The sequence below is a fragment of the Scomber japonicus genome, chromosome 8 (assembly GCF_027409825.1).
Source record: "Scomber japonicus isolate fScoJap1 chromosome 8, fScoJap1.pri, whole genome shotgun sequence".
In the NCBI taxonomy this organism is placed as follows: Eukaryota; Metazoa; Chordata; class Actinopteri; order Scombriformes; family Scombridae; genus Scomber; species Scomber japonicus.
The window spans coordinates 23,760,477-23,904,655 of NC_070585.1; the positions used below are offsets into that span (position 1 = coordinate 23,760,477).

A 144,179-nucleotide genomic window follows, 5' to 3' on the forward strand; every position below is an offset into this window, starting at 1 on the left:
GAAAGAGTTACAGTACATCTCCAAGAAGCATGCATAGTGTTCTGGTAAGAAACACAGGATATATCATTTTTATTTAAAAGAAAATTTCTCTGTTCATCCTCGTGTCTGTGTCATGTAGGTATTTATAGGTGGAGATATACAATCATAAAAGTCAAAACATTGCTTCATTGTTACATCTTTATATAGAGGCACACAACTGTTAGATAAAGGCTTCTGTGTTTCTGTTAATTTAAGATGAACACAAAAACTGGAATTATAGACAAAGAAAATTAACTTAATCATTGTGAAAGTTGTCAGAATAAAGATACTGCTGTAAAAACAACACACATACAATTATGTGCATGTACATATCTTATCAACGAAAAAAATCACTGGGTTGTCTAAGGGGAAGTTCATGTTTTGTATTTCAGCCAATCACAGTGATTTCCACTTTACTTGAACAACTTATGACCAAAACTTCCATCTGGTGGGAAGACATCAGTTGTGCAAGTCAAGAGTGCTGTACCACAATGATCGTAGAACTGACTGCTTTGACTCTTCTGACTGCAGTGTGTAAGTACAATTATAATAAATTCTTCTTATCACATACAAGAAACCTTTTTCTAGTCTGAACAGTCTGTTACAGTAATGAATATAAGACAAGGAGCTGTAAGAAAATGATTTTTTTCTTTGTTTTCTGCTTTTGTTTTTCTTCAGCTCTGATTCAAACTGCAGAGGTTCCTCACCTGATCTCTTTGACTGTGGTTGAAGTTGGCAACAATGTTACTTTTCACTGTAAAGTCTCTGATAGAGGCGACTTCTTTCATTGGTATAAACAGCCTCTTGGAGAAATGGGCCAATTAGTCGCTTCTGGACTCAACACAATAACATTCAGTGATCAATTTAAAGAGTCACGTTTCAACATCACCAAAGAGCGTGATCACTCTTCTCTCACCATCAGAAATATCAGCAAAGAGGATGAAGCAACATATTTCTGTCAAAATGGAACAGCGTTTACACCGTCTCTCAGCAACGGCACATTCTTGGCTGTGAATGGTAAAAATAATTTTCAATAAGTAAATAAATACGTTTCAATGATCATTTACATTTTTGTCCATTCCGACAATTGAGATAGTGAATTCCTTGTGTTGTATTTTTAATGTTATTTTACTGAATCACACAGACAGCAAGCAGCAGAAATCAGTGAATGTGAAACAAAGTCCGGAGACAGCATCAGTCCAGCTGGGAGACACACTGACTTTTCAGTGTTCACTGCTCTCCGAGAACACAACAAAAAACACAGATCAGTGTCCAGGTGAACGCAGTGTGTACTGGTTCAGAGCTGGATCAGAAGGATTTCATCCAGGTGTTGGTTACACTCACAGGAACAGGAGTGATGAACGAGGGGAGAGGAGCTGTGTCTACAGTCTGTCCAAAACTATACAGAACTCCTCTGATACTGGGACTTACTACTGTGCTGTGGTCACATGTGGACAGATCCTGTTTGGAGAAGGAACTAAAGTGGACACAAGTATGTATTTACTTATTTAATTCATCAATAGATTTTACATACTTATTAAACCCAGTTAAAATATATTAGACTGACATATTTTGTATACATTTTTTTTAGTTTAAGAGTTTAAGTTTAAGATGGTTACTATGATTTTTTAAAACTGGAATTTAACTATTTAACTCACACTAAATAGTTAGCTCAAGAAAAATAAGATTAGAGACATTCATGAATTTTAGTCACTTGTTATCATCAACATCAGATGTAAGTAACACTAATTTCACATCTATAAAATATGGAGTATTTATTCATAAGGTTGTTTACAGAAAGTAGTGTACATGTTATGGCCGCTAACTTTTTCATTACATTGTCAAATTTCTGAGATCACTACATAGTGGACATATTTACACACTCATTCAGACAAGCTGATGAGAGTTACATGGATCCACAGTTGTTTTACTTGTATTTGAGACCATAGTTAAAGTTTTCATAGAATGGTTAGGAATGCCTCAATCAATCAATCTTTCTTTGTATAGTGCCAAATCACAACAAAGTTATCTTAAGGCACTTTACACATAGAGGAGCAGGTTCTAAACTGAACTCTTCAGGTTTTAACTTTAAAGAGACCCAACATTCCCACATGAGCAACAGTGGCAAGAAAAAACTCCCTTTTAACAGGAAGAAACCTCAGGCGGAACCAGACTCAGAGCGGGCGGCCATCTGCCTCGACCAGTTGGGGTTGAGAGGAGAAAAAGGAAGGATAGGAGAGAAAAGCACAATGAAAATCAACTATGAAGCTAGAAGGTCCAGGACTGGAATCTGTCATCCGGACGTCCACAGGCCCAGATTACCTGTGAGACGAGAAAGCACACACAACTCCGGGGAAGAAGTTTAGGTTATTGAATGCATTAATAGTACATGAATGTTAATGGATATAGATGGATGGATAGAGAGAGAGAGAGAGAGAGAGAGAGGAGGAGAGAGGAGCTCAGTGCATCATGGGAGTCCCCCGGCAGTCTAAGCCTATAGCAGCATACGCTAAGAGCTCTAAGAGCCCTAATGATAAGCTTCATCAAAAAGGAAGGTTTTAAGCCTACTGTTAAATGTAGGCAGGGTGTCTGCCCCAAAGACCAAATCTGGAAGATGGTTCCACAATGCCTCCATCCAGACTGCTGACAATGTATTAATGTTTTATGACCATAAAGTTATTTATAGTCCACAAAGAGACTTGTACCTTGCTTTTTTGAAAAGAAGAAAAATCTGGCAGAGAATATACCACATCAAACTGTTTAGCCAGCAGTCTGTGTTCGTGCACACTGACAAATACCTTGGTGGATTTTTTGAGACAAAACATAATTTTGTATTTGCTGAGGCGCTGTCCATGGTGCTGAACTGAGCACTGGAAGTGTGCTAAAGTTTAATATGTGTCGTACAACTAAGGGTCCCAGTTTGTCTATTTGGAAATATGGTCAACTTGGCCAATGTTGCTGTAAAAAATACATGAAACAGCTCACAAGCTAATTAAATCTGTATTTAGAGCTGTGTGAAAATTAATCATGAATCTTTTCTAAGAAATGGAACAAATACAGCTGCATGCATTATTGCAGACAAGTCATATAATCTGATTTTAATCCTGCTGCTTTGGTTGTTAACTTGTCACATGTACTCCGATATGAAAAGTTGGTCTATCAGTCAAACTGTCACAAAAGACAGCAATATTAAAGCTCAACATTTTTGAATGGAGTTCTTCACACAACAAGCTGCTCCACTGTCATATCACAGTATCACTGATGCCGGTTGACCATGAACCCATATAACATTGATTACTGTTTAATATTTGCAAAAGTGAATGGATTGATTCACCATCAGGAAACTTGTTAAGACGGGTTCAGACTGCAGGAGTTTTGTAAGGATTAGTCCCCAATGATGCAACCCAATTTCAAACTTGGTTAGGATTTTAAACCTCCTGTAGACTGAGCCTAGCTTTAAGCAGCAACTACAGTACAACTGTGCCATTAGTGGTTGCTATTAGAAACTTCGATGTACCAATTTTGCTTGTTGCCAAAATGTAATTACTGAAGTTTAAAAAAAAAATTGATTATAGTAATACATGTTGACTCCTGACAGTCCATTATTTAATAATGTGTCTGGATTTTTTTCTGATTCCAGGATCAAAGTTGGATCCTGTTGTTGTTGTACTTGCAGCAATGTTAGCCTGCTGTGTGGCGGTGAATGCCGTCCTTCTGTTCTACATTAAAGGGAGGAGAGTTTGTGACAATAGCAAAGGTAAGTTCACCATATTTTAATTTTTGTTTCACTCAGTCCACCTCCAGTCAATATATTGTTACTTCACTTGGATGTTGGATCTTCACTGTGCAGAATGATGCACTGGCTTTTAAACATATTCATCTACTAAATCTGGCTTTAAAGGATTTGGCTGTTTTATTGCAATTTTCTGTATTTATCTTATTGTCAACTAATATCATTTTCTGAACCAAACCCTCCCTGCTTGTGAACGTCCAAAGTCTGATGTATCCTATTCATATGTGCTGTAGACCTCCATAGTTAACCACAAAGTATTAAAAACATGTCAGTGAGCCTTACCACTTTACTGGGTTCCATGTCTGTTCAGAAATGGCTTCACAGACTAATAGTAGCAACCACTTTTTTATTCAGATATAGATATATTTATTAAGAGCGGTTTGATGGTTTTTCAATGTTGGTTACTATTGCAATTAATAATGTCAAGAATAAAATAAGTAATTGAAAATATTTAACATTGTGAACCTTTAAGGAGTGACCCATTTTATACTTTATACTGTAGCTGATATATATTTTCCTAAGTTACAGTAACTTCCACTGGCTGATGATTCTTTTATCATGTGAATAATGATTGTCATTTTTCTATATCGAACATTTAATTTCAGATGTTAGATTACAAACAATAGTTTCCCATGAGCAAAGAACTTCACATCTGACTGCTCAATCCTCTGGTAGACTTGGTTGGGATCAAATAAGAGACTGAAGTGTACTGCAGTGTGTAACTAGGGCCAAGACCTGATCACTGTGAACAAAGACTTGCTTTGTTTATTTTTGTTTGTTTATTTTCTTTTAATGTGACACAAAGCTCACTGATATGACTGTATTAAACACACTGGAGGTTTTTCTTGTATTAACAGGAGCAACAGGAGCTTCTCATAATAGTGGACACAACAAGTCAACAGTGGATCAATCAAACAACCTGGTAATTATGCTTCTCGTTAATATACACCAGTGTATTGCCGTTTCCACTAGTTAGGTATAGTGATCTTGATTTAGGTGTGCAATGAATATTTTGACAACTTTTCCACTATTCCTTCATGAGATCCAGAAGGTACAATGTAAAATAAAACAAATTCACTGCTGAGTAACATAATGTTTGTTACTTTATGATAATCAGGAAAAAAAATCAAGCTATATGAGTACAGAACAGAAAGTCCTGAAAATATCATGGGGACATTTTGATTAGAGTGAAAATAGAAATGACACAAAACAATGTTAAGCTTTTTTTTAAATGCAGTTCTGTTGAATAATATAACACACCTGTTGATTTCATGACAGAGAAATGAATAATCATTGACACATTTCATATTTTATCTAATGACACTGAATCAATAATCTAAGATCTCCATCTAAGAAAATAACGTCACTATTCACATAATGATGTTACAGTCCTAATCTCTAAATCACTTAAAAAACAAATATTATATTTTTGCAGGATGGTGAAACAGAGGCAGTGAACTATGCAGCTGTGGATTTCTCCATAAGGAAAGTGAAAAGAGGGAATAAAAAGAGGAGCGAGTACAAACAGGACAGTGTGTACGCTGATGTTAGGTCAGATTACCACAGCCAGTAAAACCCCTCTCTATAGGCAGAGCAGGACCTTCACACTGCTCCCCAATGCTCTGCAGAGGTCTGTAGCTTAGCTTGTTTTAGACTGTGATAGGAAGAAGTTGTGCAACAGTCTTCTCAAAATTATTCACAAAATATACATTTTATGATGCAAATTTGTTCATTTAAAACAAAAGCAGAACATGTATACACACTTTTAATAGATGTAAGTAAAGGGGGATTGTTCCAGATGAAGGAGGCAAATTGAAAATCATGTTGAAGATTCATTTTAATCTGAATCATGAATCTTTCGACAAAAAAAGGGGTTTATCACAAGCTTCTTTCAGGAACTTAATCAAAATATCCCCAAAAATTAAACAAAATGTAAAAAGCTGTGATAAACTGTCCTAAAATGTTAAATTATTACATGTGAATATTTTTCCATCATTATGATTTAGTTCTGTTTTTTAAGTAGGTAGAAAACATTTGTGTAGACACAATTCTCCATCGATGCTTTTGCGTTCCTTTTTCCTGCTTTGTCAGTTGTTTGTTTTGTTGTTGCAGAATAAACCAACATGTCTTCATATCTCTGAGGAAATAAATCATTGATGTCAATATATGAAGGAGAAAACACACAAAATGTGTTGAGATCTTTTCTAGTTTAAATTTCTTACCTGCTGATCATCACTGGCTGTCTCAATATATGTTTGCAGAGCAGCAGCTTTATTATAAAAATGATGATTATAATTAAAATTGGACAACAAACAATGATGAATAATGTTCTGGTTTCACTGGTTTTAATTTACCATTAATGAATGGTCCAGTGATCTGATTTATACACAACTCAAATATAATTCAAATAATTTTACACATTTTGCCAAATACTTGATTAATAATATGACAGTAATATGAAATGATTTTACCCAAGGATCCATTCTGTAAAGATTTTACCAAACTTGTACTTAAAAGCATATTAAATGGATATGTCATAATCAGAACATGTTTTTAGTGCAAAAATGTTGTTAGTTACAACACTTACCTTTATATTGTTCACATACTCTTAGACTTTGGTTGCAGATGAGGACGATATTTGCAACAACAGAAACGGCCAAGCAGATTGTTAATATCACTATTCCAATAAATGCTGAATGTGTTGTTTTTACTAGAAAACAAAACAAAAAAGAAAAACCTGTCAATATTTCTTAAAAAGACTTATCAGTCATGATTTTATCAACATAATTTTAGTATAATTTTCATTATTGAACACCAAATCATACCAAGTTCCAGTTTGGTTCCATTTCCAAATAATATCTCTCCACATGTGGCCACAGCACAGTAATAAGTCCCAGCATCAGAGGAGTTGACGTTCTTAGAGAAGCTGTAGACACATTTCTGTGCAGAACGAGCCTCAGGACTCTTTTCACATTCATCAGCACTGTTTCCATGAGCAAAAATAAAACTAGGATGAGATTCATCTGATCCAGCTCTGAACCAGTACACTTTGTGTTCTTCTAGACATGTTTTACTCTCAGAGTCAGAGAGCACTGAACACTGGAGAGTCACAGAGTCTCCTGGATGAACTGGATCAGATGGAAAGTCTTCAGTGACAGTAATGATATCAGGTTCTGGTCCTGTGGGATAGAAAACACAAATATTAAACTTATTTTACCCACTTTAATGAATGAAAATAGTTATTGCCACAATAATTTAGACATTCCTTCATATACAAAAACACTAAATTATGGAAACATGAACTCGTAGCAAAATTACACATCATAAACTTCAGTATAAAAGGTTTGATGTAAGCATGATGATAACATTTAGGGAATGTGAAATTTTAGCTTGCTGACTTTTATTTACCTTCAATCCTCAGAAATGTTCCTTTCAATAATGTCATGTTAAGTTCACCTACATTTATACAGTAGTAAAGTCCAGTATCGCTTAGCTCAGCTTTATTAATATGCAGGACAAATGTCCCAGGCTCTTGTTTAGTTGTAATGTGAGGAGTGTGAGGAGTCTTATTAACACCACCATTATTAAAACTATATGTTCCTCCCAAGAATTCAGGCAAGTTTCCAGCAACAAGTCTGATCCAGAATAAGGTGGTTGTTGGAGTCACAGAGCGGGTACATGTCAGAGTCACATCATCTCCAACACCAACAGTCTCTGTCACAAAAATCTTATCGTCTGCACATCCTGAAAAAAAAAGATTAAAAATAAACACAAAACAATAATAAACAATATAGATCAATGTATGCTTTCTGCTAAATTGCTGCTGAAGATAAAAAGATACTTAATAATAATTATAACAATATAATTTATCTGGAGTCGAGCTGACTTTATATACTTACGTGCAGCTCTGAAGATGAGCAGGATGAAAAATCCAAACAGCATTTTCTTGTTAATTCATGCAAGAGATCAGTTAAATTAAACAGTATCAGCAGATGAACCGCCTTAATATAACCATATGAAATGGGAGGGAACAACTTCAGTATAATCTGATAGGCTACTCGTTATGTAGTTAGTTCAGTGTACTACCACAGTGGAAATAATAGCAACCATCTTTCCAACCTGTACAACACCAACAGCAAAGTTTTGTTTCAGGTGTCATGGTGGGTTTCTATTATTGGCACTGAGAGTAAACACAAGAGATGATTTCATTCAATTCATTCATCTTGATGTGAACTTCAATCATCTCGAACAAGCATATTCATAATATTTACAATATTTGGACTTTTCAGCTGATAGTTATGGTCAAGCTGTTTACAACACACACAAAATCACCACAATTGATTTTGGTTGGGATCATCTATCCAGATTGGACAATGTATGTAAATATGTCAGATTCTCATTAGTGGAACATCACATTTCGAGTGTTATTGTCAATACTATCTATTGGCCAGTAGCTTGTTTCCAAGAATCCCTGAGAAATTAGGTGCTACTTTATCATGATTGATTGTCCATTTCCAGCACAACCAAAATATGTTCAGATGTCTTTTCAAACAAAACCTTGATGTTAACAAATTATTCAAAACCCAATATTATGTATAAAAGTTGAGATTTTGTTCCTGCCACTGAGTATTAGCACTGGATGCTAATTTTAGTCTCTGCAGAAAAGTGTTATTTGTAGTAATACTCCTATCTTTATGTGGAAGCTAGACAATTTAGAATGATAGGATTCATATTAAAATGACAATATTGCCTTTTTACTAGCACGTAAACATGACAGTGATGTCTTCTAGTGATTCAGTAGTTGTGTGCTGAAACATGACAGCAATACTTCCAGGGATAGGGTTAGATTGAATTTGATCAAAATGTATAATTTTCTCACTGCAGCCTTTTAGTGAAAGTCAGATGACTCAACAAACAGAAGATAACACTTATAATATAAACTTTTCATTGCATAAATGTTCATTTTTAAGGGGGTAATGATGCCATAATCTTTAAATTTGAACATTACACTGTACATATCTGTAAATATAGAGGCCTGTGCCTCCTGGTTTGATGTAAAATTGTAACAATATCTGTATTATTCAGTAAAAGATGATTTATTGATCTGTTTGATTTGTGTTACAATTAAAAAATTGCATCCAGCCATTTGCCACACTGACAGACAAAGACACAGCGGCCATCTTGAATATTGTGGAAACTGGCCAATCCAGATGTTCCACATCATCAATGATGACCTGCCCACTGTGCCTGTCAGTCACATCAGCAGGAAGAGCTGATGATTGTAGTCGGGGTGGGGGGACTGGTGAAAGGAGAGCAGAGCACAACTGTATCACAGCACTGTCACAGAAACTAATTCAACTGCAGGAAGTTTACAGTTTCACACTAACCTGCATGTTTTAATCTGAGGGAGGGGACTTGTGTGAAATTAAATAACCAAGTTGAGATTTGAACCCACGACGTTGCTGATGTGAGACAGCATGTTAATCATTGACAGACTGTCCCAAAAGGACTTTTTTTGTAATAAAAGGAAGATTTTCACTTGCAATAAAAGATTAAAAATGCCACCTTCATGCCTCATGAACAAGTAACAAGACAGAACCACCTGATAATTTAATTCAGTCAAGTGCAACACCACAGGCCCGTACATACTTTTTTACCTATTTGTATGTAGGTGTATAGAGAATGAAACTAGATAAATTGATAAATGTAAAGGCTCAAAACTGCAGCAACACTTCTCTGACACTTCTTGTGGTTGAGTCTGACAAAAATGTTTTCTTACTACAAGTATTGGTGTGACACATTACAATTACCATACTGTACATTTAAACCAGCTGTTCCCTGACATGCTGTGTCCAGTCAGGTGGATACAGGAACAGTAGAAATTGTCAAATGTAATAAAAAAAGTTCTGCAGTAAATACTTTCATGGACTTTGAGTCCTGCTTTGTACTTTCTGCTTTTTCTTTTTATGCACAGTACTGTTGGAAAATGAGAAACAGACACAAATGAACACGCATTCACAGTCAACACTGAGTAACAAATGACAAGTGGAAAGTTAGGTATCATTGTGGTTGGGCTTTCAGTGTGAGGTGTTATTTTCATTGGTAGTTGCTGTGAGAGAGAAGAGTGCTTGTCTCTAATAGTGTTCACAGGTCACACCCCAGTCAGTTTAAACCATTACCTCAAGTTAAGTTTGCACAATTATTTGCTTAATGTCTGTTCCTGTGGTTGCATTGTCAAAACACAACTTATAAGCATTTTTTTTTTACATAAAATGAGCATTACACAGCCATTTACCACACTGACAGACAAAGATACAGCGGCCATCTTGAATATTGTGGAAACCGGCCAATCCAGATGTACGACCTGGCTTAATATACTAGATGTCTTAATAAAGTGTCTATCTATCTATCTATCTATCTATCTATCTATCTATCTATCTATCTATCTATCTATCTATCTATCTATCTATCTTTGTCAATGTTGCTGTTGCATGTGTTTGTGTAATTTTTCCATTAGCTACCAAGATAACAGTGCACATAAAAACATCATCAGGGTTTTATTTTTAATATGAGAAAATTATGATGCTGCATGCTGCCATCAGGCCCAGTTGCTATGGGTTAGTACATAGCTCCACTGCATAAGCTATCTTCCCATTAAAAGCTCTGCACACCCATAGTACACCAACACAGATTATTTCACTTATTCTGGCTAATTCTCAAATCTTTGTGTGTTTACAGGCTGTTTGATTGACGTTTACATTGCTTTATACTTAGCTTTGTTGCATCTGTTGACACTTTATCATTGTAATTACTACTCGTTCACAGGTCCCACCCCAGTCAGTTTGAACCATTATCTTAAGATAAGTTTGCACAATTATTTGCTAAATGTCTGTTGATGTGGTTGCATCATCAAAAACACAAGTATTATTTTTTACATAAAACAAGCATTTCAAACAATAATTTAAACTTGTAAAAAATAAAAAATAAAAATTTATAGCCTGCTTAAACCTCTTGCAGCTTTTCTCTCCTGCTTTAAACTCAGTACATATCCTGTTGAAGCCTACAGTCAGGTCTATTCTGAGTCAACAGCCTCAGTGGTTGGTCAAAGGGCAGAGAAATGGCCCACCACAGCTTTTCACTGTCAGTTTAGCTGTTGCATGTGGTTTTGCTCGCTTGCTCTCGAGACAGACATGCAGCATGCATCTACAAAGTGCTGCAAGACAAGAAAGTTGGAGGTGTTTATTAATTTGAATATTTCAGTAAACATGATCTTTAATCTCTTCACTTTCGGTGTGGTTTTTGCCACATCCTCCTAAATCTTATGTGGACATCCGAATTCTACCAAATACAAGTTTGAAATAAAATTGGTGACTTGCTGACTATTCATCTACTTTTGTGTAGATTACACAAACAAAACAACACAAAGTGAATGAGATTAGCCTGAAACTGAAAGAAAAACAACTAACTTACACTTAAAGACACCTTCAACTTCAATAGTGTCTTCTTTGTTTCTTGTCAGCTTTCAAGGTATCAGTGCACTTAAAAACATCATTAGGGTTTTATCTTTAATATGAGGAAAGGATGATGTTGCATGCTGCCATCAGGCCCACTTGTTGTGGGTTAGTACATAGCTTCACTGTATAAACTAACTTCTCATTAAAGGCTCTGCACACCCATAGTATACCAACACATGATTTCACTTATTCTGGTCGATTCTCAAATTTGTGTGTGTTTCTACAGGCTGTTTGATAAACTTCTACTGTACACGACTTTATATTTAGCTTTGCTGTATCTGTTACACCTTTATCATTGTAATTAGTTCAAGTAATCAGGTGACCTCATGTGCACACGTCATAGTGAGCAGACGGCTAATCAGCTAAAATAACTGAAAACACCTGTGTGCATGTGAATCACTTTAAAGTTACATGTACACTATTTCTAGCTTCAGAGGCACTTTTGAGGCACTCCTACACATTTGTGCCACCTATTTCACGCTATTCTGCACTGTGTGGTGGTAATGTGGCTAGAAAGACAGCATTGCTTCTGGAAGATCAATGCTAGCTAGCAAACATGGCTGCAAATAAGTATTAAGTGAACGTTTTGTCTATTGTTTTATGATGGAAGAGTTACAATACGTCTCAAAGAAGTATGCAATGTGTTTTGGTAAAAAACCCTGGAAAAATGACACAGGTCATCCTCGTGTCTGTGTTGTGTGTGTATTTAAAGGTGGAGATAAAAACAAACAAACATAAAAGTAAAAACATTGCTTCATAGTTACATCTTTATATAGAGGCACACAACTGTTAGATAAAGGCTTCTGTGTTTCTGTTAATTTAAGATGAACACAAAAACTTGAATTATAGACAAAGAAAATTAACTTCATCATAATTAAAGTGGTCAGAATAAAGATACTGCTGTAAAAACAACACAAATACAATTATATGCATGTACATCTCTTATCAACGGAAAATAGATCACTGGGTTGTCAAAGGGGAAGTTCATGTTTTGTATTTCAGCCAATCACAGTGATTTTCACTTTATAAACCTTGAACAACTTGTGACCAAAACTTCCATCTGGTGGGAAGACATCAGTTGTGCAAGACAAGAGAGCTGTACCACAATGATCGTAGAACTGACTGCTCTGATTCTTCTTACTGCAGTGTGTAAGTACAATTATTATAAATTCTTCTTATCACATACAACAAACAAACATGCATTAAGGACATAAAGGCCTGGATGACCTGCAACTTCCTGTTATTAAACTCAGAAAAAACTGAAGTTATTGTGCTTGGCCCTAAACACCTTAGAAATTCACTATCAAACGACATAATTACTCTGGATGGTATTACTCTGGCCTCCAGCTCCACTGTAAGGAACCTAGGAGTTATATTTGATCAGGATCTGTCCTTTAATTCCCACATAAAACAAATTTCAAGGACTGCCTTCTTTCATCTGCGTAATATTGCAAAAATTAGACATATCCTGTCTCAAAATGATGCTGAGAAACTAGTCCATGCATTTGTTACTTCTAGGCTGGACTACTGCAATTCATTATTATCAGGCTGTCCTAACAAATCTCTAAAGACTCTCCAGCTGGTCCAGAATGCAGCTGCCCGTGTTCTGACAAAAACTAGAAAGAGAGATCATATTACTCCCATCTTGGCTTCACTGCATTGGCTTCCCGTAAAATTCAGAATAGAATTCAAAATCCTCCTTCTCACCTTCAAAGCTCTCAATGGTCAGGCCCCATCATATCTCAAAGAACTGATAGTACCTTATGTACCTACTCGAAGACTGCGCTCCCAGCATGCAGGTCTACTTGTGGTTCCTAACATCTCTAAAAGTAGAACAGGAGGTAGAGCCTTCAGCTATCAGGCTCCTCTCCTGTGGAACCATCTTCCAGATTTGGTCCGGGGGGCAGACACCCTCCCTACATTTAAGAGTAGGCTTAAAACTTTCCTTTTTGATAAAGCTTATAGTTAGGGCTCTTTGAGCTCTTAACTTATGCTGCCATAGGCTTAGATTGCCGGGGGACCCCCCACCCCCATGATGCACCGGGCCTCTCTCTCCTCCTCCTCCCTCTCTCTCTCTCTAGCTATCTATATCCATTAACACTCATGTTCTATTAATGCATTCAATAACCTAAACTTCTTCCCCGGAGTTGTCTTTCTGGTTTCTGGTTTCTGGCTCTGCTTTCTCGTCCTACAGGTAATCTGGGCCTGTAGACGTCCGGATGACGGATTCCAGTCCCGGACCATCTGGCTCCATTGTTGATTTTCATTGTGCCTCTCTCCTCTATCCTTCCTTTCTCTCCTCTCTACCCCAACCGGTCGAGGCAGATGTCCGCCCACTTCTGAGTCTGGTTCTGCCTGAGGTTTCTTCCTGTTAAAAGGGAGTTTTTTCTCGCCACTGTTGCTCATGTGGGAATGTTGGGTCTCTTTAAAGTTAAAACCTGAAGAGTTCGGTTTAGAACCTGCTCTATGTGTAAAGTGCCTTGAGATAACTATGTTGTGATTTGGCGCTATACAAATAAAGATTGATTGATTGAGATTGATTGATACAAGAAACCTTTTTCTAGTATGAACAGTCTGTTACAGTAATGAATATAAGACAAGGAGCTGTAGGAAAATTAATTTTTTCTTTGTTTTCTGCTTTTGCTCTTCTTCAGCTCTGATTCAAACTGCAAAGGTTCCTCACCTGATCTCTTTGACTGTGGTTGACGTTGGCGACGATGTTACTTTTTACTGTAAAGTCTCTGAGAGAGGCAACTTATTTCATTGGTATAAACAGTCTCTTGGAGAAATGGGCCAATTAGTCGCTTCTGGAATCAACACAGTAACATTCAATGATCAATTTAAAGAGTCACGTTTCAACATCACAAAAGAGCGTGCTCACTCTTCTCTCATCATCAGAAATATAAGCAAAGAAGATGAAGCAACATATTTCTGTCAAAATGGAACAGAGTTTTCACCGTCTCTCAGCAACGGCACATTCTTGGCTGTGAATGGTAAAAATAATTTTCAATAAGTAAATAAATACATTTCAGTGATCATTTACATTTTTGTCCATTCCGATAATTGAGATAGTGAATTCCTTGTGTTGTATTGTTAATGTTATTTTACTGAATCACACAGACAGCAAGCAGCAGAAATCAGTGAATGTGAAACAAAGTCCGGAGACAGCATCAGTCCAGTTGGGAGACGCAATGACTTTTCAGTGTTCACTGCTCTCCAAGAACACAACAAAAAACACAGATCAGTGTCCAGGTGAACGCAGTGTGTACTGGTTCAGAGCTGGATTAGGAGGATTTCATCCAGGTGTTGGTTACACTCACGGGAACAGGAGTGATGAAGGAGGGGAGAGGAGCTGTGTCTACAGTCTGTCCAAAACTATACAGAACTCCTCTGATACTGGGACTTACTACTGTGCTGTGGTCACATGTGGACAGATCCTGTTTGGAGAAGGAACAAAAGTGGACACAAGTATGTATTTACTTATTTAATTCATCAATAGATTTTACATACTTATTAAACCCAGTTAAAATATATTAGACTGACATATTTTGTATACATTTTTTTTTCTACAGTTTAAGTTTAAGACGGTTACTATGATTTTTTAAAACTTTAATTTAATTTACTATTTAACTCACACTAAATAGTTAGCTCAAGAAAAATAAGATTAGAGACATTTATGAATTTTAGTCATTTGTTGTCATCAACATCAGATGTAAGTAACAGTAATTTCACATCTATAAAATGTGGAGTATTTATTTATAGGATTGTTTACAGAAAGTAGTGTACATGTTATGGCTGCTACGTTTTTCATTACATTGTCAAATTTCTGAGATCACTACATAGTGGACATATTTACACACTCATTCAGACAAGCTGATGAGAGTTACATGGATCCACAGTTGTTTTATTAAATTTGAGACCACAGTTAAAGTTTTCACAGGATGGTTAGGAACTCCTCCATCTAGACTGCTGATAATGTATTATTGTTTTATTATTATTTATTTTTAATTCATTTTTATAATTATTTATAGTCTACAAAGAGATTTGTACCTTGTTTTGATTCAAAAAGAAAAGAAAAAGAAAGATCTGGCAGAGAACATACCACATCAAGCTGTTTAGCCAGCAGCCTGTGCTCATGCACACTGACAAATACCTTGGTGGATTTTGAGAGACAAAACATAACTTTTTATTTGCTGAGGCGCTGTCCATGGTGCTGAACTGAGCACTGGATGTGTGCTAAAGGCTAAAATGTGTGTTACACCTAAGGGTCTCAGTTTGTATTTTTGGAAATATGGTCAACTTAGCCAATGTTGCCCTAAAAATACATAACACAGCTCACAAGCTAATTAAATCTGCATTTAGAGCTGTGTGAAAGTTAATCATAGATATTTTCTAAGAGCTAAACCAGCTGCATGCATTACTGCAGACAGGCTGGACAAAAAGCTGCTAATTAGAAATTGAATATATTTAACTTCAACGTAAACATTTTGCTTGTTGCCAAAATGTAATTACTTAATAAAAAAATAAAACAGAGTTTATAGTAAGTGTTTCTTTGGATTTTTTTCTGATTCCAGGATCAAAGTTGGATCCAGTTGTCATTGTACTTGCAGCACTGTTGGCCTGCTGTGTGACGGTGAATGCCGTCCTTCTGTTCTACATTAAAGGGAGGAGAGTTTGTGACAATAGCAAAGGTAAGTTCACTGATCACTGTGAACAAAGACTTGCTTTGTTTATTTCTGTCTTTTAATGAGACACAAAGCTCACTGATATGACAGTATGAAGGCTTTTCTTTTATTAACAGGTGCAACAGGAGCTTCTCATAATCTTGGACACAACAAGTCAACAGTGGATCAATCAAACAACTTGGTAATTATGCTTCTCGTTAATATACAGTGGTGTGTTGCCCTGTGTGCACTGGTTAGGTGTAGTGATCTTGATTTAGGTGTGCAATGAATATTTTGCCAACTTTTCCACTATTCCTTCATCAGATCCAAAAGGTACAATGTAAAATAAAATAAATTCACTGTTAGCTAAAATAATGTGTGTTACTTTATGATAATCATGAGGTATGAATAGAAACAGATTATTGAGAAATATCAATGGAACATTTTGATTAGAGTGAAAATAGAAATGACACAAAACAATGTTAAGCTTTTTTTAATGCAGTTCTGTTGAATAATATAACACACCTGTTGATTTTATGACAGAGAAATGAATAATCGATGACACATTTCACATTTTATCTAATGACACTGAATAAAAAAACACCTAAAAAGTAACTTAATTGTTCAGGTATAATGTTACACTCCTAATCTCTAAATCACTTAAAAACACACAAATATTATATTTTTTGCAGGATGGTGAAGCAGAGGCAGTGAACTATCCAGGGCTGGATTTCTCCACAAGGAAAAGAGGGAATAAAAAGAGGAGCGAGTACACTGAGTGTGTGTATTCTGTTGTTAGGTCAGATTACCACAACCAGCAAAACCCCTCTCTATAGGCAGAGCAGGACCTTCACACTGCTCCCCAACGCTCTGCAGAGGTCTGTAGCTTAGCTTGTTTTAGACAGTGATAGGAGGAAGTTGTGCAGCAGACTTCTCAAAATTATTTACAAAATATACATTTTATGATGCAAATTTGTTCATTTAAAACAAAAGCAGAACACATATACACACTTTTAATATAATACATTGATATGGCATTGATAATAGATGTAAGTAAAGGGGGATTGTTCAAATCAGATAAAGGAGACAAATTGGAAATCATATTGAAGATTCATTTTAATCTGAATCATGAATCTTTTGACAAAAAAGGGGTTTATCACAAGCTTCTTTGAGGAATTTAATCAAAAAATCCCCCAAAATGAAACAAAATGTAAAAAGCTGTGAGAAACTGTCCCAAAATGTTAAATTATTACATGTGAATATTTTTCCATCATTATGATTTAATTCTGTTTTTTAAGTAAGTAGAAGACATTTGTGTAGACACAATTCTCCATTGATGCTTTTGCGTTCCTTTTTCCTGCTTTGTCAGTTGTTTGTTTTGTTGTTGCAGAATAAACCAACATGTCTTCATATCTCTGAGGAAATAAATCATGATGTCAATATAAGAAGGAGGAAACACACAAAATGTGCTGAGATCTTTTCTAGTTTAAATTTTAGTTCAAATTTCTTACCTGCTGATCATCACTGGCTGTCTCAATATATGTTTGCAGAGCAGCAGCTTTATTATAAAAATGATGATAAAAATTAAAAATGGACAATAAACAATGGTGAATTAATTTACCATTAATCAATGGTCCAGTGATCTGATTTATACACAACTCAAGTATAATTCAAATTATTTTACAACTTTTGCCAAATACTTCATTAATAATATGACAATAATATGAAATGATTTTACCCAAGGTTCCATTCTGTAAAGATTTTTCCTAACTTGTGCATAAAAGCATATTAAATGGATATGTCATATATCAGAACATGTTTTTAGTGCAAAAATGTTGTTAGTTACAACACTTACCTTTACATTGTTCACACACTCTTGGACTTCGGTTGCAGATGAGGACGATATTTGCAACAACAGAAACGGCCAAGCAGACTGTTAATATCACTATTCCAATAAATGCTGAATGTGTCATTTTTACTAGAAAAAAAAAGAAGAAAGACTTATCAGTGTTTCTCAAAGAGATTTATCAGTCAGTATTATTTTCATTATTGAACATCAAATCTTACCAAGTTCCACTTTTGTTCCATTTCCAAATAATATCTTTCCACATGTGGCCACAGCACAGTAATAAGTCCCAGAATCAGAGGAGCTGACCTTCTTAGAGAAGTGATAGTCACAGTTCTTTGGAGACAAATTCATGTCAGATTTATTTCTACATGCATCAGGGCTACTTCCATCAGTGTAGATGAAGTCTGGGTGAGATCCATCTGATCCGGTTCTGAACCAGTAAACACTGAGTCCTCCTGAACACGTCTTGTTCCCAGAGTCAGAGAGGACTGAACACTGGAGAGTCTCAGAGTCTCCTGGACGGACTGGATCAGATACTGTTGGCTGCTGAACAACAGTATAGTTTGATGTCCTTTCACTGTTTCCTGTGTAATGTAAAACTATGTTAAAAAGTTGAGACCTTCACAAATTTTAAAAAGTGATTTTCAAGTTTATTTCAAATATACATTCATGTTTTCTAATGAAATTGGGAAATTTAGTGAAGCTTTCAGGTTAAAGTAAAATTGTTCATGTTATTACCTTTTACTAACAAATATGTCCCACTCCATGTAGTATTCTTCCACTCCTCGACTCCACAGTGGTACATTCCTTCATCTTCTTCAGTTGTCTTTAAAATAGTCATTTTAATATAATTCTCATCTCTTTGTACATGAATTCTTGAGGGAGGAAACTCTGGTGCATAATCAGGTGGTGCAGATTTACGAACTTTAACAATTAACTTCAGAGTATCACCAGCACTCTGTTTGTACCAATATAGGTCTTTATAGCTAAACTTATCATCAGAGAAAGCACATGTCAAGTTTGCAGGTTCACCAAGTTGAACCTTGATCACTGGAATCAGCGCATCTGAATTAAATGAAAATATAGAACACATAAATAATATAGAAAATATAGACATGGTATATATTGTCGTAATATGTAGAAAACGTATAATGCAAAAAGACTATACATGAAAGTTCTTAAATGTACACAGAATACACAGAATTAGACGGTACTTACATCCTTGATGAAGGACAAGCAGTGTTACCCACAACATGATCATCTTGACTTTGTCTATTGTTAGAAACCTTGTTGGTTTTTCAGTGAATAAAGGAGGGGATGTGACGTGGCCACGATCTGTATGTCACACTGATGAAAGCATGTGATTGGTTATCACAGAATGTAGATTCAAAGTGTACTTGTCACATTGGTCTCATCTATCTTTGTGAAACATGTTTCACCTCTCATTGTTCACCAGTCATTTAGTCACTTTAACCATCTCAAAAATGTTTCTTTTTAATGAATTTGAATGAATTCTTTTACTACTGTGCTCATGTTTTAGTGCTTCTTATCTTTGGTAAGCATATGCTGCTTCTGCCCTCACTGTGGCACACCATATTGACTTTTTTTACAAACATGGGTTGAGACATGGTTATTTGACTCTCAAATCGGGTGTATAGATGCAAAAATACTACAGAAGTAAAATAAAAAATAAAAAACATGAAAGCTGGTTTGTGATTGTGGAGAGCTGTCTGTGTACATCTCTGTTAATTAAAGACGAGGATAATTCCAGTAAATTGGGGTCCATTTAGCTAAAAGCCTCTCAACATGCCAGTTTCAGTATAGATATCCACCTGGAGTCTGCTTGCTCTCCTCATGCCTGCATGGGTGACAGCTGGTACTGGCTGCAACCCTCTGGAGAGTAGAAGTGGTTTGGAAAATGAATGGACTTAATATCACAAAGTAACCCTCAAAGTTATAGCACATCATCTGAAGTTACAGATTACACCACAGTATGTACGGAGAAATTCTGCAGTACCAAGATTATGTTTAATGGTGGAAATGTTACTTCCTGAATAACACACTACTTCCTGCACTGAAACTGAGCATTAGCACTGGACGTTGATTTCAGTCTCTACTGCAGAAATGTCCACACAATACTTTATTCTTCTCTTTCCATGTGCAAGATATACATGTTAGAATGATAGGATTCATATTTTAAAAAATGACAATATTAGCTTTCAATTAGCACTGAAACATAAAGGAGTGATGTATTTTAGAGATCAAATAGTTTTGTGTTGAAGCATGACAGTTCAGTTCAGTTCAGTTGTTTTTATTGTCCTCTAAGGGAAACTTGACTTGCAGCAATACTTCCCAGGATGGGGTTAGATTGAATTTGATCAAAACGTGCAATTCCCTCGTCCTGTACATCACCGCAACCTTTTGGTGAAAGTCAGATGACTCAACAAACAGAAGATAACACTTATAATACACTTTCCACTAGCTACATATCTGCAAATATAAAGGCTTGTATTTCCTGGTGTAAGATTCTGCAACATCTTTAGCATTCAGTTAAATACAATTGATCGATCTCTTGTATTTCTGTTTAGTTTCAAATTGCATCCAGCCATTTACCACACTGACAGACAAAGATACAGCGGCCATCTTGAATACTGTGGAAACTGGCCAATCCAGATGTTCCACATCATCAATGATGACCCGCCCACTGTGCCTGTCAGTCACATCAGCAGGAAGAGCTGACGATTGTAGTGGGGGGCTGGTGAAAGGAGAGCAGAGCACAACTGTATCACAGCACTGTCACAGAAACTAATTCAACTGCAGGAAGTTTACAATTTCAGACTCAACTAACCTGCATGTTTTAACAACTCAGTTGAGATTTGAACCCAAGTCCTTGTTGATGGAGGCAACATGTTAATCACTGATAGACTATCCCAAAATGACTTTTTTTGGTAATAAAAGAAAGATTTTAACTTGAAGCAAAATAGTAAAAATGCCACCTTTATGCTCTATGAACAGTGGTGGACTCATTCACTATGACAAGACAGAACCACTTGACACTATAATGCAGTCAAGTGCAACACCACAGGCTCCTACAAACTTTTTACTTTTTTCACCTACTTGTATGTAGGTGTATAGAGAATGAAACTATAGAGGTTGATAATATAAAGACTCAAAACTGCAACAACACTACATATGTATATATATGTATTTCTGTTTGTCTGACAAAAAAAATATTCTTACTACTAAATGTAATTTTAAAAAGTCCTGCTTTGTACTTTCTGCTTTTTCTTTTTGTGCACAGTACTGCTGGCAAACGACACAAAGGCAGACACAAATGAAAACGCATTCACCGTCACACTGGCTAACAAATGACAAGTGGAAAGTTAGGTATCATTGTGGTTGGGCTTTCAGTGTGAGGTGTTATTTTCATTGGTGGTTGCTGTGAGAGAGAAGAGTGCTTGTCTCTAATAGTGTTCACAGGTCACACCCCCGTCAGTTTAAACCATTACCTCAAGTTACGTTTGCACAATTATTTGCTTAATGTCTGTTCCTGTGGTTGCATTATCAAAAACACAATTTATAAGCTTTTTTTTTTTTTCTTACATAAAATTAGCATTTCAAATAATAATTTCAAATTGTTCAATAAAAGTTACCCTGCTGAACCCTCTTGCAGCTTTTCTCTCTGCTTTAAACTGACTACATATCCTGTTCTAGGCCTATTCTTAGTCAGCCATTTCTCTGCCTCAAAGGCCAGAGAAATGCACTTGATTCCAGTGTCCTCTTCTATGCTGTGGTTTCCTGGGGAGGCAGCACTAGGAAGAGATATGCTGGGCAACTGGACAGACTGGCTCTGTTGTTGCCGTTGAGCTGGAGTCCCTGACATCAGTGGTGGAAAAGAGGACCCTGGGCAAGCTGTCAATAATGGACTGTGATTGCCACCCCCTGCACAGCACTTTAACCAGACAGAGTGCTACTATACCAAAGTCCTTCTAAGGCAAGTCGTCTCACTCGGCGGCAAAATTGGCCACGCCTCCGGGCAGCTATTTGGCCATAGGAAGACCAACCGGCTATCTAAATGAATAGGGAGAGAGCTGTATCTCCATTTTCCGAGGTCTAAGGGACATAAAAAACATGTTTTGAAATCACGATGAAAATCAAACTATAATCGCTGAAAGGGTTTGATGGTTTGGTATCAAATTAACGTTTTAAAAGCCTTTTTCCTTACAGGCAATCTTGGACTGCGCATGCGCAATACTTCTCGACAGTCTTCATTTACGGCAGGCACTGACAGCAAGACGTCATCGCACGCTCACAGCAGAGACAGGAGTTTGCTCACAGTCAACTTTCCCAGAGCCACAATTTTGGATAAAGCATTAAAAAATATATGTACACAAAGTAGTATAAACTGCTGATCATGTGTTTTAAAATGTCTCTGTTGAGAATGACTTCCAAGTGTCGCAAAAAATGTGACCGCGTAGGACCAGCAAAATGATTGGAGCAACGGCACCAGAAGAGGCGGGACATGTGCAAACACCGGCCATCTTGGCGTTACAAAAGTTTCCCTATGCATTTCAATGGGCGATTTTTTCAGTGATATGTCTCCTCTTATTATAATGTCTCTGACTATACTTAGCTTTGTTGCATCTGTTGACACTTTATCATTGTAATTGGTCCAAGTAATCTGGTGATCACTCCAGCACAGTGAGCAGACGGCCAATCAGCTAAAATAACTGAATGCAGTTGAACACACAGCAGAAGTCGTGCATTTTAGTAAGCATTCCTATTCCTTCCTCTGTTACTATTTTACAATGCTTATTGCTACCATTAGCTAGTGTATGTCAGCATGGCGTACTGAGCTAAAGCTATTCAACTTCTCTTAAATTATTCAAAAATACAACAGTGTTGCTAGATACCTTGGACACAACTGTTACCTTCACCAGCTGTAGACTCTGAACCGTAGTCAGGGACCTCTGGAATGACGCTAGCTCACCTAGCTTAGCTTTAGCTCATTTGTGGTAACAGCAAAACAAAACCAGGACTACGTCTGAGTAGAACAGGGCACTTTATTTCCAGCACTGAAGGAGTCATACACAGCCCTATTCTTCTTCTTCGTCTCTCTCATAGAGGAAAAATAAACTTATAACCATCTCATTCACTGTGGCTGTGGCTACCGCCAACATAACGCATACACTACCCAGGATACTGCTGTCGCACATCTCTCTATATCACAAACACACACACAGACTTCATATTACTTTGTGTTTGAATGCTAGCCCGTTCCATGATCATCACGAAGCCGAGCTGTAACATGGCGGCAACAGGCCGCTGTAGGCTGCCCTGTCGCTGCTGCATGGAGCCCTTAAAATGTAGAGAGGCAACAGCTCGAGTCCCGACCGTTAGCCCATCCTAAGACTGTTAAATGAATGGATATGATGTACAACAGTATGTCTAAAGTTAATCTAAAACTAACTAATACAGATATATGACATTATATACCCATAGAGTTACTTACCTGTCCAAGAGAAGAGTCAAATTGCAGTCCTTTGGCATTTCGCAGGGCTCTCGACCTTGAAAATGCAGGACCAAGGTTGACCTGGGTCTTATTCCTCTCTTTATCAGGAAATGTTCTTAGACAACTAACGTGGTCTGTTTTCTGGATTTTCCTCTGCTTTGTCGCTTTCAAAATACATTTTGCTGATCCTTCCTCACTGCAGCAGTTATATGGGGGATTAATGGTTCTGGAGGGGGAGAGGAGGAGGGGGTTCAAATGCACTAACATGCAGGTGAGGCCATCCAGACCTCCAAAACAGAGGCTCCAAAACAACACACACAGCGGTCGTGTCACGTGACTCTCCATGCGTCAGTACACCACTAGTTGTTTGTATAGAAAAAATAACATTCCTGAAAGCTGATGAAGCTCTGCATTTAGCCCCTTTAAAAGAAAATTATACAGGTAATCTTTACACATATACCGTGTGTATGTTGATGGGTGGAGAAATACAAACATAAAAATAAAAACATTGCTCCATAGCTACATCTTTATATAGAGGCACACAAATGTTAAATTAAGGCTTCTGTGTGTGTGCTAATTTAAGATAAACACAAAAACTGAATCATAGTTAAAATCATAAGAATAAAGATACTGCTATAAAAACAACACAAATACAATTATATGCATATCTTATCAACGGAAAATAGATCACTGGTTTGTCTAAGGGGAAGTTCATGTTTTGTATTTCAGCCAATCACAATGATTTCCACTTTATAAACCTTGAACAACTTGTGACCAAACCTTCCATCTGGTGGGAAGACATCAATTGTGCAAGTCAAGAGTGCTGTACCACAATGATCGTACAACTGACTGCTTTGATTCTTCTGACTGCAGTGTGTAAGTACAATTATTATCGTCTTATCACATACAAGTATGAACAGTCTGTTACAGTAATGAATATAAGACAAGGAGCTGTAAGACATTTTTCTTTGTTTTGGTGCTGTTGACTAGTAAGTTTCTTTTGCTCTTCTTCAGCTCTGATTCAAACTGCAGAGGTTCCTCATCTGATCTCTTTGACTGTGGTTGAAGTTGGTGACAATGTTACATTTCACTGTAAAGTCTCTGTGAAGGACAACTTTAATTGGTATAAACAGTCTCTTGGAGAAATGGGCCAATCAATCGCTTCTGGACTCAAAGGAAGAATTACTATCAGTGAACAATTTAAAGAGTCACGTTTCAACATCACAGAAGTGGATGCTCACTCTTCTCTCATCATCAGAAATGTAAGCAAAAAGGATGAAGCAACATATTTCTGTCAAAATGGAGCATTATATTTACCAACGTTCTTCAATGGCACATTCTTGGTTGTGAACGGTAAAAATAAGTTTCTATTATTTCAATAAGCATTTACATTTTTATGCCATTCCGATAATGAGATACTGAATTCCTTGTGTTGTACTTTTAAATCTTATTTTACTGAATCACACAGACAGCAAGCAGCAGAAATCAGTGAATGTGAAACAAAGTCCAGAGACAGCATCAGTCCAGTTGGGAGACGCGATGACTTCTCAGTGTTCACTGCTCTCCAAGAACACAACAAAAAACACAGATCAGTGTCCAGGTGAACGCAGTGTGTACTGGTTCAGAGTTGGATCAGGAGGATTTCATCCAGGTGTTGGTTACACTCACGGGAACAGGAGTGATGAAGGAGGGGAGAGGAGCTGTGTCTACAGTCTGTCCAAAACTATACAGGACTCCTCTGATACTGGGACTTACTACTGTGCTGTGGTCACATGTGGACAGATCCTGTTTGGAGAAGGAACTAAAGTGGACACAAGTATGTATTTACACTTGTATTTAATTCATCAATAGATTTTACATAAATGTATTTAGCCTTTAGCATTAAAATGCCTGGCTAAAATATATTAGGGTTTGGCTTTTAAAAAAGCTATTATCAGCACATATGCTCTAAGGTGAACTTAGAGCGTATATGCTGATTATTAAATATTCTTTCAGCCAGTCATATTCATGTTTTCAGCTCTGAAACAACTACACACAGTTAAACATGATCATGACAGATTACCAAACAGAAAACTTTTCTTCAAGAAATGTTTTCATCACATAATAAACACATATCACCATGGTGTTTGTTTTCATCAGTTAGTTAGGCTACTATATGACTGAATTGGTCTGACATTATTTCAACCATAATCAAATTCCAACCAAAATAAAACAACTCACTCTGCACTCCATTTGAATGAGCCTGTTTGTGCCTCTCCTCCCACATTCGAGGTCAGGAAAATACCAAACAGTCAGAGTGCTGCATTTCTTAATCCAACTGTGTTTATTGAAGTTTGTCAAGTCAAATAAAAGTCAAAAAATACTTAACCAAAGTAATTGAACGGTAATTTAGATTGCTGATTAATAGCAAATGATAACTACTGACAATCCATTAATAAATAATTTGTCTGTTTGGAAGTTTTTCTGATTCAAAGACCAGAGTTGGAGCCAGTTGTCTTTGCACTTGGAGCACTGTTGGCCTGCTGTGTGACTGTGATTGCTGTCCTTATGTTCTACGTTAAAGGGAGGAGAGTTTGTGAACATTGCAAAGGTAAGTTCACCATAGTTTATTTTTTGTTTCAGTTAAAGTCCCCCCCCCCCCCCCCCACTCAAAAGTGCATTTTCTTTCTGTCACTTCACTTGGATGTTGGACCTTCACTGTACAGAGTTTGACACTCAGATGCTGGTTTCACATCAATCTACTGAACAGGGAAAGTTTCTCTGTGCTCACCATAAATTTCAGTTTAAAGGACATGGCTGGCCATTTTCTATAGTTGTCTTATTGTCAACAAATCACATGTGCTGAGACCAAACTTTCAATTAATTAATTAATCCCATTTAAGAATATTGTCTGTGTCCTCAAACCCTACTTATCTGTGCCATAGATGTCCATAGTTATCCAAAAACAATTATAAACATTTCACAAGCCATGCTGTTGCATTAGGTGATATGTTTATTCATTGTGAAGAGTATGGACACAATCATTTGTTCAGAAGCAACTCCAAAGAGTAATAATAGTGTTTTCAGTTACCAGTTACATGCAGATCTTTCATTGTTGGTCTCTATTATGTTTGGAAATTTTAGGGTTAAGCATGGGCCTTTAAGTCACAGTAAAGGCAGCACTAAAGAGAGACACACTTTCTCTTTGCTTGAGTCAGTGAAGGCAACTGTCTGTGGTCTGTGGGGAAAGCAGGAGTCACTTTGATAATTGTGGTGCAGAATTACTGTGGCACCCAAGGTATGACTGTCTGAGTCCCTAAACCTGCAGATGGGTAAATATGTTTCCTTGTTTGTAGAATAACAAACCAATAGGCAAATTCCATGCATTGAGTATGAAAACAAGAGGCGGACAGTTTCCTCAGAATTGTGATAGCATTAGAAGGATGTATTGATATTACTTTGATTTGACTTTGACATTTTCAGCATAAGACATCCTGGACTCCTTCGCACTTTCTCTACTGATGACTTAACCATTGACAAACAAATTCTCTGTAACATATTAAAAATAAAAACACTTCCAGGTTCTTGTCACTGTGTCCGCGTTGATGTCGCAGCATGTAATTTGGCTGCATGAGCACTGTCTCCTTCATGTACTTCAGCTTCTTCAGCCCTTTCTGAGGGCTAGGTTGCTTCTACATCAGAGCAGGCTCTCTGCCCCAGAGCCATCCACCAATTTTTTCTCAAGCTCCACTAACTACACCTTTACATACATCCCTCCATGCCAGCATCACTTCCTCCTCTCTTTCTCTTGCTTTTGCTGTCCCATCTTTTTCAGCCACCTCTGCTGCGTTCACCTTGATACCAGCTATGACAGGAGCGTGTCTATGTTCCCACAGCCCGACATATGACTAGGGAGGAAGGGGGTTACGGTTAAGGGGGGGGGGGGGGGGGGCAACAATACGTTATGTGTATTAGGGAATGGCCATACCTGTGCTGTGGGAATGTAGGCCCGAGGGAACATAGTGCCTAATTTGGTGGAAAATCATCGAGGGAACATAAGACTGAAACATAGGGCCTAATTTTGACAGCTTGATCCAACGATCTTACTGTGGCTGTGACTGTGGCCTTTTCATTCTTATCATGACATCATCTGTTACACTGTCCCCTACTGCAGGTCAGAGTTCATTAACTTCTTGTCATTGACTCTCAATCTCAATCATACAACCAGGGCATTTATCTTGGAACATTGGATTCTGAGCTGTACTGCCACATCTTTGTTGCTCTCTTTCACTCAACTGCAGCCTTGTCCAACCCTGTCACAGTTGACAAACTAAAAAAAAAAAGCACTTATGTTCAGCCCATTTTCAGCCCTCCTTTCCCATTTTTCAGGATTTCAGTGTACTCAATAAAAAAAGGTTCTTTATTGACCTTTCACCCCCCCACAGCCAACTGTCTTTAGAATCAATAACCTGATTCCCAGTGTGGACTTTTTTATGCAGTACACCACAATTGATCATGCCATCTCCAGGCCACCCTGTTATCAGCATCTTTTCTACGCTCTCTGGAAGTGCACATACCACTTTGCTATGCTCTTGACCTTCAGCTGTAAGGCCAAACATGTTCAACTTATTATCTTTGTGTGAAGTTCTTTCAGCCAATGGATAGCTCCACCACCCTGAGTCTTTACTCCCATCTTACCCTCCCACTATCAGCCACTGTCATCTCATTTACATTCTACCATTCATCCGTTATCAACCCTCCTCCCTCCCTTCATTATCTCATCCCCATAACCCTCCATCCCACGTTCCTCAACCCACACCCCTCATCCCATTAAGCCTTTATTCCCCAACCTAACCATAATTAAACATTGCAGCTCTCTATAACTATTCTCAAAACACACTGATATGTAATCAGCAAACCTTCTCAACACTGAAAGTTTTGCTTTTTTTAACAGGAGTAACAGGAACTTCTCACACTCTTGGACATGACAAGACAACAGCTGACCAAGCAAATGATCTGGTAATTATGCTTCTGATAAACATGTAGCAGTGTGTTGTGGCTATGCCTAGTGATCATGATATGGCCAGGTGAAGTAAGATTTTGCCAATGTTTCTCAAAGGCACAAACTAAAGTACAATAAATGCATTTTAAGTTATGTAATGTTTATTACTATATGATAGAAAGGTATGAAGTCAAGAGGTGCAAATGCAAAACAGATCACTGAGAAATATTAGGAATGTTTCTAAATAAGTGTGTTCAGCTTTCTAGTGCAATGTACAAAACATATGCTGCAAATACTATCTGAACATTATAAAGAGCCAGAAATAATAAAGTAAATGAACAAGTGCAGCAGATCATTTTAATAAGTCACTTGTTTATATTGTTTCTACCTGCATACTGTTCACATATTGAATGCAGATTTTCTTCAGTAATATCACACATCTGCTGCTTTCAATGACACAAATATATTTTCTGCAGGATGGTAAAGCAGAGGCAGTGAACTATGCAGCGCTGGATTTCTCCACAGCAAAAGTGAAGAGAGGGAATAAAAAGAGGAGCGAGTACACTGCGTGTGTGTACTCTGCTGTTAGATCAGATTACCACAACGAGTAAAACCCCTCTCTATATGCAGAGCAGGAACTTTACACTGCTCCTTAACTCTCTGCAGAGGTCTGTAACGTAGCTTGTGTTAGAGAGCAAAGCATATTATGAGTATCAGTATCAGTCACAATGTGTATTTTCTGAAAGGTGTTGTATCCAGCAGATATCCAGACAGAGAGCTCTCAAATGTTGAGAAATATTCAGTTCTTAAGAAAAATAAATCATCTCAACTGCTTTTCTCTTAAAATTCAAACTTAATGATGCATTTGTACTTATTTAAAACAGGTACAGAAACATCAATTTGCATGGCATTGCACTGAGGGTCACATGAGATGTTAAAAATGCACATCAGACAAAACAGGTAAATAGGAAACTCTCCTCAGCGATTTTTTAAAAGATGAATCGTTTAAAAAACAGTTTGGGTGCCGTCACAAGCTTGAAACATTAAACACGATTTGAAAAATATGGCATGTTAAAGGCTATTCAAAATGTTGAACTATTAAATATCATTTTAACATTGTGATGATTCATTTTCATTTTTGAAGTAATCATTTTCAAAGATAGCAAACAATGTTACAAACAGAATGATACACAAGACATCTTTAAGATCACCCAAAACTTTAAAAAGCATTATGTGCAGAGGTGAAAGGCATGTGTCAGAGCAGATGAAACATTATTTTCATATCATGTGGTTGACAAAAACTTTATTAGACACAATTAAAAAATATGGTGTGTGAATGAATCCATCCGCTAAGTCCTGATATTACTGTAGACACACTTTTCCTCCATAGCGTGTACATTCCTTCTCCCTGTTTTAGCAGCTGTGTTCCTAAAGATTGCTGTAGAATACACCACCGAGTCCTCATTTCTCTGAGGAAATAAATCCCAAAATATTGTGAGATGGGAAGTCAGTGTAAGGACGGGCAAATAGACACAAGACATGCTGTCTTTAGTTTTCTTACCTGTTGACTTTGCTGATCACCACTGGCTGTTCCAGTAGTGGTTTGCAGAACAACAGCAGCTGTATTATAAAATAATAATAACAGTTTGGTAATATGACTAATGCTAACACACAGCACTAATATGAATCTAAAGATGATATAGCTGTTACTAAATATGGTTTGATAGATTCATGTTTGAGTAATTTTTTCTTACCGTTACAACAATCACAAGATTTCCTCTTGATGCAGTATGTGAGAATGGCTGTTACAACCAGATTTATGGCCAAAGCAGCACACAGCAGGTAGATAATCATGTTGGCCTTCTGTGAATCACTCCTGATGATAACTGGAGCTTTATAAAAAAAACAAAAATAATTAAATAAAATAATGTTAAGAAACACCAATAAATGGTATTCGATCAGCTCATATGAAGTAGAACAAATGTTTCTCTGAGTTGATCATAATAAAACACATGCAAAGGACAGTTTAGAAACCATTATATAGACTATAATTGTATATATTATAAAGTATTGATTCACCTTTACTGTCCAGTTTTGTTCTATTTCCAAATAATATCTCCCCACATGTGGCCACAGCACAGTAATAAGTCCCAGCATCAGAGGAGCTGACGTTCTTAGAGAAGCTGTAGACGCATTTCTTTGGTGAACGAGCCTCAGGACTCTTTTCACATTCATCAGCACTGTTTCCATGAGCGAAAATTAAACTGTGATGAGATTCATTTGATCCAGCTCTGAACCAGAACACTTTGTGTTCGGGACACCTTTTACTCTCAGACTCAGAGAGCACTGAACACTGGAGAGTCACAGAGTCTCCAGAACTGACTGGATCAGATTGAATGTCCTGAGTGATGGCTGTGATATCAGGTTCTGGTCCTGGAGAATTGAAAACACAAATTATAAATATATTTGTCATTTTCATTAGGATGCATTATAAGGTGGTGGGTATTCGAGTTACTATTATTTATGTGTAAACAAAAGACAAGAATCTTTGTCATGCTTAAAACAAAGATTGAAGTCCAACTTACATGTTAATTAAGGAAACGTACCAATTTAAATGTAAAACTGGTGTTATAAATGATATTTCATATCCACATAACTTTACAGTTCTTAACACATCACAATTTTGTTGCTGTTTATTTCTGTATTTACCTTTGACTCTGAGAAATGTTCCACTCAAAAATGTCATACGGGTATTTCTCACTTCTATACAGTAGTAGACTGCAGTATCACTTAACTGCGTTTCAGTAATATGCAGAACAAATGTTCCAGGCCCTTGTTTCGCTGTAATATGATGATTATATTGATCAACAACATCATAATCAAAGTTATATGCTCCACCTAAAATTTCAGGAAAAGTTCCAGAAACAAGCCTGATCCAAAATAAGGTTGATTGCGAGGATTTCTGGCGGCTACATGTCAGAGTCACATTTTGTCCAACATCAACAGTCTTTATTGCAAAGATGTGATCGACGGTGCATCCTGGAAAAAAAAATCAGAGCAAGGATTAACAACACATATACTTTATGTTCATATACCTCCTCAATAATAATGCAAGAGAAATGTATCCAGAGTTAATCTGAGCTCTACATATACTTACGCCCAATTTTGAGCAGGAGCAGTATAGGAACTATGATCAGCATTTTCTTGTTTTACCAGAGGAGACAGCCGTCAGTTGAGACAGTATTATAAGATGCTTCACTTTAATGTGATCAGTTGAAATGGGAGGGAACATTTTCACAACAATCTGATTGGCGGTTCATTATGGTGGCGTTTCACTACACTACCCCAGTGGAAATCTGTCAACCAAAACTTTCCAACTTATACATATGAAACAACACCAGCAAAATTCTCAGGTTTGGTTTTCATGGTGGGTTCCTTACAATGGAACGCCTACAGAAATCACAACAAATACAGTATGCTGTTTTATGTTTAAACAATACTTTCATTGTGAGGAACATAACATCATTCTCTGCAGATTGCTCCATATTACAAAACCAACAACCAGTAAAATCAATGTTTGTGTTTATTATCATCATCATAAGGTTAAGTATTATTTCTACAATATTTGTGCATGACAACAGTATGGGTAAAATAAAACACAATATTTGTACCATTAAGCTCCATAATTTCACATGATCTACACACCACGTCCTGCATTGGCACTGGATAAAAGAGTTTGATGGAAATGAGGTACTGCAAAATAGTTCAATATGAACATACTTCTTAAGGAGACTGGGCTTTATTTTTGCTTCTTTAATTTTTAAATTAAATGTTTCTGAGGATCTGACCAATTTTTGAGTTTAGCTTTTAACATTTTAGTTGTGCTTCTTTTTTGTTGCTGGCCTGTTAAATATGGGGATGTAGTAATAAGTAAAGTATTCAATCATCAAATCAAGCATTTCAGTCATCCTGATTAAAATATGATGATATGATTAAAATACTGTAGTCTTGAGATTTATATATAGTTCTGCATTAAGGCTTTACATCAGCTATGTGTGTAGACTGTGGCTTCACTGAAGCTAAAGTGCACCCACCAAAAATTCTAACTGTACAATACATGTATGAACCACAGAGGTTACTGATATACCACTTTGGGACCACAAGAACTGTGATGCCTGCAGGTTTTCTTTCCAACCAATCAAGAGCATGCGATTCAACCAAACAACTGTGTGAAGACTGAGATCAGTTGAGCAAATGAATCAAGCCTTGTGTGCTCCTGCTTAGTTGGAACGGACACCTCTGCTCTGCAAGCTTCTGATTGTAGAAGGTGAAAACAGCATTAAGCAAGTTCAAGAATTATCCACTTTTCTGTTACACACATAGTAAAGCCATTTTCATTGCAAAGTATCTGCTCATTTCCACACATTATCACAGAGAATAAACACTGTGACACAGGAGTCATGCAAAGTATGAGCCAAACTGGCAATAAGTTACCTAGATGCAACTCCAATTATCTCGGCAGCCAACTATCGCTTTGTATCACATACAATATAACACACATATACAAACACAGTTATGGTGGGGAATATAATTGAATCAGGGCATCTTGTATAATATATCTGTCTGGTATTACATGGATAGTGTCACAGTCTGCTCTGTTACCCTCCTGCTGCTGGTAAATTTCCATTCACCACACCCCTGCTCCACTCCTGCTAATCAGCCACACCCACCTCATCAGTTAACTCTGTTCACCTGGACTCTCAGCTGCACCTCGTCTGTAATCTAGCCAGTATATATATACTGTTATATATCAGTTCTTATAGATATCTCAGCGTTCCCTTGGATAGTCTGTTTAACTGGGAATTCATGTTGATATGTTATGTTCTCGTCTTCAGCAAAGACTATACTTCTTACGCAGACTCAGGGTCTTTGGGGTTGACCAGAAGCTTATGTTTTTCTTTTATCAGGCTGTGTTGGAAAGTCTCATCAGGTTTGGCATGTCAGCGTGGTATGGCAATCTCTCTTTTCAGGTAAAATCTAAAGTTAATAGTCTGGTCCAGACAGCAATGAAAGTGATAGGGAAGACTGAAAAGTCCTCTCTGCAGTCCATATATGAAGAGTCTGTCCTCAGACTGGCACAGAGAGCTTCTTCTGATTCTGCCCACATCCTCAATCCAGAAGACCAACTGTTACCATCTGGTAAATGTTACAGAACCCCCAGATGCAAGTTTAACAGATTTAAATATGAATTTATCCCTACTTCCATTAGAATAATAAGACTTTGTAAACTGGGTGAGGTATGCATTGCTGTCATGTTGATACTGCTAGGATTGGTGTAATCCCCTTACTGTTGCCTTGTACAGAAATTTGTGGGAATGTGCAATATGTGTACTTATTATATTTATTGAGGCAACAGGTAGCGTTATATCATTTAATGTGCAACTTTACTTTTACATTCTTTGTTCTTTTAACTATGGTGGCAGTTGTCTCGGCACTTAGAGCCCAAGACAAATTTCCCTTCGGGGACAATAAAGTATATATCTATCTACTCCAGAGGCCTGTACTACGAAGCTGGAGTTTCTCTTATCGAGGTAACTTCAGGGTTAACCCTGGGTTTTCCGTACTACGAAGCTGGTTCACTTCTTACCGGGGTAAATCACCATGGTAACTTATGCTGAACGGCTAACCTGCTCCGGAGCAGGTTATGTTCTGGATAAGAGATCAATGAGTATCAAAGCACCACCTCCTGACCAATCAGTTCTCTTAGAAAATGACCTGCCCATTCTTAAAAGATCCTGTCAACATTGGTGCGAGGATCGCGAGAGGAGTGCTTAGGAGAGAATGAGCTTTTAGGGATAGATGCAATTTTTTAATTGGCCAAAATATATATTTAAAAAATAATCATTGAGGCACGTGGGGGATATTATTCTGTAGGTTTGACATCCTGAGATCAAAGTGTCAGGGAGCATAATAACTGTATTTATTTATTGTAATTGTAAAAAATTGACGAAAATATATATTTGTAAAATAATCCTTGAGGCACATGAGAGATATTATTCTGTATGTTATACAGTTGGTTTGAAATCATTCACTCAAATGGTTGAAGCGCATAATAGGTTTGTATTTTGAATGTTGAATATTAAACTAACTTAATGTCTCTTATGAAAGGAAGGGCACTGAGGAAGCGATCTGCCCCAAACGTCTGTGCCGTAATAAAGTGGCATTGTGTGATCAGAGTGCTGTCCGTTTATATTGTCTGATAAATTAATTTTGTATGATCTTGTGAATTTACACATTAACAGAGTCGGCAATTTTCTGCCAGCATTCCTTCCTGGCTTTTGCTGCAGCAACAGTGTTGCTTTTGGCCTGGATGATGTGATTGAATTCTTCATATTGTTGAAGAATAATTGTCTGCTCCTCCATGGTAAAGTAGGCTGCTCTGCAGGGTTTCTGCATGTTTGTGATTGGTCAGACGCTGCAAACACCTCCCCTTTATGTGAACGCGCAGAGATCCAGATTGGAAAACCCTGGGTTGATTTACCGAGTTGATAACCAGCTTCGTAGTACCGCTTATCCTGGACTGCGAAGATCTGGTTAAGTCAACCCAGGTAACGGAGAGAGATCCTGGATAGGTTAATCCAGCTTCGTAGTACAGGCCTCTGTTGTTCATTCACTCCTTGCCAGATCATCACTTGCATATGCTTCATGTCAGACCTTCCAGCACTGTTTCAGGGACTGATTCCCTGGTTTCGACCATGCTTGCTTTTGACCTCCTCTCCTTGTGTCTACCCCGGTAGATGCACCAGCCTTCTGTTCCTGACTTTGAGTATGGCCTGTTCCTATCTGGCTGTGGCTGTGTGGTGTCCTCTAGCTTCGATCCTGTCAGGAGAACCCAGAGACTCCAGCTTGGTCAACCTCATCTGTGAGCGCTACTGGCATTGCCTTACCTGCTGCCAATTCTGTCTTAAGTGATCCTGAGCCTTGCCTGTCCCCCCTATGCATTCTGCCATATAACCTTTAGTTACATTGTAAACTATATAATAAAGATTTTTTTAAACTGCTCTTTGGTTCTGTGCTTCTGTCTCACCTCCACAACCGTTCCAGATAGTACCAATGGGAGAAGTTGTATTCAATACCCTGTTCTCAGCAACAGTTGAACGAAAATAGGGGATGCAATCTTTGTCCAATTACACCCCAAAAAAGAGAAAGCATCAGAGCTGAACATCTAATCACACTGTAACATGAATATCTATCTATGCATTCATGAAAGTCATAGTTGGTCTCAAGCAGAGGTGGTCTCCCCGTGATGTACTCCTACACTTTCTCTGTATACGACGGCATCATGAAATGGTCCATCTGGTGTGTGTGGAGAGGGGCGCACATTATAGCACCTACCCTCTCTCTGATGTGATTTTTCTGCTATACAGAGAAAGTGTAGGAGTACATCAGCGGGAGTCTACCTCAGCTTGAGACCAACTTTGACTTTCACATTATAACGTGATAAGTTTCATGTTATGGTGTGATTAGTTTGATTTTGTAACATTCATTTTGATTCTTTTTTTTTTTCTTTTTCGTTCATGTAGATCAGGAGCAGCAATGATAGGTTAATGTTACTTGCAGGTGGGAGCTTCTCGTAGGATTTGAAGTGTTTTGTTAATTAAAAAAAATCTCCAGACAAACAGGAATTCTTGTTTAATTCAGAATAAGAGCTTTGTAAAAAAAATGTTCTGCTGCTGTAATTTTTCCATCTAAGGTTACATTTAAGTTTATTTTAACATGTTTTTATGTTAATTTTATGTCTTCTTTCATGTGAAGAATTTATTCTTACTATTTTTAGTGTTATCATTAAGAGTACTCCACTGATTTAGCATTGCATCACATTCTTCTTCCTTGTCAAAACCTGCAACCTACATTTCCCACAATGCAACTTGACCACTAAGCATTTGGTTGGAGATTCAGGTGTGTTATGCTTGTAGAGGCTCAAGCAGAGATGAGGAGCAAGCTACGGAGGTCTGGTGAGCTCACTTCCGTCTAACCCAACACCTCCAGACTATTTTCAATTTTCTTCAATCATAACCTTAAAATTGCCTCATGTGACATCAAGCAGGAAACTGATCATACTTTGCTTTGTACAACTTTTTTCACATGTGCAGTAGTATTCTTCAAAGACTTTTAAACAGGCGTGGAATCAAGGAGTTCCCCTTTAATCTACACCTGTCTGGTTTTTGTGGCCTTCTATGTTTAGTATTTATATTTTGTGACATTGGAAAAAACAATCTGCTCTCTTTGAACTTCACTGCCATCTGTTGGTGAAAAACCAGAACAGGAGACGATAAAGCTTACGAGAAAACACTTGTGCTCCCAAGCTGAGTGTTTGGTTTTTGTTGTCTGTACTACTTAGTCAGTAATGGGGGTCTGTTAAATATGTGGACATTAAATTAACAAGGAAGCCAGTGGAGCCATTTTAAATAGCCCAGGAGGGGAAAAAGCCATGCAGCGATGAGGACACCCACTCTGTCTGTCAAGCATTATCAGAAGGCGTCAGAAGGGAGAGTACAGGCAGAGTGGGGGAGAGCTGTAACATAGTCCACTATATTAACACTATGTGCAATTCAGAGTTTCAGATTCATTTCACATAAAGGTTTTTTGGACTGGGGAGAAGCTCCACAAATGAAAAACCTAAGACTTTCTTTATCACTGAGAGACCATGAGAAGCTTTTTACTTGTAACCAAAAGATGCAAAGTGATTAGTAATAAAATAACATGTAAATGGATTGTGAGTCCCTGTTATGGACAAAATAACAGGAACACTTGACAGTACAAAAATGCAAAAATCAAATCATTTACTATGAAGTTGAATCATTTCACTTACAGTCTTTTGTCTGATTCCATATGCATAACACAGTTAAAGAAACAGGAGATGGAATTTGATTAAAATATAATTAAAATCAAAACTGGGTATGAAATGAGACACACAACAGACCTTCACTCTCTCTTTTTTATATATACACGTGCATGCACACACTTCAAACAGATGATGCATGGAAAGTTGAGCATGCTTGTGGTTGGGCTGTCAACATGAGGTCTCAATTCAAATGGGTTTTTCTTTCTTTCTTTCTTACCAAGGTTCATATACAGGCATGCGTTGTCAGTCTTTGAGTGGTTTCTTTTTCTTTGGTAGTTGCTTGTGTTAAGTGGAGGGGTGTGAGCTGTGAACCTCCTACTCTCTCTTTGACTATTTTCTCATCACTCACTTTTGCAAGATGCATTCCTTTTTATCTGTTTGTGTGGCTTTACCATACAAAATATGTAGTACATTTATTTTTAAATGTTCATCTGAAAAATCACTATCACTATCATTTAAGTTATTTTATTATTATTATAATTATTACTATTGTTGTTATTAATACATGACACAGAGCCTCAAGTATTTATGCCTATTAATGCCTTTTTTATATTGATTTAAAATAGATCTCTTCCAGCTCAATATATTTACAGACCAATGGTGCAACATGCAGTTCAAGGAAATGAAGCACTTGATGTCCTGCAAATAGAAACACTAAAGAAATGTATGTTGTGGACCGGGCTGACTCATTACGCACCTGTTTTTCTTTTTCTTTACAAGTAGTGTGATGTTTAGTGCATGCATACTGGCATATGTGTGTGTGAGAGTGCATGCCCCCCCCCCAAGCAATTAGCTAAAGTAAAAAAAGGTTCTAGTAAACTTTTAAGTATGTGTTCTTGTGTGCACACAGTTGTACTCACATATACAGTTATATTTGCATGACCAAGTAATTGGACTGTGCTTCCTGACTATAATATTCAATTCATCATAATCTTAATGCAAACCTTCATTGTGTCTCAGTTAGGGACTGATGTACTGTGGCCTGTCTAAAAAATGTATTTGCTCTTTTTTCCCTGTAAATCCTTATAACAGAGCTTTTAGACCCAGTTTGTAATATAAATAAACCCATAGACAGGCTGATAAATACTAAAATAAGCACACAACTTGTTAAACTAAAATGCACCTGCTGAGGCGCTTGAATCCCCCTGCCCCCCGCAGCTCTAACCTCACTACACATCCTGTTGATAACCATAGTCACGTATATTCTGACTAAACAGCCTTTGCTGCCTTTGTTCAAAGGCAAAGAAACGGGCCACCACACCTTTTGTCAGTGTAGCTACTGCATGTGGCTTTGGTTATTTGCACTCATCCAAAATGCTTTTACACAGTGCATCGAAGGTCCTGTAAGGGTGCAATACATGATGATGGTTCTTTGCAAAACCCCCACAGTTCCCTACGTGAATGGCATCTCTGTATTATTGGGGGAAGTAACACATTTGTTGTTTAAGTTCCTGAACTTGAGAAGATACTGTGGTCAGCACAGACACTGCTGCAAGTGTTGATTAAGGCGCCTGCTGTGGTATGAGTTCCTCACTGCATTCATTGTTGAAAATGTTTGCTCATGCTTGGGGTCAGATGAGGTAGTGACATTTTGTTTTCCCACTCTTCATTATGATCACTGAAAATCAATCATGTCAACCTCTCTTTTTTTTGTATTGGATAGTTTTGAATAAATTATTTTACTTCATCAACCAGAGCTCCTACATTCAGCAACAACCTGGCTAACTTATGTTTGGCAGGTGAGGTGAATGATAACGATGTGTCCCTCAAAATCAGCCAAGGTTAGGCTAAATTTTGTTCTGGATTAAATTGCAACTTTGTCCAGACTGAACTAGTTTTGGGTAATGGTAGTGAGTTTGCTCATTTGGAAAGTGGACCTAAAGGCCGACTCCGGAAACAACAGCAGATACGAGTAAAACATCATCCACTCACTTCTAATGGCCCAGGTACAGTCATCAACCTGAAGTCAGAATCAGACAAACAATTCGAGAGGATAAAAGAAGAGACGCAGGACAAGGAACAAGCAAAATTAGGCTGCAGGTTAGATGTAATACCTGTACCACTCAGCACAGAGCAGCAAACTCCTTTTCTGGGATTTGATGAAAGAATGAAGATCAAGTGATGGGCAAAGGCAGGAAACACAAGCAGTGATAATATCGTCTCAACAACAACAACAAAACTTATATGATTTAGAGTGAAATGTCCTGAACTGTCCTGCATGTTATTTACAGCCATTGTGAACTTCGGCTTTTCCTCTGATGCCATCATCAGGTCAAAATGTCAATTTATCCAATACTGTTGATGTTTCTAACCTTCTGGGTGTCACGGCCTCACTGAGTTTCTTTTGTGGCTGTAGACTCTTGGCCATCATTTGCATCATTTTAATAACAACACTGAACTCACCAAGTTTACTGCTGTGATCTGGAAATGCAGACTCATCTCTAAAATGAAATTCAATGGGGCAAATAAATATGAGCAGACAACCATATCGTTTTGGAAGGTGTTGCTTACATTTTCTTTGTAATGATTTCGAAGTTAAACTCTGGGACAGAGCAGGAAACAAATGTTAGAAAAACAATACAAAAAAAGAAACAAATGTAAAGGTGCATGCAGTTAACTTCAAATGCAAAGTCAAAGTGTGAATAATCAAATTTGCTTCTTGTAGTTCTTCCTCTCTTGCACCTCTAACCCCATTACATATCCTGTTGGGCCTCATGCCTATCCCGAGTAAACACCCTTTGTGGTCAGTCAAAGGCTTACCTCAGATTTTGTCGGTACTCTGCTCAATATGGCTTTGTTTGTTGTTTTCAAGGAATAGAATGCCTTCATGAAGTTGTTGTTCTTGTTCAGACATAAGTTTTCTCCAGGCAGTTCTTTTTTCTGAGATATTCTGAGATAAAAATAAGATTACCCAACTTTGGCAGTTGTGTATATAAGGCCTTTAGACTGATTTTGACTGGAATGTCATAAACAACACACCAGTCACCCACTCCCAAGCACACAGTTAGAACATTATTTCCTCAACAAAGCAGCAGAAAACAATCTCCAGAGCAAGAGCAAAACATAATTGAACCTTTTTGGAGTTTTTTGTTGGTAGTCCAAAGGTGGTAATAAGCACACATTTCAAAACAAAACCACAGTGCGGCCTGGACTCATCCTGTTGGTCCCCAGCCACAGCGCACTGCTTCCCGGCCATAGCTCACTGGGTCTATCAGTGTTTAGTTTGGCAGGTTTGGGTAGCTGATTAGCACATATTTTTGCAGGTTGGGCAGTGCCGGTTCACTCTCACCAGACAGCAGCCACAGTGCAACAGGAACATCTGTATGCATGTCAGCATGCAGGCATAAAATAGCAGGGTCAGATTATGGTTTCAATAGCCATTTCAAGTCTTCTTCAATTTCTATATTATAGTCCCATTTAGAGTAAAATATACCATTGACATCACATCACAAAAAACTATGTTCTCTTTACACAGAATAACATCAACTAGCCTTGACAGCCTTGATAGGAGCGTAGACCCTTTAGTATCCCTCGCTCCACCATTGCGAGGTCTGATCATGGTAAAGATGACAGCAAAATAAATCCATGGATCCTCATCTCTCTGAGGAAATGTATGATGCATTTTATGAGGTGACAAATATAATTGAAAAAGCATAATTCCTGCAACTTTTTTGATGAGTTTAAATTCCATACCTGCATATTTTTCTGAGCAATTCTTGCATGACAGCAGCTGGATTATAACATAAAAAAACAGTAAATTGAGGAAGTGTCACATCTGCTGTCAACAATCATGACTATTTTCTTCAGTGTAAATTATGTCTGGATGAGGTCTATCTAATCTGGCCCTAAACCAGTGAACATTGTGTTGTCCTGGACACGTTTTGTGTTCAGAGTCACAGAAGACTCAATACTAGAGTCACAGGGTCTCCTGGTTGAACTGGGTTGGAGTCTGTCAACACAATTCTGTAAATTACAAAAGTGTGAAAATAGGGAAAAGTCAAAACATAGTTGTATATGTGAACAAAGTGTTATGAGACCAAGAACGGAAAAAAGAGAGACTGCACAATAATACACTGCTTTAAATTATTGGATTGTCCTCAAAATGGTCAGAGTGCTCACGGCTGTGGTATAGTTTACATCAAATCATGAGGAAGGAGACCCTTGTTCAAAAGAAGGAACCCTGCAATTATATACTCACATTTATTTATGTAAATCTGCAATAACAAAGTTGTTTTGAATTCACATTACATACCAATTGTAAAGAGAAGAATGGCTGTGATTTCCTTACCACATGATACTGAATTATCACAAAATAAACCTTGTTTCCCCACAAAATAGTCAAATAGTTAAATGTTCAGTTGGAGTATGATATGACTTACATCCTTGATGGAGAAGAAACAGCGTAATCTATAAAAGGATCATCTTGACGTTATCTCTTGTTCAAATCTTTTCAGTGAGTGAAAATGCGGGCGTGATTGAGGGTTGTCCGACTGTTTGATGCCTCCACTCAGTTATCAGAGGTGTCAAAGTACATTTCCTGTCACACTGTTCACATGCAACTTTATGACATTTGAGGTTTTGCAGTCTGACTAGAAGAGAACATTTCCAAACAATTGGCCTATTTTATTTCTTTTTCGTAACAACAATGGGCAGTCTCTTCATTGAACTTTTTTTTCCTTTATCTCGTTTTTTTTTTACCTGTTATAAACTATATAATGTGTTGCAAAGATCATGGAAAGACCTGGAATTCAGTCCCCTTTGGTGTTTGGAGTTGGACTGACAGGTAACACATTCACTGGACAGTTTTGTTGACACAGTTGTTAGTATGCAGAGATTAAACAGGTTTAATTTAACCACAATTTGATTTAGCATGCTTACATACTAACATTGGGTATTTGGTCATAAACTCATGTCAGGACCAAGTGAAACTTTGGGATCCATGAGTGTCAAATTTTATGCCAATTCATCACATAACAGTGGTGATGCTGGTGGTGTCAAATGAAAAGTTAGGGGATCACCAGAGTTAGTAGAATATCTGAACCAAATTTATGGTTTTCATGTAATACATGTTGAGCTGTTTCAGTGCCCTATGTTTTCATTTGGGCTTTTAAATTAAAAAACGACTTTACTTGTTAAGTGGAACACATTTCATTAAGAAAATGGCTGCATGTATGAAGCACAAACCTTTTTTTTCTATTTCTTGAGAATTGGAAGGAAATACCCACGTTCAGTCCAATGTACCTCGGTATTCAGTTTGGTCACCATGGTAACCAATTAACCCTAACCCTTTTAAGCAAAAGTGTGGTTGATCTGCTTTGGACTGTCACCAACACGAACCACATCAGACTTCCTTGCATTGACACCTTTCTTTTCAAACTGTTTTATTGTGGTTGTTTTGTCTGAACCGACAGAAGAATGACAGTATTCTCAGTGGCCAAAATAAACTGGACCACATGAGAAACCACCAGAAAAAGACAGCATCTGCTTGTTTAGATTCTTAAAACAACACTGTGCGTTTTCTGTTTTCTGACATGAGACCCCTTGTGGTTGCAGGAATTTTGACTGCTCACTCTCAGGGTCTAAAGGGCAAGTATACTGGTTGACAAGGCCATTTTTAGTTTAAGGTGAGACAAGCGACTAGTGAACCAGGTGAATAACCAAGAACCAAGAAGTGTAGGTCTAATTTAATTTAATCCACCCCAACAGGTGGAGGTTTTGGGGGGGGGGGTATTACCTATATCGGGATATGAAATTGTGGTCTTATCACCCAGCTCTACCTGGGCTCTGCCAGGATGGTTGTGAGGGGACAGTCTGTGTCAAACTTGCTCCCAGTAGTTTTACTGAATCTCTCACTGCTGAAATATGTTTTTAAAACTTGTGCTACCTTCTATCTACTCTATACTGTATATGATAATCCTCTCTGTTTATACACTGCTGCCATCTTCTGGTGGGAAGCAGAGGGTTTGTTGATTTAACAAACAGGATGGAAGTTTTTCTAGCACCTTTAAACCACAGGGGTCACACTGTGGTCTGAGAAGAAGGAGAGAAGGACGCTACGTTAGAAGAGGTGAGCAGGTGTGAGTAGATTTTACTGGTGATTGCTTTATAAAATAAATAACTAATGACACACTCGTGCCATTTGTATCACTAGACAAAAGGTCACAGTTCACTTTCTGGACCAGGAAAGCTTAACCAGAGAAACTCTGCTGCTGTGTGGAGGATCAGATGCTTTGGCCACAGAGCTATAATAGCTAATTACATTTCCATGCTTATTATGCTTTATCTTTTATAAGATTAAATTGTTATGAATGATGATGTTCAAGGTATTGACTTCATAAGTGAGGTAAAACGTTGACTTTAGACTAACTCTTCCCTTCTTGTACATCTTGCTGATATATAGAGTGGTGCTACCTATATACACATTTTTGTAAGAAAACATCTTAACTTTAAAAAAACAACAACCTAATCCTTGTGCAATGCAATGGCAAATCATGTGTCTGATGAAAAATATTGTTTTCTGAATCTGTCTGAATCACAAATCTACATTCAATGTGCTAACGCACAGTCACAATATCGGAGATGCCAGAAAGCGATGCAGATCTTACTATGTGAGGAAGCTGGATTAGTAAGATCATGCAAGAATCCATTTTATCAGGCTTTAAGCTATGTGCATATATCCATACCACAGATGGTTCGGACCAATCAGTGGCATGAATAAATCTGCCTCTTAAACCACCTGGTATGTCAAGTTAATGGAGATCACAACTATAGTAGTGGCAGGCCCACATTAAAAGATGTGAGACTGAGTGATCAGTGCTGCAGCCTGCAGTATGGGGTTTGAACACAGAGCTCCTACTCATGCAAGGCTATACAGTGTGATAGTTTTGATCATGTATGCTGTTAAAAATGATTCTGTGCAAAGTGTGTGCAAGTACTCTACTGAGCTCCGTGTGTGTGGAGCACTCAGCAACACCCACAGTGAGGAGAGGAAAGGAACTCAGCAATCAAACACAGTTACGAAGTTTGTTATTTACTTAATTTAGGTGCACTTGTTTAACTTCAACTGTTACCCTCTCTGCTGCATTTTACCACCATTTAGTGTTGCACTGAGTTTCTCTTCTGTTTTACCGCAGCAGGGTGGGCTTCCCCTTTCATACAGACATGGAGTATAGCAGAGTGAAAGCGTCTTACTGTTACTCAGTTGTTGGTTAACTTTGACTACATTTGAGCCTGTTCAAGACGATCACTAATTCGCTCCATCTTTCAGGTATCTGTGTATTTTTATCATTGAGAATGAGGGGACAAAACTCATGGGGGACTTTATTCTGTCACAAGAACTGCCCATCCTCCCTGGCCAGTGTGTCTTGCTTGCTTTCTGCACTTGTTAGGGTTTTCACTCAGGTGAGAATCTGCATTTTTAAACAAGCCTATACAAAATAAAGTAAATCAAACTTTTCAATTCTCAGACTATCCTGGTTGCTCAACATAGCCCCAACTATAAAGTAGGGTTAAATTTAAAAAATCCTATAATCCTGAGTGCCTATGTCATTTGACTTGGTGAAGTGGAAGAAGTGAAATGGTGGATCTGTTATTCCAAGATTAAAAATGAGACAAGAAGTTTAAAAGAAATTAGAAGAAGAGAGAAACTAGAAAATAGAGGAAAAACACTAACTCTTTTTTCTTGCAAAGACAATGCCACTTTACCCACAAGTCAGCCACAGCAACCACAGCAGCAGAGCAGTCGATATCAGTCTATGTAGGCCCACAGTCTCACAATATCACATTTATCTTGCAAAGGTAATTATTTATTGATTTGTTTGTTAATTATTATTATTGCTACCTCTGTGAAGGATAACACGCTGTAGACTGTCTGGGTGCTGCACTGCCCACACTGCTGAGCTCTGACTTTTTTGTTCTGTAAATATCACTGATCTGAGTTTTCAACAAATGCAATGACCTAGACTATAAAGGCAGTCTGCCTTTGAGTCAGATGGGCAGAGAAAACCCTGTAACAAGTCTTGTGTTGATGTGAAGAGCAAACTGACATAGATTTATATATATTTCAGTTAAGTACATAGTTTAATTACTGTGATCCAGTATGATGAAAGCTTATTTAATATTTTAGTTAACATTATTAATTTTGTGCCCAATCTTATTACTTAGCAAGAACTACTACTACTATCACCTTTTTATTGGTACCACTGCAATGTGCCATTAACGCCATGTTGATTCATTTAGAAATATCATGCAACTTCTTTTCTTTTGCATAAAGAACAGCAAATTTAACTATGTTTTAAACGTCTTTACTTTGCAGTTGCAAACTCCTCATGCTCTTTGCTTCAGTTATTTGACTGCAGCAGAACCCAGAGGGACTTGCTTGACATGTTAAAACTCTCTAAAGAGTTTCTTTAGAGGTGACTTCATGCATCACTGATGGTAACCACCTGGCCCACAACAACGTCTAACGTGTTACATCCTGTGAAAAACACTGCAGCAGTCATGAGAAATGGTCAGCCACAACTTTTGACTTCTGCATGTGGCTTTGCTTCTTTCCCAGGCTGTTAGCCAGATCACTTTTGCACACTTGTACTGTGAGACTAGAAAGACTGACATGACTGACTATCATACATATATAAATATGAATATGAATATGAATATGAATATGAATATGAATATGAATATGAATATGAATATGAATATGAATATAAATATAAATAATATAAATATATTTGAGTACAGACAATATAAATATCTGAATATCCGATAGCTGTTGGCTGTTGTGGCCAAATATTCATAAAACTGTATATTCTTTCTAAAAATGAAGATGAACATAGGCAGATACCTCTAACAGAGCTCTAAAACATACTGGCATCTGTGTTTAGTGTAACTACTTTAACGTACAGTATATGCTGTAGTTGACTGACTCAGAGATGTTTCCAATGTTGCAGCACTATGCAGGAGAGTTGTTGCAGCCTAAACGTCAAACCCTCCTGGCAGATGTACTAAATTGTCAAACAATCAAATTTACAAAAAAGTTGTAGAATCAGATGTTTTGGGAGTGGATAAAATTAAGTATTTTTCGGAGCAACTTTGCACCATTTCTTGATTTTGGAAACTGCAGATGACGGACAATCTCACCTAAAGGCATATTTATTAGTTTTTCTGGAGCTTACAAGCACATAGACCACTCATTCTATTCCCATTATAAATGATTTCATTGCATTATTGCACGTGAATGTATAATAAAATAGAGACAAACATTCATATTCAATGAGTTTTATTTTGTAAGCAACTGAAGTACACATCAATCAATTCTCAAAATAACCTGTGTGTCTCCATGATAGTGTACAGGTAAGCCTTGTTCACATTTGATGATGATTCTGTGTTTCAAGGCTTTACCATCGTAATGACACTTCGGATATTTGGCTGCCTGGTTCGTCAGATTACAGAAAACAATGTCAAAATATTCAGTGCTTCTGGTCATGTTTTTTTTGTATGGCTCTCCTTTACCCACACAGACAGATTTGACTGTTTGGATGTTAGCCATGATGAATGTGTTACTCTGCTTACACTCATGTCTTTTTGTGTTAATGTTGAACCAGGAAATTTTCCTTTTCCTTATCTCAGCATCACATTTGTTAACAATCATATGCTTATCGATATGCTGTTTTATGAACTTCTCGTATCGACCTTTGGTGTCCAAATCCAGAGACAGCACAGTGGCAGAGAATAACACCAGCAGCAGACAGACAGACTGGATCCTCATGATACCCTAGTGAAGAAAAGGTGGGAAAATGTCATTTATGCACCTATGAGTCAATCAGTGTTACCAAGCAAGGCTGTGGCCAGAGTTGACATTCATAGCATAAACAACAACATAAAAACTATGTCCAATAGCAATGAGTTGCAGACCTGCAGTGAAATCTGCACAGCAGAAATGCAACCACAAACAACCACAAGACTGAAGCTTTGAATACTTACTGACACTGTGATATTAGTAAAGAGAACAAAAAATGATGCAGACCTTTTATCAAAGTGAAATTGTGATGACCTCTTTCTTCTTGTTTGAGCTGTCTGCAAAAAGAGAAACAACACATTGAATTAGGATATTTTTTGCTGTTTACTATATTACGACAAATTTGTCAAACCCCTAATGCAGGTCATAAAAAGTAGATTTACCTGCATCACAGACACTGATAATCCGTGTATCATTCGTTCTTTCTATTTTCGATTGGAAATCAAAAATCAATAAAGGAAAAAGTGACAAATTAATTTGTTTTTTGTTTTTAAATCTAACACAAAAAAAGAAAAAATGTCTGTTTTTTTATATTTCAATTTTAGGCTCAAATAAAAAAATACGAAATGGAAAAACGGACGACAGGACTGAATTTGATTTTAATATTTAATTGGTCGTGACCCGGAAGTTTGGTAATGAGCGTTAGCGTGAGCTTTCTAGCCGCCATCGATCTGGACCACGTTCTATCAACCATCGACCATGGAGAGCTTGTCGCTACCCGATGTGAGTCGCTACCATAGACTGTATATAAGGTTTTGACCATCAACATGACCGCTGCAGCTGCCCTCGTCGCCGCTTGTGGAGGCTTTTCTGTCTCGTTTTGAAGTGTCATGCAACTCTTCCTTCTTTTTGAAAAAATACAGTAAATTTAATTGTCTTTTTGACATGTTTGCGTTGAAATGGTAACCATTTTTTCCTCTATGCTTGCTCCTCAGATGCTGCAAAGTTCAGACGTTTTTTTTTTTTCTGTGTCAGGGGCGTGGTTTGTTGGCCCAGCTTTTCTGTGTGCCAACCATTAAATCTTAATAAACAACATGAAAAATTTCTTCTGTAAATTAATATATGCATATTATCATTTTATTTTAAACATTTTTGTATATGTTTTTTTTTATTTTTTTTATGAGAGGTACCGGATCTGCCCAAATAAGTACCGGAACACAGGGAGGCCAAAATTGAGAGGTGCCGGATCTTGTTCCGGCAGGATCCGGCTCAAATTAACCCCTGGTTGGCCTACTCTGCTGCCAAATATGTCTGCTTATTTTTGAGTGGCTGATAAGTCCCCTTTTCAGTAATTCATGTAAGTCTTTTATTAACTACAAATTTGCAGATGACAAAATTCATCAAAAACTGTGTGCAAGGTTCATGAAGCCAGCACTCCAGGGCCGAGAAATCCACGACATCGCCTACCAAGACCCACAAAACCAACTATCAGGTAATACTACTAAGTCTCAAATTAGGAGATAAATGTCTTTGACCTCAAATACTTTTTGGGAAGACTGTTGTTATGAGTTGGGTGATATATCTGATGTGATGGAAAAGCCAATCTGTGCCCTCACTGTATCAGACATGAAAATCACTCACCTTTCGGCGAAATTCGCCGTTTTGAAACCATAATAGATGTCCTACGTGAATCATGCAGATCCGATGAGAATTATTATTATTTATTTATTTTTTTTGGGGGGGGGGGGGGGGGGTCAAGTGGCCTCCGTCACTTGGTGTTTTTTTTATGTGAGTAGACCTCATTAATACCATAGATAGACGATTAATACACGTCACCCACTTTGTCGTAGGTCACATGTCCTCATTGGCTTTGGAGACATGTGCTGCCTCATCCTAAGCACTGATTGGCTGGTGTGTGTGGTGTCGTATGAAACAGTCACGTGTCCCACAGATGCACGCAGGAGTCAGGAAATGACGTAAACGGACAGTATATGGTTTGTTATGTGTGTTATTACGTTACGTGTTGGACTAAATACATGGACATATTGAGGAAAGTATTCCGGTTTTATGGAAACGGATTTCATATTTCACAAGAATGGATACTTGGCGAGCTGTACAGAAAGTCCTGAGTCATAAGATGATCGTTGTGGATAAAGGGAAGACTTTGAAGGTATGTAGCATTATAGCTTTTCTTACTTTAGCTAAGTGGCTAGCCGAGCTAACCGCTAATACTATTACGGCTGTGAGCAACCATATAAGTCGTGAGTGGTCTTGAATGAATCAGGACAATCTAAGCTTTCCAACAATGTATGGCATGAATATATATGTTTAAGGGTTGATGTTTAAAACATTCAGAAGAACTTGTGGCTACCTCCCAACTTCCGGTCCGTCCCGTAGGCGGAACAGCGTGTTTTAAGTGTCTGCAGTTCCGATCCTTCATGTTGGCTGAAACAGACAAGTCACCCTCAAACATGCTGAAAACCAGATTGAAGTTTGGCCAGTGCAGTTAGTCTTCCCTAATGTTTATGTGGCTTTAAGGATGTTCCTCACGTTGCCGGTGACAAACTGTGAGGGGGAGAGCTCATTTTCTCATTTGGGGAGAATCAAAAATGAGCCTGAAGTCCTTTTATCATTACTGGAAATAGAGTCTGAACCTGTCAGAGACCTGGACTTTAGAGATGTTGTGGAGGAGTTTGCTAGGAGAAAAGTCATTGCATAAGGGAACTACTCCAATGTATGTGTGTGTGTGTGGTGTTAATGTGCATTGTGTTTTTTTTATGACTCTGAAAACATTTGTTGTTGGGATGTTTGATATTGTAGAGATTCTAAAAACAAGTTGTTTGCTATTCTTTGAAGTGTTTCTGCATATCTGAGTGTAGACTGTTTTGATAATACACACACACACACACACACACACACACATTCACTGCATGTGCTGAGAGTCTGGTGTTGAATTTATCAGTCAGTGTGAATCCTGTGCAAGTACAGGAGTTTCCAACAACTACTACATCCACACTTGTGCACTAGTAAACTAGTTGTCTGTTGTATTGGTGTGTGTGTGTGTGTGTGTGTGTGTGTGTGTGTATTTCTGTGTGTATTTAACCATTTCCATATAAATGGGATAAAGATGTGGTTTTCAAGCAGAAATTTACATTGAACATGTTTCTTTTAATCTTTGCACTTTCATCAAACTGTACTGTCCTCCGTCCGTCCGTCTTCTGCTGCTTATACGGGGTCGGGTTGTAGTTCTGCTTGAATTTCCTCTCAAAATGCATCAGATTGATGATTTCAACCCCTAACCTCCCTAGAGGGGTCGTATCCTTCTCACCTTTTTCACCCATGACCTGTTTTCAGGTCTGCTGTATGTCTGTCTAGTGTTGCATTTAAATGCTGATTGCTTGTCAAATTCCTTTGTGTCTAACCTGATGCATTTAGTGAATAAAATGTGATTTTGTTTCGGGGATATTGTTTTATGGACTTACTTATCTTTATCTCTTTCTGTTTTCTGTCTGGTAGGAGAAAAGCTAAATGTTGGCTTCACAACTAGAGGTACCCTCAACAGGTTCCTTGGTGTTTTTTTTAGATTTCAGGAACTACTTCCATTCCATGGGCCACAGGAACAGGATAAAGTGAGTGAGGAGTTCCTGGACTACCAACTCATGGACATCCCCATGCCCCAAGATCCCACCACCTTTTAATGTTGAGGAGTTTTGGGGGAGTATGTCCTCAACAAAGAGCAAGGTAAGAAATAGTTTGCACCACATGACATATATAATTAATATGAAATAATAAAAGCTAAGCATTACTGGGGATTTCCACTGGGTCCATCAGCAGCGCGGAACGGCTGCGCCACGGTTTTGCTCCGTCCTCTGCCCTGCGTCAACTCACACCGGGAGCGTTACAGCAGTAATTAATACTATTAATGTATTTATTTATTTGATTGTTCTTTATATATTTACTGCCTTATCTGTAATAATATTTGAAATGATGGAAAATCCAAAATGGTGGACTCAATAGGTCATTGTGACAAATTTATTTTCCACGAGGAGCTGGAAATTTGGGTTTTGTCACTGTATGAATAACAGGTAAGGAGACTGGCACATAATGCTCACTAATGCTGCAGCCAATTTGAAAACATTGTCATGAGAAAACTATTTGCACTAAGAGGAAGGATTTGCTGATACAATGGTGGGGGAATCCATACCTACAGGGATATAATATTTTTTATAACTAATTTAAATATTTTAAATTAGTTGAATTTTATGTTTAATGGTCAAATGATGATATATTAGTCACACACATCATGTGAATAACTACCATTTCTAATATATGTTCTATTTGAATGTTTTGACAGTATGGACGTGGAAGAATGGTTGATGGGGGGACACGGAAAAAGTGGGTGTTTGGAATGCTGGGTGTGAAGCACAGAGGACAGAAGACGATGCCTGTTCTCTGCTTGGTGGAAAGACGGACCAGACGAGAGTCGATCCCACTGGTTCTGCACCATGTTCGATCCACAATACTGACTGAGTGGCGGGCCTACCGTCAGGCTCTGCCTGAATTTGGATACAAGCATTATACAGTCAACCACAGTGTGGAGTATGTCGATGCTGATACAGGCTGCCACACTCAATACATTGAGAGGGCCTGGAGAAGTTGCAAGGAGACCATCAGGAGACTTGCACTGAGGATCTACTAAGAGATCACCTGATTATGATTGAGTGGAATGAATGGACGGGTAAAAAACACTATAACGGTCCATTGGGGCGCCTGCTCCATGATATTGCAAAGGAATACAATTAGACAAATAAATGATGCAAAGAAGGCAACACATTGACATTCCAGGGAGTGTGATGTTCATGTTGTTCATGTTGTTGTTTATTGCTAATTTGTGGAAATATGGGATGAGTAGACAATGAAATATTTAATTTCAAAGTGCAGTGTCCCTGAACATTGTATTGTCATTTCATTTTGAAATTAAGTTGTCATTGTTGTGTTGTAATCCCACCATTCCTGTCCACCACCATGTTTATCTAGGGTACAGTGTTGCATGTGTTGTTGCATGAATATGTTCAATACAATGATCAGACCCTGTTCTTTTATCAATGCAAAATAATCACTTTGTTATAGATCACCATTAAAAGAAGTCAAATAAATAGCCCCTTGTAGCAAGTTTTGGGACAATCCCCCACCCTTCCTATTTTTGACTTTTTCGACACTACCGGCCCTGTCATTTTTTTTCAATTTTTGTCCTCTTTGGAAAATCCTTCACACAATGCCTTCACAGTGCTTGATTTTACACATTTTTCATTCAGCCCGCCCCTCTGGCTCCTTGTAGCAAATTTTGGGACAATCCCCCACCCTTCCCTATTTTTGACTTTTTCGACACTACCGGCCCTGTCATTTTTTTCAATTTTTGCCCGCTTTGTGAAATCCTTCACAATTTTCACACAATGCCTTCACGGTGTTTGATTTTACACATTTTTCATTCAGCCCGCCCCTCTGGCCCCTTGTAGCAAGTTTAGGAACAATCCCTCACCCTTCCCATTTTTGACTTTTTCGACACTACCGGCCCTGTCATTTTTTTCAATTTTTGCCCACTTTGGAAAATCCTTCACAATTTTCACACAATGCCTTCACAGTGCTAGATTTTACACATTTTTCATTCAGCCCGCCCCTCTGGCCCCTTGTAGCAAGTCTGGGGACAATCCCCAACCCTTCCCTATTTTTGACTTTTTCGACACTACCGACCCTGTCATTTTTTTCAATTTTTGCCCGCTTTGTGAAATCCTTCACAATTTTCACACAATGCCTTCACGGTGTTTGATTTTACACATTTTTCATTCAGCCCGCCCCTCTGGCCCCTTGTAGCAAGTTTAGGAACAATCCCTCACCCTTCCCATTTTTGACTTTTTCGACACTACCGGCCCTGTCATTTTTTTCAATTTTTGCCCACTTTGGAAAATCCTTCACAATTTTCACACAATGCCTTCACGGTGCTTGATTTTACACATTTTTCATTCAGCCCGCCCCTCTGGCCCCTTGTAGCAAGTTTAGGAACAATCCCTCACCCTTCCCATTTTTGACTTTTTCGACACTACCGACCCTGTCATTTTTTTCAATTTTTGCCCGCTTTGGAAAATCCTTCACAATTTTCACACAATGCCTTCACGGTGCTTGATTTTACACATTTTTCATTCAGCCCGCCCCTCTGGCCCCTTGTAGCAAGTCTGGGGACAATCCCCAACCCTTCCCTATTTTTGACTTTTTCGACACTATCGACCCTGTCATTTTTTTCAATTTTTGCCCGCTTTGGAAAATCCTTCACAATTTTCACACAATGCCTTCACGGTGCTTGATTTTACACATTTTTCATTCAGCCCGCCCCTCTGGCCCCTTGTAGCAACTTTAGGGACAATCCCTCACCCTTCCCATTTTTGACTTTTTCGACACTACCGGCCCTGTCATTTTTTTCAATTTTTGCCCACTTTGGAAAATCCTTCACAATTTTCACACAATGCCTTCACGGTGCTTGATTTTACACATTTTTCATTCAGCCCGCCCCTCTGGCCCCTTGTAGCAAGTTTGGGGACAATCCCTCACCCTTCCCTATTTTTGACTTTTTCGACACTACCGGCCCTGTCATTTTTTTAAATTTTTGCCCGCTTTGGAAAATCCTTCACAATTTTCACACAATGCCTTCACGGTGCTTGATTTTACACATTTTTCATTCAGCCCGCCCCTCTGGCCCCTTGTAGCAAGTTTAGGGACAATCCCTCACCCTTCCCATTTTTGACTTTTTCGACACTACCGGCCCTGTCATTTTTTTCAATTTTTGCCCACTTTGGAAAATCCTTCACAATTTTCACACAATGCCTTCACGGTGCTTGATTTTACACATTTTTCATTCAGCCCGCCCCTCTGGCCCCTTGTAGCAAGTTTTGGGAAAAATCCCTCACCCTTCCCATTTTTGACTTTGTCGACACTACCGGCCCTGTCATTTTTTTCAATTTTTGCCCACTATGGAAAATCCTTCACAATTTTCACACAATGCCTTCACGGTGTTTGATTTTACACATTTTTCATTCAGCCCGCCCCTCTGGCCCCTTGTAGCAAGTTTAGGAACAATCCCTCACCCTTCCCATTTTTGACTTTTTCGACACTACCGGCCCTGTCATTTTTTTCAATTTTTGCCCGCTTTGGAAAATCCTTCACAATTTTCACACAATGCCTTCACGGTGCTTGATTTTACACATTTTTCATTCAGCCCGCCCCTCTGGCCCCTTGTAGCAAGTTTAGGGACAATCCCTCACCCTTCCCATTTTTGACTTTTTCGACACTTTTTTCAATTTTTGCCCGCTTTGGAAAATCCTTCACAATTTTCACACAATGCCTTCACGGTGCTTGATTTTACACATTTTTCATTCAGCCCGCCCCTCTGGCCCCTTGTAGCAAGTTTTGGGACAATCCCCCACTTTTCCCATTTTTGACTTTTTCGACACTACCGACCCTGTCATTTTTTTAAATTTTTGCTCGCTTTGGAAAATCCTTCACAATTTTCACACAATGCCTTCACGGTGCTTGATTTTACACATTTTTCATTCAGCCCGCCCCTCTGGCCCTTTGTAGCAAGTCTGGGGACAATCCCCAACCCTTCCCTATTTTTGACTTTTTCGACACTACCGACCCTGTCATTTTTTTCAATTTTTGCCCGCTTTGTGAAATCCTTCACAATTTTCACACAATGCCTTCACGGTGTTTGATTTTACACATTTTTCATTCAGCCCGCCCCTCTGGCCCCTTGTAGCAAGTTTAGGAACAATCCCTCACCCTTCCCATTTTTGACTTTTTCGACACTACCGGCCCTGTCATTTTTTTCAATTTTTGCCCACTTTGGAAAATCCTTCATAATTTTCACACAATGCCTTCACGGTGCTAGATTTTACACATTTTTCATTCAGCCCGCCCCTCTGGCCCCTTGTAGCAAGTTTAGGGACAATCCCTCACCCTTCCCATTTTTGACTTTTTCGACACTACCGGCCCTGTCATTTTTTTCAATTTTTGCCCGCTTTGGAAAATCCTTCACAATTTTCACACAATGCCTTCACGGTGCTTGATTTTACACATTTTTCATTCAGCCCGCCCCTCTGGCCCCTTGTAGCAAGTTTTGGGACAATCCCCCACTTTTCCCATTTTTGACTTTTTCGACACTACCGACCCTGTCATTTTTTTCAATTTTTGCCCGCTTTGGAAAATCCTTCACAATTTTCACACAATGCCTTCACGGTGCTTGATTTTACACATTTTTCATTCAGCCCGCCCCTCTGGCCCCTTGTAGCAAGTTTGGGGACAATCCCCAACCCTTCCCATTTTTGACTTTTTCGACACTACCGGCCCTGTCATTTTTTTCAATTTTTGCCCACTTTGGAAAATCCTTCACAATTTTCACACAATGCCTTCACGGTGCTTGATTTTACACATTTTTCATTCAGCCCGCCCCTCTGGCCCCTTGTAGCAAGTTTTGGGACAATCCCCCACCCTTCCCATTTTTGACTTTTTCGACACTACCGACCCTGTCATTTTTTTCAATTTTTGCCCGCTTTGTGAAATCCTTCACAATTTTCACACAATGCCTTCACGGTGCTTGATTTTACACATTTTTCATTCAGCCCGCCCCTCTGGCCCCTTGTAGCAAGTTTTGGGACAATCCCCCACCCTTCCCATTTTTGACTTTTTCGACACTACCGGCCCTGTCATTTTTTTCAATTTTTGCCCACTTTGGAAAATCCTTCACAATTTTCACACAATGGCTTCACGGTGCTTGATTTTACACATTTTTCATTCAGCCCGCCCCTCTGGCCCCTTGTAGCAAGTTTAGGGACAATCCCTCACCCTTCCCATTTTTGACTTTTTCGACACTACCGACCCTGTCATTTTTTTCAATTTTTGCCCGCTTTGGAAAATCCTTCACAATTTTCACACAATGCCTTCACGGTGCTTGATTTTACACATTTTTCATTCAGCCCGCCCCTCTGGCCCCTTGTAGCAACTTTGGGGACAATCCCCAACCCTTCCCATTTTTGACTTTTTCGACACTACCGGCCCTGTCATTTTTTTCAATTTTTGCCCACTTTGGAAAATCCTTCACAATTTTCACACAATGCCTTCACGGTGCTTGATTTTACACATTTTTCATTCAGCCCGCCCCTCTGGCCCCTTGTAGCAAGTTTAGGGACAATCCCCCACCCTTCCCTATTTTTGACTTTTTCGACACTACCGGCCCTGTCATTTTTTTCAATTTTTGCCCGCTTTGTGAAATCCTTCACAATTTTCACACAATGCCTTCACGGTGTTTGATTTTACACATTTTTCATTCAGCCCGCCCCTCTGGCCCCTTGTAGCACGTTTAGGAACAATCCCTCACCCTTCCCATTTTTGACTTTTTCGACACCCTGTCATTTTTTTCAATTTTTGCCCACTTTGGAAAATCCTTCACAATTTTCACACAATGCCTTGACGGTGCTAGATTTTACACATTTTTCATTCAGCCCGCCCCTCTGGCCCCTTGTAGCAAGTTTTGGGACAATCCCCCACTTTTCCCATTTTTGACTTTTTCGACACTACAGGCCCTGTCATTTTTTTCAATTTTTGCCCGCTTTGGAAAATCCTTCACAATTTTCACACAATGCCTTCACGGTGCTTGATTTTACACATTTTTCATTCAGCCCGCCCCTCTGGCCCCTTGTAGCAAGTTTAGGGACAATCCCTCACCCTTCCCATTTTTGACTTTTTCGACACTACCGACCCTGTCATTTTTTTCAATTTTTGCCCGCTTTGGAAAATCCTTCACAATTTTCACACAATGCCTTCACGGTGCTTGATTTTACACATTTTTCATTCAGCCCGCCCCTCTGGCCCCTTGTAGCAAGTTTAGGGACAATCCCTCACCCTTCCCATTTTTGACTTTTTCGACACTACCGGCCCTGTCATTTTTTTCAATTTTTGCCCACTTTGGAAAATCCTTCACAATTTTCACACAATGCCTTCACGGTGCTTGATTTTACACATTTTTCATTCAGCCCGCCCCTCTGGCCCCTTGTAGCAAGTTTTGGGAAAAATCCCTCACCCTTCCCATTTTTGACTTTGTCGACACTACCGGCCCTGTCATTTTTTTCAATTTTTGCCCACTATGGAAAATCCTTCACAATTTTCACACAATGCCTTCACGGTGTTTGATTTTACACATTTTTCATTCAGCCCGCCCCTCTGGCCCCTTGTAGCAAGTTTTGGGACAATCCCCCACTTTTCCCATTTTTGACTTTTTCGACACTACAGGCCCTGTCATTTTTTTCAATTTTTGCCCGCTTTGGAAAATCCTTCACAATTTTCACACAATGCCTTCACGGTGCTTGATTTTACACATTTTTCATTCAGCCCGCCCCTCTGGCCCCTTGTAGCAAGTTTAGGGACAATCCCTCACCCTTCCCATTTTTGACTTTTTCGACACTACCGACCCTGTCATTTTTTTCAATTTTTGCCCGCTTTGGAAAATCCTTCACAATTTTCACACAATGCCTTCACGGTGCTTGATTTTACACATTTTTCATTCAGCCCGCCCCTCTGGCCCCTTGTAGCACGTTTTGGGACAATCCCCCACTTTTCCCATTTTTGACTTTTTCGACACTACCGGCCCTGTCATTTTTTTCAATTTTTGCCCACTTTGGAAAATCCTTCACAATTTTCACACAATGCCTTCACGGTGCTAGATTTTACACATTTTTCATTCAGCCCGCCCCTCTGGCCCCTTGTAGTAATTTTAGGGACAATCCCTCACCCTTCCCATTTTTGACTTTTTCGACACTACCGACCCTGTCATTTTTTTCAATTTTTGCCCGCTTTGGAAAATCCTTCACAATTTTCACACAATGCCTTCACGGTGCTTGATTTTACACATTTTTCATTCAGCCCGCCCCTCTGGCCCTTTGTAGCAAGTCTGGGGACAATCCCCAACCCTTCCCTATTTTTGACTTTTACGACACTACCGACCCTGTCATTTTTTTCAATTTTTGCCCGCTTTGTGAAATCCTTCACAATTTTCACACAATGCCTTCACGGTGTTTGATTTTACACATTTTTCATTCAGCCCGCCCCTCTGGCCCCTTGTAGCACGTTTTGGGACAATCCCCCACTTTTCCCATTTTTGACTTTTTCGTCACTACCGGCCCTGTCATTTTTTTCAATTTTTGCCCGCTTTGGAAAATCCTTCACAATTTTCACACAATGCCTTCACGGTGCTTGATTTTACACATTTTTCATTCAGCCCGCCCCTCTGGCCCCTTGTAGCAAGTTTTGGGACAATCCCCCACTTTTCCCATTTTTGACTTTTTCGACACTACCGACCCTGTCATTTTTTTCAATTTTTGCCCGCTTTGGAAAATCCTTCACAATTTTCACACAATTCCTTCACGATGCTTGATTTTACACATTTTTCATTCAGCCCGCCCCTCTGGCCCCCTGTAGCAAGTTTGGGGACAATCCCCCACCCTTCCCTATTTTTGACTTTTTCGACATTACCGGCCCTGTCATTTTTTTCAATTTTTGCCCGCTTTGGAAAATCCTTCACAATTTTCACACAATGCCTTCACGGTGCTTGATTTTACACATTTTTCATTCAGCCCGCCCCTCTGGCCCCTTGTAGCAAGTTTAGGAACAATCCCTCACCTTTCCCATTTTTGACTTTTTCGACACTACCGGCCCTGTCATTTTTTTCAATTTTTGCCCACTTTGGAAAATCCTTCACAATTTTCACACAATGCCTTCACGGTGCTTGATTTTACACATTTTTCATTCAGCCCGCCCCTCTGGCCCCTTGTAGCAAATTTAGGGACAATCCCTCACCCTTCCTATTTTTGACTTTTTCGACACTACCGGCCCTGTCAATTTTTTCAATTTTTGCCACTTTGGAAAATCCTTCACAATTTTCACACAATGCCTTCACGGTGCTTGATTTTACACATTTTTCATTCAGCCCGCCCCTCTGGCCCCTTGTAGCAAGTTTAGGGACAATCCCTCACCCTTCCCATTTTTGACTTTTTCGACACTACCGACCCTGTCATTTTTTTCAATTTTTGCCCGCTTTGGAAAATCCTTCACAATTTTCACACAATGCCTTCACGGTGCTTGATTTTACACATTTTTCATTCAGCCCGCCCCTCTGGCCCTTTGTAGCAAGTCTGGGGACAATCCCCAACCCTTCCCTATTTTTGACTTTTTCGACACTACCGACCCTGTCATTTTTTTCAATTTTTGCCCGCTTTGGAAAATCCTTCACAATTTTCACACAATGCCTTCACGGTGCTTGATTTTACACATTTTTCATTCAGCCCGCCCCTCTGGCCCCTTGTAGCAAGTTTTGGGACAATCCCCCACCCTTCCCATTTTTGACTTTTTCGACACTACCGGCCCTGTCATTTTTTTCAATTTTTGCCCGCTTTGGAAAATCCTTCACAATTTTCACACAATGCCTTCACGGTGCTTGATTTTACACATTTTTCATTCAGCCCGCCCCTCTGGCCCCTTGTAGCACGTTTTGGGACAATCCCCCACTTTTCCCATTTTTGACTTTTTCGACACTACCGGCCCTGTCATTTTTTTCAATTTTTGCCCACTTTGGAAAATCCTTCACAATTTTCACACAATGCCTTCACGGTGCTAGATTTTACACATTTTTCATTCAGCCCGCCCCTCTGGCCCCTTGTAGTAATTTTAGGGACAATCCCTCACCCTTCCCATTTTTGACTTTTTCGACACTACCGACCCTGTCATTTTTTTCAATTTTTGCCCGCTTTGGAAAATCCTTCACAATTTTCACACAATGCCTTCACGGTGTTTGATTTTACACATTTTTCATTCAGCCCGCCCCTCTGGCCCCTTGTAGCACGTTTAGGGACAATCCCTCACCCTTCCCATTTTTGACTTTTTCGACACTACCGGCCCTGTCATTTTTTTCAATTTTTGCCCACTTTGGAAAATCCTTCACAATTTTCACACAATGCCTTGACGGTGCTAGATTTTACACATTTTTCATTCAGCCCGCCCCTCTGGCCCCTTGTAGCAAGTTTTGGGACAATCCCCCACTTTTCCCATTTTTGACTTTTTCGACACTACAGGCCCTGTCATTTTTTTCAATTTTTGCCTGCTTTGGAAAATCCTTCACAATTTTCACACAATGCCTTCACGGTGCTTGATTTTACACATTTTTCATTCAGCCCGCCCCTCTGGCCCCTTGTAGCAAGTTTAGGGACAATCCCTCACCCTTCCCATTTTTGACTTTTTCGACACTACCGACCCTGTCATTTTTTTCAATTTTTGCCCGCTTTGGAAAATCCTTCACAATTTTCACACAATGCCTTCACGGTGCTTGATTTTACACATTTTTCATTCAGCCCGCCCCTCTGGCCCCTTGTAGCACGTTTTGGGACAATCCCCCACTTTTCCCATTTTTGACTTTTTCGACACTACCGGCCCTGTCATTTTTTTCAATTTTTGCCCGCTTTGGAAAATCCTTCACAATTTTCACACAATGCCTTCACGGTGCTTGATTTTACACATTTTTCATTCAGCCCGCCCCTCTGGCCCCTTGTAGCACGTTTTGGGACAATCCCCCACTTTTCCCATTTTTGACTTTTTCGACACTACCGGCCCTGTCATTTTTTTCAATTTTTGCCCACTTTGGAAAATCCTTCACAATTTTCACACAATGCCTTCACGGTGCTAGATTTTACACATTTTTCATTCAGCCCGCCCCTCTGGCCCCTTGTAGTAATTTTAGGGACAATCCCTCACCCTTCCCATTTTTGACTTTTTCGACACTACCGACCCTGTCATTTTTTTCAATTTTTGCCCGCTTTGGAAAATCCTTCACAATTTTCACACAATGCCTTCACGGTGCTTGATTTTACACATTTTTCATTCAGCCCGCCCCTCTGGCCCTTTGTAGCAAGTCTGGGGACAATCCCCAACCCTTCCCTATTTTTGACTTTTACGACACTACCGACCCTGTCATTTTTTTCAATTTTTGCCCGCTTTGTGAAATCCTTCACAATTTTCACACAATGCCTTCACGGTGTTTGATTTTACACATTTTTCATTCAGCCCGCCCCTCTGGCCCCTTGTAGCACGTTTTGGGACAATCCCCCACTTTTCCCATTTTTGACTTTTTCGTCACTACCGGCCCTGTCATTTTTTTCAATTTTTGCCCGCTTTGGAAAATCCTTCACAATTTTCACACAATGCCTTCACGGTGCTTGATTTTACACATTTTTCATTCAGCCCGCCCCTCTGGCCCCTTGTAGCAAGTTTTGGGACAATCCCCCACTTTTCCCATTTTTGACTTTTTCGACACTACCGACCCTGTCATTTTTTTCAATTTTTGCCCGCTTTGGAAAATCCTTCACAATTTTCACACAATTCCTTCACGATGCTTGATTTTACACATTTTTCATTCAGCCCGCCCCTCTGGCCCCCTGTAGCAAGTTTGGGGACAATCCCCCACCCTTCCCTATTTTTGACTTTTTCGACATTACCGGCCCTGTCATTTTTTTCAATTTTTGCCCGCTTTGGAAAATCCTTCACAATTTTCACACAATGCCTTCACGGTGCTTGATTTTACACATTTTTCATTCAGCCCGCCCCTCTGGCCCCTTGTAGCAAGTTTAGGAACAATCCCTCACCTTTCCCATTTTTGACTTTTTCGACACTACCGGCCCTGTCATTTTTTTCAATTTTTGCCCACTTTGGAAAATCCTTCACAATTTTCACACAATGCCTTCACGGTGCTTGATTTTACACATTTTTCATTCAGCCCGCCCCTCTGGCCCCTTGTAGCAAGTTTAGGGACAATCCCTCACCCTTCCCATTTTTGACTTTTTCGACACTACCGACCCTGTCATTTTTTTCAATTTTTGCCCGCTTTGGAAAATCCTTCACAATTTTCATACAATGCCTTCACGGTGCTTGATTTTACACATTTTTCATTCAGCCCGCCCCTCTGGCCCTTTGTAGCAAGTCTGGGGACAATCCCCAACCCTTCCCTATTTTTGACTTTTTCGACACTACCGACCCTGTCATTTTTTTCAATTTTTGCCCGCTTTGGAAAATCCTTCACAATTTTCACACAATGGCTTCACGGTGCTTGATTTTACACATTTTTCATTCAGCCCGCCCCTCTGGCCCCTTGTAGCAAGTTTTGGGACAATCCCCCACTTTTCCCATTTTTGACTTTTTCGACACTACCGGCCCTGTCATTTTTTTCAATTTTTGCCCGCTTTGGAAAATCCTTCACAATTTTCACACAATGCCTTCACGGTGCTTGATTTTACACATTTTTCATTCAGCCCGCCCCTCTGGCCCCTTGTAGCACGTTTTGGGACAATCCTCCACTTTTCCCATTTTTGACTTTTTCGACACTACCGGCCCTGTCATTTTTTTCAATTTTTGCCCGCTTTGGAAAATCCTTCACAATTTTCACACAATGCCTTCACGGTGCTTGATTTTACACATTTTTCATTCAGCCCGCCCCTCTGGCCCCTTGTAGCAAGTTTAGGAACAATCCCTCACCCTTCCCATTTTTGACTTTTTCGACACTATCGGCCCTGTCATTTTTTTCAATTTTTGCCCACTTTGGAAAATCCTTCACAATTTTCACACAATGCCTTCACGGTGTTTGATTTTACACATTTTTCATTCAGCCCGCCCCTCTGGCCCCTTGTAGCACGTTTTGGGACAATCCCCCACTTTTCCCATTTTTGACTTTTTCGACACTACCGGCCCTGTCATTTTTTTCAATTTTTGCCCGGTTTGGAAAATCCTTCACAATTTTCACACAATGCCTTCACAGTGCTTGATTTTACACATTTTTCATTCAGCCCGCCCCTCTGGCCCCTTGTAGCACGTTTTGGGACAATCCCCCACTTTTCCCATTTTTGACTTTTTCGACACTACCGACCCTGTCATTTTTTTAAAGTTTTGCCCGCTTTGGAAAATCCTTCACAATTTTCACACAATGCCTTCACGGTGCTTGATTTTACACATTTTTCATTCAGCCCGCCCCTCTGGCCCCTTGTAGCAAGTTTAGGGACAATCCCTCACCCTTCCCATTTTTGACTTTTTCGACACTACCGACCCTGTCATTTTTTTCAATTTTTGCCCGCTTTGGAAAATCCTTCACAATTTTCACACAATGGCTTCACGGTGCTTGATTTTACACATTTTTCATTCAGCCCGCCCCTCTGGCCCCTTGTAGCAAGTTTTGGGACAATCCCCCACTTTTCCCATTTTTGACTTTTTCGACACTACCGGCCCTGTCATTTTTTTCAATTTTTGCCCGCTTTGGAAAATCCTTCACAATTTTCACACAATGCCTTCACGGTGCTTGATTTTACACATTTTTCATTCAGCCCGCCCCTCTGGCCCCTTGTAGCACGTTTTGGGACAATCCCCCACTTTTCCCATTTTTGACTTTTTCGACACTACCGGCCCTGTCATTTTTTTCAATTTTTGCCCGGTTTGGAAAATCCTTCACAATTTTCACACAATGCCTTCACGGTGCTTGATTTTACACATTTTTCATTCAGCCCGCCCCTCTGGCCCCTTGTAGCAATTTTGGGGACAATCCCCCACCCTTCCCTATTTTTGACTTTTTCGACACTACCGGCCCTGTCATTTTTTTCAATTTTTGCCCGCTTTGGAAAATCCTTCACAATTTTCACACAATGCCTTCACGGTGCTTGATTTTACACATTTTTCATTCAGCCCGCCCCTCTGGCCCCTTGTAGCAAGTTTAGGAACAATCCCTCACCCTTCCCATTTTTGACTTTTTCGACACTATCGGCCCTGTCATTTTTTTCAATTTTTGCCCACTTTGGAAAATCCTTCACAATTTTCACACAATGCCTTCACAGTGCTTGATTTTACACATTTTTCATTCAGCCCGCCCCTCTGGCCCCTTGTAGCACGTTTTGGGACAATCCCCCACTTTTCCCATTTTTGACTTTTTCGACACTACCGACCCTGTCATTTTTTTAAAGTTTTGCCCGCTTTGGAAAATCCTTCACAATTTTCACACAATGCCTTCACGGTGCTTGATTTTACACATTTTTCATTCAGCCCGCCCCTCTGGCCCCCTGTAGCAAGTTTTGGGACAATCCCCCACCCTTCCCTATTTTTGACTTTTTCGACATTACCGGCCCTGTCATTTTTTTCAATTTTTGCCCGCTTTGGAAAATCCTTCACAATTTTCACACAATGCCTTCACGGTGCTTGATTTTACACATTTTTCATTCAGCCCGCCCCTCTGGCCCCTTGTAGCAAGTTTTGGGACAATCTCCCACTTTTCCCATTTTTGACTTTTTCGACACTACCGGCCCTGTCATTTTTTTCAATTTTTGCCCACTTTGGAAAATCCTTCACAATTTTCACACAATGCCTTCACGGTGCTTGATTTTACACATTTTTCATTCAGCCCGCCCCTCTGGCCCCTTGTAGCAAGTTTTGGGACAATCCCCCACCCTTCCCATTTTTGACTTTTTCGACACTACCGACCCTGTCATTTTTTTCAATTTTTGCCCGCTTTGTGAAATCCTTCACAATTTTCACACAATGCCTTCACGGTGTTTGATTTTACACATTTTTCATTCAGCCCGCCCCTCTGGCCCCTTGTAGCAAGTTTAGGAACAATCCCTCACCCTTCCCATTTTTGACTTTTTCGACACTACCGGCCCTGTCATTTTTTTCAATTTTTGCCCGCTTTGGAAAATCCTTCACAATGTTCACACAATGCCTTCACGGTGCTAGATTTTACACATTTTTCATTCAGCCCGCCCCTCTGGCCCCTTGTAGCAAGTTTAGGGACAATCCCTCACCCTTCCCATTTTTGACTTTTTCGACACTACCTACCCTGTCATTTTTTTCAATTTTTGCCCGCTTTGGAAAATCCTTCACAATTTTCACACAATGCCTTCACGGTGCTTGATTTTACACATTTTTCATTCAGCCCGCCCCTCTGGCCCCTTGTAGCAAGTTTTGGGACAATCCCCCACCCTTCCCATTTTTGACTTTTTCGACACTACCGGCCGTGTCATTTTTAAAATTTTTTGCCCGCTTTGGAAAATCCTTCACAATTTTCACACAATGCCTTCATGGTGCTTGATTTTACACATTTTTCATTCAGCCCGCCCCTCTGGCCCCTTGTAGCAAGTTTTGGGACAATCCCCCACTTTTCCCATTTTTGACTTTTTCGACACTACCGACCCTGTCATTTTTTTCAATTTTTGCCCGCTTTGGAAAATCCTTCACAATTTTCACACAATGCCTTCACGGTGCTTGATTTTACACATTTTTCATTCAGCCCGCCCCTCTGGCCCCTTGTAGCACGTTTTGGGACAATCCCCCACTTTTCCCATTTTTGACTTTTTCGACACTACCGGCCCTGTCATTTTTTTCAATTTTTGCCCACTTTGGAAAATCCTTCACAATTTTCACACAATGCCTTCACGGTGCTAGATTTTACACATTTTTCATTCAGCCCGCCCCTCTGGCCCCTTGTAGTAATTTTAGGGACAATCCCTCACCCTTCCCATTTTTGACTTTTTCGACACTACCGACCCTGTCATTTTTTTCAATTTTTGCCCGCTTTGGAAAATCCTTCACAATTTTCACACAATTCCTTCACGATGCTTGATTTTACACATTTTTCATTCAGCCCGCCCCTCTGGCCCCCTGTAGCAAGTTTGGGGACAATCCCCCACCCTTCCCTATTTTTGACTTTTTCGACATTACCGGCCCTGTCATTTTTTTCAATTTTTGCCCGCTTTGGAAAATCCTTCACAATTTTCACACAATGCCTTCACGGTGCTTGATTTTACACATTTTTCATTCAGCCCGCCCCTCTGGCCCCTTGTAGCAAGTTTAGGAACAATCCCTCACCTTTCCCATTTTTGACTTTTTCGACACTACCGGCCCTGTCATTTTTTTCAATTTTTGCCCGCTTTGGAAAATCCTTCACAATTTTCACACAATGCCTTCACGGTGCTTGATTTTACACATTTTTCATTCAGCCCGCCCCTCTGGCCCCTTGTAGCAAGTTTAGGGACAATCCCTCACCCTTCCCATTTTTGACTTTTTCGACACTACCGACCCTGTCATTTTTTTCAATTTTTGCCCGCTTTGGAAAATCCTTCACAATTTTCATACAATGCCTTCACGGTGCTTGATTTTACACATTTTTCATTCAGCCCGCCCCTCTGGCCCTTTGTAGCAAGTCTGGGGACAATCCCCAACCCTTCCCTATTTTTGACTTTTTCGACACTACCGACCCTGTCATTTTTTTCAATTTTTGCCCGCTTTGGAAAATCCTTCACAATTTTCACACAATGGCTTCACGGTGCTTGATTTTACACATTTTTCATTCAGCCCGCCCCTCTGGCCCCTTGTAGCAAGTTTTGGGACAATCCCCCACTTTTCCCATTTTTGACTTTTTCGACACTACCGGCCCTGTCATTTTTTTCAATTTTTGCCCGCTTTGGAAAATCCTTCACAATTTTCACACAATGCCTTCACGGTGCTTGATTTTACACATTTTTCATTCAGCCCGCCCCTCTGGCCCCTTGTAGCACGTTTTGGGACAATCCCCCACTTTTCCCATTTTTGACTTTTTCGACACTACCGGCCCTGTCATTTTTTTCAATTTTTGCCCGCTTTGGAAAATCCTTCACAATTTTCACACAATGCCTTCACGGTGCTTGATTTTACACATTTTTCATTCAGCCCGCCCCTCTGGCCCCTTGTAGCAAGTTTAGGAACAATCCCTCACCCTTCCCATTTTTGACTTTTTCGACACTATCGGCCCTGTCATTTTTTTCAATTTTTGCCCACTTTGGAAAATCCTTCACAATTTTCACACAATGCCTTCACGGTGTTTGATTTTACACATTTTTCATTCAGCCCGCCCCTCTGGCCCCTTGTAGCACGTTTTGGGACAATCCCCCACTTTTCCCATTTTTGACTTTTTCGACACTACCGGCCCTGTCATTTTTTTCAATTTTTGCCCGGTTTGGAAAATCCTTCACAATTTTCACACAATGCCTTCACAGTGCTTGATTTTACACATTTTTCATTCAGCCCGCCCCTCTGGCCCCTTGTAGCACGTTTTGGGACAATCCCCCACTTTTCCCATTTTTGACTTTTTCGACACTACCGACCCTGTCATTTTTTTAAAGTTTTGCCCGCTTTGGAAAATCCTTCACAATTTTCACACAATGCCTTCACGGTGCTTGATTTTACACATTTTTCATTCAGCCCGCCCCTCTGGCCCCTTGTAGCAAGTTTAGGGACAATCCCTCACCCTTCCCATTTTTGACTTTTTCGACACTACCGACCCTGTCATTTTTTTCAATTTTTGCCCGCTTTGGAAAATCCTTCACAATTTTCACACAATGCCTTCACGGTGCTTCATTTTACACATTTTTCATTCAGCCCGCCCCTCTGGCCCCTTGTAGCAAGTCTGGGGACAATCCCCAACCCTTCCCTATTTTTGACTTTTTCGACACTACCGACCCTGTCATTTTTTTAAGTTTTTACCTGCTTTGGAAAATCCTTCACAATTTTCACACAATGCCTTCACGGTGCTTGATTTTACACATTTTTCATTCAGCCCGCCCCTCTGGCCCCTTGGAGCAAGTTTAGGGACAATCCCCCACCCTTCCCTATTTTTGACTTTTTCGACACTACCGACCCTGTCATTTTTTTCAATTTTTGCCCGCTTTGGAAAATCCTTCACAATTTTCATACAATGCCTTCACGGTGCTTGATTTTACACATTTTTCATTCAGCCCGCCCCTCTGGCCCTTTGTAGCAAGTCTGGGGACAATCCCCAACCCTTCCCTATTTTTGACTTTTTCGACACTACCGACCCTGTCATTTTTTTCAATTTTTGCCCGCTTTGGAAAATCCTTCACAATTTTCACACAATGGCTTCACGGTGCTTGATTTTACACATTTTTCATTCAGCCCGCCCCTCTGGCCCCTTGTAGCAAGTTTTGGGACAATCCCCCACTTTTCCCATTTTTGACTTTTTCGACACTACCGGCCCTGTCATTTTTTTCAATTTTTGCCCGCTTTGGAAAATCCTTCACAATTTTCACACAATGCCTTCACGGTGCTTGATTTTACACATTTTTCATTCAGCCCGCCCCTCTGGCCCCTTGTAGCACGTTTTGGGACAATCCCCCACTTTTCCCATTTTTGACTTTTTCGACACTACCGGCCCTGTCATTTTTTTCAATTTTTGCCCGGTTTGGAAAATCCTTCACAATTTTCACACAATGCCTTCACGGTGCTTGATTTTACACATTTTTCATTCAGCCCGCCCCTCTGGCCCCTTGTAGCAATTTTGGGGACAATCCCCCACCCTTCCCTATTTTTGACTTTTTCGACACTACCGGCCCTGTCATTTTTTTCAATTTTTGCCCGCTTTGGAAAATCCTTCACAATTTTCACACAATGCCTTCACGGTGCTTGATTTTACACATTTTTCATTCAGCCCGCCCCTCTGGCCCCTTGTAGCAAGTTTAGGAACAATCCCTCACCCTTCCCATTTTTGACTTTTTCGACACTATCGGCCCTGTCATTTTTTTCAATTTTTGCCCACTTTGGAAAATCCTTCACAATTTTCACACAATGCCTTCACAGTGCTTGATTTTACACATTTTTCATTCAGCCCGCCCCTCTGGCCCCTTGTAGCACGTTTTGGGACAATCCCCCACTTTTCCCATTTTTGACTTTTTCGACACTACCGACCCTGTCATTTTTTTAAAGTTTTGCCCGCTTTGGAAAATCCTTCACAATTTTCACACAATGCCTTCACGGTGCTTGATTTTACACATTTTTCATTCAGCCCGCCCCTCTGGCCCCCTGTAGCAAGTTTTGGGACAATCCCCCACCCTTCCCTATTTTTGACTTTTTCGACATTACCGGCCCTGTCATTTTTTTCAATTTTTGCCCGCTTTGGAAAATCCTTCACAATTTTCACACAATGCCTTCACGGTGCTTGATTTTACACATTTTTCATTCAGCCCGCCCCTCTGGCCCCTTGTAGCAAGTTTTGGGACAATCTCCCACTTTTCCCATTTTTGACTTTTTCGACACTACCGGCCCTGTCATTTTTTTCAATTTTTGCCCACTTTGGAAAATCCTTCACAATTTTCACACAATGCCTTCACGGTGCTTGATTTTACACATTTTTCATTCAGCCCGCCCCTCTGGCCCCTTGTAGCAAGTTTTGGGACAATCCCCCACCCTTCCCATTTTTGACTTTTTCGACACTACCGACCCTGTCATTTTTTTCAATTTTTGCCCGCTTTGTGAAATCCTTCACAATTTTCACACAATGCCTTCACGGTGTTTGATTTTACACATTTTTCATTCAGCCCGCCCCTCTGGCCCCTTGTAGCAAGTTTAGGAACAATCCCTCACCCTTCCCATTTTTGACTTTTTCGACACTACCGGCCCTGTCATTTTTTTCAATTTTTGCCCGCTTTGGAAAATCCTTCACAATGTTCACACAATGCCTTCACGGTGCTAGATTTTACACATTTTTCATTCAGCCCGCCCCTCTGGCCCCTTGTAGCAAGTTTAGGGACAATCCCTCACCCTTCCCATTTTTGACTTTTTCGACACTACCTACCCTGTCATTTTTTTCAATTTTTGCCCGCTTTGGAAAATCCTTCACAATTTTCACACAATGCCTTCACGGTGCTTGATTTTACACATTTTTCATTCAGCCCGCCCCTCTGGCCCCTTGTAGCAAGTTTTGGGACAATCCCCCACCCTTCCCATTTTTGACTTTTTCGACACTACCGGCCCTGTCATTTTTAAAAATTTTTGCCCGCTTTGGAAAATCCTTCACAATTTTCACACAATGCCTTCATGGTGCTTGATTTTACACATTTTTCATTCAGCCCGCCCCTCTGGCCCCTTGTAGCAAGTTTTGGGACAATCCCCCACTTTTCCCATTTTTGACTTTTTCGACACTACAGGCCCTGTCATTTTTTTCAATTTTTGCCCGCTTTGGAAAATCCTTCACAATTTTCACACAATGCCTTCACGGTGCTTGATTTTACACATTTTTCATTCAGCCCGCCCCTCTGGCCCCTTGTAGCAAGTTTAGGGACAATCCCTCACCCTTCCCATTTTTGACTTTTTCGACACTACCGACCCTGTCATTTTTTTCAATTTTTGCCCGCTTTGGAAAATCCTTCACAATTTTCACACAATGCCTTCACGGTGCTTGATTTTACACATTTTTCATTCAGCCCGCCCCTCTGGCCCCTTGTAGCACGTTTTGGGACAATCCCCCACTTTTCCCATTTTTGACTTTTTCGACACTACCGGCCCTGTCATTTTTTTCAATTTTTGCCCACTTTGGAAAATCCTTCACAATTTTCACACAATGCCTTCACGGTGCTAGATTTTACACATTTTTCATTCAGCCCGCCCCTCTGGCCCCTTGTAGTAATTTTAGGGACAATCCCTCACCCTTCCCATTTTTGACTTTTTCGACACTACCGACCCTGTCATTTTTTTCAATTTTTGCCCGCTTTGGAAAATCCTTCACAATTTTCACACAATGCCTTCACGGTGCTTGATTTTACACATTTTTCATTCAGCCCGCCCCTCTGGCCCTTTGTAGCAAGTCTGGGGACAATCCCCAACCCTTCCCTATTTTTGACTTTTACGACACTACCGACCCTGTCATTTTTTTTCAATTTTTGCCCGCTTTGTGAAATCCTTCACAATTTTCACACAATGCCTTCACGGTGTTTGATTTTACACATTTTTCATTCAGCCCGCCCCTCTGGCCCCTTGTAGCACGTTTTGGGACAATCCCCCACTTTTCCCATTTTTGACTTTTTCGTCACTACCGGCCCTGTCATTTTTTTCAATTTTTGCCCGCTTTGGAAAATCCTTCACAATTTTCACACAATGCCTTCACGGTGCTTGATTTTACACATTTTTCATTCAGCCCGCCCCTCTGGCCCCTTGTAGCAAGTTTTGGGACAATCCCCCACTTTTCCCATTTTTGACTTTTTCGACACTACCGACCCTGTCATTTTTTTCAATTTTTGCCCGCTTTGGAAAATCCTTCACAATTTTCACACAATTCCTTCACGATGCTTGATTTTACACATTTTTCATTCAGCCCGCCCCTCTGGCCCCCTGTAGCAAGTTTGGGGACAATCCCCCACCCTTCCCTATTTTTGACTTTTTCGACATTACCGGCCCTGTCATTTTTTTCAATTTTTGCCCGCTTTGGAAAATCCTTCACAATTTTCACACAATGCCTTCACGGTGCTTGATTTTACACATTTTTCATTCAGCCCGCCCCTCTGGCCCCTTGTAGCAAGTTTAGGAACAATCCCTCACCTTTCCCATTTTTGACTTTTTCGACACTACCGGCCCTGTCATTTTTTTCAATTTTTGCCCACTTTGGAAAATCCTTCACAATTTTCACACAATGCCTTCACGGTGCTTGATTTTACACATTTTTCATTCAGCCCGCCCCTCTGGCCCCTTGTAGCAAATTTAGGGACAATCCCTCACCCTTCCTATTTTTGACTTTTTCGACACTACCGGCCCTGTCAATTTTTTCAATTTTTGCCACTTTGGAAAATCCTTCACAATTTTCACACAATGCCTTCACGGTGCTTGATTTTACACATTTTTCATTCAGCCCGCCCCTCTGGCCCCTTGTAGCAAGTTTAGGGACAATCCCTCACCCTTCCCATTTTTGACTTTTTCGACACTACCGACCCTGTCATTTTTTTCAATTTTTGCCCGCTTTGGAAAATCCTTCACAATTTTCATACAATGCCTTCACGGTGCTTGATTTTACACATTTTTCATTCAGCCCGCCCCTCTGGCCCTTTGTAGCAAGTCTGGGGACAATCCCCAACCCTTCCCTATTTTTGACTTTTTCGACACTACCGACCCTGTCATTTTTTTCAATTTTTGCCCGCTTTGGAAAATCCTTCACAATTTTCACACAATGGCTTCACGGTGCTTGATTTTACACATTTTTCATTCAGCCCGCCCCTCTGGCCCCTTGTAGCAAGTTTTGGGACAATCCCCCACTTTTCCCATTTTTGACTTTTTCGACACTACCGGCCCTGTCATTTTTTTCAATTTTTGCCCGCTTTGGAAAATCCTTCACAATTTTCACACAATGCCTTCACGGTGCTTGATTTTACACATTTTTCATTCAGCCCGCCCCTCTGGCCCCTTGTAGCACGTTTTGGGACAATCCCCCACTTTTCCCATTTTTGACTTTTTCGACACTACCGGCCCTGTCATTTTTTTCAATTTTTGCCCGGTTTGGAAAATCCTTCACAATTTTCACACAATGCCTTCACGGTGCTTGATTTTACACATTTTTCATTCAGCCCGCCCCTCTGGCCCCTTGTAGCAATTTTGGGGACAATCCCCCACCCTTCCCTATTTTTGACTTTTTCGACACTACCGGCCCTGTCATTTTTTTCAATTTTTGCCCGCTTTGGAAAATCCTTCACAATTTTCACACAATGCCTTCACGGTGCTTGATTTTACACATTTTTCATTCAGCCCGCCCCTCTGGCCCCTTGTAGCAAGTTTAGGAACAATCCCTCACCCTTCCCATTTTTGACTTTTTCGACACTATCGGCCCTGTCATTTTTTTCAATTTTTGCCCACTTTGGAAAATCCTTCACAATTTTCACACAATGCCTTCACGGTGTTTGATTTTACACATTTTTCATTCAGCCCGCCCCTCTGGCCCCTTGTAGCACGTTTTGGGACAATCCCCCACTTTTCCCATTTTTGACTTTTTCGACACTACCGACCCTGTCATTTTTTTAAAGTTTTGCCCGGTTTGGAAAATCCTTCACAATTTTCACACAATGCCTTCACGGTGCTTGATTTTACACATTTTTCATTCAGCCCGCCCCTCTGGCCCCCTGTAGCAAGTTTGGGGACAATCCCCCACCCTTCCCTATTTTTGACTTTTTCGACATTACCGGCCCTGTCATTTTTTTCAATTTTTTCCCGCTTTGGAAAATCCTTCACAATTTTCACACAATGCCTTCACGGTGCTTGATTTTACACATTTTTCATTCAGCCCGCCCCTCTGGCCCCTTGTAGCAAGTTTTGGGACAATCTCCCACTTTTCCCATTTTTGACTTTTTCGACACTACCGGCCCTGTCATTTTTTTCAATTTTTGCCCACTTTGGAAAATCCTTCACAATTTTCACACAATGCCTTCACGGTGCTTGATTTTACACATTTTTCATTCAGCCCGCCCCTCTGGCCCCTTGTAGCAAGTTTTGGGACAATCCCCCACCCTTCCCATTTTTGACTTTTTCGACACTACCGACCCTGTCATTTTTTTCAATTTTTGCCCGCTTTGTGATATCCTTCACAATTTTCACACAATGCCTTCACGGTGTTTGATTTTACACATTTTTCATTCAGCCCGCCCCTCTGGCCCCTTGTAGCAAGTTTAGGAACAATCCCTCACCTTTCCCATTTTTGACTTTTTCGACACTACCGGCCTGTCATTTTTTTCAATTTTTGCCCGCTTTGGAAAATCCTTCACAATTTTCACACAATGCCTTCACGGTGCTTGATTTTACACATTTTTCATTCAGCCCGCCCCTCTGGCCCCTTGTAGCAAGTTTTGGGACAATCCCCCACTTTTCCCATTTTTGACTTTTTCAACACTACGGGCCCTGTCATTTTTTTCAATTTTTGCCCGCTTTGGAAAATCCTTCACAATTTTCACACAATGCCTTCATGGTGCTTGATTTTACACATTTTTCATTCAGCCCGCCCCTCTGGCCCCTTGTAGCAAGTTTTGGGACAATCCCCCACTTTTCCCATTTTTGACTTTTTCGACACTACAGGCCCTGTCATTTTTTTCAATTTTTGCCCGCTTTGGAAAATCCTTCACAATTTTCACACAATGCCTTCACGGTGCTTGATTTTACACATTTTTCATTCAGTCTGCCCCTCTGGCCCCTTGTAGTAAGTTTAGGGACAATCCCTCACCCTTCCCATTTTTGACTTTTTCGACACTACCGACCCTGTCATTTTTTTCAATTTTTGCCCACTTTGGAAAATCCTTCACAATTTTCACACAATGCCTTCACGGTGCTTGATTTTACACATTTTTCATTCAGCCCGCCCCTCTGGCCCTTTGTAGCAAGTCTGGGGACAATCCCCAACCCTTCCCTATTTTTGACTTTTTCGACACTACCGACCCTGTCATTTTTTTCAATTTTTGCCCGCTTTGTGAAATCCTTCACAATTTTCACACAATGCCTTCACGGTGTTTGATTTTACACATTTTTCATTCAGCCCGCCCCTCTGGCCCCTTGTAGCAAGTTTAGGAACAATCCCTCACCCTTCCCATTTTTGACTTTTTCGACACTACCGGCCCTGTCATTTTTTTCAATTTTTGCCCGCTTTGGAAAATCCTTCACAATGTTCACACAATGCCTTCACGGTGCTAGATTTTACACATTTTTCATTCAGCCCGCCCCTCTGGCCCCTTGTAGCAAGTTTAGGGACAATCCCTCACCCTTCCCATTTTTGACTTTTTCGACACTACCTACCCTGTCATTTTTTTCAATTTTTGCCCGCTTTGGAAAATCCTTCACAATTTTCACACAATGCCTTCACGGTGCTTGATTTTACACATTTTTCATTCAGCCCGCCCCTCTGGCCCCTTGTAGCAAGTCTGGGGACAATCCCCAACCCTTCCCTATTTTTGACTTTTTCGACACTATCGACCCTGTCATTTTTTTCAATTTTTGCCCGCTTTGGAAAATCCTTCACAATTTTCACACAATGCCTTCACGGTGCTTGATTTTACACATTTTTCATTCAGCCCGCCCCTCTGGCCCCTTGTAGCAAGTTTTGGGACAATCCCCCACTTTTCCCATTTTTGACTTTTTCAACACTACGGGCCCTGTCATTTTTTTCAATTTTTACCCGCTTTGGAAAATCCTTCACAATTTTCACACAATGCCTTCACGGTGCTTGATTTTACACATTTTTCATTCAGCCCGCCCCTCTGGCCCCTTGTAGCAAGTTTAGGAACAATCCCTCACCTTTCCCATTTTTGACTTTTTCGACACTACCGGCCCTGTCATTTTTTTCAATTTTTGCCCACTTTGGAAAATCCTTCACAATTTTCACACAATGGCTTCACGGTGCTTGATTTTACACATTTTTCATTCAGCCCGCCCCTCTGGCCCCTTGTAGCAAGTTTTGGGACAATCCCCCACCCTTCCCATTTTTGACTTTTTCGACACTACCGGCCCTGTCATTTTTTTCAATTTTTGCCCACTTTGGAAAATCCTTCACAATTTTCACACAATGCCTTCACGGTGCTTGATTTTACACATTTTTCATTCAGCCCGCCCCTCTGGCCCCTTGTAGCAAGTTTAGGAACAATCCCTCACCTTTCCCATTTTTGACTTTTTCGACACTACCGGCCCTGTCATTTTTTTCAATTTTTGCCCACTTTGGAAAATCCTTCACAATTTTCACACAATGCCTTCACGGTGCTTGATTTTACACATTTTTCATTCAGCCCGCCCCTCTGGCCCCTTGTAGCAAGTTTTGGAACAATCCCTCACCTTTCCCATTTTTGACTTTTTCGACACTACCGGCCTGTCATTTTTTTCAATTTTTGCCCACTTTGGAAAATCCTTCACAATTTTCACACAATGCCTTCACGGTGCTTGATTTTACACATTTTTCATTCAGCCCGCCCCTCTGGCCCCTTGTAGCAAGTTTAGGGACAATCCCTCACCCTTCCTATTTTTGACTTTTTCGACACTACCGACCCTGTCATTTTTTTCAATTTTTGCCCGCTTTGGAAAATCCTTCACAATGTTCACACAATGCCTTCACGGTGCTTGATTTTACACATTTTTCATTCAGCCCGCCCCTCTGGCCCTTTGTAGCAAGTTTAGGAACAATCCCTCACCCTTCCCATTTTTGACTTTTTCGACACTACCGGCCCTGTCATTTTTTTCAATTTTTGCCCACTTTGGAAAATCCTTCACAATTTTCACACAATGCCTTCACGGTGCTTGATTTTACACATTTTTCATTCAGCCCGCCCCTCTGGCCCCTTGTAGCAAGTCTGGGGACAATCCCCAACCCTTCCCTATTTTTGACTTTTTCGACACTACCGACCCTGTCATTTTTTTCAATTTTTGCCCGCTTTGGAAAATCCTTCACAATGTTCACACAATGCCTTCACGGTGCTTGATTTTACACATTTTTCATTCAGCCCGCCCCTCTGGCCCCTTGTAGCAAGTTTGGGGACAATCCCCCACCCTTCCCTATTTTTGACTTTTTCGACACTACCGGCCCTGTCATTTTTTTCAATTTTTGCCTGCTTTGAAAATCCTTCACAATTTTCACACAATGCCTTCACGGTGCTTGATTTTACACATTTTTCATTCAGCCCGCCCCTCTGGCCCCTTGTAGCAAGTTTAGGAACAATACCTCACCCTTCCCATTTTTGACTTTTTCGACACTACCGGCCCTGTCATTTTTTTCAATTTTTGCCCACTTTGGAAAATCCTTCACAATTTTCACACAATGCCTTCACGGTGCTTGATTTTACACATTTTTCATTCAGCCTGCCCCTCTGGCCCCTTGTAGCAAGTCTGGGGACAATCCCCAACCCTTCCCATTTTTGACTTTTTCGACACTACCGGCCCTGTCATTTTTTTTCAATTTTTGCCCGCTTTGGAAAATCCTTCACAATTTTCACACAATGCCTTCACGGTGCTTGATTTTACACATTTTTCATTCAGCCCGCCCCTCTGGCCCCTTGTAGCAAGTTTAGGGACAATCCCCCACCCTTCCCATTTTTGACTTTTTCGACACTACCGGCCCTGTCATTTTTTTCAATTTTTGCCCTTTTTGGAAAATCCTTCACAATTTTCACACAATGCCTTCACGGTGCTTGATTTTACACATTTTTCATTCAGCCCGCCCCTCTGGCCCCTTGGAGCAAGTTTAGGGACAATCCCCCACCCTTCCCTATTTTTGACTTTTTCGACACTACCGACCCTGTCATTTTTTTCAATTTTTGCCCACTTTGGAAAATCCTTCACAATTTTCACACAATGCCTTCACGGTGCTTGATTTTACACATTTTTCATTCAGCCCGCCCCTCTGGCCCCTTGTAGCAAGTTTAGGGACAATCCCTCACCCTTCCCATTTTTGACTTTTTCGACACTACCGGCCCTGTCATTTTTTTCAATTTTTGCCCGCTTTGGAAAATCCTTCACAATTTTCACACAATGCCTTCACGGTGCTTGATTTTACACATTTTTCATTCAGCCCGCCCCTCTGGCCCCTTGTAGCAAGTCTGGGGACAATCCCCAACCCTTCCCATTTTTGACTTTTTCGACACTACCGGCCCTGTCGTTTTTTTCATTTTTTGCCCACTTTGGAAAATCCTTCACAATTTTCACACAATGCCTTCACGGTGCTTGATTTTACACATTTTTCATTCAGCCCGCCCCTCTGGCCCCTTGTAGCAAGTTTAGGGACAATCCCCCACCCTTCCCATTTTTGACTTTTTCGACACTACCGGCCCTGTCTTTTTTTTCAATTTTTGCCCTTTTTGGAAAATCCTTCACAATTTTCACACAATGCCTTCACGGTGCTTGATTTTACACATTTTTCATTCAGCCCGCCCCTCTGGCCCCTTGGAGCAAGTTTTGGGACAATCCCCCACCCGTCCCTATTTTTGACTTTTTCGACACTACCGGCCCTGTCATTTTTTTCAATTTTTGCCCGCTTTGGAAAATCCTTCACAATTTTCACACAATGCCTTCACGGTGCTTGATTTTACACATTTTTCATTCAGCCCGCCCCTCTGGCCCCTTGGAGCAAGTTTAGGGACAATCCCCCACCCTTCCCTATTTTTGACTTTTTCGACACTACCGACCCTGTCATTTTTTTCAATTTTTGCCCACTTTGGAAAATCCTTCACAATTTTCACACAATGCCTTCACGGTGCTTCATTTTACACATTTTTCATTCAGCCCGCCCCTCTGGCCCCTTGTAGCAAGTTTTGGGACAATCTCCCACTTTTCCCATTTTTGACTTTTTCGACACTACCGGCCCTGTCGTTTTTTTCAATTTTTTCCCGCTTTGGAAAATCCTTCACAATTGTCACACAATGCCTTCACGGTGCTTGATTTTACACATTTTTCATTCAGCCCGCACCTCTGGCCCCTTGGAGCAAGTTTTGGGACAATCCCCCACCCTTCCCTATTTTTGACTTTTTCGACACTACCGGCCCTGTCATTTTTTTCAATTTTTGCCCGCTTTGGAAAATCCTTCACAATTTTCACACAATGCCTTCACGGTGCTTGATTTTACACATTTTTCATTCAGCCCGCCCCTCTGGCCCCTTGGAGCAAGTTTAGGGACAATCCCCCACCCTTCCCTATTTTTGACTTTTTCGACACTACCGACCCTGTCATTTTTTTCAATTTTTGCCCACTTTGGAAAATCCTTCACAATTTTCACACAATGCCTTCACGGTGCTTGATTTTACACATTTTTCATTCAGCCCGCCCCTCTGGCCCCTTGTAGCAAGTTTAGGGACAATCCCCCACCCTTCCCATTTTTGACTTTTTCGACACTACCGGCCCTGTCATTTTTTTCAATTTTTGCCCTTTTTGGAAAATCCTTCACAATTTTCACACAATGCCTTCACGGTGCTTGATTTTACACATTTTTCATTCAGCCCGCCCCTCTGGCCCCTTGGAGCAAGTTTTGGGACAATCCCCCACCCTTCCCTATTTTTGACTTTTTCGACACTACCGGCCCTGTCATTTTTTTCATTTTTTGCCCGCTTTGGAAAATCCTTCACAATTTTCACACAATGCCGTCACGGTGCTTGATTTTACACATTTTTCATTCAGCCCGCCCCTCTGGCCCCTTGGAGCAAGTTTAGGGACAATCCCCCACCCTTCCCTATTTTTGACTTTTTCGACACTACCGACCCTGTCATTTTTTTCAATTTTTGCCCACTTTGGAAAATCCTTCACAATTTTCACACAATGCCTTCACGGTGCTTGATTTTACACATTTTTCATTCAGCCCGCCCCTCTGGCCCCTTGGAGCATGTTTTGGGACAATCCCCCACCCGTCCCTATTTTTGACTTTTTCGACACTACCGGCCCTGTCATTTTTTTCAATTTTTGCCCGCTTTGGAAAATCCTTCACAATTTTCACACAATGCCTTCACGGTGCTTGATTTTACACATTTTTCATTCAGCCCGCCCCTCTGGCCCCTTGTAGCAAGTCTGGGGACAATCCCCAACCCTTCCCATTTTTGACTTTTTCGACACTACCGGCCCTGTCGTTTTTTTCATTTTTTGCCCACTTTGGAAAATCCTTCACAATTTTCACACAATGCCTTCACGGTGCTTGATTTTACACATTTTTCATTCAGCCCGCCCCTCTGGCCCCTTGTAGCAAGTTTAGGGACAATCCCCCACCCTTCCCATTTTTGACTTTTTCGACACTACCGGCCCTGTCTTTTTTTTCAATTTTTGCCCTTTTTGGAAAATCCTTCACAATTTTCACACAATGCCTTCACGGTGCTTGATTTTACACATTTTTCATTCAGCCCGCCCCTCTGGCCCCTTGTAGCAAGTTTTGGGACAATCTCCCACTTTTCCCATTTTTGACTTTTTCGACACTACCGGCCCTGTCGTTTTTTTCAATTTTTGCCCGCTTTGGAAAATCCTTCACAATTTTCACACAATGCCTTCACGGTGCTTCATTTTACACATTTTTCATTCAGCCCGCCCCTCTGGCCCCTTGTAGCAAGTCTGGGGACAATCCCCAACCCTTCCCTATTTTTGACTTTTTCGACACTACCGACCCTGTCATTTTTTAAAGTTTTTACCTGCTTTGGAAAATCCTTCACAATTTTCACACAATGCCTTCACGGTGCTTGATTTTACACATTTTTCATTCAGCCCGCCCCTCTGGCCCCTTGTAGCAAGTTTTGGGAAAATCCCCAACCCTTCCCATTTTTGACTTTTTCGACACTACCGGCCCTGTCATTTTTTTCAATTTTTGCCCTTTTTGGAAAATCCTTCACAATTTTCACACAATGCCTTCACGGTGCTTGATTTTACACATTTTTCATTCAGCCCGCCCCTCTGGCCCCTTGGAGCAAGTTTTGGGACAATCCCCCACCCTTCCCTATTTTTGACTTTTTCGACACTACCGGCCCTGTCATTTTTTTCAATTTTTGCCCGCTTTGGAAAATCCTTCACAATTTTCACACAATGCCTTCACGGTGCTTGATTTTACACATTTTTCATTCAGCCCGCCCCTCTGGCCCCTTGGAGCAAGTTTAGGGACAATCCCCCACCCTTCCCTATTTTTGACTTTTTCGACACTACCGACCCTGTCATTTTTTTCAATTTTTGCCCGCTTTGGAAAATCCTTCACAATTTTCACACAATGCCTTCACGGTGCTTGATTTTACACATTTTTCATTCAGCCCGCCCCTCTGGCCCCTTGTAGCAAGTCTGGGGACAATCCCCAACCCTTCCCATTTTTGACTTTTTCGACACTACCGGCCCTGTCGTTTTTTTCATTTTTTGCCCACTTTGGAAAATCCTTCACAATTTTCACACAATGCCTTCACGGTGCTTGATTTTACACATTTTTCATTCAGCCCGCCCCTCTGGCCCCTTGTAGCAAGTTTAGGGACAATCCCCCACCCTTCCCATTTTTGACTTTTTCGACACTACCGGCCCTGTCATTTTTTTCAATTTTTGCCCACTTTGTAAAATCCTTCACAATTTTCACACAATGCCTTCACGGTGCTTGATTTTACACATTTTTCATTCAGCCCGCCCCTCTGGCCCCTTGGAGCAAGTTTTGGGACAATCCCCCACCCTTCCCTATTTTTGACTTTTTCGACACTACCGGCCCTGTCATTTTTTTCAATTTTTGCCCGCTTTGGAAAATCCTTCACAATTTTCACACAATGCCTTCACGGTGCTTGATTTTACACATTTTTCATTCAGCCCGCCCCTCTGGCCCCTTGGAGCAAGTTTAGGGACAATCCCCCACCCTTCCCTATTTTTGACTTTTTCGACACTACCGACCCTGTCATTTTTTTCAATTTTTGCCCACTTTGGAAAATCCTTCACAATTTTCACACAATGCCTTCACGGTGCTTGATTTTACACATTTTTCATTCAGCCCGCCCCTCTGGCCCCTTGTAGCAAGTTTTGGGACAATCTCCCACTTTTCCCATTTTTGACTTTTTCGACACTACCGGCCCTGTCGTTTTTTTCAATTTTTGCCCGCTTTGGAAAATCCTTCACAATTTTCACACAATGCCTTCACGGTGCTTCATTTTACACATTTTTCATTCAGCCCGCCCCTCTGGCCCCTTGTAGCAAGTCTGGGGACAATCCCCAACCCTTCCCTATTTTTGACTTTTTCGACACTACCGACCCTGTCATTTTTTTAAGTTTTTACCTGCTTTGGAAAATCCTTCACAATTTTCACACAATGCCTTCACGGTGCTTGATTTTACACATTTTTCATTCAGCCCGCCCCTCTGGCCCCTTGTAGCAAGTTTAGGGACAATCCCCCACCCTTCCCATTTTTGACTTTTTCGACACTACCTGCCCTGTCATTTTTTTCAATTTTTGCCCTTTTTGGAAAATCCTTCACAATTTTCACACAATGCCTTCACGGTGCTTGATTTTACACATTTTTCATTCAGCCCGCCCCTCTGGCCCCTTGGAGCAAGTTTTGGGACAATCCCCCACCCTTCCCTATTTTTGACTTTTTCGACACTACCGGCCCTGTCATTTTTTTCAATTTTTGCCCGCTTTGGAAAATCCTTCACAATTTTCACACAATGCCGTCACGGTGCTTGATTTTACACATTTTTCATTCAGCCCGCCCCTCTGGCCCCTTGGAGCAAGTTTAGGGACAATCCCCCACCCTTCCCTATTTTTGACTTTTTCGACACTACCGACCCTGTCATTTTATTCAATTTTTGCCCACTTTGGAAAATCCTTCACAATTTTCACACAATGCCTTCACGGTGCTTGATTTTACACATTTTTCATTCAGCCCGCCCCTCTGGCCCCTTGTAGCAAGTTTAGGGACAATCCCTCACCCTTCCCATTTTTGACTTTTTCGACACTACCGGCCCTGTCATTTTTTTCAATTTTTGCCCGCTTTGGAAAATCCTTCACAATTTTCACACAATGCCTTCACGGTGCTTGATTTTACACATTTTTCATTCAGCCCGCCCCTCTGGCCCCTTGTAGCAAGTCTGGGGACAATCCCCAACCCTTCCCATTTTTGACTTTTTCGACACTACCGGCCCTGTCGTTTTTTTCATTTTTTGCCCACTTTGGAAAATCCTTCACAATTTTCACACAATGCCTTCACGGTGCTTGATTTTACACATTTTTCATTCAGCCCGCCCCTCTGGCCCCTTGTAGCAAGTTTAGGGACAATCCCCCACCCTTCCCATTTTTGACTTTTTCGACACTACCGGCCCTGTCTTTTTTTTCAATTTTTGCCCTTTTTGGAAAATCCTTCACAATTTTCACACAATGCCTTCACGGTGCTTGATTTTACACATTTTTCATTCAGCCCGCCCCTCTGGCCCCTTGTAGCAAGTTTTGGGACAATCTCCCACTTTTCCCATTTTTGACTTTTTCGACACTACCGGCCCTGTCGTTTTTTTCAATTTTTGCCCGCTTTGGAAAATCCTTCACAATTTTCACACAATGCCTTCACGGTGCTTCATTTTACACATTTTTCATTCAGCCCGCCCCTCTGGCCCCTTGTAGCAAGTCTGGGGACAATCCCCAACCCTTCCCTATTTTTGACTTTTTCGACACTACCGACCCTGTCATTTTTTTAAGTTTTTACCTGCTTTGGAAAATCCTTCACAATTTTCACACAATGCCTTCACGGTGCTTGATTTTACACATTTTTCATTCAGCCCGCCCCTCTGGCCCCTTGTAGCAAGTTTTGGGACAATCCCCAACCCTTCCCATTTTTGACTTTTTCGACACTACCGGCCCTGTCATTTTTTTTCAATTTTTGCCCGCTTTGGAAAATCCTTCACAATTTTCACACAATGCCTTCACGGTGCTTGATTTTACACATTTTTCATTCAGCCCGCCCCTCTGGCCCCTTGTAGCAAGTTTAGGGACAATCCCCCACCCTTCCCATTTTTGACTTTTTCGACACTACCGGCCCTGTCATTTTTTTCAATTTTTGCCCTTTTTGGAAAATCCTTCACAATTTTCACACAATGCCTTCACGGTGCTTGATTTTACACATTTTTCATTCAGCCCGCCCCTCTGGCCCCTTGGAGCAAGTTTTGGGACAATCCCCCACCCTTCCCTATTTTTGACTTTTTCGACACTACCGGCCCTGTCATTTTTTTCAATTTTTGCCCGCTTTGGAAAATCCTTCACAATTTTCACACAATGCCGTCACGGTGCTTGATTTTACACATTTTTCATTCAGCCCGCCCCTCTGGCCCCTTGGAGCAAGTTTAGGGACAATCCCCCACCCTTCCCTATTTTTGACTTTTTCGACACTACCGACCCTGTCATTTTTTTCAATTTTTGCCCACTTTGGAAAATCCTTCACAATTTTCACACAATGCCTTCACGGTGCTTGATTTTACACATTTTTCATTCAGCCCGCCCCTCTGGCCCCTTGTAGCAAGTTTAGGGACAATCCCTCACCCTTCCCATTTTTGACTTTTTCGACACTACCGGCCCTGTCATTTTTTTCAATTTTTGCCCGCTTTGGAAAATCCTTCACAATTTTCACACAATGCCTTCACGGTGCTTGATTTTACACATTTTTCATTCAGCCCGCCCCTCTGGCCCCTTGTAGCAAGTCTGGGGACAATCCCCAACCCTTCCCATTTTTGACTTTTTCGACACTACCGGCCCTGTCGTTTTTTTCATTTTTTGCCCACTTTGGAAAATCCTTCACAATTTTCACACAATGCCTTCACGGTGCTTGATTTTACACATTTTTCATTCAGCCCGCCCCTCTGGCCCCTTGTAGCAAGTTTAGGGACAATCCCCCACCCTTCCCATTTTTGACTTTTTCGACACTACCGGCCCTGTCTTTTTTTTCAATTTTTGCCCTTTTTGGAAAATCCTTCACAATTTTCACACAATGCCTTCACGGTGCTTGATTTTACACATTTTTCATTCAGCCCGCCCCTCTGGCCCCTTGGAGCATGTTTTGGGACAATCCCCCACCCGTCCCTATTTTTGACTTTTTCGACACTACCGGCCCTGTCATTTTTTTCAATTTTTGCCCGCTTTGGAAAATCCTTCACAATTTTCACACAATGCCTTCACGGTGCTTGATTTTACACATTTTTCATTCAGCCCGCCCCTCTGGCCCCTTGGAGCAAGTTTAGGGACAATCCCCCACCCTTCCCTATTTTTGACTTTTTCGACACTACCGACCCTGTCATTTTTTTCAATTTTTGCCCACTTTGGAAAATCCTTCACAATTTTCACACAATGCCTTCACGGTGCTTCATTTTACACATTTTTCATTCAGCCCGACCCTCTGGCCCCTTGTAGCAAGTTTTGGGACAATCTCCCACTTTTCCCATTTTTGACTTTATCGACACTACCGGCCCTGTCGTTTTTTTCAATTTTTTCCCGCTTTGGAAAATCCTTCACAATTTTCACACAATGCCTTCACGGTGCTTGATTTTACACATTTTTCATTCAGCCCGCCCCTCTGGCCCCTTGTAGCAAGTTTAGGGACAATCCCTCACCCTTCCCATTTTTGACTTTTTCGACACTACCGGCCCTGTCGTTTTTTTCAATTTTTTCCCGCTTTGGAAAATCCTTCACAATTGTCACACAATGCCTTCACGGTGCTTGATTTTACACATTTTTCATTCAGCCCGCACCTCTGGCCCCTTGGAGCAAGTTTTGGGACAATCCCCCACCCTTCCCTATTTTTGACTTTTTCGACACTACCGGCCCTGTCATTTTTTTCAATTTTTGCCCGCTTTGGAAAATCCTTCACAATTTTCACACAATGCCTTCACGGTGCTTGATTTTACACATTTTTCATTCAGCCCGCCCCTCTGGCCCCTTGGAGCAAGTTTAGGGACAATCCCCCACCCTTCCCTATTTTTGACTTTTTCGACACTACCGACCCTGTCATTTTTTTCAATTTTTGCCCACTTTGGAAAATCCTTCACAATTTTCACACAATGCCTTCACGGTGCTTGATTTTACACATTTTTCATTCAGCCCGCCCCTCTGGCCCCTTGTAGCAAGTTTTGGGACAATCTCCCACTTTTCCCATTTTTGACTTTTTCGACACTACCGGCCCTGTCGTTTTTTTCAATTTTTGCCCGCTTTGGAAAATCCTTCACAATTTTCACACAATGCCTTCACGGTGCTTCATTTTACACATTTTTCATTCAGCCCGCCCCTCTGGCCCCTTGTAGCAAGTCTGGGGACAATCCCCAACCCTTCCCTATTTTTGACTTTTTCGACACTACCGACCCTGTCATTTTTTTAAGTTTTTACCTGCTTTGGAAAATCCTTCACAATTTTCACACAATGCCTTCACGGTGCTTGATTTTACACATTTTTCATTCAGCCCGCCCCTCTGGCCCCTTGTAGCAAGTTTTGGGAAAATCCCCAACCCTTCCCATTTTTGACTTTTTCGACACTACCGGCCCTGTCATTTTTTTTCAATTTTTGCCCGCTTTGGAAAATCCTTCACAATTTTCACACAATGCCTTCACGGTGCTTGATTTTACACATTTTTCATTCAGCCCGCCCCTCTGGCCCCTTGTAGCAAGTTTAGGGACAATCCCCCACCCTTCCCATTTTTGACTTTTTCGACACTACCGGCCCTGTCATTTTTTTCAATTTTTGCCCTTTTTGGAAAATCCTTCACAATTTTCACACAATGCCTTCACGGTGCTTGATTTTACACATTTTTCATTCAGCCCGCCCCTCTGGCCCCTTGGAGCAAGTTTTGGGACAATCCCCCACCCTTCCCTATTTTTGACTTTTTCGACACTACCGGCCCTGTCATTTTTTTCAATTTTTGCCCGCTTTGGAAAATCCTTCACAATTTTCACACAATGCCTTCACGGTGCTTGATTTTACACATTTTTCATTCAGCCCGCCCCTCTGGCCCCTTGTAGCAAGTCTGGGGACAATCCCCAACCCTTCCCATTTTTGACTTTTTCGACACTACCGGCCCTGTCGTTTTTTTCATTTTTTGCCCACTTTGGAAAATCCTTCACAATTTTCACACAATGCCTTCACGATGCTTGATTTTACACATTTTTCATTCAGCCCGCCCCTCTGGCCCCTTGGAGCAAGTTTTGGGACAATCCCCCACCCTTCCCTATTTTTGACTTTTTCGACACTACCGGCCCTGTCATTTTTTTCAATTTTTGCCCGCTTTGGAAAATCCTTCACAATTTTCACACAATGCCTTCACGGTGCTTGATTTTACACATTTTTCATTCAGCCCGCCCCTCTGGCCCCTTGGAGCAAGTTTAGGGACAATCCCCCACCCTTCCCTATTTTTGACTTTTTCGACACTACCGACCCTGTCATTTTTTTCAATTTTTGCCCACTTTGGAAAATCCTTCACAATTTTCACACAATGCCTTCACGGTGCTTGATTTTACACATTTTTCATTCAGCCCGCCCCTCTGGCCCCTTGTAGCAAGTTTTGGGACAATCTCCCACTTTTCCCATTTTTGACTTTTTCGACACTACCGGCCCTGTCGTTTTTTTCAATTTTTGCCCGCTTTGGAAAATCCTTCACAATTTTCACACAATGCCTTCACGGTGCTTCATTTTACACATTTTTCATTCAGCCCGCCCCTCTGGCCCCTTGTAGCAAGTCTGGGGACAATCCCCAACCCTTCCCTATTTTTGACTTTTTCGACACTACCGACCCTGTCATTTTTTTAAGTTTTTACCTGCTTTGGAAAATCCTTCACAATTTTCACACAATGCCTTCACGGTGCTTGATTTTACACATTTTTCATTCAGCCCGCCCCTCTGGCCCCTTGTAGCAAGTTTAGGGACAATCCCCCACCCTTCCCATTTTTGACTTTTTCGACACTACCGGCCCTGTCATTTTTTTCAATTTTTGCCCTTTTTGGAAAATCCTTCACAATTTTCACACAATGCCTTCACGGTGCTTGATTTTACACATTTTTCATTCAGCCCGCCCCTCTGGCCCCTTGGAGCAAGTTTTGGGACAATCCCCCACCCTTCCCTATTTTTGACTTTTTCGACACTACCGGCCCTGTCATTTTTTTCAATTTTTGCCCGCTTTGGAAAATCCTTCACAATTTTCACACAATGCCGTCACGGTGCTTGATTTTACACATTTTTCATTCAGCCCGCCCCTCTGGCCCCTTGGAGCAAGTTTAGGGACAATCCCCCACCCTTCCCTATTTTTGACTTTTTCGACACTACCGACCCTGTCATTTTTTTCAATTTTTGCCCACTTTGGAAAATCCTTCACAATTTTCACACAATGCCTTCACGGTGCTTGATTTTACACATTTTTCATTCAGCCCGCCCCTCTGGCCCCTTGTAGCAAGTTTAGGGACAATCCCTCACCCTTCCCATTTTTGACTTTTTCGACACTACCGGCCCTGTCATTTTTTTCAATTTTTGCCCGCTTTGGAAAATCCTTCACAATTTTCACACAATGCCTTCACGGTGCTTGATTTTACACATTTTTCATTCAGCCCGCCCCTCTGGCCCCTTGTAGCAAGTCTGGGGACAATCCCCAACCCTTCCCATTTTTGACTTTTTCGACACTACCGGCCCTGTCGTTTTTTTCATTTTTTGCCCACTTTGGAAAATCCTTCACAATTTTCACACAATGCCTTCACGGTGCTTGATTTTACACATTTTTCATTCAGCCCGCCCCTCTGGCCCCTTGTAGCAAGTTTAGGGACAATCCCCCACCCTTCCCATTTTTGACTTTTTCGACACTACCGGCCCTGTCTTTTTTTTCAATTTTTGCCCTTTTTGGAAAATCCTTCACAATTTTCACACAATGCCTTCACGGTGCTTGATTTTACACATTTTTCATTCAGCCCGCCCCTCTGGCCCCTTGTAGCAAGTTTTGGGACAATCTCCCACTTTTCCCATTTTTGACTTTTTCGACACTACCGGCCCTGTTGTTTTTTTCAATTTTTGCCCGCTTTGGAAAATCCTTCACAATTTTCACACAATGCCTTCACGGTGCTTCATTTTACACATTTTTCATTCAGCCCGCCCCTCTGGCCCCTTGTAGCAAGTCTGGGGACAATCCCCAACCCTTCCCTATTTTTGACTTTTTCGACACTACCGACCCTGTCATTTTTTTAAGTTTTTACCTGCTTTGGAAAATCCTTCACAATTTTCACACAATGCCTTCACGGTGCTTGATTTTACACATTTTTCATTCAGCCCGCCCCTCTGGCCCCTTGTAGCAAGTTTTGGGACAATCCCCAACCCTTCCCATTTTTGACTTTTTCGACACTACCGGCCCTGTCATTTTTTTTCAATTTTTGCCCGCTTTGGAAAATCCTTCACAATTTTCACACAATGCCTTCACGGTGCTTGATTTTACACATTTTTCATTCAGCCCGCCCCTCTGGCCCCTTGTAGCAAGTTTAGGGACAATCCCCCACCCTTCCCATTTTTGACTTTTTCGACACTACCGGCCCTGTCATTTTTTTCAATTTTTGCCCTTTTTGGAAAATCCTTCACAATTTTCACACAATGCCTTCACGGTGCTTGATTTTACACATTTTTCATTCAGCCCGCCCCTCTGGCCCCTTGGAGCAAGTTTTGGGACAATCCCCCACCCTTCCCTATTTTTGACTTTTTCGACACTACCGGCCCTGTCATTTTTTTCAATTTTTGCCCGCTTTGGAAAATCCTTCACAATTTTCACACAATGCCGTCACGGTGCTTGATTTTACACATTTTTCATTCAGCCCGCCCCTCTGGCCCCTTGTAGCAAGTTTAGGGACAATCCCTCACCCTTCCCATTTTTGACTTTTTCGACACTACCGGCCCTGTCATTTTTTTCAATTTTTGCCCGCTTTGGAAAATCCTTCACAATTTTCACACAATGCCTTCACGGTGCTTGATTTTACACATTTTTCATTCAGCCCGCCCCTCTGGCCCCTTGTAGCAAGTCTGGGGACAATCCCCAACCCTTCCCATTTTTGACTTTTTCGACACTACCGGCCCTGTCGTTTTTTTCATTTTTTGCCCACTTTGGAAAATCCTTCACAATTTTCACACAATGCCTTCACGGTGCTTGATTTTACACATTTTTCATTCAGCCCGCCCCTCTGGCCCCTTGTAGCAAGTTTAGGGACAATCCCCCACCCGTCCCTATTTTTGACTTTTTCGACACTACCGGCCCTGTCATTTTTTTCAATTTTTGCCCGCTTTGGAAAATCCTTCACAATTTTCACACAATGCCTTCACGGTGCTTGATTTTACACATTTTTCATTCAGCCCGCCCCTCTGGCCCCTTGGAGCAAGTTTAGGGACAATCCCCCACCCTTCCCTATTTTTGACTTTTTCGACACTACCGACCCTGTCATTTTTTTCAATTTTTGCCCACTTTGGAAAATCCTTCACAATTTTCACACAATGCCTTCACGGTGCTTCATTTTACACATTTTTCATTCAGCCCGACCCTCTGGCCCCTTGTAGCAAGTTTTGGGACAATCTCCCACTTTTCCCATTTTTGACTTTATCGACACTACCGGCCCTGTCGTTTTTTTCAATTTTTTCCCGCTTTGGAAAATCCTTCACAATTGTCACACAATGCCTTCACGGTGCTTGATTTTACACATTTTTCATTCAGCCCGCACCTCTGGCCCCTTGGAGCAAGTTTTGGGACAATCCCCCACCCTTCCCTATTTTTGACTTTTTCGACACTACCGGCCCTGTCATTTTTTTCAATTTTTGCCCGCTTTGGAAAATCCTTCACAATTTTCACACAATGCCTTCACGGTGCTTGATTTTACACATTTTTCATTCAGCCCGCCCCTCTGGCCCCTTGTAGCAAGTTTTGGGACAATCTCCCACTTTTCCCATTTTTGACTTTTTCGACACTACCGGCCCTGTCGTTTTTTTCAATTTTTGCCCGCTTTGGAAAATCCTTCACAATTTTCACACAATGCCTTCACGGTGCTTCATTTTACACATTTTTCATTCAGCCCGCCCCTCTGGCCCCTTGTAGCAAGTCTGGGGACAATCCCCAACCCTTCCCTATTTTTGACTTTTTCGACACTACCGACCCTGTCATTTTTTTAAGTTTTTACCTGCTTTGGAAAATCCTTCACAATTTTCACACAATGCCTTCACGGTGCTTGATTTTACACATTTTTCATTCAGCCCGCCCCTCTGGCCCCTTGTAGCAAGTTTAGGGACAATCCCCCACCCTTCCCATTTTTGACTTTTTCGACACTACCGGCCCTGTCATTTTTTTCAATTTTTGCCCACTTTGTAAAATCCTTCACAATTTTCACACAATGCCTTCACGGTGCTTGATTTTACACATTTTTCATTCAGCCCGCCCCTCTGGCCCCTTGGAGCAAGTTTTGGGACAATCCCCCACCCTTCCCTATTTTTGACTTTTTCGACACTACCGGCCCTGTCATTTTTTTCAATTTTTGCCCGCTTTGGAAAATCCTTCACAATTTTCACACAATGCCTTCACGGTGCTTGATTTTACACATTTTTCATTCAGCCCGCCCCTCTGGCCCCTTGGAGCAAGTTTTGGGACAATCCCCCACCCTTCCCTATTTTTGACTTTTTCGACACTACCGGCCCTGTCATTTTTTTCAATTTTTGCCCGCTTTGGAAAATCCTTCACAATTTTCACACAATGCCTTCACGGTGCTTGATTTTACACATTTTTCATTCAGCCCGCCCCTCTGGCCCCTTGGAGCAAGTTTAGGGACAATCCCCCACCCTTCCCTATTTTTGACTTTTTCGACACTACCGACCCTGTCATTTTTTTCAATTTTTGCCCACTTTGGAAAATCCTTCACAATTTTCACACAATGCCTTCACGGTGCTTGATTTTACACATTTTTCATTCAGCCCGCCCCTCTGGCCCCTTGTAGCAAGTTTAGGGACAATCCCTCACCCTTCCCATTTTTGACTTTTTCGACACTACCGGCCCTGTCATTTTTTTCAATTTTTGCCCGCTTTGGAAAATCCTTCACAATTTTCACACAATGCCTTCACGGTGCTTGATTTTACACATTTTTCATTCAGCCCGCCCCTCTGGCCCCTTGTAGCAAGTTTAGGGACAATCCCCCACCCTTCCCATTTTTGACTTTTTCGACACTACCGGCCCTGTCTTTTTTTTCAATTTTTGCCCTTTTTGGAAAATCCTTCACAATTTTCACACAATGCCTTCACGGTGCTTGATTTTACACATTTTTCATTCAGCCCGCCCCTCTGGCCCCTTGGAGCAAGTTTTGGGACAATCCCCCACCCTTCCCTATTTTTGACTTTTTCGACACTACCGGCCCTGTCATTTTTTTCAATTTTTGCCCGCTTTGGAAAATCCTTCACAATTTTCACACAATGCCTTCACGGTGCTTGATTTTACACATTTTTCATTCAGCCCGCCCCTCTGGCCCCTTGGAGCAAGTTTAGGGACAATCCCCCACCCTTCCCTATTTTTGACTTTTTCGACACTACCGACCCTGTCATTTTTTTCAATTTTTGCCCACTTTGGAAAATCCTTCACAATTTTCACACAATGCCTTCACGGTGCTTGATTTTACACATTTTTCATTCAGCCCGCCCCTCTGGCCCCTTGTAGCAAGTTTAGGGACAATCCCTCACCCTTCCCATTTTTGACTTTTTCGACACTACCGGCCCTGTCATTTTTTTCAATTTTTGCCCGCTTTGGAAAATCCTTCACAATTTTCACACAATGCCTTCACGGTGCTTGATTTTACACATTTTTCATTCAGCCCGCCCCTCTGGCCCCTTGTAGCAAGTCTGGGGACAATCCCCAACCCTTCCCATTTTTGACTTTTTCGACACTACCGGCCCTGTCATTTTTTTCAATTTTTGCCCGCTTTGGAAAATCCTTCACAATTTTCACACAATGCCTTCACGGTGCTTGATTTTACACATTTTTCATTCAGCCCGCCCCTCTGGCCCCTTGTAGCAAGTTTTGGGACAATCTCCCACTTTTCCCATTTTTGACTTTTTCGACACTACCGGCCCTGTCGTTTTTTTCATTTTTTGCCCACTTTGGAAAATCCTTCACAATTTTCACACAATGCCTTCACGGTGCTTGATTTTACACATTTTTCATTCAGCCCGCCCCTCTGGCCCCTTGGAGCAAGTTTAGGGACAATCCCCCACCCTTCCCTATTTTTGACTTTTTCGACACTACCGACCCTGTCATTTTTTTCAATTTTTGCCCACTTTGGAAAATCCTTCACAATTTTCACACAATGGCTTAACGGTGCTTGATTTTACACATTTTTCATTCAGCCCGCCCCTCTGGCCCCTTGTAGCAAGTTTTGGGAAAATCCCCAACCCTTCCCATTTTTGACTTTTTCGACACTACCGGCCCTGTCATTTTTTTTCAATTTTTGCCCGCTTTGGAAAATCCTTCACAATTTTCACACAATGCCTTCACGGTGCTTGATTTTACACATTTTTCATTCAGCCCGCCCCTCTGGCCCCTTGGAGCAAGTTTAGGGACAATCCCCCACCCTTCCCTATTTTTGACTTTTTCGACACTACCGACCCTGTCATTTTTTTCAATTTTTGCCCACTTTGGAAAATCCTTGACAATTTTCACACAATGCCTTCACGGTGCTTCATTTTACACATTTTTCATTCAGCCCGACCCTCTGGCCCCTTGTAGCAAGTTTTGGGACAATCTCCCACTTTTCCCATTTTTGACTTTTTCGACACTACCGGCCCTGTCGTTTTTTTCAATTTTTTCCCGCTTTGGAAAATCCTTCACAATTGTCACACAATGCCTTCACGGTGCTTGATTTTACACATTTTTCATTCAGCCCGCCCCTCTGGCCCCTTGGAGCAAGTTTTGGGACAATCCCCCACCCTTCCCTATTTTTGACTTTTTCGACACTACCGACCCTGTCATTTTTTTCAATTTTTGCCCACTTTGGAAAATCCTTCACAATTTTCACACAATGCCTTCACGGTGCTTGATTTTACACATTTTTCATTCAGCCCGCCCCTCTGGCCCCTTGTAGCAAGTTTAGGGACAATCCCTCACCCTTCCCATTTTTGACTTTTTCGACACTACCGGCCCTGTCATTTTTTTCAATTTTTGCCCGCTTTGGAAAATCCTTCACAATTTTCACACAATGCCTTCACGGTGCTTGATTTTACACATTTTTCATTCAGCCCGCCCCTCTGGCCCCTTGTAGCAAGTCTGGGGACAATCCCCAACCCTTCCCATTTTTGACTTTTTCGACACTACCGGCCCTGTCATTTTTTTCAATTTTTGCCCGCTTTGGAAAATCCTTCACAATTTTCACACAATGCCTTCACGGTGCTTGATTTTACACATTTTTCATTCAGCCCGCCCCTCTGGCCCCTTGTAGCAAGTCTGGGGACAATCCCCAACCCTTCCCATTTTTGACTTTTTCGACACTACCGGCCCTGTCGTTTTTTTCATTTTTTGCCCACTTTGGAAAATCCTTCACAATTTTCACACAATGCCTTCACGGTGCTTGATTTTACACATTTTTCATTCAGCCCGCCCCTCTGGCCCCTTGTAGCAAGTTTAGGGACAATCCCCCACCCTTCCCATTTTTGACTTTTTCGACACTACCGGCCCTGTCTTTTTTTTCAATTTTTGCCCTTTTTGGAAAATCCTTCACAATTTTCACACAATGCCTTCACGGTGCTTGATTTTACACATTTTTCATTCAGCCCGCCCCTCTGGCCCCTTGGAGCAAGTTTTGGGACAATCCCCCACCCGTCCCTATTTTTGACTTTTTCGACACTACCGGCCCTGTCATTTTTTTCAATTTTTGCCCGCTTTGGAAAATCCTTCACAATTTTCACACAATGCCTTCACGGTGCTTGATTTTACACATTTTTCATTCAGCCCGCCCCTCTGGCCCCTTGGAGCAAGTTTAGGGACAATCCCCCACCCTTCCCTATTTTTGACTTTTTCGACACTACCGACCCTGTCATTTTTTTCAATTTTTGCCCACTTTGGAAAATCCTTCACAATTTTCACACAATGCCTTCACGGTGCTTCATTTTACACATTTTTCATTCAGCCCGACCCTCTGGCCCCTTGTAGCAAGTTTTGGGACAATCTCCCACTTTTCCCATTTTTGACTTTTTCGACACTACCGGCCCTGTCGTTTTTTTCAATTTTTTCCCGCTTTGGAAAATCCTTCACAATTGTCACACAATGCCTTCACGGTGCTTCATTTTACACATTTTTCATTCAGCCCGCCCCTCTGGCCCCTTGTAGCAAGTTTTGGGACAATCTCCCACTTTTCCCATTTTTGACTTTTTCGACACTACCGGCCCTGTCGTTTTTTTCAATTTTTGCCCGCTTTGGAAAATCCTTCACAATTTTCACACAATGCCTTCACGGTGCTTGATTTTACACATTTTTCATTCAGCCCGCCCCTCTGGCCCCTTGTAGCAAGTTTTGGGACAATCTCCCACCCTTCCCATTTTTGACTTTTTCGACACTACCGGCCCTGTCATTTTTTTCAATTTTTGCCCACTTTGGAAAATCTTTCACAATTTTCACACAATGCCTTCACGGTGCTTGATTATACACATTTTTCATTCAGCCCGCCCCTCTGGCCCCCTGTAGCAAGTTTAGGGACAATCCCTCACCCTTCCCATTTTTGACTTTTTCGACACTACCGGCCCTGTCATTTTTTTCAATTTTTGCCCACTTTGGAAAATCCTTCACAATTTTCACACAATGGCTTAACGGTGCTTGATTTTACACATTTTTCATTCAGCCCGCCCCTCTGGCCCCTTGTAGCAAGTTTTGGGAAAATCCCCAACCTTTCCCATTTTTGACTTTTTCGACACTACCGGCCCTGTCATTTTTTTTCAATTTTTGCCCGCTTTGGAAAATCCTTCACAATTTTCACACAATGCCTTCACGGTGCTTGATTTTACACATTTTTCATTCAGCCCGCCCCTCTGGCCCCTTGTAGCAAGTTTAGGGACAATCCCCCACCCTTCCCATTTTTGACTTTTTCGACACTACCGGCCCTGTCTTTTTTTTCAATTTTTGCCCTTTTTGGAAAATCCTTCACAATTTTCACACAATGCCTTCACGGTGCTTGATTTTACACATTTTTCATTCAGCCCGCCCCTCTGGCCCCTTGGAGCAAGTTTTGGGACAATCCCCCACCCTTCCCTATTTTTGACTTTTTCGACACTACCGGCCCTGTCATTTTTTTCAATTTTTGCCCTTTTTGGAAAATCCTTCACAATTTTCACACAATGCCTTCACGGTGCTTGATTTTACACATTTTTCATTCAGCCCGCCCCTCTGGCCCCTTGGAGCAAGTTTAGGGACAATCCCCCACCCTTCCCTATTTTTGACTTTTTCGACACTACCGACCCTGTCATTTTTTTCAATTTTTGCCCACTTTGGAAAATCCTTCACAATTTTCACACAATGCCTTCACGGTGCTTGATTTTACACATTTTTCATTCAGCCCGCCCCTCTGGCCCCTTGTAGCAAGTTTAGGGACAATCCCTCACCCTTCCCATTTTTGACTTTTTCGACACTACCGGCCCTGTCATTTTTTTCAATTTTTGCCCGCTTTGGAAAATCCTTCACAATTTTCACACAATGCCTTCACGGTGCTTGATTTTACACATTTTTCATTCAGCCCGCCCCTCTGGCCCCTTGTAGCAAGTCTGGGGACAATCCCCAACCCTTCCCATTTTTGACTTTTTCGACACTACCGGCCCTGTCATTTTTTTCAATTTTTGCCCGCTTTGGAAAATCCTTCACAATTTTCACACAATGCCTTCACGGTGCTTGATTTTACACATTTTTCATTCAGCCCGCCCCTCTGGCCCCTTGTAGCAAGTTTTGGGACAATCTCCCACTTTTCCCATTTTTGACTTTTTCGACACTACCGGCCCTGTCGTTTTTTTCATTTTTTGCCCACTTTGGAAAATCCTTCACAATTTTCACACAATGCCTTCACGGTGCTTGATTTTACACATTTTTCATTCAGCCCGCCCCTCTGGCCCCTTGGAGCAAGTTTAGGGACAATCCCCCACCCTTCCCTATTTTTGACTTTTTCGACACTACCGACCCTGTCATTTTTTTCAATTTTTGCCCGCTTTGGAAAATCCTTCACAATTTTCACACAATGCCTTCACGGTGTTTGATATTACACATTTTTCATTCAGCCCGCCCCTCTGGCCCCTTGTAGCAAGTTTTGGGACAATCCCCCACCCTTCCCATTTTTGACTTTTTCGACACTACCGGCCCTGTCATTTTTTTCAATTTTTGCCCGCTTTGGAAAATCCTTCACAATTGTCACACAATGCCTTCACGGTGCTTGATTTTACACATTTTTCATTCAGCCCGCCCCTCTGGCCCCTTGGAGCAAGTTTTGGGACAATCCCCCACCCTTCCCTATTTTTGACTTTTTCGACACTACCGACCCTGTCATTTTTTTCAATTTTTGCCCACTTTGGAAAATCCTTCACAATTTTCACACAATGCCTTCACGGTGCTTGATTTTACACATTTTTCATTCAGCCCGCCCCTCTGGCCCCTTGTAGCAAGTTTAGGGACAATCCCTCACCCTTCCCATTTTTGACTTTTTCGACACTACCGGCCCTGTCATTTTTTTCAATTTTTGCCCGCTTTGGAAAATCCTTCACAATTTTCACACAATGCCTTCACGGTGCTTGATTTTACACATTTTTCATTCAGCCCGCCCCTCTGGCCCCTTGTAGCAAGTCTGGGGACAATCCCCAACCCTTCCCATTTTTGACTTTTTCGACACTACCGGCCCTGTCATTTTTTTCAATTTTTGCCCGCTTTGGAAAATCCTTCACAATTTTCACACAATGCCTTCACGGTACTTGATTTTACACATTTTTCATTCAGCCCGCCCCTCTGGCCCCTTGGAGCAAGTTTAGGGACAATCCCCCACCCTTCCCTATTTTTGACTTTTTCGACACTACCGACCCTGTCATTTTTTTCAATTTTTGCCCACTTTGGAAAATCCTTCACAATTTTCACACAATGCCTTCACGGTGCTTGATTTTACACATTTTTCATTCAGCCCGCCCCTCTGGCCCCTTGTAGCAAGTTTAGGGACAATCCCTCACCCTTCCCATTTTTGACTTTTTCGACACTACCGGCCCTGTCATTTTTTTCAATTTTTGCCCGCTTTGGAAAATCCTTCACAATTTTCACACAATGCCTTCACGGTGCTTGATTTTACACATTTTTCATTCAGCCCGCCCCTCTGGCCCCTTGTAGCAAGTCTGGGGACAATCCCCAACCCTTCCCATTTTTGACTTTTTCGACACTACCGGCCCTGTCATTTTTTTCAATTTTTGCCCGCTTTGGAAAATCCTTCACAATTTTCACACAATGCCTTCACGGTGCTTGATTTTACACATTTTTCATTCAGCCCGCCCCTCTGGCCCCTTGTAGCAAGTCTGGGGACAATCCCCAACCCTTCCCATTTTTGACTTTTTCGACACTACCGGCCCTGTCGTTTTTTTCATTTTTTGCCCACTTTGGAAAATCCTTCACAATTTTCACACAATGCCTTCACGGTGCTTCATTTTACACATTTTTCATTCAGCCCGCCCCTCTGGCCCCTTGGAGCAAGTTTTGGGACAATCCCCCACCCGTCCCTATTTTTGACTTTTTCGACACTACCGGCCCTGTCATTTTTTTCAATTTTTGCCCGCTTTGGAAAATCCTTCACAATTTTCACACAATGCCTTCACGGTGCTTGATTTTACACATTTTTCATTCAGCCCGCCCCTCTGGCCCCTTGGAGCAAGTTTAGGGACAATCCCCCACCCTTCCCTATTTTTGACTTTTTCGACACTACCGACCCTGTCATTTTTTTCAATTTTTGCCCACTTTGGAAAATCCTTCACAATTTTCACACAATGCCTTCACGGTGCTTCATTTTACACATTTTTCATTCAGCCCGACCCTCTGGCCCCTTGTAGCAAGTTTTGGGACAATCTCCCACTTTTCCCATTTTTGACTTTTTCGACACTACCGGCCCTGTCGTTTTTTTCAATTTTTTCCCGCTTTGGAAAATCCTTCACAATTGTCACACAATGCCTTCACGGTGCTTGATTTTACACATTTTTCATTCAGCCCGCACCTCTGGCCCCTTGGAGCAAGTTTTGGGACAATCCCCCACCCTTCCCTATTTTTGACTTTTTCGACACTACCGGCCCTGTCATTTTTTTCAATTTTTGCCCGCTTTGGAAAATCCTTCACAATTTTCACACAATGCCTTCACGGTGCTTGATTTTACACATTTTTCATTCAGCCCGCCCCTCTGGCCCCTTGGAGCAAGTTTAGGGACAATCCCCCACCCTTCCCTATTTTTGACTTTTTCGACACTACCGACCCTGTCATTTTTTTCAATTTTTGCCCACTTTGGAAAATCCTTCACAATTTTCACACAATGCCTTCACGGTGCTTGATTTTACACATTTTTCATTCAGCCCGCCCCTCTGGCCCCTTGTAGCAAGTTTTGGGACAATCTCCCACTTTTCCCATTTTTGACTTTTTCGACACTACCGGCCCTGTCGTTTTTTTCAATTTTTGCCCGCTTTGGAAAATCCTTCACAATTTTCACACAATGCCTTCACGGTGCTTCATTTTACACATTTTTCATTCAGCCCGCCCCTCTGGCCCCTTGTAGCAAGTCTGGGGACAATCCCCAACCCTTCCCTATTTTTGACTTTTTCGACACTACCGACCCTGTCATTTTTTTAAGTTTTTACCTGCTTTGGAAAATCCTTCACAATTTTCACACAATGCCTTCACGGTGCTTGATTTTACACATTTTTCATTCAGCCCGCCCCTCTGGCCCCTTGTAGCAAGTTTTGGGACAATCTCCCACTTTTCCCATTTTTGACTTTTTCGACACTACCGGCCCTGTCGTTTTTTTCAATTTTTGCCCGCTTTGGAAAATCCTTCACAATTTTCACACAATGCCTTCACGGTGCTTGATTTTACACATTTTTCATTCAGCCCACCCCTCTGGCCCCTTGTAGCAAGTTTAGGGACAATCCCTCACCCTTCCCATTTTTGACTTTTTCGACACTACCGGCCCTGTCATTTTTTTCAATTTTTGCCCACTTTGGAAAATCCTTCACAATTTTCACACAATGGCTTAACGGTGCTTGATTTTACACATTTTTCATTCAGCCCGCCCCTCTGGCCCCTTGTAGCAAGTTTTGGGAAAATCCCCAACCCTTCCCATTTTTGACTTTTTCGACACTACCGGCCCTGTCATTTTTTTTCAATTTTTGCCCGCTTTGGAAAATCCTTCACAATTTTCACACAATGCCTTCACGGTGCTTGATTTTACACATTTTTCATTCAGCCCGCCCCTCTGGCCCCTTGTAGCAAGTTTAGGGACAATCCCCCACCCTTCCCATTTTTGACTTTTTCGACACTACCGGCCCTGTCATTTTTTTCAATTTTTGCCCTTTTTGGAAAATCCTTCACAATTTTCACACAATGCCTTCACGGTGCTTGATTTTACACATTTTTCATTCAGCCCGCCCCTCTGGCCCCTTGGAGCAAGTTTAGGGACAATCCCCCACCCTTCCCTATTTTTGACTTTTTCGACACTACCGACCCTGTCATTTTTTTCAATTTTTGCCCACTTTGGAAAATCCTTCACAATTTTCACACAATGCCTTCACGGTGCTTCATTTTACACATTTTTCATTCAGCCCGACCCTCTGGCCCCTTGTAGCAAGTTTTGGGACAATCTCCCACTTTTCCCATTTTTGACTTTTTCGACACTACCGGCCCTGTCATTTTTTTCAATTTTTGCCCGCTTTGGAAAATCCTTCACAATTTTCACACAATGCCTTCACGGTGCTTGATTTTACACATTTTTCATTCAGCCCGCACCTCTGGCCCCTTGTAGCAAGTCTGGGGACAATCCCCAACCCTTCCCATTTTTGACTTTTTCGACACTACCGACCCTGTCATTTTTTTCAATTTTTGCCCACTTTGGAAAATCCTTCACAATTTTCACACAATGCCTTCACGGTGCTTGATTTTACACATTTTTCATTCAGCCCGCCCCTCTGGCCCCTTGTAGCAAGTTTAGGGACAATCCCTCACCCTTCCCATTTTTGACTTTTTCGACACTACCGGCCCTGTCATTTTTTTCAATTTTTGCCCGCTTTGGAAAATCCTTCACAATTTTCACACAATGCCTTCACGGTGCTTGATTTTACACATTTTTCATTCAGCCCGCCCCTCTGGCCCCTTGTAGCAAGTTTAGGGACAATCCCTCACCCTTCCCATTTTTGACTTTTTCGACACTACCGACCCTGTCATTTTTTTCAATTTTTGCCCGCTTTGGAAAATCCTTGACAATTTTCACACAATGCCTTCACGGTGCTTCATTTTACACATTTTTCATTCAGCCCGCCCCTCTGGCCCCTTGTAGCAAGTTTAGGGACAATCCCCCACCCTTCCCATTTTTGACTTTTTCGACACTACCGGCCCTGTCTTTTTTTTCAATTTTTGCCCTTTTTGGAAAATCCTTCACAATTTTCACACAATGCCTTCACGGTGCTTGATTTTACACATTTTTCATTCAGCCCGCCCCTCTGGCCCCTTGGAGCAAGTTTTGGGACAATCCCCCACCCGTCCCTATTTTTGACTTTTTCGACACTACCGGCCCTGTCATTTTTTTCAATTTTTGCCCGCTTTGGAAAATCCTTCACAATTTTCACACAATGCCTTCACGGTGCTTGATTTTACACATTTTTCATTCAGCCCGCCCCTCTGGCCCCTTGGAGCAAGTTTAGGGACAATCCCCCACCCTTCCCTATTTTTGACTTTTTCGACACTACCGACCCTGTCATTTTTTTCAATTTTTGCCCACTTTGGAAAATCCTTCACAATTTTCACACAATGCCTTCACGGTGCTTCATTTTACACATTTTTCATTCAGCCCGACCCTCTGGCCCCTTGTAGCAAGTTTTGGGACAATCTCCCACTTTTCCCATTTTTGACTTTTTCGACACTACCGGCCCTGTCGTTTTTTTCAATTTTTTCCAGCTTTGGAAAATCCTTCACAATTGTCACACAATGCCTTCACGGTGCTTGATTTTACACATTTTTCATTCAGCCCGCACCTCTGGCCCCTTGGAGCAAGTTTTGGGACAATCCCCCACCCTTCCCTATTTTTGACTTTTTCGACACTACCGGCCCTGTCATTTTTTTCAATTTTTGCCCGCTTTGGAAAATCCTTCACAATTTTCACACAATGCCTTCACGGTGCTTGATTTTACACATTTTTCATTCAGCCCGCCCCTCTGGCCCCTTGGAGCAAGTTTAGGGACAATCCCCCACCCTTCCCTATTTTTGACTTTTTCGACACTACCGACCCTGTCATTTTTTTCAATTTTTGCCCACTTTGGAAAATCCTTCACAATTTTCACACAATGCCTTCACGGTGCTTGATTTTACACATTTTTCATTCAGCCCGCCCCTCTGGCCCCTTGTAGCAAGTTTTGGGACAATCTCCCACTTTTCCCATTTTTGACTTTTTCGACACTACCGGCCCTGTCGTTTTTTTCAATTTTTGCCCGCTTTGGAAAATCCTTCACAATTTTCACACAATGCCTTCACGGTGCTTCATTTTACACATTTTTCATTCAGCCCGCCCCTCTGGCCCCTTGTAGCAAGTCTGGGGACAATCCCCAACCCTTCCCTATTTTTGACTTTTTCGACACTACCGACCCTGTCATTTTTTTAAGTTTTTACCTGCTTTGGAAAATCCTTCACAATTTTCACACAATGCCTTCACGGTGCTTGATTTTACACATTTTTCATTCAGCCCGCCCCTCTGGCCCCTTGTAGCAAGTTTTGGGACAATCTCCCACTTTTCCCATTTTTGACTTTTTCGACACTACCGGCCCTGTCGTTTTTTTCAATTTTTGCCCGCTTTGGAAAATCCTTCACAATTTTCACACAATGCCTTCACGGTGCTTGATTTTACACATTTTTCATTCAGCCCAGCCCTCTGGCCCCTTGTAGCAAGTTTAGGGACAATCCCTCACCCTTCCCATTTTTGACTTTTTCGACACTACCGGCCCTGTCATTTTTTTCAATTTTTGCCCACTTTGGAAAATCCTTCACAATTTTCACACAATGGCTTAACGGTGCTTGATTTTACACATTTTTCATTCAGCCCGCCCCTCTGGCCCCTTGTAGCAAGTTTTGGGAAAATCCCCAACCCTTCCCATTTTTGACTTTTTCGACACTACCGGCCCTGTCATTTTTTTTCAATTTTTGCCCGCTTTGGAAAATCCTTCACAATTTTCACACAATGCCTTCACGGTGCTTGATTTTACACATTTTTCATTCAGCCCGCCCCTCTGGCCCCTTGGAGCAAGTTTAGGGACAATCCCCCACCCTTCCCTATTTTTGACTTTTTCGACACTACCGACCCTGTCATTTTTTTCAATTTTTGCCCGCTTTGGAAAATCCTTCACAATTTTCACACAATGCCTTCACGGTGCTTGATTTTACACATTTTTCATTCAGCCCGCCCCTCTGGCCCCTTGTAGCAAGTCTGGGGACAATCCCCAACCCTTCCCATTTTTGACTTTTTCGACACTACCGGCCCTGTCGTTTTTTTCATTTTTTGCCCACTTTGGAAAATCCTTCACAATTTTCACACAATGCCTTCACGGTGCTTGATTTTACACATTTTTCATTCAGCCCGCCCCTCTGGCCCCTTGTAGCAAGTTTAGGGACAATCCCCCACCCTTCCCATTTTTGACTTTTTCGACACTACCGGCCCTGTCATTTTTTTCAATTTTTGCCCACTTTGTAAAATCCTTCACAATTTTCACACAATGCCTTCACGGTGCTTGATTTTACACAGTTTTCATTCAGCCCGCCCCTCTGGCCCCTTGGAGCAAGTTTTGGGACAATCCCCCACCCTTCCCTATTTTTGACTTTTTCGACACTACCGGCCCTGTCATTTTTTTCAATTTTTGCCCGCTTTGGAAAATCCTTCACAATTTTCACACAATGCCTTCACGGTGCTTGATTTTACACATTTTTCATTCAGCCCGCCCCTCTGGCCCCTTGGAGCAAGTTTAGGGACAATCCCCCACCCTTCCCTATTTTTGACTTTTTCGACACTACCGACCCTGTCATTTTTTTCAATTTTTGCCCACTTTGGAAAATCCTTCACAATTTTCACACAATGCCTTCACGGTGCTTCATTTTACACATTTTTCATTCAGCCCGCCCCTCTGGCCCCTTGGAGCAAGTTTTGGGACAATCCCCCACCCTTCCCTATTTTTGACTTTTTCGACACTACCGGCCCTGTCATTTTTTTCAATTTTTGCCCGCTTTGGAAAATCCTTCACAATTTTCACACAATGCCTTCACGGTGCTTGATTTTACACATTTTTCATTCAGCCCGCCCCTCTGGCCCCTTGGAGCAAGTTTAGGGACAATCCCCCACCCTTCCCTATTTTTGACTTTTTCGACACTACCGGCCCTGTCATTTTTTTAAATTTTTGCCCGCTTTGGAAAATCTTTCACAATTTTCACACAATGCCTTCACGGTGCTTGATTTTACACATTTTTCATTCAGCCCGCCCCTCTGGCCCCTTGTAGCAAGTTTAGGGACAATCCCTCACCCTTCCCATTTTTGACTTTTTCGACACTACCCGGCCCTGTCATTTTTTTCAATTTTTGCCCACTTTGGAAAATCTTTCACAATTTTCACACAATGCCTTCACGGTGCTTGATTTTACACATTTTTCATTCAGCCCGCCCCTCTGGCCCCCTGTAGCAAGTTTAGGGACAATCCCTCACCCTTCCCATTTTTGACTTTTTTGACACTACCGACCCTGTCATTTTTTTCAATTTTTGCCCGCTTTGGAAAATCCTTCACAATTTTCACACAATGCCTTCACGGTGCTTGATTTTACACATTTTTCATTCAGCCCGCCCCTCTGGCCCCTTGTAGCAAGTCTGCAGACAATCCCCAACCCTTCCCTATTTTTGACTTTTTCGACACTACCGACCATGTCATTTTTTTAAGTTTTTACCCGCTTTGGAAAATCCTTCACAATTTTCACACAATGCCTTCACGGTGCTTCATTTTACACATTTTTCATTCAGCCCGCCCCTCTGGCCCCTTGTAGCAAGTTTTGGGACAATCTCCCACTTTTCCCATTTTTGACTTTTTCGACACTACCGGCCCTGTCGTTTTTTTCATTTTTTGCCCACTTTGGAAAATCCTTCACAATTTTCACACAATGCCTTCACGGTGCTTCATTTTACACATTTTTCATTCAGCCCGCCCCTCTGGCCCCTTGGAGCAAGTTTAGGGACAATCCCCCACCCTTCCCTATTTTTGACTTTTTCGACACTACCGACCCTGTCATTTTTTTCAATTTTTGCCCACTTTGGAAAATCCTTCACAATTTTCACACAATGCCTTCACGGTGCTTGATTTTACACATTTTTCATTCAGCCCGCCCCTCTGGCCCCCTGTAGCAAATTTAGGGACAATCCCTCACCCTTCCCCATTTTTGACTTTTTCGACACTACCGGCCCTGTCATTTTTTTAAATTTTTGCCCGCTTTGGAAAATCTTTCACAATTTTCACACAATGCCTTCACGGTGCTTGATTTTACACATTTTTCATTCAGCCCGCCCCTCTGGCCCCTTGTAGCAAGTTTAGGGACAATCCCTCACCCTTCCCATTTTTGACTTTTTCGACACTACCCGGCCCTGTCATTTTTTTCAATTTTTGCCCACTTTGGAAAATCTTTCACAATTTTCACACAATGCCTTCACGGTGCTTGATTTTACACATTTTTCATTCAGCCCGCCCCTCTGGCCCCCTGTAGCAAGTTTAGGGACAATCCCTCACCCTTCCCATTTTTGACTTTTTTGACACTACGACCCTGTCATTTTTTTCAATTTTTGCCCGCTTTGGAAAATCCTTCACAATTTTCACACAATGCCTTCACGGTGCTTGATTTTACACATTTTTCATTCAGCCCGCCCCTCTGGCCCCTTGTAGCAAGTCTGGAGACAATCCCCAACCCTTCCCTATTTTTGACTTTTTCGACACTACCGACCCTGTCATTTTTTTAAGTTTTTACCCGCTTTGGAAAATCCTTCACAATTTTCACACAATGCCTTCACGGTGCTTCATTTTACACATTTTTCATTCAGCCCGCCCCTCTGGCCCCTTGTAGCAAGTTTTGGGACAATCTCCCACTTTTCCCATTTTTGACTTTTTCGACACTACCGGCCCTGTCGTTTTTTTCAATTTTTTCCCGCTTTGGAAAATCCTTCACAATTGTCACACAATGCCTTCACGGTGCTTCATTTTACACATTTTTCATTCAGCCCGCCTCTCTGGCCCCTTGTAGCAAGTTTTGGGACAATCTCCCACTTTTCCCATTTTTGACTTTTTCGACACTACCGGCCCTGTCGTTTTTTTCAATTTTTGCCCGCTTTGGAAAATCCTTCACAATTTTCACACAATGCCTTCACGGTGCTTGATTTTACACATTTTTCATTCAGCCCGCCCCTCTGGCCCCTTGTAGCAAGTTTTGGGACAATCCCCCACCCTTCCCATTTTTGACTTTTTCGACACTACCGGCCCTGTCATTTTTTTCAATTTTTGCCCACTTTGGAAAATCCTTCACAATTTTCACACAATGCCTTCACGGTGCTTGATTTTACACATTTTTCATTCAGCCCGCCCCTCTGGCCCCTTGTAGCAAGTTTAGGGACAATCCCTCACCCTTCCCATTTTTGACTTTTTCGACACTACCGGCCCTGTCATTTTTTTCAATTTTTGCCCGCTTTGGAAAATCCTTCACAATTTTCACACAATGCCTTCACGGTGCTTCATTTTACACATTTTTCATTCAGCCCGCCCCTCTGGCCCCTTGTAGCAAGTTTTGGGACAATCCCCCACCCTTCCCATTTTTGACTTTTTCGACACTACCGGCCCTGTCATTTTTTTCAATTTTTGCCCACTTTGGAAAATCCTTCACAATTGTCACACAATGCCTTCACGGTGCTTGATTTTACACATTTTTCATTCAGCCCGCCCCTCTGGCCCCTTGTAGCAAGTTTAGGGACAATCCCTCACCCTTCCCATTTTTGACTTTTTCGACACTACCGGCCCTGTCATTTTTTTCAATTTTTGCCCACTTTGGAAAATCTTTCACAATTTTCACACAATGCCTTCACGGTGCTTGATTTTACACATTTTTCATTCAGCCCGCCCCTCTGGCCCCCTGTAGCAAGTTTAGGGACAATCCCTCACCCTTCCCATTTTTGACTTTTTTGACACTACCGACCCTGTCATTTTTTTCAATTTTTGCCCGCTTTGGAAAATCCTTCACAATTTTCACACAATGCCTTCACGGTGCTTCATTTTACACATTTTTCATTCAGCCCGCCCCTCTGGCCCCTTGTAGCAAGTTTTGGGACAATCTCCCACTTTTCCCATTTTTGACTTTTTCGACACTACCGGCCCTGTCGTTTTTTTCAATTTTTGCCCGCTTTGGAAAATCCTTCACAATTTTCACACAATGCCTTCACGGTGCTTGATTTTACACATTTTTCATTCAGCCCGCCCCTCTGGCCCCTTGTAGCAAGTTTTGGGACAATCTCCCACTTTTCCCATTTTTGACTTTTTCGACACTACCGGCCCTGTCGTTTTTTTCAATTTTTGCCCGCTTTGGAAAATCCTTCACAATTTTCACACAATGCCTTCACGGTGCTTGATTTTACACATTTTTCATTCAGCCCACCCCTCTGGCCCCTTGTAGCAAGTTTAGGGACAATCCCTCACCCTTCCCATTTTTGACTTTTTCAACACTACCGGCCCTGTCATTTTTTTCAATTTTTGCCCACTTTGGAAAATCCTTCACAATTTTCACACAATGGCTTAACGGTGCTTGATTTTACACATTTTTCATTCAGCCCGCCCCTCTGGCCCCTTGTAGCAAGTTTTGGGAAAATCCCCAACCCTTCCCATTTTTGACTTTTTCGACACTACCGGCCCTGTCATTTTTTTTCAATTTTTGCCCGCTTTGGAAAATCCTTCACAATTTTCACACAATGCCTTCACGGTGCTTGATTTTACACATTTTTCATTCAGCCCGCCCCTCTGGCCCCTTGTAGCAAGTTTAGGGACAATCCCCCACCCTTCCCATTTTTGACTTTTTCGACACTACCGGCCCTGTCTTTTTTTTCAATTTTTGCCCTTTTTGGAAAATCCTTCACAATTTTCACACAATGCCTTCACGGTGCTTGATTTTACACATTTTTCATTCAGCCCGCCCCTCTGGCCCCTTGGAGCAAGTTTTGGGACAATCCCCCACCCTTCCCTATTTTTGACTTTTTCGACACTACCGGCCCTGTCATTTTTTTCAATTTTTGCCCACTTTGGAAAATCCTTCACAATTTTCACACAATGCCTTCACGGTGCTTGATTTTACACATTTTTCATTCAGCCCGCCCCTCTGGCCCCTTGTAGCAAGTTTATGGGACAATCCCTCACCCTTCCCATTTTTGACTTTTTCGACACTACCGGCCCTGTCATTTTTTTCAATTTTTGCCCGCTTTGGAAAATCCTTCACAATTTTCACACAATGCCTTCACGGTGCTTGATTTTACACATTTTTCATTCAGCCCGCCCCTCTGGCCCCTTGTAGCAAGTCTGGGGACAATCCCCAACCCTTCCCATTTTTGACTTTTTCGACACTACCGGCCCTGTCATTTTTTTCAATTTTTGCCCGCTTTGGAAAATCCTTCACGATTTTCACACAATGCCTTCACGGTGCTTGATTTTACACATTTTTCATTCAGCCCGCCCCTCTGGCCCCTTGTAGCAAGTTTTGGGACAATCTCCCACTTTTCCCATTTTTGACTTTTTCGACACTACCGGCCCTGTCGTTTTTTTCATTTTTTGCCCACTTTGGAAAATCCTTCACAATTTTCACACAATGCCTTCACGGTGCTTGATTTTACACATTTTTCATTCAGCCCGCCCCTCTGGCCCCTTGGAGCAAGTTTAGGGACAATCCCCCACCCTTCCCTATTTTTGACTTTTTCGACACTACCGACCCTGTCATTTTTTTCAATTTTTGCCCACTTTGGAAAATCCTTCACAATTTTCACACAATGCCTTCACGGTGCTTGATTTTACACATTTTTCATTCAGCCCGCCCCTCTGGCCCCTTGTAGCAAGTTTAGGGACAATCCCTCACCCTTCCCATTTTTGACTTTTTCGACACTACCGGCCCTGTCATTTTTTTCAATTTTTGCCCACTTTGGAAAATCTTTCACAATTTTCACACAATGCCTTCACGGTGCTTGATTTTACACATTTTTCATTCAGCCCGCCCCTCTGGCCCCCTGTAGCAAGTTTAGGGACAATCCCTCACCCTTCCCATTTTTGACTTTTTTGACACTACCGACCCTGTCATTTTTTTCAATTTTTGCCCGCTTTGGAAAATCCTTCACAATTTTCACACAATGCCTTCACGGTGCTTGATTTTACACATTTTTCATTCAGCCCGCCCCTCTGGCCCCTTGTAGCAAGTCTGCAGACAATCCCCAACCCTTCCCTATTTTTGACTTTTTCGACACTACCGACCATGTCATTTTTTTAAGTTTTTACCCGCTTTGGAAAATCCTTCACAATTTTCACACAATGCCTTCACGGTGCTTCATTTTACACATTTTTCATTCAGCCCGCCCCTCTGGCCCCTTGGAGCAAGTTTAGGGACAATCCCCCACCCTTCCCTATTTTTGACTTTTTCGACACTACCGACCCTGTCATTTTTTTCAATTTTTGCCCACTTTGGAAAATCCTTCACAATTTTCACACAATGCCTTCACGGTGCTTGATTTTACACATTTTTCATTCAGCCCGCCCCTCTGGCCCCCTGTAGCAAATTTAGGGACAATCCCTCACCCTTCCCCATTTTTGACTTTTTCGACACTACCGGCCCTGTCATTTTTTTAAATTTTTGCCCGCTTTGGAAAATCTTTCACAATTTTCACACAATGCCTTCACGGTGCTTCATTTTACACATTTTTCATTCAGCCCGCCCCTCTGGCCCCTTGTAGCAAGTTTTGGGACAATCTCCCACTTTTCCCATTTTTGACTTTTTCGACACTACCGGCCCTGTCGTTTTTTTCAATTTTTTCCCGCTTTGGAAAATCCTTCACAATTGTCACACAATGCCTTCACGGTGCTTCATTTTACACATTTTTCATTCAGCCCGCCCCTCTGGCCCCTTGTAGCAAGTTTTGGGACAATCTCCCACTTTTCCCATTTTTGACTTTTTCGACACTACCGGCCCTGTCGTTTTTTTCAATTTTTGCCCGCTTTGGAAAATCCTTCACAATTTTCACACAATGCCTTCACGGTGCTTGATTTTACACATTTTTCATTCAGCCCGCCCCTCTGGCCCCTTGTAGCAAGTTTTGGGACAATCCCCCACCCTTCCCATTTTTGACTTTTTCGACACTACCGGCCCTGTCATTTTTTTCAATTTTTGCCCACTTTGGAAAATCCTTCACAATTTTCACACAATGCCTTCACGGTGCTTGATTTTACACATTTTTCATTCAGCCCGCCCCTCTGGCCCCTTGTAGCAAGTTTAGGGACAATCCCTCACCCTTCCCATTTTTGACTTTTTCGACACTACCGGCCCTGTCATTTTTTTCAATTTTTGCCCGCTTTGGAAAATCCTTCACAATTTTCACACAATGCCTTCACGGTGCTTCATTTTACACATTTTTCATTCAGCCCGCCCCTCTGGCCCCTTGTAGCAAGTTTTGGGACAATCCCCCACCCTTCCCATTTTTGACTTTTTCGACACTACCGGCCCTGTCATTTTTTTCAATTTTTGCCCACTTTGGAAAATCCTTCACAATTGTCACACAATGCCTTCACGGTGCTTGATTTTACACATTTTTCATTCAGCCCGCCCCTCTGGCCCCTTGTAGCAAGTTTAGGGACAATCCCTCACCCTTCCCATTTTTGACTTTTTCGACACTACCGGCCCTGTCATTTTTTTCAATTTTTGCCCACTTTGGAAAATCTTTCACAATTTTCACACAATGCCTTCACGGTGCTTGATTTTACACATTTTTCATTCAGCCCGCCCCTCTGGCCCCCTGTAGCAAGTTTAGGGACAATCCCTCACCCTTCCCATTTTTGACTTTTTTGACACTACCGACCCTGTCATTTTTTTCAATTTTTGCCCGCTTTGGAAAATCCTTCACAATTTTCACACAATGCCTTCACGGTGCTTCATTTTACACATTTTTCATTCAGCCCGCCCCTCTGGCCCCTTGTAGCAAGTTTTGGGACAATCTCCCACTTTTCCCATTTTTGACTTTTTCGACACTACCGGCCCTGTCGTTTTTTTCAATTTTTGCCCGCTTTGGAAAATCCTTCACAATTTTCACACAATGCCTTCACGGTGCTTGATTTTACACATTTTTCATTCAGCCCGCCCCTCTGGCCCCTTGTAGCAAGTTTTGGGACAATCTCCCACTTTTCCCATTTTTGACTTTTTCGACACTACCGGCCCTGTCGTTTTTTTCAATTTTTGCCCGCTTTGGAAAATCCTTCACAATTTTCACACAATGCCTTCACGGTGCTTGATTTTACACATTTTTCATTCAGCCCACCCCTCTGGCCCCTTGTAGCAAGTTTAGGGACAATCCCTCACCCTTCCCATTTTTGACTTTTTCAACACTACCGGCCCTGTCATTTTTTTCAATTTTTGCCCACTTTGGAAAATCCTTCACAATTTTCACACAATGGCTTAACGGTGCTTGATTTTACACATTTTTCATTCAGCCCGCCCCTCTGGCCCCTTGTAGCAAGTTTTGGGAAAATCCCCAACCCTTCCCATTTTTGACTTTTTCGACACTACCGGCCCTGTCATTTTTTTTCAATTTTTGCCCGCTTTGGAAAATCCTTCACAATTTTCACACAATGCCTTCACGGTGCTTGATTTTACACATTTTTCATTCAGCCCGCCCCTCTGGCCCCTTGTAGCAAGTTTAGGGACAATCCCCCACCCTTCCCATTTTTGACTTTTTCGACACTACCGGCCCTGTCTTTTTTTTCAATTTTTGCCCTTTTTGGAAAATCCTTCACAATTTTCACACAATGCCTTCACGGTGCTTGATTTTACACATTTTTCATTCAGCCCGCCCCTCTGGCCCCTTGGAGCAAGTTTTGGGACAATCCCCCACCCTTCCCTATTTTTGACTTTTTCGACACTACCGGCCCTGTCATTTTTTTTCAATTTTTGCCCGCTTTGGAAAATCCTTCACAATTTTCACACAATGCCTTCACGGTGCTTGATTTTACACATTTTTCATTCAGCCCGCCCCTCTGGTCCCTTGGAGCAAGTTTAGGGACAATCCCCCACCCTTCCCTATTTTTGACTTTTTCGACACTACCGACCCTGTCATTTTTTTCAATTTTTGCCCACTTTGGAAAATCCTTCACAATTTTCACACAATGCCTTCACGGTGCTTGATTTTACACATTTTTCATTCAGCCCGCCCCTCTGGCCCCTTGTAGCAAGTTTATGGGACAATCCCTCACCCTTCCCATTTTTGACTTTTTCGACACTACCGGCCCTGTCATTTTTTTCAATTTTTGCCCGCTTTGGAAAATCCTTCACAATTTTCACACAATGCCTTCACGGTGCTTGATTTTACACATTTTTCATTCAGCCCGCCCCTCTGGCCCCTTGTAGCAAGTCTGGGGACAATCCCCAACCCTTCCCATTTTTGACTTTTTCGACACTACCGGCCCTGTCATTTTTTTCAATTTTTGCCCGCTTTGGAAAATCCTTCACGATTTTCACACAATGCCTTCACGGTGCTTGATTTTACACATTTTTCATTCAGCCCGCCCCTCTGGCCCCTTGTAGCAAGTTTTGGGACAATCTCCCACTTTTCCCATTTTTGACTTTTTCGACACTACCGGCCCTGTCGTTTTTTTCATTTTTTGCCCACTTTGGAAAATCCTTCACAATTTTCACACAATGCCTTCACGGTGCTTGATTTTACACATTTTTCATTCAGCCCGCCCCTCTGGCCCCTTGGAGCAAGTTTAGGGACAATCCCCCACCCTTCCCTATTTTTGACTTTTTCGACACTACCGACCCTGTCATTTTTTTCAATTTTTGCCCACTTTGGAAAATCCTTCACAATTTTCACACAATGCCTTCACGGTGCTTGATTTTACACATTTTTCATTCAGCCCGCCCCTCTGGCCCCCTGTAGCAAGTTTAGGGACAATCCCTCACCCTTCCCCATTTTTGACTTTTTCGACACTACCGGCCCTGTCATTTTTTTAAATTTTTGCCCGCTTTGGAAAATCTTTCACAATTTTCACACAATGCCTTCACGGTGCTTGATTTTACACATTTTTCATTCAGCCCGCACCTCTGGCCCCCTGTAGCAAGTTTAGGGACAATCCCCCACTCTTCCCATTTTTGACTTTTTCGACACTACCGACCCTGTCATTTTTTTCAATTTTTGCCCGCTTTGGAAAATCCTTCACAATTTTCACACAATGCCTTCACGGTGCTTGATTTTACACATTTTTCATTCAGCCCGCCCCTCTGGCCCCTTGTAGCAAGTTTAGGGACAATCCCTCACCCTTCCCATTTTTGACTTTTTCGACACTACCGGCCCTTTCATTTTTTTCAATTTTTGCCCGCTTTGGAAAATCCTTCACAATTTTCACACAATGCCTTCACGGTGCTTCATTTTACACATTTTTCATTCAGCCCGCCCCTCTGGCCCCTTGTAGCAAGTCTGGAGACAATCCCCAACCCTTCCCTATTTTTGACTTTTTCGACACTACCGACCCTGTCATTTTTTTAAGTTTTTACCCGCTTTGGAAAATCCTTCACAATTTTCACACAATGCCTTCACGGTGCTTGATTTTACACATTTTTCATTCAGCCCGCCCCTCTGGCCCCTTGTAGCAAGTTTTGGGACAATCCCCCACCCTTCCCATTTTTGACTTTTTCGACACTACCGGCCCTGTCATTTTTTTCAATTTTTGCCCACTTTGTAAAATCCTTCACAATTGTCACACAATGCCTTCACGGTGCTTCATTTTACACATTTTTCATTCAGCCCGCCCCTCTGGCCCCTTGTAGCAAGTTTAGGGACAATCCCCAACCCTTCCCTATTTTTGACTTTTTCGACACTACCGACCCTGTCATTTTTTTAAGTTTTTACCTGCTTTGGAAAATCCTTCACAATTTTCACACAATGCCTTCACGGTGCTTGATTTTACACATTTTTCATTCAGCCCGCCCCTCTGGCCCCTTGTAGCAAGTTTTGGAACAATCCCCCACTTTTCCCATTTTTGACTTTTTCGACACTACCGGCCCTGTCATTTTTTTAAATTTTTGCCCACTTTGGAAAATCCTTCACAATTTTCACACAATGCCTTCACGGTGCTTGATTTTACACATTTTTCATTCAGCCCGCCCCTTTGGCCCCTTGTAGCATGTTTAGGGACAATCCCTCACCCTTCCCATTTTTGACTTTTTTGACACTACCGGCCCTGTCGTTTTTTTCAATTTTTGCCCGCTTTGGAAAATCCTTCACAATTTTCACACAATGCCTTCACGGTGCTTGATTTTACACATTTTTCATTCAGCCCGCCCCTCTGGCCCCTTGTAGCAAGTTTTGGGACAATCTCCCACTTTTCCCATTTTTGACTTTTTCGACACTACCGGCCCTGTCGTTTTTTTCAATTTTTGCCCGCTTTGGAAAATCCTTCACAATTTTCACACAATGCCTTCACGGTGCTTGATTTTACACATTTTTCATTCAGCCCACCCCTCTGGCCCCTTGTAGCAAGTTTAGGGACAATCCCTCACCCTTCCCATTTTTGACTTTTTCAACACTACCGGCCCTGTCATTTTTTTCAATTTTTGCCCGCTTTGGAAAATCCTTCACAATTTTCACACAATGGCTTAACGGTGCTTGATTTTACACATTTTTCATTCAGCCCGCCCCTCTGGCCCCTTGTAGCAAGTTTTGGGAAAATCCCCAACCCTTCCCATTTTTGACTTTTTCGACACTACCGGCCCTGTCATTTTTTTTCAATTTTTGCCCGCTTTGGAAAATCCTTCACAATTTTCACACAATGCCTTCACGGTGCTTGATTTTACACATTTTTCATTCAGCCCGCCCCTCTGGCCCCTTGTAGCAAGTTTAGGGACAATCCCCCACCCTTCCCATTTTTGACTTTTTCGACACTACCGGCCCTGTCTTTTTTTTCAATTTTTGCCCTTTTTGGAAAATCCTTCACAATTTTCACACAATGCCTTCACGGTGCTTGATTTTACACATTTTTCATTCAGCCCGCCCCTCTGGCCCCTTGGAGCAAGTTTTGGGACAATCCCCCACCCTTCCCTATTTTTGACTTTTTCGACACTACCGGCCCTGTCATTTTTTTCAATTTTTGCCCGCTTTGGAAAATCCTTCACAATTTTCACACAATGCCTTCACGGTGCTTGATTTTACACATTTTTCATTCAGCCCGCCCCTCTGGTCCCTTGGAGCAAGTTTAGGGACAATCCCCCACCCTTCCCTATTTTTGACTTTTTCGACACTACCGACCCTGTCATTTTTTTCAATTTTTGCCCACTTTGGAAAATCCTTCACAATTTTCACACAATGCCTTCACGGTGCTTGATTTTACACATTTTTCATTCAGCCCGCCCCTCTGGCCCCTTGTAGCAAGTCTAGGGACAATCCCTCACCCTTCCCATTTTTGACTTTTTCGACACTACCGGCCCTGTCATTTTTTTCAATTTTTGCCCGCTTTGGAAAATCCTTCACAATTTTCACACAATGCCTTCACGGTGCTTGATTTTACACATTTTTCATTCAGCCCGCCCCTCTGGCCCCTTGTAGCAAGTCTGGGGACAATCCCCAACCCTTCCCATTTTTGACTTTTTCGACACTACCGGCCCTGTCATTTTTTTCAATTTTTGCCCGCTTTGGAAAATCCTTCACGATTTTCACACAATGCCTTCACGGTGCTTGATTTTACACATTTTTCATTCAGCCCGCCCCTCTGGCCCCTTGTAGCAAGTTTTGGGACAATCTCCCACTTTTCCCATTTTTGACTTTTTCGACACTACCGGCCCTGTCGTTTTTTTCATTTTTTGCCCACTTTGGAAAATCCTTCACAATTTTCACACAATGCCTTCACGGTGCTTGATTTTACACATTTTTCATTCAGCCCGCCCCTCTGGCCCCTTGGAGCAAGTTTAGGGACAATCCCCCACCCTTCCCTATTTTTGACTTTTTCGACACTACCGACCCTGTCATTTTTTTCAATTTTTGCCCACTTTGGAAAATCCTTCACAATTTTCACACAATGCCTTCACGGTGCTTGATTTTACACATTTTTCATTCAGCCCGCCCCTCTGGCCCCCTGTAGCAAGTTTAGGGACAATCCCTCACCCTTCCCCATTTTTGACTTTTTCGACACTACCGGCCCTGTCATTTTTTTAAATTTTTGCCCGCTTTGGAAAATCTTTCACAATTTTCACACAATGCCTTCACGGTGCTTGATTTTACACATTTTTCATTCAGCCCGCACCTCTGGCCCCCTGTAGCAAGTTTAGGGACAATCCCCCACTCTTCCCATTTTTGACTTTTTCGACACTACCGACCCTGTCATTTTTTTCAATTTTTGCCCGCTTTGGAAAATCCTTCACAATTTTCACACAATGCCTTCACGGTGCTTGATTTTACACATTTTTCATTCAGCCCGCCCCTCTGGCCCCTTGTAGCAAGTTTAGGGACAATCCCTCACCCTTCCCATTTTTGACTTTTTCGACACTACCGGCCCTTTCATTTTTTTCAATTTTTGCCCGCTTTGGAAAATCCTTCACAATTTTCACACAATGCCTTCACGGTGCTTCATTTTACACATTTTTCATTCAGCCCGCCCCTCTGGCCCCTTGTAGCAAGTCTGGAGACAATCCCCAACCCTTCCCATTTTTGACTTTTTCGACACTACCGGCCCTTTCATTTTTTTCAATTTTTGCCCGCTTTGGAAAATCCTTCACAATTTTCACACAATGCCTTCACGGTGCTTCATTTTACACATTTTTCATTCAGCCCGCCCCTCTGGCCCCTTGTAGCAAGTCTGGAGACAATCCCCAACCCTTCCCTATTTTTGACTTTTTCGACACTACCGACCCTGTCATTTTTTTAAGTTTTTACCCGCTTTGGAAAATCCTTCACAATTTTCACACAATGCCTTCACGGTGCTTGATTTTACACATTTTTCATTCAGCCCGCCCCTCTGGCCCCTTGTAGCAAGTTTTGGGACAATCCCCCACCCTTCCCATTTTTGACTTTTTCGACACTACCGGCCCTGTCATTTTTTTCAATTTTTGCCCACTTTGTAAAATCCTTCACAATTGTCACACAATGCCTTCACGGTGCTTCATTTTACACATTTTTCATTCAGCCCGCCCCTCTGGCCCCTTGTAGCAAGTTTAGGGACAATCCCCAACCCTTCCCTATTTTTGACTTTTTCGACACTACCGACCCTGTCATTTTTTTAAGTTTTTACCTGCTTTGGAAAATCCTTCACAATTTTCACACAATGCCTTCACGGTGCTTGATTTTACACATTTTTCATTCAGCCCGCCCCTCTGGCCCCTTGTAGCAAGTTTTGGAACAATCCCCCACTTTTCCCATTTTTGACTTTTTCGACACTACCGGCCCTGTCATTTTTTTAAATTTTTGCCCACTTTGGAAAATCCTTCACAATTTTCACACAATGCCTTCACGGTGCTTGATTTTACACATTTTTCATTCAGCCCGCCCCTTTGGCCCCTTGTAGCATGTTTAGGGACAATCCCTCACCCTTCCCATTTTTGACTTTTTTGACACTACCGGCCCTGTCATTTTTTTCAATTTTTGCCCACTTTGGAAAATCCTTCACAATTTTCACACAATGCCTTCACGGTGCTTCATTTTACACATTTTTCATTCAGCCCGCCCCTCTGGCCCCTTGTAGCAAGTTTTGGGACAATCTCCCACTTTTCCCATTTTTGACTTTTTCGACACTACCGGCCCTGTCGTTTTTTTCAATTTTTGCCCGCTTTGGAAAATCCTTCACAATTTTCACACAATGCCTTCACGGTGCTTGATTTTACACATTTTTCATTCAGCCCGCCCCTCTGGCCCCTTGTAGCAAGTTTGGGGACAATCCCCCACCCTTCCCTATTTTTGACTTTTTCGACACTACCGACCCTGTCATTTTTTTCAATTTTTGCCCACTTTGGAAAATCCTTCACAATTTTCACACAATGCCTTCACGGTGCTTGATTTTACACATTTTTCATTCAGCCCACCCCTCTGGCCCCCTGTAGCAAGTTTAGGGACAATCCCTCACCCTTCCCATTTTTGACTTTTTCGACACTACCGGCCCTGTCGTTTTTTTCAATTTTTGCACATTTTGGAAAATCCTTCACAATTTTCACACAATGCCTTCACGGTGCTTGATTTTACACATTTTTCATTCAGCCCGCCCCTCTGGCCCCCTGTAGCAAGTTTAGGGACAATCCCTCACCCTTCCCATTTTTGACTTTTTTGACACTACCGACCCTGTCATTTTTTTCAATTTTTGCCCACTTTGGAAAATCCTTCACAATTTTCACACAATGCCTTCACGGTGCTTCATTTTACACATTTTTCATTCAGCCCGCCCCTCTGGCCCCTTGTAGCAAGTTTTGGGACAATCTCCCACTTTTCCCATTTTTGACTTTTTCGACACTACCGGCCCTGTCGTTTTTTTCAATTTTTGCCCGCTTTGGAAAATCCTTCACAATTTTCACACAATGCCTTCACGGTGCTTGATTTTACACATTTTTCATTCAGCCCGCCCCTCTGGCCCCTTGTAGCAAGTTTTGGGACAATCTCCCACTTTTCCCATTTTTGACTTTTTCGACACTACCGGCCCTGTCGTTTTTTTCAATTTTTGCCCGCTTTGGAAAATCCTTCACAATTTTCACACAATGCCTTCACGGTGCTTGATTTTACACATTTTTCATTCAGCCCACCCCTCTGGCCCCTTGTAGCAAGTTTAGGGACAATCCCTCACCCTTCCCATTTTTGACTTTTTCAACACTACCGGCCCTGTCATTTTTTTCAATTTTTGCCCGCTTTGGAAAATCCTTCACAATTTTCACACAATGGCTTAACGGTGCTTGATTTTACACATTTTTCATTCAGCCCGCCCCTCTGGCCCCTTGTAGCAAGTTTTGGGAAAATCCCCAACCCTTCCCATTTTTGACTTTTTCGACACTACCGGCCCTGTCATTTTTTTTCAATTTTTGCCCGCTTTGGAAAATCCTTCACAATTTTCACACAATGCCTTCACGGTGCTTGATTTTACACATTTTTCATTCAGCCCGCCCCTCTGGCCCCTTGTAGCAAGTTTAGGGACAATCCCCCACCCTTCCCATTTTTGACTTTTTCGACACTACCGGCCCTGTCTTTTTTTTCAATTTTTGCCCGCTTTGGAAAATCCTTCACAATTTTCACACAATGCCTTCACGGTGCTTGATTTTACACATTTTTCATTCAGCCCGCACCTCTGGCCCCCTGTAGCAAGTTTAGGGACAATCCCCCACTCTTCCCATTTTTGACTTTTTCGACACTACCGACCCTGTCATTTTTTTCAATTTTTGCCCGCTTTGGAAAATCCTTCACAATTTTCACACAATGCCTTCACGGTGCTTGATTTTACACATTTTTCATTCAGCCCGCCCCTCTGGCCCCTTGTAGCAAGTTTAGGGACAATCCCTCACCCTTCCCATTTTTGACTTTTTCGACACTACCGGCCCTTTCATTTTTTTCAATTTTTGCCCGCTTTGGAAAATCCTTCACAATTTTCACACAATGCCTTCACGGTGCTTCATTTTACACATTTTTCATTCAGCCCGCCCCTCTGGCCCCTTGTAGCAAGTCTGGAGACAATCCCCAACCCTTCCCTATTTTTGACTTTTTCGACACTACCGACCCTGTCATTTTTTTAAGTTTTTACCCGCTTTGGAAAATCCTTCACAATTTTCACACAATGCCTTCACGGTGCTTGATTTTACACATTTTTCATTCAGCCCGCCCCTCTGGCCCCTTGTAGCAAGTTTTGGGACAATCCCCCACCCTTCCCATTTTTGACTTTTTCGACACTACCGGCCCTGTCATTTTTTTCAATTTTTGCCCACTTTGTAAAATCCTTCACAATTGTCACACAATGCCTTCACGGTGCTTCATTTTACACATTTTTCATTCAGCCCGCCCCTCTGGCCCCTTGTAGCAAGTTTAGGGACAATCCCCAACCCTTCCCTATTTTTGACTTTTTCGACACTACCGACCCTTTCATTTTTTTCAATTTTTGCCCGCTTTGGAAAATCCTTCACAATTTTCACACAATGCCTTCACGGTGCTTCATTTTACACATTTTTCATTCAGCCCGCCCCTCTGGCCCCTTGTAGCAAGTTTTGGGAAAATCCCCAACCCTTCCCATTTTTGACTTTTTCGACACTACCGGCCCTGTCATTTTTTTTCAATTTTTGCCCGCTTTGGAAAATCCTTCACAATTTTCACACAATGCCTTCACGGTGCTTGATTTTACACATTTTTCATTCAGCCCGCCCCTCTGGCCCCTTGTAGCAAGTTTAGGGACAATCCCCCACCCTTCCCATTTTTGACTTTTTCGACACTACCGGCCCTGTCTTTTTTTTCAATTTTTGCCCTTTTTGGAAAATCCTTCACAATTTTCACACAATGCCTTCACGGTGCTTGATTTTACACATTTTTCATTCAGCCCGCACCTCTGGCCCCCTGTAGCAAGTTTAGGGACAATCCCCCACTCTTCCCATTTTTGACTTTTTCGACACTACCGACCCTGTCATTTTTTTCAATTTTTGCCCGCTTTGGAAAATCCTTCACAATTTTCACACAATGCCTTCACGGTGCTTGATTTTACACATTTTTCATTCAGCCCGCCCCTCTGGCCCCTTGTAGCAAGTTTAGGGACAATCCCTCACCCTTCCCATTTTTGACTTTTTCGACACTACCGGCCCTTTCATTTTTTTCAATTTTTGCCCGCTTTGGAAAATCCTTCACAATTTTCACACAATGCCTTCACGGTGCTTCATTTTACACATTTTTCATTCAGCCCGCCCCTCTGGCCCCTTGTAGCAAGTCTGGAGACAATCCCCAACCCTTCCCTATTTTTGACTTTTTCGACACTACCGACCCTGTCATTTTTTTAAGTTTTTACCCGCTTTGGAAAATCCTTCACAATTTTCACACAATGCCTTCACGGTGCTTGATTTTACACATTTTTCATTCAGCCCGCCCCTCTGGCCCCTTGTAGCAAGTTTTGGGACAATCCCCCACCCTTCCCATTTTTGACTTTTTCGACACTACCGGCCCTGTCATTTTTTTCAATTTTTGCCCACTTTGTAAAATCCTTCACAATTGTCACACAATGCCTTCACGGTGCTTCATTTTACACATTTTTCATTCAGCCCGCCCCTCTGGCCCCTTGTAGCAAGTTTAGGGACAATCCCCAACCCTTCCCTATTTTTGACTTTTTCGACACTACCGACCCTGTCATTTTTTTAAGTTTTTACCTGCTTTGGAAAATCCTTCACAATTTTCACACAATGCCTTCACGGTGCTTGATTTTACACATTTTTCATTCAGCCCGCCCCTCTGGCCCCTTGTAGCAAGTTTTGGAACAATCCCCCACTTTTCCCATTTTTGACTTTTTCGACACTACCGGCCCTGTCATTTTTTTAAATTTTTGCCCACTTTGGAAAATCCTTCACAATTTTCACACAATGCCTTCACGGTGCTTGATTTTACACATTTTTCATTCAGCCCGCCCCTTTGGCCCCTTGTAGCATGTTTAGGGACAATCCCTCACCCTTCCCATTTTTGACTTTTTTGACACTACCGGCCCTGTCGTTTTTTTCAATTTTTGCCCGCTTTGGAAAATCCTTCACAATTTTCACACAATGCCTTCACGGTGCTTGATTTTACACATTTTTCATTCAGCCCGCCCCTCTGGCCCCTTGTAGCAAGTTTTGGGACAATCCCCCACCCTTCCCATTTTTGACTTTTTCGACACTACCGGCCCTGTCATTTTTTTCAATTTTTGCCCACTTTGGAAAATCCTTCACAATTTTCACACAATGCCTTCACGGTGCTTCATTTTACACATTTTTCATTCAGCCCGCCCCTCTGGCCCCTTGTAGCAAGTTTTGGGACAATCTCCCACTTTTCCCATTTTTGACTTTTTCGACACTACCGGCCCTGTCGTTTTTTTCAATTTTTGCCCGCTTTGGAAAATCCTTCACAATTTTCACACAATGCCTTCACGGTGCTTGATTTTACACATTTTTCATTCAGCCCGCCCCTCTGGCCCCTTGTAGCAAGTTTGGGGACAATCCCCCACCCTTCCCTATTTTTGACTTTTTCGACACTACCGACCCTGTCATTTTTTTCAATTTTTGCCCACTTTGGAAAATCCTTCACAATTTTCACACAATGCCTTCACGGTGCTTGATTTTACACATTTTTCATTCAGCCCACCCCTCTGGCCCCTTGTAGCAAGTTTAGGGACAATCCCTCACCCTTCCCATTTTTGACTTTTTCGACACTACCGGCCCTGTCGTTTTTTTCAATTTTTGCCCATTTTGGAAAATCCTTCACAATTTTCACACAATGCCTTCACGGTGCTTGATTTTACACATTTTTCATTCAGCCCGCCCCTCTGGCCCCTTGTAGCAAGTTTAGGGACAATCCCTCACCCTTCCCATTTTTGACTTTTTCGACACTACCGGCCCTGTCATTTTTTTCAATTTTTGCCCGCTTTGGAAAATCCTTCACAATTTTCACACAATGCCTTCACGGTGCTTCATTTTACACATTTTTCATTCAGCCCGCCCCTCTGGCCCCTTGTAGCAAGTTTAGGGACAATCCCCAACCCTTCCCTATTTTTGACTTTTTCGACACTACCGACCCTGTCATTTTTTTAAGTTTTTACCTGCTTTGGAAAATCCTTCACAATTTTCACACAATGCCTTCACGGTGCTTGATTTTACACATTTTTCATTCAGCCCGCCCCTCTGGCCCCTTGTAGCAAGTTTTGGAACAATCCCCCACTTTTCCCATTTTTGACTTTTTCGACACTACCGGCCCTGTCATTTTTTTAAATTTTTGCCCACTTTGGAAAATCCTTCACAATTTTCACACAATGCCTTCACGGTGCTTGATTTTACACATTTTTCATTCAGCCCGCCCCTTTGGCCCCTTGTAGCATGTTTAGGGACAATCCCTCACCCTTCCCATTTTTGACTTTTTTGACACTACCGGCCCTGTCGTTTTTTTCAATTTTTGCCCGCTTTGGAAAATCCTTCACAATTTTCACACAATGCCTTCACGGTGCTTGATTTTACACATTTTTCATTCAGCCCGCCCCTCTGGCCCCTTGTAGCAAGTTTTGGGACAATCCCCCACCCTTCCCATTTTTGACTTTTTCGACACTACCGGCCCTGTCATTTTTTTCAATTTTTGCCCACTTTGGAAAATCCTTCACAATTTTCACACAATGCCTTCACGGTGCTTCATTTTACACATTTTTCATTCAGCCCGCCCCTCTGGCCCCTTGTAGCAAGTTTTGGGACAATCTCCCACTTTTCCCATTTTTGACTTTTTCGACACTACCGGCCCTGTCGTTTTTTTCAATTTTTGCCCGCTTTGGAAAATCCTTCACAATTTTCACACAATGCCTTCACGGTGCTTGATTTTACACATTTTTCATTCAGCCCGCCCCTCTGGCCCCTTGTAGCAAGTTTGGGGACAATCCCCCACCCTTCCCTATTTTTGACTTTTTCGACACTACCGACCCTGTCATTTTTTTCAATTTTTGCCCACTTTGGAAAATCCTTCACAATTTTCACACAATGCCTTCACGGTGCTTGATTTTACACATTTTTCATTCAGCCCACCCCTCTGGCCCCTTGTAGCAAGTTTAGGGACAATCCCTCACCCTTCCCATTTTTGACTTTTTCGACACTACCGGCCCTGTCGTTTTTTTCAATTTTTGCCCATTTTGGAAAATCCTTCACAATTTTCACACAATGCCTTCACGGTGCTTGATTTTACACATTTTTCATTCAGCCCGCCCCTCTGGCCCCTTGTAGCAAGTTTAGGGACAATCCCTCACCCTTCCCATTTTTGACTTTTTCGACACTACCGGCCCTGTCATTTTTTTCAATTTTTGCCCACTTTGGAAAATCTTTCACAATTTTCACACAATGCCTTCACGGTGCTTGATTTTACACATTTTTCATTCAGCCCGCCCCTCTGGCCCCCTGTAGCAAGTTTAGGGACAATCCCTCACCCTTCCCATTTTTGACTTTTTTGACACTACCGACCCTGTCATTTTTTTCAATTTTTGCCCGCTTTGGAAAATCCTTCACAATTTTCACACAATGCCTTCACGGTGCTTCATTTTACACATTTTTCATTCAGCCCGCCCCTCTGGCCCCTTGTAGCAAGTTTTGGGACAATCTCCCACTTTTCCCATTTTTGACTTTTTCGACACTACCGGCCCTGTCGTTTTTTTCAATTTTTGCCCGCTTTGGAAAATCCTTCACAATTTTCACACAATGCCTTCACGGTGCTTGATTTTACACATTTTTCATTCAGCCCGCCCCTCTGGCCCCTTGTAGCAAGTTTTGGGACAATCTCCCACTTTTCCCATTTTTGACTTTTTCGACACTACCGGCCCTGTCGTTTTTTTCAATTTTTGCCCGCTTTGGAAAATCCTTCACAATTTTCACACAATGCCTTCACGGTGCTTGATTTTACACATTTTTCATTCAGCCCACCCCTCTGGCCCCTTGTAGCAAGTTTAGGGACAATCCCTCACCCTTCCCATTTTTGACTTTTTCAACACTACCGGCCCTGTCATTTTTTTCAATTTTTGCCCGCTTTGGAAAATCCTTCACAATTTTCACACAATGGCTTAACGGTGCTTGATTTTACACATTTTTCATTCAGCCCGCCCCTCTGGCCCCTTGTAGCAAGTTTTGGGAAAATCCCCAACCCTTCCCATTTTTGACTTTTTCGACACTACCGGCCCTGTCATTTTTTTTCAATTTTTGCCCGCTTTGGAAAATCCTTCACAATTTTCACACAATGCCTTCACGGTGCTTGATTTTACACATTTTTCATTCAGCCCGCCCCTCTGGCCCCTTGTAGCAAGTTTAGGGACAATCCCCCACCCTTCCCATTTTTGACTTTTTCGACACTACCGGCCCTGTCGTTTTTTTCAATTTTTGCCCGCTTTGGAAAATCCTTCACAATTTTCACACAATGCCTTCACGGTGCTTGATTTTACACATTTTTCATTCAGCCCGCCCCTCTGGCCCCTTGGAGCAAGTTTTGGGACAATCCCCCACCCTTCCCTATTTTTGACTTTTTCGACACTACCGGCCCTGTCATTTTTTTCAATTTTTGCCCGCTTTGGAAAATCCTTCACAATTTTCACACAATGCCTTCACGGTGCTTGATTTTACACATTTTTCATTCAGCCCGCCCCTCTGGTCCCTTGGAGCAAGTTTAGGGACAATCCCCCACCCTTCCCTATTTTTGACTTTTTCGACACTACCGACCCTGTCATTTTTTTCAATTTTTGCCCACTTTGGAAAATCCTTCACAATTTTCACACAATGCCTTCACGGTGCTTGATTTTACACATTTTTCATTCAGCCCGCCCCTCTGGCCCCTTGTAGCAAGTTTAGGGACAATCCCTCACCCTTCCCATTTTTGACTTTTTCGACACTACCGGCCCTGTCATTTTTTTCAATTTTTGCCCGCTTTGGAAAATCCTTCACAATTTTCACACAATGCCTTCACGGTGCTTGATTTTACACATTTTTCATTCAGCCCGCCCCTCTGGCCCCTTGTAGCAAGTCTGGGGACAATCCCCAACCCTTCCCATTTTTGACTTTTTCGACACTACCGGCCCTGTCATTTTTTTCAATTTTTGCCCGCTTTGGAAAATCCTTCACGATTTTCACACAATGCCTTCACGGTGCTTGATTTTACACATTTTTCATTCAGCCCGCCCCTCTGGCCCCTTGTAGCAAGTTTTGGGACAATCTCCCACTTTTCCTATTTTTGACTTTTTCGACACTACCGGCCCTGTCGTTTTTTTCATTTTTTGCCCACTTTGGAAAATCCTTCACAATTTTCACACAATGCCTTCACGGTGCTTGATTTTACACATTTTTCATTCAGCCCGCCCCTCTGGCCCCTTGGAGCAAGTTTAGGGACAATCCCCCACCCTTCCCTATTTTTGACTTTTTCGACACTACCGACCCTGTCATTTTTTTCAATTTTTGCCCACTTTGGAAAATCCTTCACAATTTTCACACAATGCCTTCACGGTGCTTGATTTTACACATTTTTCATTCAGCCCGCCCCTCTGGCCCCCTGTAGCAAGTTTAGGGACAATCCCTCACCCTTCCCCATTTTTGACTTTTTCGACACTACCGGCCCTGTCATTTTTTTAAATTTTTGCCCGCTTTGGAAAATCTTTCACAATTTTCACACAATGCCTTCACGGTGCTTGATTTTACACATTTTTCATTCAGCCCGCACCTCTGGCCCCCTGTAGCAAGTTTAGGGACAATCCCCCACTCTTCCCATTTTTGACTTTTTCGACACTACCGACCCTGTCATTTTTTTCAATTTTTGCCCGCTTTGGAAAATCCTTCACAATTTTCACACAATGCCTTCACGGTGCTTGATTTTACACATTTTTCATTCAGCCCGCCCCTCTGGCCCCTTGTAGCAAGTTTAGGGACAATCCCTCACCCTTCCCATTTTTGACTTTTTCGACACTACCGGCCCTTTCATTTTTTTCAATTTTTGCCCGCTTTGGAAAATCCTTCACAATTTTCACACAATGCCTTCACGGTGCTTCATTTTACACATTTTTCATTCAGCCCGCCCCTCTGGCCCCTTGTAGCAAGTCTGGAGACAATCCCCAACCCTTCCCTATTTTTGACTTTTTCGACACTACCGACCCTGTCATTTTTTTAAGTTTTTACCCGCTTTGGAAAATCCTTCACAATTTTCACACAATGCCTTCACGGTGCTTGATTTTACACATTTTTCATTCAGCCCGCCCCTCTGGCCCCTTGTAGCAAGTTTTGGGACAATCCCCCACCCTTCCCATTTTTGACTTTTTCGACACTACCGGCCCTGTCATTTTTTTCAATTTTTGCCCACTTTGTAAAATCCTTCACAATTGTCACACAATGCCTTCACGGTGCTTCATTTTACACATTTTTCATTCAGCCCGCCCCTCTGGCCCCTTGTAGCAAGTTTAGGGACAATCCCCAACCCTTCCCTATTTTTGACTTTTTCGACACTACCGACCCTGTCATTTTTTTAAGTTTTTACCTGCTTTGGAAAATCCTTCACAATTTTCACACAATGCCTTCACGGTGCTTGATTTTACACATTTTTCATTCAGCCCGCCCCTCTGGCCCCTTGTAGCAAGTTTTGGAACAATCCCCCACTTTTCCCATTTTTGACTTTTTCGACACTACCGGCCCTGTCATTTTTTTAAATTTTTGCCCACTTTGGAAAATCCTTCACAATTTTCACACAATGCCTTCACGGTGCTTGATTTTACACATTTTTCATTCAGCCCGCCCCTTTGGCCCCTTGTAGCATGTTTAGGGACAATCCCTCACCCTTCCCATTTTTGACTTTTTTGACACTACCGGCCCTGTCGTTTTTTTCAATTTTTGCCCGCTTTGGAAAATCCTTCACAATTTTCACACAATGCCTTCACGGTGCTTGATTTTACACATTTTTCATTCAGCCCGCCCCTCTGGCCCCTTGTAGCAAGTTTTGGGACAATCCCCCACCCTTCCCATTTTTGACTTTTTCGACACTACCGGCCCTGTCATTTTTTTCAATTTTTGCCCACTTTGGAAAATCCTTCACAATTTTCACACAATGCCTTCACGGTGCTTCATTTTACACATTTTTCATTCAGCCCGCCCCTCTGGCCCCTTGTAGCAAGTTTTGGGACAATCTCCCACTTTTCCCATTTTTGACTTTTTCGACACTACCGGCCCTGTCGTTTTTTTCAATTTTTGCCCGCTTTGGAAAATCCTTCACAATTTTCACACAATGCCTTCACGGTGCTTCATTTTACACATTTTTCATTCAGCCCGCCCCTCTGGCCCCTTGTAGCAAGTTTTGGGACAATCTCCCACTTTTCCCATTTTTGACTTTTTCGACACTACCGGCCCTGTCGTTTTTTTCAATTTTTGCCCGCTTTGGAAAATCCTTCACAATTTTCACACAATGCCTTCACGGTGCTTGATTTTACACATTTTTCATTCAGCCCGCCCCTCTGGCCCCTTGTAGCAAGTTTGGGGACAATCCCCCACCCTTCCCTATTTTTGACTTTTTCGACACTACCGGCCCTGTCATTTTTTTCAATTTTTGCCCGCTTTGGAAAATCCTTCACAATTTTCACACAATGCCGTCACGGTGCTTGATTTTACACATTTTTCATTCAGCCCGCCCCTCTGGCCCCTTGGAGCAAGTTTAGGGACAATCCCCCACCCTTCCCTATTTTTGACTTTTTCGACACTACCGACCCTGTCATTTTTTTCAATTTTTGCCCACTTTGGAAAATCCTTCACAATTTTCACACAATGCCTTCACGGTGCTTGATTTTACACATTTTTCATTCAGCCCGCCCCTCTGGCCCCCTGTAGCAAGTTTAGGGACAATCCCTCACCCTTCCCCATTTTTGACTTTTTCGACACTACCGGCCCTGTCATTTTTTTAAATTTTTGCCCGCTTTGGAAAATCTTTCACAATTTTCACACAATGCCTTCACGGTGCTTGATTTTACACATTTTTCATTCAGCCCGCACCTCTGGCCCCCTGTAGCAAGTTTAGGGACAATCCCCCACTCTTCCCATTTTTGACTTTTTCGACACTACCGACCCTGTCATTTTTTTCAATTTTTGCCCGCTTTGGAAAATCCTTCACAATTTTCACACAATGCCTTCACGGTGCTTGATTTTACACATTTTTCATTCAGCCCGCCCCTCTGGCCCCTTGTAGCAAGTTTAGGGACAATCCCTCACCCTTCCCATTTTTGACTTTTTCGACACTACCGGCCCTTTCATTTTTTTCAATTTTTGCCCGCTTTGGAAAATCCTTCACAATTTTCACACAATGCCTTCACGGTGCTTCATTTTACACATTTTTCATTCAGCCCGCCCCTCTGGCCCCTTGTAGCAAGTCTGGAGACAATCCCCAACCCTTCCCTATTTTTGACTTTTTCGACACTACCGACCCTGTCATTTTTTTAAGTTTTTACCCGCTTTGGAAAATCCTTCACAATTTTCACACAATGCCTTCACGGTGCTTGATTTTACACATTTTTCATTCAGCCCGCCCCTCTGGCCCCTTGTAGCAAGTTTTGGGACAATCCCCCACCCTTCCCATTTTTGACTTTTTCGACACTACCGGCCCTGTCATTTTTTTCAATTTTTGCCCACTTTGTAAAATCCTTCACAATTGTCACACAATGCCTTCACGGTGCTTCATTTTACACATTTTTCATTCAGCCCGCCCCTCTGGCCCCTTGTAGCAAGTTTAGGGACAATCCCCAACCCTTCCCTATTTTTGACTTTTTCGACACTACCGACCCTGTCATTTTTTTAAGTTTTTACCTGCTTTGGAAAATCCTTCACAATTTTCACACAATGCCTTCACGGTGCTTGATTTTACACATTTTTCATTCAGCCCGCCCCTCTGGCCCCTTGTAGCAAGTTTTGGAACAATCCCCCACTTTTCCCATTTTTGACTTTTTCGACACTACCGGCCCTGTCATTTTTTTAAATTTTTGCCCACTTTGGAAAATCCTTCACAATTTTCACACAATGCCTTCACGGTGCTTGATTTTACACATTTTTCATTCAGCCCGCCCCTTTGGCCCCTTGTAGCATGTTTAGGGACAATCCCTCACCCTTCCCATTTTTGACTTTTTTGACACTACCGGCCCTGTCGTTTTTTTCAATTTTTGCCCGCTTTGGAAAATCCTTCACAATTTTCACACAATGCCTTCACGGTGCTTGATTTTACACATTTTTCATTCAGCCCGCCCCTCTGGCCCCTTGTAGCAAGTTTTGGGACAATCCCCCACCCTTCCCATTTTTGACTTTTTCGACACTACCGGCCCTGTCATTTTTTTCAATTTTTGCCCACTTTGGAAAATCCTTCACAATTTTCACACAATGCCTTCACGGTGCTTCATTTTACACATTTTTCATTCAGCCCGCCCCTCTGGCCCCTTGTAGCAAGTTTTGGGACAATCTCCCACTTTTCCCATTTTTGACTTTTTCGACACTACCGGCCCTGTCGTTTTTTTCAATTTTTGCCCGCTTTGGAAAATCCTTCACAATTTTCACACAATGCCTTCACGGTGCTTGATTTTACACATTTTTCATTCAGCCCGCCCCTCTGGCCCCTTGTAGCAAGTTTGGGGACAATCCCCCACCCTTCCCTATTTTTGACTTTTTCGACACTACCGACCCTGTCATTTTTTTCAATTTTTGCCCACTTTGGAAAATCCTTCACAATTTTCACACAATGCCTTCACGGTGCTTGATTTTACACATTTTTCATTCAGCCCACCCCTCTGGCCCCTTGTAGCAAGTTTAGGGACAATCCCTCACCCTTCCCATTTTTGACTTTTTCGACACTACCGGCCCTGTCGTTTTTTTCAATTTTTGCCCATTTTGGAAAATCCTTCACAATTTTCACACAATGCCTTCACGGTGCTTGATTTTACACATTTTTCATTCAGCCCGCCCCTCTGGCCCCTTGTAGCAAGTTTAGGGACAATCCCTCACCCTTCCCATTTTTGACTTTTTCGACACTACCGGCCCTGTCATTTTTTTCAATTTTTGCCCACTTTGGAAAATCTTTCACAATTTTCACACAATGCCTTCACGGTGCTTGATTTTACACATTTTTCATTCAGCCCGCCCCTCTGGCCCCCTGTAGCAAGTTTAGGGACAATCCCTCACCCTTCCCATTTTTGACTTTTTTGACACTACCGACCCTGTCATTTTTTTCAATTTTTGCCCGCTTTGGAAAATCCTTCACAATTTTCACACAATGCCTTCACGGTGCTTCATTTTACACATTTTTCATTCAGCCCGCCCCTCTGGCCCCTTGTAGCAAGTTTTGGGACAATCTCCCACTTTTCCCATTTTTGACTTTTTCGACACTACCGGCCCTGTCGTTTTTTTCAATTTTTGCCCGCTTTGGAAAATCCTTCACAATTTTCACACAATGCCTTCACGGTGCTTGATTTTACACATTTTTCATTCAGCCCGCCCCTCTGGCCCCTTGTAGCAAGTTTTGGGACAATCTCCCACTTTTCCCATTTTTGACTTTTTCGACACTACCGGCCCTGTCGTTTTTTTCAATTTTTGCCCGCTTTGGAAAATCCTTCACAATTTTCACACAATGCCTTCACGGTGCTTGATTTTACACATTTTTCATTCAGCCCACCCCTCTGGCCCCTTGTAGCAAGTTTAGGGACAATCCCTCACCCTTCCCATTTTTGACTTTTTCAACACTACCGGCCCTGTCATTTTTTTCAATTTTTGCCCACTTTGGAAAATCCTTCACAATTTTCACACAATGGCTTAACGGTGCTTGATTTTACACATTTTTCATTCAGCCCGCCCCTCTGGCCCCTTGTAGCAAGTTTTGGGAAAATCCCCAACCCTTCCCATTTTTGACTTTTTCGACACTACCGGCCCTGTCATTTTTTTTCAATTTTTGCCCGCTTTGGAAAATCCTTCACAATTTTCACACAATGCCTTCACGGTGCTTGATTTTACACATTTTTCATTCAGCCCGCCCCTCTGGCCCCTTGTAGCAAGTTTAGGGACAATCCCCCACCCTTCCCATCTTTGACTTTTTCGACACTACCGGCCCTGTCTTTTTTTTCAATTTTTGCCCTTTTTGGAAAATCCTTCGCAATTTTCACACAATGCCTTCACGGTGCTTGATTTTACACATTTTTCATTCAGCCCGCCCCTCTGGCCCCTTGGAGCAAGTTTTGGGACAATCCCCCACCCTTCCCTATTTTTGACTTTTTCGACACTACCGGCCCTGTCATTTTTTTCAATTTTTGCCCGCTTTGGAAAATCCTTCACAATTTTCACACAATGCCTTCACGGTGCTTGATTTTACACATTTTTCATTCAGCCCGCCCCTCTGGTCCCTTGGAGCAAGTTTAGGGACAATCCCCCACCCTTCCCTATTTTTGACTTTTTCGACACTACCGGCCCTGTCGTTTTTTTCAATTTTTGCCCACTTTGGAAAATCCTTCACAATTTTCACACAATGCCTTCACGGTGCTTGATTTTACACATTTTTCATTCAGCCCGCCCCTCTGGCCCCTTGTAGCAAGTCTAGGGACAATCCCTCACCCTTCCCATTTTTGACTTTTTCGACACTACCGGCCCTGTCATTTTTTTCAATTTTTGCCCACTTTGGAAAATCCTTCACAATTTTCACACAATGCCTTCACGGTGCTTGATTTTACACATTTTTCATTCAGCCCGCCCCTCTGGCCCCTTGTAGCAAGTCTGGGGACAATCCCCAACCCTTCCCATTTTTGACTTTTTCGACACTACCGGCCCTGTCATTTTTTTCAATTTTTGCCCGCTTTGGAAAATCCTTCACGATTTTCACACAATGCCTTCACGGTGCTTGATTTTACACATTTTTCATTCAGCCCGCCCCTCTGGCCCCTTGTAGCAAGTTTTGGGACAATCTCCCACTTTTCCCATTTTTGACTTTTTCGACACTACCGGCCCTGTCGTTTTTTTCATTTTTTGCCCACTTTGGAAAATCCTTCACAATTTTCACACAATGCCTTCACGGTGCTTGATTTTACACATTTTTCATTCAGCCCGCCCCTCTGGCCCCTTGGAGCAAGTTTAGGGACAATCCCCCACCCTTCCCTATTTTTGACTTTTTCGACACTACCGACCCTGTCATTTTTTTCAATTTTTGCCCACTTTGGAAAATCCTTCACAATTTTCACACAATGCCTTCACGGTGCTTGATTTTACACATTTTTCATTCAGCCCGCCCCTCTGGCCCCCTGTAGCAAGTTTAGGGACAATCCCTCACCCTTCCCCATTTTTGACTTTTTCGACACTACCGGCCCTGTCATTTTTTTAAATTTTTGCCCGCTTTGGAAAATCTTTCACAATTTTCACACAATGCCTTCACGGTGCTTGATTTTACACATTTTTCATTCAGCCCGCACCTCTGGCCCCCTGTAGCAAGTTTAGGGACAATCCCCCACTCTTCCCATTTTTGACTTTTTCGACACTACCGACCCTGTCATTTTTTTCAATTTTTGCCCGCTTTGGAAAATCCTTCACAATTTTCACACAATGCCTTCACGGTGCTTGATTTTACACATTTTTCATTCAGCCCGCCCCTCTGGCCCCTTGTAGCAAGTTTAGGGACAATCCCTCACCCTTCCCATTTTTGACTTTTTCGACACTACCGGCCCTTTCATTTTTTTCAATTTTTGCCCGCTTTGGAAAATCCTTCACAATTTTCACACAATGCCTTCACGGTGCTTCATTTTACACATTTTTCATTCAGCCCGCCCCTCTGGCCCCTTGTAGCAAGTCTGGAGACAATCCCCAACCCTTCCCTATTTTTGACTTTTTCGACACTACCGACCCTGTCATTTTTTTAAGTTTTTACCCGCTTTGGAAAATCCTTCACAATTTTCACACAATGCCTTCACGGTGCTTGATTTTACACATTTTTCATTCAGCCCGCCCCTCTGGCCCCTTGTAGCAAGTTTTGGGACAATCCCCCACCCTTCCCATTTTTGACTTTTTCGACACTACCGGCCCTGTCATTTTTTTCAATTTTTGCCCACTTTGTAAAATCCTTCACAATTGTCACACAATGCCTTCACGGTGCTTCATTTTACACATTTTTCATTCAGCCCGCCCCTCTGGCCCCTTGTAGCAAGTTTAGGGACAATCCCCAACCCTTCCCTATTTTTGACTTTTTCGACACTACCGACCCTGTCATTTTTTAAAGTTTTTACCTGCTTTGGAAAATCCTTCACAATTTTCACACAATGCCTTCACGGTGCTTGATTTTACACATTTTTCATTCAGCCCGCCCCTCTGGCCCCTTGTAGCAAGTTTTGGAACAATCCCCCACTTTTCCCATTTTTGACTTTTTCGACACTACCGGCCCTGTCATTTTTTTAAATTTTTGCCCACTTTGGAAAATCCTTCACAATTTTCACACAATGCCTTCACGGTGCTTGATTTTACACATTTTTCATTCAGCCCGCCCCTTTGGCCCCTTGTAGCATGTTTAGGGACAATCCCTCACCCTTCCCATTTTTGACTTTTTTGACACTACCGGCCCTGTCGTTTTTTTCAATTTTTGCCCGCTTTGGAAAATCCTTCACAATTTTCACACAATGCCTTCACGGTGCTTGATTTTACACATTTTTCATTCAGCCCGCCCCTCTGGCCCCTTGTAGCAAGTTTTGGGACAATCCCCCACCCTTCCCATTTTTGACTTTTTCGACACTACCGGCCCTGTCATTTTTTTCAATTTTTGCCCACTTTGGAAAATCCTTCACAATTTTCACACAATGCCTTCACGGTGCTTCATTTTACACATTTTTCATTCAGCCCGCCCCTCTGGCCCCTTGTAGCAAGTTTTGGGACAATCTCCCACTTTTCCCATTTTTGACTTTTTCGACACTACCGGCCCTGTCGTTTTTTTCAATTTTTGCCCGCTTTGGAAAATCCTTCACAATTTTCACACAATGCCTTCACGGTGCTTGATTTTACACATTTTTCATTCAGCCCGCCCCTCTGGCCCCTTGTAGCAAGTTTGGGGACAATCCCCCACCCTTCCCTATTTTTGACTTTTTCGACACTACCGACCCTGTCATTTTTTTCAATTTTTGCCCACTTTGGAAAATCCTTCACAATTTTCACACAATGCCTTCACGGTGCTTGATTTTACACATTTTTCATTCAGCCCACCCCTCTGGCCCCTTGTAGCAAGTTTAGGGACAATCCCTCACCCTTCCCATTTTTGACTTTTTCGACACTACCGGCCCTGTCGTTTTTTTCAATTTTTGCCCATTTTGGAAAATCCTTCACAATTTTCACACAATGCCTTCACGGTGCTTGATTTTACACATTTTTCATTCAGCCCGCCCCTCTGGCCCCTTGTAGCAAGTTTAGGGACAATCCCTCACCCTTCCCATTTTTGACTTTTTCGACACTACCGGCCCTGTCATTTTTTTCAATTTTTTCCCGCTTTGGAAAATCCTTCACAATTTTCACACAATGCCTTCACGGTGCTTGATTTTACACATTTTTCATTCAGCCCGCCCCTCTGGCCCCTTGTAGCAAGTTTAGGGACAATCACCCACCCTTCCCTATTTTTGACTTTTTCGACACTACCGACCCTGTCATTTTTTTCAATTTTTGCCCGCTTTGGAAAATCCTTCACAATTTTCACACAATGCCTTCACGGTGCTTGATTTTACACATTTTTCATTCAGCCCGCCCCTCTGGCCCCTTGTAGCAAGTTTTGGAACAATCCCCCACTTTTCCCATTTTTGACTTTTTCGACACTACCGGCCCTGTCATTTTTTTCAATTTTTGCCCGCTTTGGAAAATCCTTCACAATTTTCACACAATGCCTTCACGGTGCTTGACTTTACACATTTTTCATTCAGCCCGCCCCTCTGGCCCCTTGTAGCAAGTTTGGGGACAATCCCCCACCCTTCCCTATTTTTGCCTTTTTCGACACTACCGGCCCTGTCATTTTTTTCAATTTTTGCCCGCTTTGGAAAATCCTTCACAATTTTCACACAATGCCTTCACGGTGCTTGATTTTACACATTTTTGATTCAGCCCGCCCCTCTGGCCCCTTGTAGCATGTTTGGGGACAATCCCCCACCCTTCCCATTTTTGACTTTTTCGACACTACCGACCCTGTCATTTTTTTAAGTTTTTACCTGCTTTGGAAAATCCTTCACAATTTTCACACAATGCCTTCACGGTGCTTGATTTTACACATTTTTCATTCAGCCCGCCCCTCTGGCCCCTTGTAGCAAGTCTGGGGACAATCCCCAACCCTTCCCTATTTTTGACTTTTTCGACACTACCGACCCTGTCATTTTTTTCAATTTTTGCCCGCTTTGGAAAATCCTTCACAATTTTCACACAATGCCTTCACGGTGCTTGATTTTACACATTTTTCATTCAGCCCGCCCCTCTGGCCCCTTGTAGCATTAATGTCAAACCCTCTTGGCTGATGTACAAAAATGCCTCCTATAGAACTTCTTGAGGACCAGTGAGGGGTAGCTGCATGTTTTTGGTAGTACTCATCTGACCCAGAACCATGTCGTCTTGCAATGTTTCTGTGCTTGAATCCAGAGCAGGGTTTAGTTGAGTTTTCCCCTCAGTTTTAATAATATAAGTTCAATACAAATCAATTTCAATTTAGCAACAGTAGTAAAGTCAGATGTTTTGGGAGTGGATAAAATTAAGTATTATTTGAAGCAAAAACTAATATGTGTATCATTTCTTGATTTTTGAAACCGCAGTAGACAAACAATCTCACCTAAAGGCATATTTATTAGTTTTTTCTGGAGCTTGCAATCATAGACTCATGCTATTGTCATTAATTGTTGCTTATGTTATCCACCTCACTGAATTATTGCACATGAATGTATAATAAAATAGACACAAACATAAGCTGTTCAATTGATTTTATTTCATAAGCAACTGAAGCACACATCAGTTGTACAATCAGTTCTCAAAATAATCAATGTCTCCATCATAGTCTACAGGAAAATTGTCACATGCGATGATGATTTTCCGTTTCAAGAGTTTACCAGTGTAATGACATGTTGGGTATTTGGCTTTTTGTTTCTTCAGTTCACAGAAAATAATGTGAAATTTTTCTAAGCTTCTGGTCATGTTTTTATATGGCTCTCCTTTACCTGCACAGACAGATTTGACTGCTTTGATGCTAGGTTGGATGAAGGTGTTTTTCGGCTTACACTTTTTATTGTCAACGGAAATATTCCTTTTTCGTATCTCAGCATCACACCTTTTGAAGTTCATATTCTCACTGATATGCTGGTTTATGAACTTGTCGTATCGCTCTTCAATACTCATTGTTTTCTTCTCTACATCCAGAGACAGCACAGGAGCAGAGAGCAGCACCAGCAGCAGACAGACACACTGGATTCTCATGATTCCCTGGTGAAGAAAAGGTGGGGAAAATAGAAAATGAATGTTGATAATAACTTTGCAGCTACAGTATAAACATTACTTTTAGCCATGTTAGCAGCAAGACTTGAAGGGTGACAATGTTGTTTTGATGGTTGGTCCATCATTTTGATCCAGACTGAAATATTTAAACTATTAGATGGATTGTTGTTATTTTTAAGACATTCATGGTCCCCAGTTATTAGGCCTAGTGACTTTGGTGATTCCCTGACTTTTACATTAGTGATACCCCAAGGTTGGCATTTGTAGTTTTAACTGAAAAGTCTTGACAACTATTGTATTGCTATATGGTATTTCATGTCCCCCTCAAGATGGACTGGAAAAAACTTTGTTGTTAACTTAAACCTCTCTTCTCTCAACAACATTCCAGTTCATCCAATATCTTTACTAAATGAGTAGCTAAATATCTTGTGACAATAATGACATTTCCATCAGCATGAACTGTACTTTGTGTTTATAGCAAATCAGAAAATGTTAACACACTAAAATAAGATGGTCACAATAATAAACAGTATATCTGCTTAACATCAGCATGTTAGCATGAACATGAGAACGTTAGTGTGCTGATTTCACCATTTAAATCAAAGCAATTCTCTTCCGAAGTACAGTCTCACATGGTTGTAAACTCTTAGTTGCACACTGGAGTACCTGAAAGTTAATTTTGTAATCTACATTTGTACTCATTTGCCTGCTCAGAAAGTAGTATTTACCTTTTCTAAATGTTTACATTTCATGAGGGTCTGAGGGCAGTGGATGGATGGTGCCCATATTATAATCAGCCTCCTGATTTATTCATTTGGGGAGCAGAGCAGCATGAGAAAGATAACTTTTGTCAAATGTAATTTATGCACCTATGAGTCAATCAGTGTTACCAAGCAATGCTGTGGCCAGAGTTGACATTCATAGCATAAACAACAACAACTATGTCCAATAGCAATGAGTTGCAGACCTACACTGAAATCTGCACAGCAGAAATGCAACCACACACAACCACAAGACCGAAGCCTTGAATACTTACTGACACTGTGATATTAGTAAAGAGAACAAAAAATGATGCAGACCTTCTTCGAAGTGAAATTATGATGACCCCTTTCTTCTTGTTTGAGCTTTCTGCAAAAAGAGAAACAACACATTGAATTAAGACATTTATGCTGTTTAAAATATTACAACAAATTTGTCTAACCCCTAATGCAGGTCATAAAAAGTAGATTTACCTGTATCACAGACACTGATCAATGACAATGAAGCATCTAAAAACTGTTGAATCTTCTGTAGAGTTAAATACCTTGACATGTCAACTCCCCGTCTTCACACGTTCTAAGTACCGTCCAATCACACATGACCACAACCTGTGTGGTCAACACCAGCCTCTGCATGCATGCATCAATGCTGAACATTGTGGTTGCTACACGCACTGTCTTTCCTGCTACTTCATCTAATATTATTAAAATGTATGTAAATTGCGGATGTTCATTTGAAAATGTATTTTATGTATTTTAGATTTTGCCAGATGTTGTGCGTGCAAGAGCTCTGCATAAGTGTAACCACAGTGACAAATAAACTGTGAATTGATGTCACAACTGTCTTATCTTTCTTGATACTGTTGACATCTTTTGTTAAGTTGCAGTCTTTGTGTTAAATGAACAATAAATGGATGAAGTGACTTTCAAAACAAGCCAAATATTTGTTGATGGGATCAGTTTTTCACACTGTGGGGGCCTTGTTGAGACCAACTTTACTTATTAGGGAACATTAGACGTTCAAACAATTTAACAACTGTACTCACAAAAAATATTGTCTGTCATTGTCTTCATAATCATGCTGTCATAATCCAGTAAGTTCTTTTCTCCGTGTTCTTGCTTTCACCTGCACTTTTAAAGAAGAAATCTTAACTTATAAAGATTATGAACTTGTTGGAAATGAATCTGTATATTAAAATATATTAATGTTATCATTTATGTTTTTATACCACAAATAGGTACCAGAACACAGGCAGTCAAAAACCGCAGGTGGAGGACAAACACCATACAGATGGACAGGGTCTGCTTTAGTTTGGTTTGTTGATTCAACAAATAGGCGATGGAAATTTTTCTCACCCATTTAAACCACAGGGGTCACACTGTGGTCTGAAAAGAAGGAAAAAGGGATGCTACGTTAGAAAAGGTGGGCAGGTGTGAGTAGATGTGTGATTGTACTGGTGATTGCTTTATTAATAGCAGACTCGCAACTGACTCTCATTATATGAAAACCAGCACTGAATAAATAACTAATGACACACTCATGCCATTTGAATCACTAGACAAAAGGTCAGAGTTCACTTTCTGGACCAGGAAAGCTTAACCAGAGAAACTCTGCTGCTGTGTGGAGGATCAGATGCTTTGGCCACAGGGCTATGATAGCTAATTACATTTCCATGCATATTTTTGTAAAAGGTTGACTTTAGACTAACTCTTCCCTTCTTGTACATCTTGCTGATATATAGAGTGGTGCTACCTATATACACATTTTAGTTAGAAAACTTATTAACTTAAAAAAAAACTAAACAACCTAATCCTTATGCAATGCAATGGAAAATCCTATGTCTGATGAAAAATAGTCTGAATCACAATCTCATGTTCAACGTACTTAGCCTGGGTAAACTCATGCTCTCATTCGAGCGAGATTCTACTTCGCGCAGAAAGTTAGCATGGCCACCAAGACATAATCTTCACCTGAGATAGGGAACCAATCATAGAATGGGAAGGCGGGCTCAACACAATGACAACCGTAGAGCGACTCTGTTTACATCCAGAATGGCGGCCACAGAGGTGCAGCAACCATTTGAAGCAGTGTGCTAAATAAATTGGAAGGCAAGTTCACTTTGATAATAGAACAAAAACTTGCCCCAAATGATTTTTCCTTCATGAAAACGATGTGTTCATGCTGCTCCCTACAGGCTCTGAATACGTCATTATGTATCGTTGATATGATTGGCTGTAAGTTTGTCCAGTAGCGTACACAAGCATTCGATTGACATTCATTGATCCCGCCTCAAATACGAGGAAATGAACGGCTCCTCACCACACCCTATCTCATATGAGATTAAGACGCAGTCTGGTGTTAGCCAGGCTACAATGTACTAACATAACATCACAATATCTGAAATGGCAGGAAGTGACGCACCTATGGAGATCTTACTATGTGAGGCAGCTGGATTTGCGAGATCATCCAATAATCCATCTCATCAGGCTTCAAGTTATGTGCTTGTGTACAAACCATCGGTGGTTTGGACCAATCAGTGGTACAAATCCGTTTGCCTCTTAAGGTAACAGTGATATACAGTGATGAACAGATGGTTCATCCAACCACCAGTCAAGTATTTTGCCAAACAAAAGTTTCCAAACAGTTTCCAAGGATGAATTCTCACATAGTTCTGTGTAACAAACCACCTGGTGTGTCAGGTTAATGGAGATCACAACTATAAATAGCAGGCCCACATTAAAAGACGTGAGACTGAGTGATCAGTGCTGCAGCCTGCAGTATGGGGTTTGAACACAGAGCTCCTCCTCATGCAAGGCTGTACAGTGTGATAGTTTTGATCATGTCATTTAGTGTTGCACTGAGTTTCTCTCTGTTTCATTGCATGGTGGGCTTCCTCTTTCACACATATATGAAGTATAGTAGAGCTCTAATGTTATGTTACTGTTACTCAGTTGTTGGTTAACTTTGATTACTTTTTAGCATCTTTGTTTGAGATTATCACTACGTCGCTCCATCTTTCAGGTATCTGTGTATTTTTATCATTGAGAATGAGGGGACAAAGCTCATGGGGGACTTTATTCTGTCACAAGAACTGCCCATCCTCCCTGGCCAGTGTGTCTTGCTTGCTTGCTACACTTGTTAGGGTTTCCACTCAGGTGAGAATCTGCATTTTCAAACAAGCCTATACAAAATAAAGTAAATCAAACATTTACATTTTCAGGCTATGCTGGTTGCTCAACATATTCCCAACCATAATGTAGCGCAGCTTTTAATATTAAAAGCCCCAGAGTGCCTATGTCATTTGACTTGGTGAAGAGGAAGAAGTGCCTTGGTGGATCTTTCATTCCAAGATGAAAAATGAGACAGCAAGTTTAAAAGAAAGTATTAGGTTAGGAGGGAAACACAGCAAAAATAGAGGATAGGTACTTGTGAATTTTCTCATGCGAAGACAATGCTACCTTACCCACAGACCTGCCACAGCAGCCACAGCAGCAGAGCAGATGGAAACAGCCCACCTTTGAGTTAACCCTGTAACAAGTCTTGTCGATGTAAAGAGCAAACTGACATAGATTTATTTATATTTCATTTAAGTGCATAGTTTAATTAATGTGATCCAGTATGATGAAAGCTTATTTAATATTTATATTTTAGTTAACATTATTAATTTTGTGCCTAAGATTAATTATTACTTAGCAAGAAAACTATCAGCTTTTTATTGGTACCACTGCAATGTGTCATTGTTGCCATGTTGACTCATTTAGAAGCATCATGCAACCACACAAACAGGTACCAGGACACAGGTAGTCAAAAATCGCAGATAGAGGACAAACACCATACAGATAGACAGAGTCTACTTCAGTATAGTTGCTCTGATGGTGCATGTAGCATGACTTAGCCTCAATTGACCAAGAGAGTACAGAAGAAGTACTGAACCTTGATATGTTTGTTGATATGTTAAAACTCTCTGAAGAGTTTCTTTAGAGGCGACATCATGCATCACTGATGGTAACCACCTGGCCCACGACAACAAGTTAAGAGGTACAGCAGTACCTCCTCTCTTTCTTTCTTTTTTTTTTTGTCTGACGTTGATGTTACATCCTGTGAAACACTGCAGCAGTCATACCTGTTCTGAGTAATATGTCTTGGTCAAATGACTGAGAAATGGTCAGCCACAGCTTTTGACTGCTGCATGTGGCTTTGCTTCTTTCCCAGGCTGTTAGCCAGATCACTTTTGCACAGTGCTGTGAGACTAGAAAGACTGACATGACTGACTATCATAAATATAAACATAAACATAAACATAAACATAAACATATACATAAAAATAAATGTAAATATAAACACACACACACACATATTTTAGTTATGAACATTATAATATCCGAATATCCGATAGCTGTTGGCTGTTGTGGTCAAATATTCATAAAACTGTATATTATTTCTAAAAATGAAGATGAACATAGGCAGATACCTCTGACATACTGGTATATGACTTTAATGTGACTGCTTTATAACATACAGTATATAGTTCACCTATTGAGATGTCCCCAGTGTTGCAGCGCTATACTGAGGCAGAGTCTTAGCAGCATACATATCAAACCCTCTTGGCTGAGGACTACTGAGGGGTAGCTGCATGTTTTTGGTAGTACCCATCTGACCAAGAACCATGTAGTCTAACAATGTTTCTACGCTTAAATCAGGAGCAGGGTTTAGTTGAGTTTGAATAAGTTCTATATTTATTGTGAGCTAAAACAAAAAAAATTGGTTAAACTTAGCAAAAAGTAAAGGCAGATGTTTTGGGAGTGGATAAAATTAACTATACTTAAGGAGCAACATCTAAAATTTGCACCATTATTTCATTTTTCAATTGCAGGTGACAGACAGTCTCACCTAAAGGCATATGTATTAGTTTGAAGCGTTCAATCATAGACCACTCATAATTATTTCTAATGCTATCCACCTCACTGCATCTTGCACACGAATGTATGATACAACAGACACAAACATAAACATTAGCTGTTCAATGAATTTTATTTCATAAACAATGGAAGTACACATCAGCTGTTCAATCAGTTCTCAAAATAATCAATGTCTCCCTCATAGTGTACAGGAAAGATTTCACATTTGATGATGATTCTCCGGTTCAAGGTTTTACCATTGTAATGACAATTTGGGTACTTGCCTTTATTTTTTTTCAGTTCACAGACAACAATATCAAAATGTTCAGTGCTTCTGGTCTGGCCATTATATGGCTCTCCTTCACCCATGCAGACAGATTTGACTGTTACATTGCTAGCTCGGATGAAGGTGTTTTTCGGCTTGCACATTTTATTGTCAAAGGAAATTTTCCTCTTTCGTATCTCAGCATCACACCTTTTGTCACTCATATTCTCATTGATATGCTGGTTTATGAACTTGTCATATCGCTCTTTGATGCTCTCTTTCTTTTCTACATCCCGAGATAGTGCAGCGGCAGAGACCAGCACCAGCAGCAGACAGACAGACTGGATCCTCATGATTCCCTGGTGAAGAAAAGGTGGTAAAATAAAATATATGTTGATCGTAACTTTGCAGCGATAGTAAGCATTACTTTAGCCATGCTAGAAGTATGATTAGAGGGGTGACAATGTTGTTTTGATAGTTGGTTCAATCACATTGATCCAGACTGAAATATTTCAACAACTACTGGATGGATTGCCACTATTTTTTAAGACATTCATGGTCACTACAGGATTAGAATTAGTGATTTAGGCAATCCCCTGACTTTTACATGAAAGTGATACCCTCAAGATGACTTGTATGGTTTTAACTGAAAACTCTCAGCAACTATTGCATTTTGGTACAAACATTCATGTCTCCATCATGATGAACTTCATTGTTACCTTAAACCTCTCTTCTCTCAATAACATTTCTGTTTGTCCAGTATCTTTACTAAATGAGTAGCTAAATATCTTGTGACAATAATGACATTTCCATCAGCATGAACTGTACTTTATGTTTATAGCAAATTACAAAATGTTAACACACTAAAATAAGATGGTCACAATAATAAACATTATACCTGCTTAACATCAGCATGTTAGCATGGACATGAGAACGTTAGTGTGCAAATTTCACCATTTAAATCAATGCAATTCTCTTCCTAAGTACAGTCTCACATGGTTGTAAACTCTTAGTTGCACACTGGAGTACTTGAGGGCAGTCACTGGATTCATATACTGAATATGAAACTATGTCCAATAGCAATGAGTTGCAGACCTGCAGTGAAATCTGCACAGCAGAAATGCAACCACACACAACCACAAGACAGAAGCTTTGAATACTTACTGACACTGTGATATTAGTAAAGAGAACAAAAAATGATGCAGACCTTCTTCGAAGTCAAATTATGATGACCCCTTTCTTCTTGTTTGAGCTTTCTGCAAAAAGAGAA

General features: G+C 41.4%; 7 protein-coding genes and 1 long non-coding RNA gene across 8 annotated transcripts; 4 read left to right on the forward strand and 4 right to left on the reverse strand.

Moving 5' to 3' along the window:
• Positions 1-509: 509 nt before the first annotated feature.
• On the forward strand, positions 510-5,384 carry LOC128362823 (uncharacterized). The gene is made up of 6 exons (XM_053323673.1): positions 510-552; positions 697-1,035; positions 1,163-1,510; positions 3,659-3,775; positions 4,669-4,733; positions 5,247-5,384. Exons 1-6 carry the CDS (start codon positions 510-512, stop codon positions 5,382-5,384), a joined length of 1,050 nt encoding a protein of 349 aa, XP_053179648.1.
• Positions 5,385-6,278: 894 nt separating this feature from the next.
• On the reverse strand, positions 6,279-7,753 carry LOC128362824 (uncharacterized). Its single transcript, XM_053323674.1, has 4 exons — positions 7,711-7,753; positions 7,220-7,555; positions 6,637-6,990; positions 6,279-6,295 (listed from the first exon to the last, which is right to left on the reverse strand). Exons 1-4 carry the CDS (start codon positions 7,751-7,753, stop codon positions 6,279-6,281), a joined length of 750 nt encoding a protein of 249 aa, XP_053179649.1.
• Positions 7,754-11,076: 3,323 nt separating this feature from the next.
• Positions 11,077-16,105, forward strand: LOC128362825 (uncharacterized). Its single transcript, XM_053323675.1, has 5 exons — positions 11,077-11,101; positions 13,980-14,318; positions 14,446-14,793; positions 15,900-16,016; positions 16,101-16,105. The coding sequence occupies exons 1-5, from the start codon at positions 11,077-11,079 to the stop codon at positions 16,103-16,105; spliced, it is 834 nt and encodes a 277-aa protein (XP_053179650.1).
• A 1,164-nt stretch (positions 16,106-17,269) lies between these two features.
• On the reverse strand, positions 17,270-19,099 carry LOC128362827 (uncharacterized). The gene is made up of 6 exons (XM_053323676.1): positions 19,057-19,099; positions 18,577-18,903; positions 18,057-18,422; positions 17,845-17,967; positions 17,501-17,547; positions 17,270-17,404 (listed from the first exon to the last, which is right to left on the reverse strand). Exons 1-6 carry the CDS (start codon positions 19,097-19,099, stop codon positions 17,270-17,272), a joined length of 1,041 nt encoding a protein of 346 aa, XP_053179651.1.
• A 5,051-nt stretch (positions 19,100-24,150) lies between these two features.
• On the forward strand, positions 24,151-25,837 carry LOC128362828 (uncharacterized; the record flags this gene model as incomplete). Its single annotated transcript, XM_053323677.1, has 4 exons — positions 24,151-24,226; positions 24,365-24,703; positions 24,819-25,166; positions 25,809-25,837. Coding segments are annotated over exons 1-4 (759 nt in total), but the record flags the coding sequence as incomplete, so codon positions are not given.
• A 1-nt stretch (position 25,838) lies between these two features.
• LOC128363003 (uncharacterized) lies at positions 25,839-28,945 on the forward strand. Its single transcript, XR_008321647.1, has 3 exons — positions 25,839-25,940; positions 28,284-28,348; positions 28,808-28,945. It is a non-coding gene; the product is annotated as an uncharacterized LOC128363003 (long non-coding RNA).
• Positions 28,946-28,983: 38 nt separating this feature from the next.
• On the reverse strand, positions 28,984-47,002 carry LOC128362829 (uncharacterized). The gene is made up of 6 exons (XM_053323678.1): positions 46,927-47,002; positions 35,046-35,210; positions 31,041-31,370; positions 30,411-30,764; positions 30,086-30,223; positions 28,984-29,012 (listed from the first exon to the last, which is right to left on the reverse strand). The coding sequence occupies exons 1-6, from the start codon at positions 47,000-47,002 to the stop codon at positions 28,984-28,986; spliced, it is 1,092 nt and encodes a 363-aa protein (XP_053179653.1).
• A 95,813-nt stretch (positions 47,003-142,815) lies between these two features.
• On the reverse strand, positions 142,816-143,262 carry LOC128362830 (ribonuclease-like 3). Its single transcript, XM_053323680.1, has one exon. It carries the CDS (start codon positions 143,260-143,262, stop codon positions 142,816-142,818), a length of 447 nt encoding a protein of 148 aa, XP_053179655.1.
• Between the last annotated feature and the right edge of the window lie 917 nt (positions 143,263-144,179).

Coding starts and splice junctions, on each gene's coding strand:
- LOC128362823 (XM_053323673.1), top strand. CDS start 510: ATGATCGTAGAACTGACTGCTTTGACTCTTCTGACTGCAGTGT. Junction 553..696: donor GACTCTTCTGACTGCAGTGT/GTAAGTACAATT, acceptor GTTTTTCTTCAG/CTCTGATTCAAACTGCAGAG. Junction 1,511..3,658: donor AGGAACTAAAGTGGACACAA/GTATGTATTTAC, acceptor TTCTGATTCCAG/GATCAAAGTTGGATCCTGTT.
- LOC128362824 (XM_053323674.1), bottom strand. CDS start 7,753: ATGCTGTTTGGATTTTTCATCCTGCTCATCTTCAGAGCTGCAC. Junction 7,556..7,710: donor GCTCATCTTCAGAGCTGCAC/GTAAGTATATAA, acceptor TTTTTTTTTCAG/GATGTGCAGACGATAAGATT. Junction 6,991..7,219: donor AACATTTCTGAGGATTGAAG/GTAAATAAAAGT, acceptor TCTATCCCACAG/GACCAGAACCTGATATCATT.
- LOC128362825 (XM_053323675.1), top strand. CDS start 11,077: ATGATCTTTAATCTCTTCACTTTCG. Junction 11,102..13,979: donor CTTTAATCTCTTCACTTTCG/GTGTGGTTTTTG, acceptor GCTCTTCTTCAG/CTCTGATTCAAACTGCAAAG. Junction 14,794..15,899: donor AGGAACAAAAGTGGACACAA/GTATGTATTTAC, acceptor TTCTGATTCCAG/GATCAAAGTTGGATCCAGTT.
- LOC128362827 (XM_053323676.1), bottom strand. CDS start 19,099: ATGATCATGTTGTGGGTAACACTGCTTGTCCTTCATCAAGGAT. Junction 17,548..17,844: donor AGTGTGTGAACAATGTAAAG/GTAAGTGTTGTA, acceptor TTTATAATAAAG/CTGCTGCTCTGCAAACATAT. Junction 17,405..17,500: donor CAGCCAGTGATGATCAGCAG/GTAAGAAATTTG, acceptor TTATTTCCTCAG/AGATATGAAGACATGTTGGT.
- LOC128362829 (XM_053323678.1), bottom strand. CDS start 47,002: ATGAGGATCCAGTCTGTCTGTCTGCTGCTGGTGTTATTCTCTGCCACT. Junction 35,211..46,926: donor TCTGGATTTGGACACCAAAG/GTCGATACGAGA, acceptor TTCTCCTGACAG/GATCGAAGCTAGAGGACACC. Junction 30,224..30,410: donor AACAAAACTGGACAGTAAAG/GTGAATCAATAC, acceptor TTTTTTATAAAG/CTCCAGTTATCATCAGGAGT.
- LOC128362830 (XM_053323680.1), bottom strand. CDS start 143,262: ATGAGGATCCAGTCTGTCTGTCTGCTGCTGGTGCTGGTCTCTGCCGCT.